At 40.8% G+C, this 144,179-nt stretch overlaps 1 protein-coding gene across 1 annotated transcript; it reads left to right on the forward strand.

Annotated features, from left to right (window-relative positions):
- The first annotated feature begins 14,205 nt into the window (after window positions 1-14,205).
- Window positions 14,206-58,279, forward strand: TMEM170B (transmembrane protein 170B). The gene is made up of 3 exons (XM_054492298.2): window positions 14,206-14,885; window positions 41,823-41,993; window positions 51,586-58,279. The coding sequence occupies exons 1-3, from the start codon at window positions 14,789-14,791 to the stop codon at window positions 51,714-51,716; spliced, it is 399 nt and encodes a 132-aa protein (XP_054348273.1). The 5' UTR covers window positions 14,206-14,788; the 3' UTR covers window positions 51,717-58,279.
- The last annotated feature ends 85,900 nt before the right edge of the window (window positions 58,280-144,179 follow it).

Consider the following 144,179-nt stretch of genomic DNA (forward strand, 5'->3'; position numbering starts at 1 on the left):
GTCACCACTAGGGCAGGAAGAAGCTGGATGATCCAGAAGGTGAGGTCCTTTGGGAGAAGAGTTTCAATGGCGATCTGGGACTGGAAACGGGATCACATGGATGAAGGAGGAGCAGCAAGGTGATGGGCCAGTTGTCAAGTCAAATAGTGAAGCAGTTATGATGACAGACTTTGATGGCCACAGTACGTGAATCCTGGTTCCACCCAAACTGTACAACTTAACGAGTAGAAGTTTATCTAAGTCCCAGTGCACTGGGTTGAATATGGTCCCCCAAATTCATGTCCTTCCCAGATCAGAATGTGACCTTCTTTCGCAGTGGGGTCATTACAGACATAACTAGTTAAAATGAGGTTATAACGGAGAAGGGTGGCTCCATAATCCAATATGACTGGTGTCCTTATAAGAGGAGAGAGACACAGAGAGAGACATGCACAGGGAAGACACCCAGCTTGATAACAGAGGTAGAGACTGAGGTTATGCAGTTGCAAGCCAAGGAACGCTAAGGACTGCCGGCAACACCAGAAACTAAGAAAAAGGCACGGAACAGAGTCTCCCTTGAGGCTTCAGAAGGGGCCTGCCAACACCTTGATTTTGGACTACTAGCCTCTAGGTCTATGAGAAAATAAATTTCTGCTATTGTAAGCCACCAGTTTATAGTATTTTATTATGGTAGCATCAGGAAACTAATGTACTCATCCTTAAAGTGAGGAGAATAACACTTTGCTCATGGGGAGGATGAATATAACATGAAAAATGCTTAGCACAGTGTCTGCCCCATAGAAAGAACTCAGTTAAAGCCAGGTGCGGTGGCTCACACCTGTAATCCCAACCACTAGGAAGGCTGAGGCAGGAAGATTGCTTGAGGCCAGGAGTTCGAGACCAACCTGGGCAACAGAGCGGGACCCCATCACTAGGGGAAAAAAAGGAACTCAGTTAAATGTTGGCAATATACTGTGTTATTCTTTGAAGAACTTTTATTGCAGGGGAAAGGAAAAAGTGATCTTAGATGAGTCAGGTAAACAATAAAGTAAATGTTTTCAATTTTGTTTCTCTTTTAATAGGAGTTATTTGTGTATATTTAAGCACAGAAAATAAATAAGACCTCCAAGGAGAGGAAAACAGCTAAAGAATTTGGAGATGATATGATATCTTCATCAAAGACCAAATCTGGTGCAAATGAAAGATTTCAAGAGATGTGACTGTAAAGTAAAATATTTTTAGTTATGTAGTATTTTACTTTATAGTCACATTTGTATCATTTATAATTCCCAGTTGATATTACCCTTCAGAGAAGATACTCTGGAAGGTATGACTCTTATGCTAATGTTGTTACCATTAGCTCAAATACTTTTGAATTTTCTTCAAAACCAGGTTATGAATTACTCAGACAAAAATTTTACCTCTTAAGACATACCTCAGTTTTGGTCAAAATAAATATTTCCCAGGCTGGTCACTTAACTGACACAACACCAAACAACTTCTGACTATATCCAAACACCAAATCTACCCTCACATTATACACATTAGCACCACTGAGGGCTTTTTAAAAAAATGGGCCAAATAGTTATCAAAGCTGTTTTTAAATACCTAAATGTGAAAAACAAAATTCTGATTTTAAATGGAAAATCAACCTTGTTGGCTTAAATTCCCAATGACTTCAAACCAGACAAGCTTTTCAATATAAGTTTTTTGAAGTTATGTATTATACATAAATCTTTTCACAGTCATTAATAGCCCTAACAGGCTACTCTGACTGGAGCAAAAATAAAACTTCCAAGGGGTGTACTTCTATTTCAAGGGTGGATGTCTACTCAGTAATTTCAAAGTAAGTGATCAATTTAAACCCATGGATTGATTATTTTCCTTCTCATGTCTTAGATCTCAGTATATATGAGAAGGAAATGGACTTGCTTTTCAAAGGTTTACAAAGAATAGAAAGGAATAAACAATAATTCGAAAATGCTTAATTATCTATTCACACCATGTTCAGACTTTCAGAAGAGAAGGAAGGTGGGCAAAGGGCAAAAGGGCCTTTTTGTCTTCTCTTTAAGTAACTTTTCCAGAGGTTCCAGAGAAAGAGAGAAGGTCATTAGCATAAAGTCACAATGAGATCTTTCATTTCTTTTTTTTTTTTTAAACTTTGGTAAGAACCTAACATAAGATCTGCCCTCTTAGCAGTGAGATCCTTTAAATGGGCCTCTCCTTACACGTGGACCAGGAATTTGTCAGGGCCTAATCTTCACCTTGGAGTCAATTAAATTCTTTATTCATCCTTCTACTGTACTTCACGCATTGTGTTTTTACAATAAAATACTAAACTGCACTTTGGAAGTTGAAAATCCAGGACGAATATAAGGAAGTTGAAACTAAAGGGGAAGATCCCTTGGCAGCCAGACTCAGAAGCAAGCAGCCCTCTTTGGTTGCAGGGAGGAAGTCACATTTTGTGGTGCAACTTGTTGGCTTACATGCAACCCTTGGCCTAATTTTGAAAGATGACCCCTATTCAGCCATTGCCTAACTCAGTGTCTTACTCAAGAAATGTTTGTTAATTTGATTTTTACAACTGTCTTAAATTCCTTTGGTCATCTGGAAAGATGAAGAAACTAAGATAGTTGACAGTCTGCTCTAGCTGATACAAGCATTTTTCAAACTGGAAATTAGGTCACATGACCATGGCTATGAGGAAGGCCATTCATCTTCTTCTATTTGTATAATTCCCTAAGCATTTGTGCAACATATATATCAGTGACTGGGTACACATTTATATATATATTATGAGTACACACATATATGTTTTATATATTATGTAATATATGTAATATATTTGCTGAGTAAACACATTATATATGCTATAAATATACATATATAATACAAATAATAATACATACATATTACATATAATACATAGTCATGCATTGCATAACGACATTTTGATCAACAATGGACCGTTTATACAGCAGTGGTCCCATAAGATAAAAATGGAGCTGAAAAATTCCTATCACTTAATGACATTGTAGACATCCTAATGTTGTAGCACAATGCATTATTTATGTGTTTACGGTGATGCTGATGTAAACAAAGCTGCCATGCAGCCAGTCATATCAAAGTAGAATACATACAATTATATATAATACACAATTGTATGTAAAGAATGATAATAAAGAACTATGGGCCACGTGCGGTGCCTCATGCCTGTAATCCCAGCACTTTGGGAGGCCGAAGCCAGTGAATCACCTGAGGTCAGGAGTTCGAGACCAGCGTGGCCAACATGGTGAAACCTCATCTCTACTAAATACAAAAAATTGGCCAGGTGTGGTGGCAGGCGCCTGTAATCCCAGCTACTTGGGAGGCTAAGGCAGGAGAATTGCTTGAACCCAGGAGATGGAGGTTGCAGTGATCCGAGATTGCACCATTGCACTCCAGCCTGGGACACAGAGTGAGACTCTGTCTCAAAAAAAAAAAAAAAAATTTAACATAAAATAGCCTCAGGTAAGTCCTTCAGTGGGGATTCCAGAAGAAGGCACATTGTTACCATAGGACATGACAGCTCCACGCGTGTTACTGCCCCTGAAGACCGTCCATGGCACAACATGTGGATGTGGAAGACAGTGATATTGATGAGCCTGACCCTGTTTGGGCCTAGGCTAATGCGTATGTTTGTGTTTTAGTTTTTAACAAAAGAATCTAAAAGGTAAAAAAAAAGACGAAGTTTTGCAAACAGAAAAAAGCTTATGGAATAAGGATAGAAAGAATGAAAATATTTTTGTACAGCTGTAAAATATGTTTGTGTTTTAAACTAAGTGTTATTACAAAGAATCAAAAAGCTTTTAATATTTAAAAGTTTATATAGTAAAATTGTTACTGTAATCTAAGATTAATTTATCATTGTAGAAACATTTTAAAAATAAATTTAAGGTAGCCTAAGTGTGCAGTGTTTATAGAGTTTATAGTAGTGTACAGTAAGGTCCTGGGCCTTCACACTCACTCACCACTTACCCACTGACTCAGCCACAGCAACTTCCAATCCTACAAGCTCCATTCATGGTAAGTGTCCTATAGAGTTGTACTGATTTTTATCTTTTATGCCATATTTTGACTGTACCTTTTCTATATTTAGATGTGTTTAGATGCACAAATACTTCCCATTATGTTACAATTGCCTGTGGTATTCAGGACAATAACCTGCTGTACAGGTTTGTAGCCTAGGAGCTATAGGCTGTACCATCTGGCCTAGGTGTGAAGTAGGCTATACTATCTAGATTTGTGTAAATACACTCCATGATGTTCACACAATGACAAAATTGACTAATGATGCATTTCGCAGAAAGAATCCTCATTGTTGAGTGATGGGTGACTATATACATTATACAAATAAAACATAATACATATGTATTATATATATTGCATATAATATGTATAATTATAATGTGATATGGATTATAGAATGCAAATATATTTATTAGTATTATATAACACATAGAAAAAAATATATATATGTATATACGTGTTCTCAGTAACAGTTTGTTACCTATTTCTTTATTGTTTCTAATGTACGTTTTATTCTCCCTTAAATAGATGCTAAGGTCTTTGAGGGTAGAAATAAATCTTCTATTTTTTAACACATATAATTAGTATAATGAAATGAAAGTGAGAAAAATTATAAATTTGTGTTCAATCTCATACTTTTACAATAGGCCAGATATTGTCATTAGTTTCCCAATTAACCCAGATATTTACAATATGAGCTTGAAAAAGTTATCTAAGAAGGCATAAAAAATGACCATTAGATATTCATCACAGAAATAGAAAAAAATAACCTAAAATTTATATGGAACCACAAAAAACCCTGAATAGACAAAGCTCTCCTGAGCAAAAAGAACACAACTGGAGAAATCACATTGCCTGATTTCAAATTATATTAATACTACAAAGCTATTGTAACCCAAACAGCCTGGTACTGGCATAAATACTGACACATAGACCAATGGAACAGAATACAGAACCCAGAAATTAATCCCTGCATTTAGAGTGAACTCATTTTTTGCAAAGATGCCAAAAACATACATATTGGGGGAAGGAAAGTCTCTTCAATAAATGGTGCTGGGAAAACTGGATATCCATATGCAAAAGAATGAAACTAGACCCTTGTCTCTCACCACATACAAAAATCAAATCAAAACAGATTGAAGACTTAAATTTAACTAAGACCTCAAACTATGAAACTACTAAAAGAGAACATCAGGGAAATGTTCTAAGACATTGGTTGAGGCACAGATTTCTTGAGTGATACCTCAAAAAACACTGTCAACCAAAGCAAAAATGGACAATTGGAATCCCATCATGCTAAAAAGCTGCACAGCAAAGGAAACTATCAACAAAGTTAAGATACAACCCACAAAATGGGAGAAATATGTGCAAACTATTCATCTGGCAAGGAATTAATAAGCACAATTTATAAGGAGCTCAATCAATTCAATAAGAAAAAAGTCTAATAATCTGATTTTAAAATGGGCAGAAGATCTGAATAGACATTCCTCAAAAGAAGACATACAAATGGGCAACAGGTATGTGAAAAAATGCTCAACATCACTAATCATCTGTTACATGCAAACCAAAACTACAATGAGATATCATCTCACACCAGTTAAAAGGGCTTTTACCCCAAAGACAGGCAATAATGAACGCTGGGGGAAGATGTGGGAAAAGGGGAACACTCCTACACTGTTGGTGGGAAAGTAAATTAGTACAGCCACTGTGGAGAGTAGCATTAAGCTTCCTCAAAAAACTAAAAATAGAATTACCATATGATCCAGCAATCCCACTGCTTGGTATATTTCCAAAGGAATGAAAATCAGTACACTGAGAAGATACCTGCACTCCCGTGTTTGTTGCAGCACTATTCATAATGGCCAAGATATGGAATCAACCTAAGGGTCCATCAATGGATGAATGGATAAAGAAAATGTGATGCATATACACAATGTAATATTATTCAGCCATAAAAAAAATCAAATCTTGTCACTTGTAACAACTAGGATGGAACTGGAGGACATTATGTGAAGTGAAATAAGCCAGGCACAGAAGACAAATGTCACATGTTCTCATTCATATGTGGGAGCTAAAAAGTAAATAATTAAATGCATGGAGATAAAGATTAGTATGATGGTTACCAGGCCAGGACCGGTGGCTTAAGCCTGTAATTCCAGCACTTTGGGAGGCCAAGACGGGCAGATCACTTGAGGTCAGGAGTTAAGAGACCAGCCTGGCCAACACGGTGAAACCCCATCTCTACTAAAAATACAAAAATTAGCTGGGCGTGGTGGTGCATGCCTGTAATCCCAGCTACTTGGGAGGCTAAGGCAGGAGAATCACTTGAACCTGGGAGGTGGAGGTTGCAGTGAGCCAAGGTCACACCACTGCACTCTAGCCTGGGTGACAAGAGTGAAACTCCGTCTCAAAAAAAAAAAAAAAAAAGATAAAGAATGGTTAATGGGCACAAAAATTATAGTTTGATCAAATGGGTAAGAGCTAGTATTCTGTAGCACAATAGGGTGACCATAGTTAACAAAAATGTATGTTTTAAAATAACTGAAAGCGGTATTGGAATATTCCTAACACAAAGAAATAATGAATTCTTAAGATGAAGGAGATCCCAGTTACCCTGATTTGGTCATTATAAATGGTATGCCTGTATCAAAACTCACATGTACACCATAAATGGAATTATTACATACCCATAATTAAAAAATTAAAAATTAATTTTAAAATAATTGTAATATTATGTACCCATAATTAAAAAATTAAAAAATAATTTTAAAAAAGAAAAAAAGACCATTGGGAAAATTTACTTTCAGAGTTTCAATTTTTTTAATGGAACTAATATTTCTAGTTGAATTCAATTTATGATGGATTGGGTTAGGTACCCAATTGGACAGAACTTTAATATGGAGAAGAGTGACGGGGTAACATTTATTCTGTACATTATATAAAAACTTAGAAAGTCTTAATAAGTGAAGAAAGGTGGTCTGGATGAATTCTCTAGGAAACAGCCTTTGCCCGCTGCAAGGTGGCAGGATTTTGTGGGTAGACAAGATATACTCAAATTGTTTGTGTCTATAGAAAATGTGGATCATCTAGCTTTGATTAGTAAGCTGAATTCACCAATTGACTTCTAGAAAATAGAATCACTGGAAACCTGGAATACAAAAGAATGCATTCTTAGCAGAGCAGTATTGGAATACTAATTAGGGAAGCTCAACCGCTGAAGGAAAAGTCCCAAAATACAACAGCTTGCTAACCTAAAATAATGAAAATGGTCAAAATCTAGTTTAAGGAGAGTGTGTTCAAGTGCAATGTGGGGATGGCCCACCTAGGAAGTACAGATTCCAAAGAATGGAAGCCAGTGTTCCAAAGTGTAGGACTTATCTAAGCTTTAATGCCTCGTTACAATGATCTGATTAGCTAAGGTGGTCTTTTTCCCTTGAGAAAGGTACATTTACCATTCCACATGGAAGATGTAACTGTTTTGGGGTCCTGAGCGCCATCTGGTCTGAGTTAGATACAGGACAATAAAGGAGGCAGCTAATCTATAACAAAGATCAGTGATTGGAAGGAAAGATCTGGGCTCTGGTCTCTCTTAGTCATTTACAGAACAAGAACAATGAGGAAGAGAGTTAAGCTATAATGTAAGAAGCGGAATTCCAAACATGTGACATGACTCAGTCTCCAGGGTTTACCTTCCCTGTTGGCATAATAAATTCAGAGGGTCCTAAAATTTTATTTTATTTTATAAGCTCTATACCAAGGAATTTCAAAGGGGATTCCAGATCAGCTGGGGGGCTCTCTGTCTTGTTCTATGCACTCTTTCAAGAACCCAGGCTGATACTGGCTTTGACATCTTTGATATGTGACTTTCAAAAATGCTGGAGTGTCACCATCCCAATGAGTCAGAAAAGTAAAAAGAGTGTGGAGCAACAGTTAAAAGAGGTTTTGATATGCCAGGCATGGAAGTGGCACACATCACATCTGGGCACGTTCCAAGGCCGTACTTCCCTGCAAGGGTGGCTGGGAAATGTATCAGGTTGTATGCCCAGGAAGAAGAGATTTTAGTGAACAGTGAATATCTCTGCCTCAAAAGTCATTCAACAAGCAGATCTAAAGTTCCTGTAATTTTTGAGCCTCAGAAGTCTTATTAAAACAGGGGGCAAATTGAGGAAGTAATGGTTAAATTTTGGGGATTTGGATTCAGACAGTGTTGGGCTAGGTGACCTTGGCAGGTTACTGGCTGCTCAGAGCCACAGTTTCTTTATTTGAAAAGTGAAGCTAATAACAGCACAACCTTAAAAGGGTGGTGTGAGGGTTAACAGCTTACAGACTGGTATGTGAAAGATAGAAAGTGTTAAATAAATGATAGTTTTCAAGCTGTTCATGACAACTCCACTTCTCATTTCAAAGCTTCTTTCAATAATAGGAGGGTTGTGCCTTCTGTTGAACATACTGTATAACCCAGGTGTCTTCAAATATCCTGAATTTCTCAGATGGTTAATTTTGTGTGTTAAATAGAATTATGGTTAATTTTATGTGTCAACATGACTAGGCCATGGAATATCCAGTTATTTGGTCAAACATTATTTGAGGTGTTTCTGTGAGAGTGTTTTTAGGTGAGAGTAACATTTACATTGGTGGATGAAATAAAGCAGACTGCCCTCCCTCATGTGGGTGGGCCTCATCCAATCAGCTGGAGACTTGAATAGAGTAAAAAGGCTCCCCCAAGGAAGGCAGAATTCTTGGCTAAGTGTCTTTGAACGGAAACATTGGCTCTCCTTGTTCTCAGGCATGCAGTCTCAGACTGGAACTACACCTTTGGCTCTCCTGGGTCGCCAGCTTGCCAACTCACCCTGCAGATCCCGGGACTTGTCAGCCTCCATAATCGTGTGAGCCAACTCCTCATAATAAATGTCTTTCTATACATATGCAACCTATTGCTTCTGTTTCTCTGGGAGAATCCTGACTAATACTCTTTCCCTAACTAAAATGCTGCATACAGTTGGGAGCCCCTGAAACCCATTTTCTTACCAATGTTTTGTAAATGGTCTAGGTTTGGGAGCAGAATAGGGCTATTTTTAATGGGCATTTGTCACTAAACTTTCATTTCTCCTGTATTCTCAATTTTATCACTTACCTTTCCTTAATACTACAGTTTCCACCCTACATTAAATTATTTCTTCATGCCCAAACATCACTTTCCACACTTTTACTAAAGGAAACAGTGTTATGGCCCAGGAAGGACAGGTAACTCCCAGGCGGCATGGATCTAAGTGGCTGGGGGCCAGGGGTCGGGGGAGACTTTTCACTGATCGCACATCATATCATGAGAGTTTTGAGTCATATGAATTCATCACACTAAAAAAAAAAAGGTGGGAAAGAGGTAGATTCTTGCCCATCAAGACAATCCTTCACAATTTCTTTCTGCTTGTTCTTTAAAATAAATAATTATTTAGAAGATTGCCATTCCCATACAGTTCTAAAAAATCTATTAATATTTAAATGTTACAGTAATAAAAACTAGTATTCATTGAGTATTTACTGCTCCAAACTCCACTCTGAGCACTTAATTACTAAGTACTTTGATCCTCATAATATCTCAAGGAAATATTATAATTAAATATATACTATCTATAATGAATAACAGATATACATATAATAGAATATTATAGTTCACATTTTACAGAGGAGAAAACTGAAAGTTACAGAGGTTAAGTAACTCACTGAATGTTGAATGTTCACTCCTGGTAAAGCAATAAAATCAGGATTAAAACTTAGGTAGTTTAGCTGTAGAAGTAAGAAATAGAAAAAAATATGTACTCTATTATAATCTGTTGGAGAAGGGGAGGAAAAGCAGGTTATAAGGAAGTGGAGTTATATGATTTTAGGATTGCTGAGAGTGAATGGTCACTAGATACATTCTAAACAGAGGATGAAGTGTTTATCAGTTATGGTCACAGAGATTACTATAAAATATAAAAACAAAACCAATCCTTTCAAATTATAAGGAACATATAAATAAGGTAAAGGAAACACAAACCATAGCCATGAAATACTTTTTTAAAAGAAGCAACAAAAATAGAATAATATAACTATGATGCAAGTAATACCACATATTTATTATATCAACGACTAGAAATTATCTAGAAGTTCTTCTATTAAATTAGAAATTTCATATTGGATCACGATGTCAAACTCCTAAAACAAAATCATTCAAAAGTTGAAAAAGAATGGAAAAATACATACCAGGCAAATGCAAACAGAAAGCAGGACTTAAGACCTTAACATCAGACAAGATTCACATAAATTTTAAAAGCATTTTATAATGGAAATTAATATATTTTTAATTTTAAAAAGCAAAATCATAAATCTTATATACATATGTGTTCACTAAAACACATAGAATCAAAATTCGTAAAGGGCAAACTACAAAAAGTACACAGAAATATAGGCTGAAATATATTATTTGTAGAAGACTTAACCTCACTCAGCCTGTGTTAAGACCACATTATTTGTTCATTACCATTTGTTGCCCCCTCCCGTTCATTCTTTCCATCCTTCTCTGTAGGCAGAATATACTTTTTTATCCCATTCACTTAGGGGCTTAACTATGCAATCTGCTTCAAACAAGGGAATGTGGATATGTGAGATGTATGTGACATGGACCCCATATCTGAGCATGAACTTTAAATGCACCTGTGTAGTTTTAGCCCTGCCTCTCTTGTTCATGCCAGAGCCGGGATAAGGATGAGGTGGGTGAGACAAGGTCTTGCAAGTGCAGGGTGAGATTCTCTGTTTATTTAAAATTTTGGTATTTCATTAATCATGGATTTTTGCATGAATTTTTATTTTTTGAAAATATTATATTAGTATATTATTTATCTTGATAACAGAGTGTTTCAGAGTCTGTTGTCAAGACTTGCAGGCAAGGCTTTGCAGGCAAGGCCAGTGTCCCATTGTAGCCCTGGTTCCAGCCCTATACCATGAGAATGGCATGTACTCAGAGCGTGACATCTTTCTCAGCCTCAGGTATGAAATGAGAAGACCTGTGGAGCTGGACTGAGCTGAATCAAGCTGAATCAATCTAGATTTTGGACTTGCATGGGGCCTGCAGCTCCTTTGTTTTGGCCAATGTCTCCCATTCAGAATGGCTGTATGTATCCAATGCCTGTACCCCCATTGTATCTAGGAAGTAACTAACTTGCTTTTGATTTTACAGGCTCATAGGCGGAAGGGACTTGCCTTGTTTCAGATGAGACTTTGGACTGTGGACTTTTGAGTTGATGCTGAAATGAGTGAAGACCTTGGGAGCTGTTGGGAAGGCATGATTGATTTTGAAATGTGAGGACATGAGATTTGGCAGTGGCCAGGGGAGGAATGATATAATTTGGTTCTGTATGGTTTTATCAAGGGTTTCCACTTTTGCGTCTTCCTCATTCTCTCGTTGCCTGCTGCCATCCACGTAAGACGGGACTTGCTCCTCCTTGCCTTCCACCATGATTGTGAGGCTTCCCCAGTCACATGGAACTGTAAGTCCAATTAAACCTCTTTCTTTATAAATTGCCCAGTTTGGGGTATGTCTTTATCTGCAGTGTGAAAATGGACTAATACAGTAAGTTGATACCAGTAGAGTGGGGTGCTGCTGAAAAGATACCTGAAAATGTTTTTCTCAAAAGATCAATATCATTTTATATTTTGATTTTAAAAGCTTTCCTCTAGGTTGTCTCTGGACAGTTTTTAAAATGACTAAGGTTAATGGGTGTTCCCTCACTTATGTGTGAGAAACCAGAAATTTTGGTTTATGAATTACGTTTGTGAATTGTTTCACGCTGAAGGGCACCGAGTTGAAAGGAAATTTTTGGATTCACTTGGGGTGTTCCCTGATTTATGACAGGAACGTGACTAAACTGTTCCTGAATTGGTGTATTAATTCAAAATAAAAAATCTGTAGGAAATAAATTCCAAAACTTTCATTTGTATTAACTGTTTTGGGTTTCATAACTCTGGCTGTTGGGAAAATGTCTAATTCTCTTAAGGATATAAGCTTCCAACACAGCCAAGATCATTACTTTTATTAAGGAAAACCTAAGTAGCCTAGAGAGCAGAGACCTTATCTTCAAATCTTATAGATAACACCTTGCACAGAACATTACAGATAGTAGATGCCAAATAAATATAGACGCCAATTAAATTGAACTGAACAGCAGGGGAGAAGTTGTTGGGCAGCAAATAACATTACTGGCTTGAGACTTCATTGCTGTGTCTTTCTCATTTCCTGACATGAACACTTGGATTCTGTAAAAAATATTTATTCAGAACAAGAACAATGCTGACTTTTCTATGAAGATCATTCAGTGATTCATTCAACAAATATTTGTGGTGCATGTGCCAGGCACTGTCCCAGGTTCTGAATATTTTCACTGCGTGCTACTGTGTTTTAAGTAATAGTGTGCAATCCTAAGAACATAAACTAACTAAAAGTTTCTGGTATGAGAGTTTAATGAGCCCCTGCTCAGGGAATTTGCTGTGAACCCTTCACTGAATGTGGTCACATTCCCTAACATCACTAATTATGTAATGCCAAGTCCCTTAAGAATATCATTAGGTAACCTGCACTTCCCCATTGAGAATCTTAAAGTGAGGGAGTTAACAGTGGGTTAAGAAAGATAATGTGGTTGCTAGAAAGAATAATAGACCAGGAATTCAGAAACTGGGCTCTGAAGTGCTGTCATCTCTGTCAAGTCATTTAATTCACAGAATCTGTTTCCCTATCTGTAAAATAAAATTAGAAAAATGTTAAAGCCTCTTTTAGGTTTGATATTCTGTAATCTTAAGTTAATAGATCTAATTAAGTCTAAATTCTAGGAGGAAGATAAACTCTACATTATGAGTTTTGGCTCAATTCCTATTAATGGTGCAAAAATTTCTGTTATGTTGTGACATCAAAAAGAAAATACAAATAAAGAAATAAATGTGTGTATGTAAATATTATTTTAAAGTGGTCACCAAGAGCACCATTTGACAGGTAATTCGACCCTTCAGTGCTTTGTCAAATATACTTCATGATTTAGCTACAGCAGGTATTTCTTCACTTCTCTTTGTAAATTTTTCTTTAACCAGATGACGGGTTGAAAAAAGGTGGGGGGAGGAGCTGGCTACTGCATATTTATGTTATTGCTAAAACTTAAATTTTTATTTTTTAAAGTTAGAAGGTTTCAAATTTCGAGGAGTTTAACCTGTAGTTGGATTTTAGATGCTCCTCTGGCTGGACATGAAGAAAGACAGCAAAGCATGGGGAGAGAGATCTAGTTTAAGTTCGAGGGAAAAAAATAACAGACGCAACTTAGATAAAAGAATACTACTACCAAAAAAAAGGGGGGCTAGAGCCGGCGATGGCCTTGAGGATTAGGACACCTGCCCACCTGGAGTAAACAGGTAATGTCAGGCAGGTTCTGGAACCCTGGGAGGCGTAAGTTCTTGCTGCGGGAAGAGGGATTAGCAGAATGATAACGCGGGTCTATTTGTGTTTTAGGGGTTTTAACATGCATTCTGCAAGTAAGTGACCTATCCAGGTCATTCGATTCAGGCTCAGGAAAAAAAAGCCCCGCAAATTAATATATCTAAATGGTGAGATAGTGACACCTTTTAAAAAAAGTTATACATAAGCATCTATATCAAAAGCATTACATTTTAAGGCAAAAATCTGAACTGTCACAGCATCCACCTCACCGAGTTCAACAGCCCCACCTTGGGTCAGGGCTGTCCCTGGAGCGCGGGCTCCCGCAATGCCCGCACCGCCCACGCCGCCCGCACCGCGCGCACCCAGCGGGGCCAGGGCGAGGGATCCAGGTCTCCAGGTCTCTCAGGGCGCGCGCCCGGGGTCCGGGGGTGGGGGGCGTGGAGGCGGTTCCCTTGGAGCGCCCAATCAGCAGTAAGACCCGGCGGTGGCGCCAGTGACGTAGACCGCGCTTCCCTCCGCCCCACTGCGGGCCGACGCTCGGCGCCGTCAGCCACGCGCGCTGGAGCGCGAGGGGAGAGCGAGAAGGAGGGCTTTGGGGCCGACCGGCTGTCGGAGGGCGGCGGGTCGCGGGGAGCGGGGGAGTGAGCATGCGCAGCGGCTCCGGGGAGCGCAGGGGAGGAGGGGCCGGAGCTGAGAGGCGCGCGCGTGCGCGCGCACGAGTGGCCCGCCGGCGGCTGCGGGTGGAGGGGGCGGTTCCTCGAGTGTCGGCGACCAGAGGGCGGGCAGGCGGGCGGCAGGTGCCGCCGCAGCCTCCGGCCGGTCCCGCGTCTCCCTCCTCCGGCGGCGATGAGCTGGGCCCTGTCGGGGGCTGCACCTGCCGGCTGCCCGTCAGCACCGGCCTCCTGGCGTGACCTCGGCCTCCTCGCGTGTCCGGCCCCTGCGGCGCGGCGCTGCCCCTGAGAGGGAGCGGCGGCGGCCTCCTTCGCCCCGAGTCCTCGCTCGGGGGCCGCGCGGGGACGGCGCCCGGCCCCCTCCCCTCCTTCCTCCGTCCGCCGTCCTCAATGTCTCCCCGGCGGGGAGGGGGCTGCCTGGGAGACACGCTGAGCGGCCCCCCCACGGAGGCCCTCCGGCTGCAGCGGCAGCAGCGCCCGGCCCGGCGTCCCGCAGCCTCCACTAGCGGCGGCGGCCTGGAGGAGCCGCGCACCCGCCGCCGCCCCCCGAGCCTCGCAGCCGCCGCCGCCGCCCGGCACCCGAGGAGAGGGCGGCGGGCGCCCCTCGGGGAAGATGAAGGCGGAGGGGGGCGACCACTCCATGATCAACCTGTCGGTGCAGCAGGTCCTGAGCCTCTGGGCCCACGGGACGGTGCTGAGGAACCTCACGGGTAATTGACGCGCCTGGGCTGGGGACGGGGATGCGGTCCGCCCCTCTCCTGTCTTCTCCCTCCTCGGGAGGGGACACTTTCCTCGCCGCCCCACCCCCGTGCGCGCCCCGCTCGGAGCTCCAGGTCCCGGCGAGGAAGGTGTTAATCGGAGCCACTCTGCGCGTGTCCCGGGGGGCTCCGGCTCCCGCCACCCCCTTCCCTGAGTCGCCAGGGGAGCATCCGCGACCCCCGCTCCTGCCCCGCACGGGGAGAGCTCCTGGCGGCGGCCCGGCCTCTGTAGTACGCGCGGAGTAGCTTTAGTGCTGAGACTTGAGCGCATTTCGCTTTTATTCCATTACCCTCTTCCCCTCCCCCTTCCACACACATCGCTTCTTGCTATTTACATCTTTTTCTGATTTAGCTATTTTCTTTCTGGCAAATCTCAAGCCAAATGTAGGACCTAAAATCATTGCCCACAATGGTCTATTTACTTTTCAACCGCTAATTTTTTGGGCGATGTAGATAACTGAGTAAATTATAGTGGGTCAGGGGCTGAGCTAAGGTCTAGTGCAGTCTAAGCGTGTTAGCTTCATAGATCTCCTTCCCCTCCCATTTCCTTTTGTCTGTCTGTCTCTTTCCCTCAGGCCTCCAGCTGCTGCTTCTGAGACGTTTGATAATTTTGTGTATTTCCCTTCATTTATTAAGGCTGTCAGAAATTGGCCTTATAACATCGGTTTTTATTTGTAAAAGTGAGTGATAAAACACACAATATTTTTATTTAGTCTGTAGATTTGCTTTGTGAAGAAACTTCTGGTTTTGTTATGTGGAAATGCTTACATTATACTTTGAGTTCCGAATTTAAAAATTATTCTCTGAAGTAGAATTTACGAGAAAGAGATTCAGTTGCGATTTGGTGACTCCTCAATGCCTGCTTTTCAGAGGAAAAAAAATCTTAAAAACATACCCAGGATTTAATTCTTGAAAATGTGTAAGGCAGTTAATTTCAATAGAACATTAGTATTTCAAAATGCGTTTTGTCAAACTGGTTAAGAGTGTTATGAGTATTTCACAAATATAACCTGTGTTCATATATATAACATATATATAAAGTTTGGCATGGTATAGAATACAAACGTAGAAGAAAATTTTATGGAATTATATACCACAAAAGACAACTCTAAGGACACTGGTTTCTTTGAATGGAAACTATATAGTTAAAGTAGATTCTGGGTTGCTTCATGCTATGCTCACTTTTAAGCTGTGGTTATTTAACTTGAAACAGACTGACTTTACATGATGATTGCCGATAAGGAACATATTGTTACAATTCTGGAGAACTAAATGGACATAAAGACCATCTCATGATTCAGTTGAATTTAGAGGTAGACTGCTTTATCTTACTTATGATTTTGCTTGCATTTATCCACTGTTTGGTATTTGAACTGTACCAGTTTTTGTTTAAGTGAAATGAAAAGTAGGGACTTAACATATATTTTTGCAGGCATACCTTGGAAATATTGCAGGTTTGGTTCCAGAACACCGCAATAAAGCAAATATTGCAATAAAGTGAGTCAAATGAATTTTTTGTTTTCCTAGTGCATGTAAAAGTTACATTTTACCTGTAGTCTTTAAAGGTGAAATAGCATTATGTCTGAAAAAAAAAGTACAGAGGTTAATTTAAAAATACTTCATTGCTAAAAAATGCTAACGATCATCTGAGCCTTCAGCAAGGACGTTATCTTTTTTCTGGTAGAGGGTCTTGTCTTTGTGTTGATGACTGCTGACTGATCAAGGTGATGATTGCTGGAGATTGGGATGACGGCAGTTTTCTTAAAACAACAATGAAGTTTGCCACTAAGGAAGAGCAATAGACTCTTCCTTTCATGAAAGATTTCTCTGTAGCATGGGATGCTGTTGGATAGCATTTTATCCACAGTAGAACTTTCAAAATTGAAGTCAATCCTTTCAAACCCTACTGCGGCTTTCTCAACCGAGTTTATGCAATAGTCTAAATCCTTTGTTGTCATTTCCATGGTGTTCACATAATCTTCACCAGGAGTAGATTGCATCTCAAGAAACCACTTTCTTTGCTCATCCATAAGAAGCAACTCCTCAAACTTTATCATGAGATTGCAGCAATTCAGTCACATCTTCAGGCTCCACTTCTAATTCTAGTTCTCTTGCTATTTCAACCACATCTATGGTTACTTCCTCCACTGAAGTGTTGATCCCCTCAAAGTCATCCATGAGGAATGGAGTCAATTGCTTTCCAACTCCTATGAAAGTTGATATTTGGACCTCTTCTCATGAGTCACGATTGTTCTTAAGGGCTTCTAGAATGGTGACTCCTTTCCAGAAGGTTTTCAATTTCCTTTGCCCAGGTCCATCAGAGGAATCATTATCTCTGGCAGTTTTAGCCTTCTTACACAGTGTATTTCTTAAATAATAAGACTAGAAAGTCAAAATTACTCTTTGATCCATGGTCTGCAGAATGGATGTTGTGTTAGCAGGCATGAAAACAACATTGATCTACTTGGACATCTCCATCACAGCTCTTGGTTGACCAGGTACATTGTCATTGAAAAGAATACTCATTAAAATGAAAGGAATCTTTTTTTTTTCTGAGCAGTTCTCAACAGTGAGCTTCACGTATTCAGTAGGCCGTGCTGTAAACTGATGTACTGTCATCCAGGCTTTTTTGTTTCATTTATAGAGCACAGCCAGGGTAGATTTAGCATAATTCTCAAGGGCGCCAGAATGGTAAATGAGCATTGGCTTTAATATAAAGTCACCAGCTGCATTAGCTCCTAAGAAGAGTCAGCCTGTCCTTTGAAGCTTCGAAGTCAGGCATTGACTTCTCCCTAGCTGTGCAAGTCCTAAATGGCATCTTCTTCTGATATAAGGCTGTTTAATCTACATGGAATATCTGTTGATTGGGGTAGCCACCTTCATCAGTTAGCTAGATCTTCTGGATAATTTGTGCTTCTACATCAGCATTTGCTGCTTCACCTTGCACTTTTATGTTGTGGAGGTGTCTTTTGTTAAACCTCAAGAACTGACATCTGCTAGTATCAAACTTGCTTTTGCAGCTTTCTCATGTCCCAGCCTTCATGGAATTGAAGAGAGTTGGGGTCTTTCTCTGGATTAGGCTTTGGCTTAAGGGAGTGTTGTAGCTGGTTTCGTCTTCTATTTAGACCACTCAAACTTTCTTCATATCAGAGAGCAGTCTGTTTTGCTTTCTTATGATTTGTGTGTTCACTAGTGTAACACTTTTAATTTCCTTTAAGAATTTTTCTTTGCATTTGCAACTTGGCCGTTTGGTATGAGAGGCCTAGCTTTTAGCCTAACTCATCTTCGAATGTGCCTTCCTCACTAAGCTTTATCATCTCTAACACTTGATTTAAAGTGAGATATCGGACCCTTTTTTTCACTTGAACACTCAGAGGCCAATGTAGGGTTATTAGTTGGCCTGATTTCAATATTCTTGTATCTCAGGGAATAGGGAAACCCGAGGAGAGGGAGAGAGACTGGGGAATGGCTGGTTGGTGGAGCAGTGAGAACACACACAAGATTTATCGAGTAAGTTCCCTGTCTTATATAGGCACAGTTTGTCGCACCCCCAGACAATTACAATAGTAAAAGTGATCTGAGATCACTTATCACAGATCACTATAATAATAAAATACAAGAAAATAATAATAAGATAATAAAATTTGAAATATTGTGAGAATTACCAAAATGTGACACAAAGTGAGCACATGCTGTTGGAAAAATGGTACTGATAGACTTTTGACACAGAATTGCCTCAAACTTACCATTTGTAAAAGCCAAAATAAAGTGAAGTACAATAAAACAAGGTATGCCTGTAGATGTTAATCACTGGCTTAGCTCATCAAAGGGTTTTTAGAGAAAGTTAGCTTTGGGAGCCACAGAGTAAATGTAAATGTAACTTCCTGGCCGGCTTCAACAATATTTTTAAATAAGTAAGATTCTAATTATTATAATTGCCTCCACTTCCACAAGTCAACCATTAAGCTGATAATAGTAGTTATTCATCCAGGGTTAGCTCCAATTGTCTTTCAATATGATCTTAATACTTGCCAGTTGCTCATTGGACCTTGCCATTTCATAAAGGATATGCCGAACATCCCAAAGTAGGACTGAGGTGGGACTGAGGACCATGGGAACCTCTACTAGGAAATAACTACTGTCTGAATATGTGAAATTCTAGGCGTCAGGGTAAAAATGCAGAAAGAAACAGATTAGAAGTATGTTTCACTAGTGGTTGAGTGTACCACATGTTAGGAACCACATCTCTTCTCAACAGTGGCAGTCTATAAGTGATAATATTCTGATGGGATTCATTGTGGCCTTCTCCATGCCAGTGACCTTAGTGATTCGGTGTGTATCTTAATCATTAGTTAACAGATGCTACCTACAGTGCCATTTACAACTTAGTCTACTAAAAAGAGGCGAGTAAACACAACTTCTGAAACATCTGTCATTTGTTGAATGGCCGCTCTGTGTTAGGCACTTTACATATATTATTTCTAATCTTCAGAATAACTCTTCAAAATACATTTAAAAGGAAACTCAGAGAGGTAAATTAAGTTGTCCCAAATCTTATAGCTAGTATATGACTGAGCTGGGCTTTAGACCCAAGTCTTTGCCTCTAGACTCCTCTTTCTTCTTTACCATGCTACTTCAGCTACTTCCTCCTTACTTTCTTCAAGCAAAATTAATTTCTTGCTTTATCTTGCTACTTCTGCTCTTTGTACATATTTTTATTATGTTTTTCAATTATGTTATAATTTGTATTTATCTCTTCCAGACTGTGAGCTTTTTGAGGGTCAGTCCATTGCCTCACTTTTGAATTCTTATACCCTAGCATTATAGTACCTGGCACATAGTAAATGATAAATACATGTTTATTGAGGTGAATTTTTAAAATTTTAACAGTTGCTTGATTTAAACATTCTATATTGCATTGTTTCTCAGCTGTATCTCTTGGAGTGAATATGCTGTTAAAGAGGAATGAAGTGTTTAAGCAACTCGTATAAATCATTTTTATACATACCTTTAAGACATGCAAATGCTTATTGAGAGTAGTTTTCTGTGTTGGGTATAATGCTTTCATATATTTTGTTTAATCTTTTCAGCAATCCTGAGAGAGATTATTGTTCTTATTTTACAGATTCAGATACTGAAGCAAAGAGTAACTTGCTTAGATCTGATAGCTAATAGTGAAAAAGTCATTATCTTTTTTCATAATATGATAACACATACTGTTAAGTCAGAAGGCATTTTTGTCGTCATCATAAACTTGGAAATGAAACTAATAGAAAGGAGCATAGTCTAGAACCAATACTACTTGAATTTAAGAAATAACTGTGTGAAGGATTTGCACAAATTTGCTTAATAGGCATTCTGATTAATTGGATACCAAATGAAAGGGAAATATGCGTCACTAGTGTTTTTTTCCCATGTACAGAGAGATGTGATGTGATTTTTCACTTTGTGTATTATCCCAGTGGGTGAAGTGGGAAAATATACTGACCTTTTTATCTTAGAGACTGACCTCTAGAAAGTAGTCTTGTTTATATATTACTGTGATAAAAATAAATTCTTAAAAAGTAATAATGAGAACTACAAGCATCTTAACATTTTACAGCCAGAATGACTTAATTTTAGAAATATTGAAATATCACTCCATCAGCGAAGTGACATGGCTGAGATCAGTTATTTAATGACAGAGGCAGGACTGGAACCAGAGTTTCCTGGCCCTTTGTTCTCTGCCTTTCCTTTTTCTCCTACATAGCTTGTTAACTCAGGCAGTTTGAGAGAGAATAAATATTACGGTACAGGTTGAACATTCCTAATCTGAAATTTTGAAATTCAAAATGCTCCAAAATCCTAAACTTTTTGAGCAACGTGACACTCAAAGGAAATACTAGAACATTTCAGATTTCGGATTTTCAGGTTAGGGATGCTGAATCAGTAAATAGCATGAAAATATTCCAAAATCTGAAGTCTGAAATCCTTCTGGTCTCAAGCATTTCAGATAACGGATATTCAACCTGTACTTAAGAGTACCCTGGTAAGTATTTGCATCAGCGAACCTGAAGATGTATGAATGGAACTAATTTGTCCAGAAAATAAAATATACTGGAAAAAGTAATATATTAGGCTTTCTAAAATTTTAAGTTGCCATTGCCCTTGTAAAAGCTAGTGATCCATATTTATTATCTAGCCAGTTTTAGAACTCCTACCAAGTTCAGCCTGCTATTTATTTCCCCTACCTTGGAAGACACTTGTATGGGGATTCCATATAGAGCATATTAATCCCTAGAAACCCCATATCTGTCACTTAATAACCATTGCCAAAGTTCTCTTTCTGTACATATCACTTCTTTAAGTGTGTTTTTCACAGGATTCCTAAATTGTTTAACTGTGTCAGTTATATGCTTCTGAAGTAGAGAGATAAATAGCTTCCTTTCTTTTTCAAATAGATTTTCTTTCTTTGAATATGTTCTAAATTCCCAACCCCAATCTAAAATGAGAGTCAATATTGTATATACAGTTTTTTAAGTAACTTGACTTTTAAAAAATCTACAATTAAATGTTGTTTTTTTTTTTTTTTGGCTTTACTTTTATTTTCTTTAACTATTTTGGCTTCCATCTTAGTGTTCTGACCCAAATTTGGTTGCTAAGAGTTTAGAGAAGAATTTTTATTTAGAAAAGGGCAGGGTCTGTAAATCCCAGTATAAATGCAAAACTTGGCTGGTGTTAGGAAAGGGATAATTGGTCCCTGGGAAAAAGATGAGGGCTGCTTCAGGCTGGTCTCTCTGTATCAGCAGCAAATGTGGGGGCAGGTGTTCCCTTCTTTTTATTGGTAATAAGCATTGGGAGGCTGGGAATTCAACCTGGAATGAAGGTTAAAAGGCTTCTCGCTCTCTCTCTGTGTGTGTGTGTGTGTGTGTGTGTGTATGTAGTACTAGTAGTAAGTAGTAGTAGTAGTAGTAGTCCCGTTTATTCAAGGGCAATATGTTTCAAAACCCCCAGTGGATGCCTGAAACCATGGATATTTCTGAACCCCGTGTATACAGTCATGTGCCATGTAACTTTCCAGTCAAAGAAGGACCTCATATGATGATGGTCCCATAAGATTATAATGGAGCTAAAAAAAATTCTATCACCTACTGAGATCATGGCCATCCTAATGTCATCGCGCAACACGTTACTCACATGTTTATAGTGCTGCTGGTGTGAACAGACCTACTGTACTGCCTGTTGTATAAAAGTAGAGCATATACAGTTATGTACAGTACATAATACTTGATAAACAACTGTGTTACTGGTTTATGTATTTACTGTACTAGATTTTTTATCATTATTTTAGAATGTACCCCACTTGTTTAAAAAAAAAAAAGCTGAATCCCAGCACTTTGGGAGGCTGAGGCAGGTGGATCACGAGGTCAGGAGATCGAGACCATCCTGGCTAACATGGTGAAACCCCGTCTCTACTAAAAAAAAAAATACAAAAAATTAGCTGGGCTTGGTGGTATGCGCCTGTAGTCCCAGTTACTTGGGAGGCTGAGGCAGGAGAATGGCATGAACCTGGGAGGTGGAGCTTGCAGTGAGCTGAGATCGCACCACTGCACTCCAGCCTGGGCAACAGAGCAAGACTCCGTCTCTTAAAAAAAAAAAAAAAAAAAGGCAAGCTGTAAAACAGCCTCAGGCAGATCCTCCTCAGGAGCGATTCCAGAAGAAGACATTGAAGAAGACATTGTTACCTTAGGAGATGGCAGCTCCCTGCCTGTCGTTGCCCCTGAAGACTTTCCATGGGACAAAGTGTGGAGGTGGGAGACGGTGATATTGATGATCCTGACCCTGTGTAGGCCTAGGCTAATATGTATGTTTGGGTCTTAGTTTTTAACAATTTTTTTTTAATTTTACAAGTAGAAAAAGTTTATAAAATAAGAATATAAAGTATTTTTCATACAGCTGTACAATGTATTTGTGTTTTAAGCTAAATGTTATTAGAAAAGAGTTACAAAGTTAAAAGTTTATAAAGTAAAAAAGTTACAGTAAGCTAAGGTTAATTATTGAAGAACAAAAAATATTTTAAAAATAAATTTAGTGTAGCCTGTGTATAGTGTTTATAAAGTCTACACAGTGTACAGTAATGTCTGAGGCCTTCACATTCACTCACAATTTCACCTGAAGCAACTTCCAGGCCTGCAAGCTCTATTCATGGTAACTTCTCCATGCAGATATCCATTTTTTAATCTTTTATGCTATATTTTTACTGAACCTTTTTATGTTTAGAGACACAAATACTTCCCATTGTGTTACAACTGCCTGCAGTATTCAGTAAAGTAACATGCTATACAGGTTTGTTGCCTAGGAGCAATAGGCTATACCATATAGCCTAAATGGAATATATGTTAGCTTATACCATCTAGGTTTGTGTAAGTACACTGTATAATATTTGCACAATAATGAAATGGCCAAATGACACATTTCTCAGAGTGTATCCCCGTCGTTAGGCGACACATGCCTGTGCTGTGTTTTTCCTACACATGCATACCTGTGATAAAGTTTAACTTGGAACTTAGGCACAGTCAGGATTAACAACAACAAATACTGTAGCAAAAGTTATATGAATGCGGTCTCTCGCTCTCAAAATATTGTATTGTACTATACTTATCTATGTTCAGACAATAGTCGATAGTGGGTAACTGTAATTGCAGAAAGTGAAACTGCAGATAAATGAAGAGTATTGTACATATGTATATTTAGGATATGTATACACATATACATACTGCATCATAGTTCCCTTTTAGGCATTATAGTTGCTAAGCCATTTTTGTTTCAATATTTAGTGTCAGTCGAAAGAAAAAAATAAAAGAAAGTGAATATTTAGTATATATATTTGGAATTGTTCACATTCATACTGGTATAGTCAGCACCTTCCTTCAGTAGCGTTCCCAAGAGGGATGCTTCTCTTGGGGTTACTCTGTATTCTAGCTTACCATTAGGTTAAGTTCCTCTTCCTAAATGTTCTATTATAGGAGGTGAATTTAAATAGAAAAAGTTCAAATGTCTACTTAGAGTTATTTATGTTTTGTAAATGTGCCCTAAAGATATATGCTACTTTTCAGTATTTGTGTCAGACCTCCATTTTACTTTTTTAAAAAATGTGAAAAGTCCTTACCCTTGATAGGTACAGAGTCAATTAGTAAGTGTCAGTATGATATGGCCTTCATAGGATTTAACTTCTTAGGAGGCTTACCTGTATATCTTATTGAGAATGAAGATGCCATAATTTTTAAAAACCGAAATTGTCATTAGGGATTTTTTTGTTTTTACCATTTGTCATTAAATTTTTATTTTCTTAATTTCTGTCTCGTTATTTTTGAATCATAAATTCATATCCTCTAGCAATACCAAGTCCAAGGTCCAGATGACATTTCTTCGATCTGAACCATTTTCTGGATATGTCTTGGGACTGCTTGAGTTATAATTTTGATTCTTTAATATTAACTATGATAATAAAATGTATTTATCTTTGTTTAGTGATTGAAAGGCAGGTCTAAGAAAGTAAGATAGTTCATGAAGAGGAGTCACAATTTCTAGGGATATGTTTTCTGTAGAAAAGAAACCTAAACAGAAGAGAGAGGAGATAGGGATGGGGACAAGGAATTGAAACTAAGGAAGGAAATTGGCAACAAAAGCCAAAATTGAGAAATGGGATCTCTAATTAAACTAAAGAGCTTCTGCACAGCAAAAGAAACTACCATCAGACTGAACAGGCAACCTACAGAATGGGAGAAAATTTTTGCAATCTACCCATCTGACAAAGGGCTAATATCCAGAATCTACAAAGAACTTAAACAAATTTATAAGAAAAAAACCCATCAAAAAGTGGGCGAAGGATATGAACAGACACTTCTCAAAAGAAGATATTTATGCAGCCAACAGACACATGAAAAAATGCTCATCATCGCTGGCCATCAGAGAAATGCAAATCAAAACCACAATGAGATACCATCTCACACCAGTTAGAATGGCGATGATTAAAAAGTCAGGAAACAGCAGGTGCTGGAGAGGATGTGGAGAAATAGGAACACTTTTACACTGTTGGTGGGACCGTAAACTAGTTCAACCATTGTGGAAGACAGTGTGGCGATTCCTCAGGGATCTAGAACTAGAAATACCATTTGACCCAGTCATCCCATTACTGGGTATATATCCAAAGGATTATAAATCATGCTGCTATAAAGACACATGCACACGTATGTTTATTGTGGCACTATTCGTAATAGCAAAGACTTGGAACCAACCCACATGTCCATAAGTGATAGACTGGATTAAGAAAATGTGAAACATATACACCATGGAATACGATGCAACCATAAAAAAGGATGAGTTCATGTCCTTTGTAGGGACATGGATGAAGCTGGAAACCATCATTCTGAGCAAACTATCACAAGGACAGAAAACCAAAGATCGCGTGCTCTCACTCATAGGTGGGAATTGGAACAATGAAAACACTTGGACACAGGTTGGAGAACATCACACACCAGGGTCTGTCATGGGGTGGGAAGAAGGGGGAGGGATAGCATTAGGAGATACACCTAATGTAAATGACGAGTTAATGGGTGCAGCACACCAACATGGCACATGTATACATATGTAACAAACCTGCACGTTGTGCAGATGTGCCCTAGAACTTAAAGTATAATATAAAAAAAAAAAAGAGTGGTCAGAGGTAAGAGGAGAGCCCAGAGAGTGTAGCATGTTGAACTTATTGTAGTATCAGATGAATAAGTCTACTGATGGCTGTATTTATTGAACCCTCACTGCGTATCAGACACTATATAAAGCATTTTGCATGCATCTCATTTTCTATAAAGTGAGCATATAAATTTATTTAATATATGTGGTTATATCAGGTGTGATAGGTTAATTTTTTATTTTTAACGACTAACTACATGAACAATAAAATAATCATAGAATAAACAGTGGCAGTACCAACACATTTAAAAGAAGCCTCAGGCTGGGCGCGGTGGCTCACGCCTGTAATCCCAGCACTTTGGGAGGCAGAGGCAGGTGGATCACGAGATCAGGAGATTGAGACCATCTGGCTAACATGGTGAAACCCCGTCTCTACTAAAAATACAAAAAACTAGCCGGGCGTAGTGGCGGGCGCCTGTATTCCCAGCTACTCGGGAGGCTGAGGCAGGAGAATGGCGTGAACCCTGGAGGCGGAGCTTGCAGTGAGCCGAGACGGCGCCTCTGCACTCCAGCCTGGGCGACAGAGCGACACTCCGTCTCAAAAAAAAAAAAGGCCTCATTAGATTGTCACAGTCACATTCCATCTCGTGACTTTAGCTAAGTAGATTAAGCCTTGAAAGAAAAAGATTTTTTTCACCAAACTTTATGCAAATAGGAAGAACACAGTTTCTTACTGGAGTCCAGTTGCTTGTGTTATGATAATCATGGAATATAATCTAAGAGCATGTTACCTACTTGTTGTAGTAGGACTTGAAAAAAATGAAAATAGCTTTGAGGAATGTAGGTTACTAGATCAATTAACATTAGCTTATTAACATACTCCATTACTCCCCTTCATTTGGTATGTTATCCCATATACTTATATGTATATCAATTTTTCTAACTTTTTATAAATAAAGACGGGGTCTCGCTGTGTTGCCCAGGCTGGTCTCAAACTCCCGGACTCAAGCAGTCTGCCTGCCTTGGCCTCCCAAAATGCTAGGATTACAGGCACGAGCCACTGTGCCCTGCCTCTAATTTTTTTCATAATCCTGTCGTGGCTTATATAATTTTTTTTTTTTTAAGTGGAGTCTCACTTTGTCACCCAGGCTGGAGTGCTGTGGCACGATCTTGGCTCACTGCAACCTGTGCCTCCTGGGTTCAAGCGATTCTCTTGCTTCCACCCCCAAGTATCTGGGATTACAGGTGCCCACCACCATGCCCAGCTAATTTTTTTTATTTAGTAGAGATGAGGTTTCACCATGTTGGTCAGGCTGGTCTCGAACTCCTGACCTCAGGTGATCCACCCGCCTCAGCCTCCCAAAGTGCTAGGATTACAGGCATGAGCCACTGTGCCCAGCCAATTTTTTTTTTTTTTAACCAACTCTTTACCCTGACAGATTGTATAATTCTTATATAAAAAAATGTATATCCAGGGTTTCGGTACTAAGGAAGGAAAGTGATATATTTCCTTCATAGAAATTTTACTTTTAGTAGTTAACATTTCTTTAACACCTTTTAATGTGCTGGGCATTGTTCTAAGAATGTTACATGTATTATTTCATTTGAGCCTCACAATAATCCCACAAGGTAGACACCATGATTAATTCAGTTTGTAAAAGTGAGGAAACAGGCAGAGATTATTTTGCTCTTGCTTACAGAGTGTCTAAGCCATGACTTGAAAAGTTACCACTCAACTGCAGTTCAGTTGAGCAAACATTTGAGTAACTTTACGGTGGACATGGTGCTGTCAGAGATACAAAGATAAATACATAGCGACTATTTTCAAGAAGCTTATATTCTTATACATCTTTGTATTAGTTATCTATTGCTGAATGACATTACCCCCAAATTTAGCAGCTTAACACAAGACACATTTATTTTCTCATACATTTATTTTCTCTGATGGTCAGGAATGCTGGTTCTGGCTTAGGGTCTTACGGTGTCCAGTCAAGCTGTCAGCCAGGACTACTGCATTCTCTGCAGACTTGTCTAGGGCTGGGGGGGTCAGCTCCCAGGGGCATTCATGTGGCTCTTGGCAGGTGGTGGGAGGCCTTCTCCATAGGGCTACTCGCAACTGGTTTTTTCAGAGTGAGAGATCACACACACATAGACACAAACACACAGAAAGAGAAACCAACACAGAAGCCACAGTCTTTGATAGCCTAATCTTGGAAGTGATATACCATCATGTCTACTGTATTCTATTGGTCATACACAGACCAGCTCTGGAACATTGTGCGAGCAGACTGCACAAGGGTGTAGTGGGGACTCTTGGGGGCCTGCTGGACGCTGGCTAGGACAGTCTTAAAGGTGGGTATGGGGAGAAAGGAATGAGGCTAAGGGAAGACTTAGGGGCATCATAGCAGGTGAGGGAATGAAGTGTCTGTAAAAACAAGGTGATTAGAAAAAGCAGAAAGCTGTCTTGATGTGTAAAATCATGTTTAAATAGCACAGTCTAGCATTTTCAAGGATTAATCCTGATATTTCTTGATTATGAGTTATGTGTCCGTCTCTGTGGTAAACACTGATGAACAAAAGTGAAAATGTCAATCATTATCCATAAGGAGCTCAGTGATCTAGAGAAGCTAACCTTTAGATTAAGTATTTCTTTTGTGGCTTGTTGAGTTCAGGAAGAACCAGGCAATGGAATTGTGAAGACAACACAAGAAGAGGTAGAGAGTGGAGGAGGAACCTGTTCATGGGAGGGTAGAGAGGCAGGAGAGGTGAACTGCCTATGGGTTGGTATTACCAGGACATGATTGCATTGCTGGTCTTGGGTGCCTTGGAAAGCAAAGATGTTTTCATCAGTAATGTGAAACTGGATTTTCATTATACAGTTTTTTCCTTCTGTCACTCCCTACCATGAATTACGTGAATCTGTCATGGTTTCCAGGCCTACGTATCAGAATCATCTGGAACTGTTCATACAGATCCATGGCTCCAGTTGATATACGTGGAATTAGGATCTTAGAACAAGGCCTAGGATGCTGCCTTGTAAACCAGCTCTTCAGGAGATTTTGTTATTGAGAGCTTAGTGGTTGGGAACACCCGATTTTTTTAAAATTATTTTTTTGTGATCAATTTATAGCTATCTTATGGTGTATAATAGTTAATATGGGAGACTTAGACTTATTAAAATTTCAGTATAAATGACTCACTTATTTCCAAGAGCATATGATAACCCAGTTTTTTTTAAGTGACTTGTCTTTTAACAGATTATATTAAATTTATCTTTTGAGAATGTTTTCTTCATTTGTATGCGGCATTAGCCATAGAAAATTATCCTTATTAAATTATAATGCAGTTATCCCTCAGTGTTGTCATCCAAAAGACCACTAGGCTGGCTAAATAGTAGAAAGGATAGTTTTATCAGCAATATCAATTTGCAAACCAGGAAGAGACAGTCTCTGCCATGTGCAGAAAGCACTGTCTCTTCATAGAAGGGAAGTTGAGATTGGGTTTGATTGCCTCTCAGAGTTTGTATTACACAATAGAGTCATACATATTCAGCAGGTTTGGGGGAAAAGCTATACATATTTATGAGAGGAGCTGAGTGCATGCTCCGAGGGTAAACATGTGTAACATATATTCTCTGTTTACTTTGGGGCAAGGTTTTAGCATTAAAATGAGGTAGAATTTGACTATGTCAGAAGGTGAACTATGGGATGCAAAGGCAGTCTGTGCACAGTCTTTATGGTATAGTATAACTGGTAGAGACTGGCTTAAGGTCTACAATTGCTTATCAGAAAAGAATGTTTATAAGGCTGGTCCTGTGTCTAATCAGAGTTGTGGTCTGGGTTGTAAATCAGTAAGGGGTGGTCTGATAGCTCCTATTGTCAGGGAGTTTAGAGCCATAGGACTTCAGAAATTCACCATGCTGCCTGGGCCCTGAACCCTTGACCTGTAGGTAACTTTGCTTCCTTAATCTTAGTTTTGGTCTTAGTTGATAAAGAGGTGTCTATTTTGATCTCAAAGTATATATGGGGGATTGATTCTAGGACTGCTGCATATACCAAAATCCTGCAGTGGCCCTGCAGAACCCATGTATGTGAAAAGTCGACCCTCCCTGTAGGCGGGTTTTGCATCCTTAGAATATTTTTGCTCCATGTTTAATTGAAAAAAAAAAAAAATCCACATGTATGTGGACTCGTGCACTGCAAACCTGCATTGTTCAAGGGTCTACTGTATCTTAAAAATTCTAAACATTTTAGTTATATTAAATCTGAAGTATATGGGAGAATGAAACATTAAAAATGTTTATGTAAATATGTTAGGTGAGCAGCTATTGGAATTTCCACCTCCCTTCTTGGATAATTGGGGTTCTGCTAAATTTTTTTCTAAAAATAAAGATTTGAAAGAAGTAATACGATCCTTGAATGTATGAGTCAGGAAATTTTTTAGCCTCAACTTCAACTAGCTAGTTTTTTTACTTTAGATAAGTCACGTATTTCCCAGGCCTGTTTCCTCACTTATAATACTATCTAATGTAAATAGTTTTCATACTGATTAAGGGAGAGCTGATCTAGAAATTTTATGAGTTAAGAAAAAAAGTTGAGAGGTTTTACTAGGAGTTAAGAAAAAATGTATGCATTTGCACATAAACTTGTTTCTTTAATCTTTCAAGTTAAGCAACTTTCTTTTTCAAGTGGGACTTCTTCAGACTTTTAATATACTTATTTGTAGAGTAAGGTTTAGAACCAAGAAAATCTTTGCTCTCTGCATACCTCTGACCTCTTAGACTTAGGCCTTCTTGAAATTTGGTTTAGGAAACTTGATTCAATATTTGAAGATTCCTTCCAGTTATGAAATTATCTCTCTCTCTCTTTTAATCCCAGTACAGCATAATTACTTCCTTACAGTTAGTCTGAATGCTATTTAAGGTGTGATTACTGTGACTTGACTTTGCATTATTTGCAGTTTTCCTGGTTATGCTTGTATTTCCTGATTGGTCATTCCTTTGGTTACCTATTTATATTTAGTTTCAGGAATGTATTATATTGAGAATTTCATTATAAGTTATGCTCGTTGGTGTAAAAAGTTTAATTTTCAGTATTTAGTATAAATATCCCATGGAAATGTTATATCATGAGATTGTAAAACATTTTATCCTTCTTCATTGTGAAGGTTTTTTTAGGTTGGTGATTCAAACAAACATGAATCAAAAAAATGTTTTTTTGTATGATACATACAATTTAAGATACTTGAGGGCACATGATAACAATTAAAACCATTGTATAGTTACTGTTAAAACTTCATACTAGATTCAGATTTTGACATTTAATCCTTACACTTTTTATCTGAGTAAAAATCACTGGAATTATAATTGATTAATTACTCAGTTAATCAGTTACAGGGAAGAACAAATTGAATGGCATCTTTTAGGAAGACAGTGCTGTGGCTTAAATATAGAGCAATTTTTGAACTATTTTAAATAGCCTTAACCTGATTTCTTTAAAGCAAATGATATCTTGATTGGTTTTAATTAAAAACCTGTTTTTCTAAGAATTGTCTTCTGTTTAATTATGGGTATTGTTATTTACAGTTTGAAATTATATAATTAGCAAGCAAAAGGGTAATTTAGTTTAAGTGGGTAATAAACAGTATTGCCATGAATTTTAAGATGGGCACTATGTTAAAGCAGCTCTTGAAGGTGTCACAATTAAGTTTAAAAGATAATGTTTCTGCTCTCTCTTAAGAGGCAAAAGTAGAAAACTATTAAGTATCTACAGTAGCTTTAACTTATGTATTAAATGTGGTTGCCAGTTGATAAATACAATTTATTTTTAAGTCTGGTTGAAATGTTAGCATGATTAAAAATAAGAAGAAAATGTCTTTTATGTTTACCTTCATTTTAGCCTCCTTTGTTGATTATTTCTTGGTGTAAAGTTTGCATCTGGTATCATAATCCTGTCTAAGGAGCGTCCTTCAATATATTTTGTAGCATAGATCTTCTGGCAGTTGATTCTCCGAGCTTTTTTCTTTCTGACAAATAAATGTTCATTTCACCTTTAGTTTTGAAAGACATTTCTGTTGAATATAGATTTCTGGCTTTATAGTTTTTTTTCCCCTTTCAGTATTTTAAAGATGTCACTCTATTGTCTTCTGGCTCAGAAATTTCTGATAAGAAGTTTCCTTTACTTTTTATATTTGTTCCACTGTTTGTAATATGTCTTTTAACCTCTGACTACCCTCAATATTTTCCCTTTATCTTTGGTTTTCACGCATTTCACTATGATGTGTCTAGGTATGTGTGTGCGTGGTTTATTTTTGTTTTGTTGTTTTTCAGTTCTTGGAAGTGGGAAGTATTTATCTTAGGATTCTGTGAGAGTCTTGGATTTGTGGTTTGATGACTTTTATTATTTTTGAAAAATTTTCAGCAACTTTCCCGTCAAATATCTTTTCTTCTCCATTGTCTCTTTCTTATTCTGGACTCCAATTACATATATGTTAAACCATTTGAAATTGTTCCATATCTTTTTTTCTAAACTTCTAGCATTTTCATTTGGCTCTTAGAATTTCCATCTCTACTGAAATTCCCCATCTGTTCATGTGTGTTGTCTGCTTCTTCCACTAGAGACTTTAACATACTAACAATAATTATTATAAAGTCCCTGTCTGGTTATTCTACAAACTGGGCCATCTGACTCTGGTTCTGTAGATTGCTTTCTCTCTCAACAGTGAGTTGTTTTTCCTGTTTTTTGAGTGCTTCTTATAATTTTTTGATTGAAAGTCTCACTAAAGACTGAGGTACATCGTGTTTATGTCTGAGATGGTCTGTTGCTTCCGTTAGACCAATAGTGAGAATTGATTTAATCTACTTAGGAGTTGAGCTGAATTTGAATTTTGTTGTTGTGGTTACCTTCAGTGCACCACACGCTTCACATTCTGTAAGGCTGCTGTTGTTGCCTTGTGCTTAGGGTGCAGCTCTGTACTGCAGGATTATTCTCAGTGGCAATGCTCCATTGTAGCTTTTAGCCATTTCTTCACAACTATGCCTCAGAAGGGGTCTCTCTCCACACACTAGCCTTCCCCCAGTGGTGGAATGCTGATGCTTGTTGCTTGCTGCTAGGCTCCTGAGGGGAGCTGTCCTGTTTTTGTGTTAGGCATGCTCTGTGTATGGGGATCTCAGGAGGTGGGGCTTTGTCAGCATTCCTGCCTTTCTGAACCATGGTGGCCAAACTCTTCTTACATTTGTGATTGTTCTTAGGAGTTTCTCGTCCTTCCATCGGCAGTAACAGACCTCTGCTTGGAATTGGGTCCTGAGTCCTGGATGGTTTTCTGCTTCTCTCCCAGGAATAGAGGTTTTATTCTTCTACCTTTCCCTAAACTGGAGTTCTAGTAGAGCTTTGCCTGTCCCTTTAGGGTGACAGGATTTGCTGCCCTCCCCTAATGGCTAAGGCTTTTGCCTTGAATAAGAGAAGGGTCGCAAGAAGCAAGATTTCTGTGTTTCCCCAGCAGTCACCTCCTGCAGGCCTACACCACCAGCAGTGGCTCTCTCCTTCTCCGGCCTATGATCCAGTCTTTCCAGGGAGCACTCAATAGAGACCTGTGGAAAAGCACTTGCAAACGAGTGTGCATTTGTGTCTGTCACTTGTGTCATTTACTCAAGGTTGGTATGTTAACCCATGCTTGGTCTTTAACAATCTGTAAAAATTGTAGCTGATTTCTTCTTACCCACTTGTATGTTGCCCACTGCCTGCTCTTGTGCTTTACCAGGTAACACATGTCCCCCACTCCTTGCTTTGCATCCTCACCTCACTAATGAGCTAAGGAAAAGTTACGATTGTATAATTTTATCTTTTTCTCATTGGATGGGAGTGACATTTTTTGCAACTTTTTATATTAAAATTTAAATAGAATAACTGAACTGTTTTAGTAATCATAGATTTTAAATTTTACAAAATCATGCATTTAGGAAAAAATTGGGGACACTACAAACCTGAAATGAATGCATGCTGGGCTTAATACCTAGGTGATGGGTTGTTAGGTGTAGCAGACCACCATGGCACACATTTACCTATGTAGCAAACATGCACATCCTGCACATGCACCCCAGAAATTAAAAAAATGAAATAAAATAATTAAAAAAAAGAAATTTAGATATTTTTAGAACATGGTCAGTAATGTAATTGTGCAGGTAATCTTCACATTTTTGTACTTGGTATTTTCCTACTTTTAGTTTCTTTACTGCTTGCTTCTCACCAGCGTTTGAACAGTATGGTAGATGGACTAAACGTACTTTTTTATACTCCCAAACCTAATGGAATTATCATTTATCCAGTTGTTCACACCAGAAATCTGGGAGGCCAGACATCACACCTCGCTCATCTGTATCATCCAGGCCATCCGCAAGTTCTCCTAAATATTTCTCAGATTACTTTCAATCCCAAGGCCAGTACAAAAATCCAGGCCTTAATTTATCTTTGTACTCTTTAAAATGGTTATTATTTATTCATTTATTATCATTACTATTTTTTTTTAAGTGACAGGGTCTCGCTCCGTTGCCCAGGCTGGAGTGCAGTGGCACAATCATAGCTCACTGCAGCCTCAAACTGCTGGGCTCAAGCGATCCGCCTGCGTCAGCCTCCTGAGTAGCTGGGACTGTGGGCTTATGCCACCACACCTGGCTAATCTCTTTGTACTCTTGAAATATTCTTATAGTCTCTCATCTCTATCCAGTCCCACTTTTCCATATCTACCAGAGTAATCTTTTTAAAAGGAGATATGATTCTATAACTTCTTTATTTAAAGTTTTTATTGGGTCCCCATAATCTTCAATTTTCACAAAAATTCTTCATTCTATATGGTCTATAAGCCTCTCCCCTTTCTTCACCAAAAATTACTCTGGCTCTAACATACCACTGTAATTTACAGCCTCATTTTACCATATTTTTTGGTTTTAGTCAAACCCAGAGTTCTTGCAATTTCATCTTCTCTATTATATACAATTTCATGATTTGAACATTGTGTTTTAGAGCAGTGGTTTCTCATTCTTGGCTGTACAGGAACATAAGAAACGTTTAAATTTGGGCAACTTTAAAAAATTCCAGTGCCCAAGCTACATCCTAAACCAATTAAATCGGAATGTCTGGGGGTGGTATCAAGGCATCATCATTTATTTTAGGCTCTCCCAGGTGACTGCAGCATACAGCCAAGTCCCACCTCCCACTCCACACTCTTATTGCACCTCCAACATGATTATCTAATTTGTTTAAATCTCGTTAATTTTTTAAAAATTCATGTGTGGCGCTGACTCTTCTTGGGACCTTTCTTGACAACCCACACCCTTGCACAGGGCTATGTACCCCATAGCATCACCTGCATACTGTACTCTGCAGAAACTGAGGAATTAGAACATATGTAATTGAAATGTCATTAATTGAACACTCAAAGTGCCAACTCTTGATAATATGTGAAACTACCTTGACTGTAATTTTCAATGGGGGATGGGACAGCCAAGCCCAGCCCAGGAGTCAGCAGACATTTTCTGTAAATACAGTATTCTACTTTTAGCAATAGTATTTTATTTTACTTAAATAGAAAATGTAGTAAATATTAATATTTTTGGCTTCATGGGCCATATAATCTCTGTCTCAATTACTCAGCTCTGCTATTGTAGCTTGAAAGTAGTCATAGACTATTATGAATGAGTGTGTTTGTTCCAATAAAACTTAATGAACACTGAAATTTGAGTTTCCTATGATTTTTACATGTCACAAATTATTGTTCTTTATATATATATTTTTTCTTTTTTTTTGAGACGGGGTTTCACTCTGTCACCCAGGCTGGGGTGTGGTAGCATGATCATGGGTTACTGCTGCAGCCTTGACCTCCTGGGTTCAAGTGATTCTCCCGTCTCAGCCTCCTGGGTAGTGAAGGACCACAGGAATGCACAAGCATGCCTGGCTAATTTTTTAATGTTTTGTAGAGACAGGGCCTCATGCCGGTCTTGAACTCTTGGGCTCAAACAGTCCTCCTGAGTCAGTCTCCCAAACTGCTGGGATTTCAGGCATGAGCTACTGTGCCCAGCTTCTTGATTTTAAAAAATCATTTCAAAATCTAAAAACCATTCTCGAAGACTATACAGAGACAGGTGGTAAACTAGAGGTGACTCATGGGCTATATTTTGCCGACCCTTGATCTATATAGCACTTTTCCAAATTATAAGTGTATCATCTCTCTGAGAGTCTAGTAAGTCCCCTATGTGGGACAAGTCCCCAAATTCAGAAGTCATTGCTGTTAGAAAATGGGAGCAAGTTCTACACTTTAGATTTGTTGGTATAACAAAAAGCTTGAAATAACCCAATTTGGACACAGATTATTTAAATATATAATATGGACTATTTCTATAAAGAACATGATGGTATAAAAAAAGAAAATATATATATATAAAATATATAAATGGTATTTTCAGCTTCATTTCTAGAATGTTTAGTGCATAGTAAGTTTTCAGTATTGACTTGCTAATGACTTTTAGTAGAGAGGTTGGAGTCTCTGTATTTTTGAGGATTAAAAAAAATAGTCTAATGAGATAGGTTTTGTTGTTTTAATGACTTTCGGAGTTTTAAATAAATACCTCTTATGTAACTTTATCCTAGAGTAGTGATTTCTGTCTCTACTGCATAGGATCTCATGAGCAGCTCAAGTTGAGAACCATTGGTCTAGTAGAGCATCTTCTCCTTTATTTTTATTTTTTTATTTTTTGAGACAGAGTCTCGCTCTGTCGCCCAGGCTGGAGTGCAGTGGCGTGGTCTTTGCTCACTGCAAGCTCCATCTCCTGGGTTCACGCCATTCTCCTGCCTCAGCCTTCCGAGTAGCTGGGACTACAGGTGCCCGCCACCACGCCCGGCTATTTTTTTTTTAATTTTTAGTAGAGACGGGGTTTCGCCATGTTAGCCAGGATGGTCTCGATCTCCTGACCTCGTGATCCGCCTGCCTCAGCCTCCCAAATCTTCTTTTTTGATAAAGAATAGAATGAGAGCCAGGCATAGTTGTACATGCCTGTAGTACCAGCTACTCAGGAGACTGAGGCAGGAGAACCATTTGAGCCCAGGAGTTTGAGTCCAGCCTGGGCAACATAGCAAGACTGCTATCTCTTAAAAAAAAAAAAAAAAAAAAAAAAGAATGAAAAACTAATTTCTAAAAATATTATATTTGCAGTAAAAATGTGTGTAAAATATTTCAGACCAGTTGTTTAAAATAGTAAAGAATGTATAAAATGATATCATTCATCTCATATCTTATCTCTAAAAGATAACCATTGTTAGGTCTTCTTCCATTTGGTTATATGTTTTCTGTACAAATATGAAAATGTACTTTTTTAAACAAATAGGATTGTACAATATGTACCATTGTTTGACTTGTTTTTACTCAGTATTTTTTAGACATCTAGAGAAATTCATTTCTCATAAATAATGTTGTTGAAGGATTAAAAACAAAAGCACAGAAGATAATTTTTTAGTGGCTTGGCAACCAGAGCTGATGAAAGTTACAGATTGGGAGCAGAGCTATTTCTAGTATTGTTTGGAGGCTGGAACAGATCATAACTCTGCTGCCTTTTACCCCACCAAAAAGTAACACACTGCAACAATCCAGGCAAAATTAAGGTGAGGATCATAGACAGTCTTGAGTGGGGAAATGTTATAAAAGGAATTTCTGAGATACGTTCTGGAAGAAGGGATATTCCCTTCCAGAGAATTATGGTGATTATAGGCATGAGATGCTTCAAAGTTTCTGTTGTTTTGTGTATTACATTTTTTAAATGTTTGTTTTGTATTTTGCAAAGTCTCTCTGGCTTCCTCCCTTCATTGTTACCCAATTGCTAGAAGCTTGGATGAGGTGGGGTATGAGTGGAGAGAGAAAACTGTGAGCCTCAGGGTGTTCACTTTAGCACAGACAGTTTAAGAAAAGGCTGTGATATTCCACTCCTGTCTTTTTACTAGGTGTTCTTCCCAGGATGTTGGGCATCTGCTTTTGCTCTAGTCCTTAGGATCCTGCGGTTCTCTTCACCTGAACTAATCCAGTAGGTTTCATGTATTTGCCGATAGTGATTGGGCCTTAGACAGTCTTGCTTATCCAGAGTTGATCAAAATCTTTAGAGTCCCTGTTCACTCATGAGGTTATGTTGATCTGTAAGGTAATTCAAAATAATAGTAATAACACAAAACCTAACATAACTGTTAGGTTATGTTTTCTATCATTTTTTCCATCATAAAGAGTATGATTTTTTAAAAGAGAGAAAGAAATATAAAAGTAAATCTGACATTAGGGTACTTTGTTCATGTTCAGTCTGATGAAGGAATAATCCTGGACTGGTCATTGGTGGACCATTTGAGATTCTATTTTAATTTTATGATTATTTTGATACCTTTGGTTTTTATAAAACACTGAACTGAAATTTTACTTTGCCTTCTCTATTAAGTAGATTTATTGTTGAGATCATAGCTACATATTCAGTAGTCAAACAACACTACTTTTTTATAATGTCAGATAATCTCCTGTTCATAGTGTTAAATATAGTCAATAAATAAATTATTTCCTCTAATTGTATTATAAGAACTTTTTTAAATGGGCTTGAGGTACAAGGCGGATTGTTGACTTTTGTATTGAAGAGTCTGTGGTTGTTGCAGAGCCTTTCCTTGTCTCAGGGTAAATTGAGAAAAGAGCTCCCTTGATGAAAATATACACCCCCATATTCTACTCCCTTATATTCTCACTTTATTAGGTTCACTTAGGAAAACTGTATCTTTCAATATGCAAATATCTTCTGAGCAAGTTGGGGTTTTTAAATTTTAATGTATTTATTATAAATTGAAGCCATTTGTTTGAGAGTAATGATCTGAAATACTGTTTCCCTGAATGCTGGAAGAGAAAAGCCTCTAAAAGGCAAGCTTTGTCTGTATTTCCGTAATCACTAGCATCTATCTCGTATGCCATTGAGAAGCATGCATGGTAGTTTAACACACACTGTAAAATATATCAGATGTCTCTTCTTTGAAATAATTTCAAATTGCATGAGTCCATTCTACGTGTCAGTTCTTAAGAATTTGGCAGGGTAAAGCTGATTTAAAAAAAAATCTTTCTATTCTTTTGTTTTTTAAAATTAAACTTTTATTTTGAGATTATAAGAATCACAGTTGTAAGAACCAATACATAGAGAGCTTATGTACCCTTTATCCAGTTTACCCAAAAGGAACATCTCAGAAATCCACAGTATAATATATCAACCAGGATATGGACATTGATGCAGTCCACCAACCTTATCCAGATTTTGCTAGTATTTCTTGTACACTTGTACTCTTCTCTATTGTGTATTTAGTTCTATACAATTGTATAACTTACATGTATATCCACCACTATAGTCAAAGAAGAAATTCATTACCACAAAGATCACTCATGTTGCTTTTTAATAACCATGCCCTCCTTCCTTTTTAAGGAGTTTTTGTTTCGTTTTAAAATTCTTAGTCATGTATGGTCTTGACCTAATTATTTTTCAAATTTATATCATGCTTTTAAATTTTTTACTTTTTAAAAAAAATTGGTAAAAACAACTGATGAAGCACACTCGCTGTTGACTGGGGGCAGTGGCTCACGCCTGTAATCCTAGCACTTTGGGAGGCCAAGGTGGGCAGATCACCTGAGGTCGGGAGTTTGAGACAAGCCTGGCCAACACGGAGAAACCCCATCTCTACTAAAAATACAAAAATTAGCCAGGCATGGTGACGGGCACCTGTAATCCCAGCTACTTGGGAGGCTGAGGCAGGAGAATCGCTTGAACCCAGGAGGTGGAGGTTGCAGTGAGCTGAGGTTACTCCAAACCAGGCCCCCTTCCCCGCCAAAAAAAGGCACTCACTGTTTTCTCCACCCTCACACAGATCACTTCTGTGACAAGTGATGTGTGGTTTTTTTCCCACACCAAGCAATTCTCTAGGATACCAACTGGGTGTCCTACAGTTCAGTTCAGTTCTGACATTTACCTGGTGTTAGCATCCAGTCGCGCAGGTTAAAGGCACAGTCCCAGAAACGACTCCCATTTAGACACCAGTAGAAAGTCTGGGCTTCCTGTATTTCTGACTGGCTGTAAATTGGGGGTTCGCATTGACCCCTCCTCAGGTTTCATCATTTGCTAGAACAGCTCATAGAACTCAAGGAAACACTTCACTGGTTATGGTTACTGGTTGATTTTAAAGGTTACAACTTCAGGCTAGGCGTGGTGGTTCTCGCCTGTAATCCCAGCACTTTGGGAGGTTGAGGCAGGAGAATTACTTGAGGCCAGGAGTTCTAGACCAGTCTGGGCAGCACAGGCAGATCCTGTCTCTACAAAAAATATTTTTTAAAAACTAGCCAGGCGTGGTGGCCCACATGTGTAGTTGTAGCTACTGGGAAGGCTAAGGCAGGAGGATCACTTGATCCCAGGAGATGGAGGCTGCAGTGAGCTATGGTCACGCCACTGCACTCCAGCCTGGGTGATGGAGCTAGACTCTGCCTTAAAAAAAAAAAAAAAAATCATGTGGTATTCATTTGTGATGGTTTATTTTACTTAGCATAATGTCCACAAGGTTCATTCCTGTTGTAGCATGTGATAAGATTTCCTTCCTTCCCTTTTAAAACTGAGTAATTTTTCCATTGTATGTGTACCATGTTTTATTTATCCGTTCAGGGACTCTTGAGTTGCTATCACCTCTTGGCTATTGTGAATAATACTGATAAACATGGGTGTGCCAATATCTCTTTGAGATTCTGCTTTTAGTTCTTTTTGGTATATACCCAGAAAGTGGAATTGTTGGATCATATGGTAGTTTTGTTTTTAACTTCTTGAGGAGCCTCCATACTGTTTTCCACAGCAGCTGCATCATTTTACATTCCTACCAACAGTAAATATCCATATTTAATGATATTTGGATACATAGGTTTTGATTCATCCATTTTAATTCTTTAATGACTATTTTATTGACTTTTCTTTTACAATTGATAGTGACTACCTAGCCCAAATCACAGATGAGATACTTTGTATTATAGAATGTTTGCATATCAAGGATGATCCTCAAGGTGACATCTAAATATTTTAGAGTCAGCTCTTTCAGGTGTAAGTGAGAGAATCCTTACCTGAATTGTTTAAGTAAAAAGAGGGATTTTATTACACGGGAACTGGGATGTGACATTGAATCTAAGGATGGTAATGAGTCAGGCCTTAGAAATAACTGATTAAGGGACTTGATTCTTTCTTGTCTTTGATGGATCTTTTTCCTTCTTGTACTGTGGCTTTCATCATGCGACGATGAAGTAGCTTCACAAATCTTGAGCCTTTCAGCTTCAGCTACCCAAAGAGCAAGGACACTCAGTTGGTCCCAATCCAGAAGTCCCAGGGGAAGGGAACGATTGGCCCAGCTTGGATCGATTGCCTTTCTTTCCAACCTCACTACAGTATGGTCAGGGAGAAGGAGTCAGTGCAAGGACATCTGTGGGAACTATATGGAGTGACTGGGAGGCAGTCGGGTGGCCAGAAGGAAAGGGAATGAATGTGAGAGGGAGAATGAAGAGTGTGCTTGTCCACTGTCTCTTAAGCTGAGATGTCAGTGAACAGTCGATTGAGGTCACAGTGGGGAGACAATACTGGAGCTTGAAAAGTTCTGGATAAGGAACACTAAGATGACTAGAGGCAAATAATTTATCTGACTGATTTTTTAGTACACCAAGTTCAGGGCCACAAGGAGAAAATGACTGAAATTCTTAAAAGGTAAAAATCATTGACTGATTTCTGGAATGATTTTAATTAGAATTACGAGGTAGTTAAAAACATTCTTAACACTGCTATTTAGGGTAGAAAATAAAAGATTCTATTTCAAACAATAATTTTATAATTCTAAGAAGTTTACAAATATATCGGGTTTAATATAAAATTGATGGATGATAGCTATATAATAGGGGCATTTAGAAGAAATTAGAGTATAGTGTTAACCTTTTGAAGCCGTGGAAGGAATTATTTCCCCATCAGGCATCAGTGATGATGATAAAACTTATAATGTATTCAGTGCTACTTGTGTCAGGCACTGTGTGAAGCATTTTTCTATGTATTATGTCATTTAACCTCCCAAACCATAGGTGCTCACTATTTGTTAAACTGAATTTTCTAAGTTGTGTTTCAACAGATGATTAACACTTTGCTTTTCCTTTCAGAGATGTGGTACTGGATCTTCCTCTGGGCTCTCTTCTCTTCTCTGTTTGTCCATGGTGCTGCAGGAGTGTTGATGTTTGTGATGCTGCAGAGGCATAGGCAGGGAAGAGTCATCTCTGTCATTGCAGTCAGCATTGGATTTCTGGCTTCTGTAACTGGAGCGATGATTACCAGTAAGTTTTCTTTTGTCTGAGGATGTAAGTTTGTATGCACTTACCATTTTGGCAGCTGTGTTCTTATTATACATGTAACATTAGTGAGATCTTTTATGTAGATTACTTTTCAACACTTAACACACTCCATCTAGAAGATAAAGATGAGCTGATTTATTCATTGAACAGATAAGTTGTTGTAATTCTGCTATGTGAAGAGTCCTTTTACAAGGTTTTGAGGGAAATAGAAAACTTCATAAAAATTGGCAAGAGGCAAGGCAGGTCAATGGGAAAATTCACAGTGATTATAGTTTCTGCTTTCAAGTTGCTCATTTTCTAGGAAAAAAGAAAGGCATAAAAATATGTCAGTGATAATTATCATAAGCAAAAGTATAGCTCTGAGGTCCTTAATGTCATCTTCCTGTGACTACAAAATAAAATTGCACTTTCTTCTTATATACACATTATTATGGCCTACTAGAAATGAGCTGTGCTAGAGTGTCCTCTAGTGCTTTGCAGGTTTCCTGCTGTGCTGCCTACTGAGCTTTTTCAGACAAGTTTTCAGGTTCATTCCCTCTGGCCTTCTCTGCTTAACACTGTACTTAGGCCCAAACTCCAGCCTTGACTTCAGAGAATTAGTTTATGATTTTGTTATCAGCAGAAGGTATCCAAGTTACCAGCAGCAAATCCATACAGATCTGCAGCAGCCTCAATTCTTGCCTCCTCAGAAGAAATAATTTGACTGAGGGGTGTAAGACAGAAAAAGACACCAAGGCAAGCTTCAGAGCAGGAGTGGAATTTAAAAGCTTTAGAGCAGGAAAGAAAGGAAAGTACACTTGGAAGAGACCCAAGCGGGCACTTTGGAGGTCAAGTGCCCCATTTAACCTTGGTCCTACGACTTGCTGGCCCATTTCCAGTGTCTTGCACCCCTTTTCCTTCATTCTTCCTTTAGGGTGAGCCACCCGCATGCACGGTGCCCTCTTTACACTTGGGAGGCGAGCATGCGCAGTGTGTTTAAGAAGTTGTATTCGTGCTCATCTGAGGCTTTCTCCCCTTTTCCAGTGGAATGCCCCCGAAGGTCTTACTCCACCATTTTGTCTTAATGCGCATGCTTGAGCCCACTTACGCATTTCCTGAGATTTTATTGGAAGCTACTGGTTACCAATTTCAAGTATTTTTATCCATTGGGAAGTTGCCTCTCCCTGGTGCCTGTGACCAATTATCATTTTAGTGTGACAACTGCCGGACCATCACCTGATGGTCACCTGACATTCCTGGTGGGTGGGGGTAAGCCCTCTCCTGCCCCACTCCTGACAACCTACCTACTGTAACAATTTCTGCAGCCGCTGGTTGAGCAGAGCTTAGGTGTGCACCCTGTTGAGACTGGAGTGTGCCACATCTGCTTGCTTAGTGTGGTTGTGCCAGGAACCGGGTGCCTCTCTGAGCTGCTGTTGATTCTGTGACTGCCAGTCCAGAGTACATGTGTCTGTTGCCCTTCACGTCTGGCCTATTCCCATATGTCAGGAGCAGCTGACTGCTACCACTGGATCTGTTTTGGGACTCTCTGACAGTTTCTTCTTCCTTTCTAGTTGATTCTTGCCTCAGAGATAAGAAGGCAACCTTGTCTTTATGATGCAAGGGATTCCCTTCTTTACCCTTTCCAGAGTGATTGACATCCTTTGTCTTGAGAGGAAAGCCCTACTCCCATGTCCCTGGGTATGTCCTATGGCACTAATAAGACAACCATAAAATACTTGCGGGAAATGGGGAGGAGTCTGTTTTCTTATCCTTCAATTGCTATTTTTTGTTATATTGTGTTAAGTTTTTATAGTTGCTTTTGTTGTTTCTGCATTCAACCTATAATTTGATGATATGGATGGTACCTCATATGCTTCGTCATAGACAGGGTTTTAAACAAGTACTCAGGTTTAGCTAAAGCAAATGGTCTGCTTAATAGGAGTAGTACCAGATTGAGTAGGAAAGATAGAACCGAGCCAGATTCCAGAGGGCCTTGGAAAGCTATCCGGGAAGTTTGGGCTTTATTCTGCAGGCCATGGGAAACAAATGGATATTTTTGAATGCAGTTGGCAAGGGACAAGCAGTTCAGTGGGAAATTTTGTTTTGTAGTTGATTATAGAATTAATGTAAAGAAGCAAGAGAAAACTCTGAAAGAGCAGGGACCTGGTCTGTCGTCATCACTGCTCGATCCCCAAAAATAAAACAGTACCTAGAACATAATTGATACTCAAAACATATAGGTTGGATGGATAGGAGGAGTGAGAGAGGAAGAGAGGGAGGAAAGGAAAGAAAGAAGAGGGGATAGGGAGAGAGAATAAAGAGGAAGGAAGAGGAATTAAGGGGCATTAACTGTAATCTAAACTTGAGGCCAGGTTCTGAACTAGAGTAATGGCCGTAGGTTGGGAAGGAAGGAGTTAATGTAAGAACTATACAAAGGACAAAAAATCTAAATTAGTTATTCATTGTGGTGGCATACAAAGAGATATGAAAGGGGCTGCCAGTAGTTTTTGACATGGCCACTGTTGTAATTGTGCAACCATGTACAGAGGAGGAAGGAAGAAGGAGCAGCTTGTTTGGAAGTTTAAGTGGTATGTGTATATATATATGTATTTATTTGCATATATTATTGCAAAAGTTTAAAGAGAGCATGAGAAATGGAATTCTTCCATTTATCTCTGATGATATGTGTGTATATATAACCCATTTTCAATTCAGTCAAGAATAAAGTAAGCCAGTGATTTTAGAAACTGCAGTGTTATATTTTTAAATCCTTAAAAATATAAGTCTGACACAATTTCAAGTAAAAATTTGTGTCCATATTAGCAATAAAACATTTAATTTTTTTCTGGCTAATTATCTGACCTGCAAACAGGTGAATTAGGAAAACTAGCCAACGTGAATAGTGATATTTATTTTCTTAATACAAGTTGTGAATACTAGTGCACTCAGCTGTATCTTCAGTTCAGTTATTGATTGCTAAATACCTATATTCAGTAAGATGCTGACTGAATATAGTTACATATTCATTATATTTTGCTACTTCTTAGATTTTATTTTGAAACTAGAGTGATTTTTCATATAGTGTTTTTAGTTAATACCAGAATTGGGAGAAACTGATTTCTATATAATGTCTAATTTTAGCTGTTTAATTTTAGCCAGTCTAAAAGTGTAAAGTAAGTTCTCATTGTTGGTTTAGTTTGCATTTCTGTGATTATTAATGAATTTGAGCATCTCTTCCTATGTTTATTATGTATTTAGGTTTTCTTTTTTACAGATTGCTTCTTTAAATTCTGTAGTTTTCTTTTGGTATTCTTGTTTCCCTTTTATTAAATTACAGATATTTTTATATATTAGAGATATTGACCTCTTGTTGGTTTTGGACTTCGCAAATAATTTATCTCAGTCTTTTATCAGTTACCTTCATCCATGATATCATTTACGGAGCAGAAATCCTTAGTTTCAGCATGATCAACTGAAAGGGTTTTTGCCTTATGGTTTATACTTAAAGATTTTATTAAAGAAGTTATCCTCCATTCCAGTGCCAAAAGATATTCTGATATATTTTCTTCTATTAATTTTACAGTTTTTCATTTTGTATTAAGGTCTTTAATTCACCTGTAGCAGGAATTGGCAAACATTTTTGTAAAGGGCCAAGTAATAAATATTTTAGATTTCGCAGGCTAGTGGTCTCTGTCACATTATTCAGTTCTGCCAAGGTAGTGCAAAAGCAGCCATAGACATATGTAAATGAATGTGCATGGCCTGTTTCAGTAAAACTTTATTTCTATTTACAGCAAAGGCATCGGGCATTCAGGCCATAATTTATCCTCCATATAGAGTCTACCTTTGTTTTAGGTATTAGATAGGATTCTATGTGTTTTTTTCCCCCACTGCCATATAGTAAACCAGTTTTTATCATGCCAAACACTAAAAAATTCATCATTTCCATATTGATTTGTAGTGCCACCTTTATTGTGTATTACATTCTCAAAGTACAGGGATCTGTCTCTGAACTCTATTCTGATTCATTGGTCTTTTTATCTATTCTTGTAGAAGGGTCACTTTTTTTTTTTTTTAATCCCAGTGGTTTTTGTGGTATATCTTAATATCTGTCAGGAATAGGTCCCTCTTGTTACTTTCCTTTCTCAAAGTTAACAGCTGTTGATGGGCCTTTATTCTTTCATATAAATTTTAGACTATGTCTACTGGATCGCTCAAAAAGTATGATAATGATTTTTATTAGGACTTAACTGAATATAGAGGATAATTTGGGAAGAATTGGCATATTATATCACCCAAGAACATGTAGTGTATCTCTATTTATTGAGATCATCTTTTACGTCTTTTATTAGAGTTTAAAAATGCTTTTCTCAATAGGAAGTTTGCATACTTTTTATGAAGTTAATTCCTAAACTCCTGTTATGGCTATTGTGCATGGATATCTTTTGATTACATTGTTTAGTTTTATTGGTGTGGAGAAATACTATTAAGCTTTGTAAGTCAGATATATGAAAGATTAACAAAAAACTGGTTTTTTGGAGAGATAAGATGAATAGACTGCTGGCAAACTAAGAAAAAAGGGTTAAGGCAGAAGAGTAAAATACAGAGCATAATAGAAGAAATACTAAATCTCAATAATAAAGATAGAGAATTATAAAAATAAAATAGTTTTATGAACCAGCTATACCTAAATATAAAATGTCAAAATTTGACATAAGGGGAAATAGAAAATATGAATAGGAAAATAATTATTTTTGCCAATTGCAATATTAAAGACCCTTCTTCCAAAAAACTCCAGGCCCAAAGGGGTTTACAGGAGAATTCTACCAAACTTTCAAGAACAACTAGTTCATATTTGATCCAAATTACTGCAGAAAATAGAAAGAATAAAAGCTGTGCACAGCTTATTTGCAGAGGTCAGTGTAATCTTGTTGCTAAACAAGATGAGGGCTACACCAGAACCTTAGGAATTGCTATTCTTGGAATGCAAAGATAATTCAATATCAGAAATGAGTGCAGCTGTATTTCAAGAAAACATTATTGATGGACACTAAAATCAGAATTTCATATAATTTTCATGTATCATGAAATGTTAGTCTCTGGATGTTAAAAAATCACTTTAAAAATGTGAAAACTATTCTTAGCCTGCATGCTGTACAAAATAGGTGGGTGGGCCAGATTTATGGATTGTAGTTTGCCAACCTCGATCTAATTATGCAAACTGATAGAATCAACACATTATTAAAACTAATTCTTGCCTTAACCTTGTTCTATTTTTTTTTTCTGTTTTTCCACCCATAGCTCTTTGTGCCTCTTCACCCTTAACCTTTATCGTATGCTTGCTTTTTTGTTTTTTCTTTTTCCATTTTAGAGATAGAGTCTGGCTCTGCTGCCCAGGCTGGAATGCAGTGACACACTCATACCTTACTGTACCCTTGAACTTCTGAGCTACAGTGATCCTCCCAACTCAGCCTCCTGAGTCGCTAGGACTACAGGCTATCATTTGCTTTCCGTCAGGAAATAAGCAGGGCAGATCACATCACTTTTCATTGGAATGCCCATCTGCAGGCACTTTATGTTGTGTATCAGTGTTTTCTGTCTACTGATGACTCTCCTGTTCCCCTTTGTTCTTGTAGTTTTGTATATTTTACTCACCTTCAGATCATCTTGGCAGTATTGCTTTCTCCACTTCATTTGGGATCTTTCCTTATTTCTAATTGATCATGTTTGCCACTGTTCACAGTGGCAGATCGACATGTGTTGTTTATTTCAAGAACCCTATCCCACTTCTCTGCTTGCCTGCATATATTAGCCTCATAAATCACCACGAAGAAAATAAAGATCTTAATGTACTCTTTCAACTAGCTGTTGTTCAGCAAGACACCCTAAGGAGAATGAAAACTAAAGAACAAACTGGGGTAAGATATTTGTTAAAACAATATATAACTTCATATAATTGTAAAAAGATTAATATCTAGACTGTATATTTTTTAAAAACCCTGTGACTCAAGTTATAAAAAGACAACCCAGTAGAAAAGTGAATAAAGGACTTAAGCATTTCATAGAAGTAGAAACCCTAATGGCTAATAATATGTGAAGAGAAACTCAATCACATTAATTGCCAAGGATTTGTAAATTAATCAGATAGATAATATCTCTTACCCACTAGATTGGCAAAAAAAATTAAAAAACAAAAAAAATGTCACCTGCCTCTGAGGATATGGAGTAACTGAAATATACATTGGTACAGCTAATTTGGAAAAATAATTTGACACTATCTAGTCAAGTTGAAAAGGCCCATACCATAGGGCTGAGCAGTTCTGGTTTTACCCGTGGATCGTGGAGAAACTCCTGACTGCATGTGTGTGCTAGGGGTCGTGGACAAGAACATTCGCAGGAGCAGTGTTTGTGATTGTAAAGGACTGAAAACAAAGAAGTGTTGTTGGCCGTAGAATGGATAAATAAATTGTGATATATTCATACTTGGAATTCTGTATGGCAGTGGAAATGAATAAGTTATAGCTGCACACAAGGAATATAGTTATTTCCTACTATATTCCATAATATATTTCTGCCCTGCTATTTTAAATCAAGAGTTTATTTAACTTTTTCATTGTATACCAATATTTTTATTTGATAAATAGGATTGAAAGATATCCTGGCATTTAAAATGAAATATCTTTCATATCCTGACATTTAAGATGAAAGTTTCTTGGAATTTTAGGGACGTTTTTGGCAAGTTAGGTTATAGAAGTTAAGTTAGATTTTAAAAATTTTATTATGTGAGTAATATATGATTATATTCATTATGTAAAACTCAAAACATTATAGATAGAGGAAAGTCCCTTTTGACCAACACTCTCAAACTAGTGCTCTTCTCAGAAGTAAGCCCTATTTTCAGTTTGGTATGTATCCGCCAGATATTTGTTGATGCATTACATTCACTCATACATATTTACATACATACACACATACATATGTATGTATGTACTAGTAGAGAATATGTATTATTTTATGTTTTATTTTCTTCGTTACCTAAATGATATATCTAAGTTATTTTTATTTCAGTTCATACAAATCTATATTTTCCTTTTGAAATTGTATGGGTTCATGGTATGGACTTCATATAGTTTATCTCCAACTGATGGTGGATATTTGTTTTGTTTTTGTTTGATTACAGAAATGCTGTATTGATTATGTGTGTTTATGCATGTATATATGTGTGTTTATATTCTAAATATTAATCATCAGTTTGTTTTGCATATAGCAAATATTTTTCCAGTCTGTTCCTTGATGTGAAACCTTTATGGGTTTTACTCTTTTTTTGTGGTCTTAAGAAGATCTGTTTTCCTAGGATCATAAACATAATTATCTTACATTTTAAAGTTTAGATATGTACTTTTGTTTTTAACATTTAGTGATTTAATCCATCCAAAATTTATTTTGGGGAATGGTGTGAAGCAGGGACCTAAATTTATTTTTTTGAAATGGCTACCAGTCGTTCCAACACCATTTATTGAATGGTGAATCACTGATTGGAATTATCTTTATCCTTTACTACTATGACGACTACTAGCCAAAATTTGTTGAGTACATACTAGGATCATCCACTGTTTTAAGCACTTGACAAGTGTCATCTCTTAATCTTCATGCCCACGTATTTTACAGTTGAGGAAGCAAGGCATGGGAGGCTGAGTGATTGCCCAGTGTAACACAGTTGCTAAGTAGTGGAGCTTGGATTTTAATCCAGGAGCCTAGCTCCACAACCCATGCTCCTCACCTTATGTAAGCATGGAACGTTTGAATTGACACATTTGTTTGCCATTTTGCAGGCAGCCTGAGCTAGTAATTGCTTCGATTTCCCCCTTGCTGTGGATCATGATTGAAAACTTAGTATCAGAGGGATGGAGGCCAAATTGTGGTTTTTAAAGTGGAAGATAGTCATATAAATCTAGGATGAATCCAAAGAGAAAGAGTATTACTCTATTTTATTTTAACATAATTTCTGATAACAAAGGTGTAGGATACTTAATATTTTTAAAGAATGTCATCTAATTCTAAAATTTGGATATGTGACCAATTATACAAGTGATTTTATTGTTTGGTTAAGTAAATGTTGGTGCTACTAGGAGTTTTGAGATGCTTATTAGCTACTTTATCATTCTCTGAATTCTTCATTCTCATTTTCACTTAGTATAAATATGAAGTGATAGAATGATTTTGGGATTTATAGCCAGACTAACCTGGATTGAAAAATCCCAGCTCTTGTACTTGCTGTATTTCCTGGGGCTAGTAACTGAACCTCTCTGAACCTCTGTTTTTTTCATCTTTAAATTAGGTGATAATACTGAGGGGGTGGTATGATATTTAAATATGATAATATTTGTAAAGTTCCCAGCAAAATACATAGTATATGGTAAGTACACTATTTTAATTTCCTTTTATTTTAAAACATGTATATGAAAGTCCTTGGCTTAGGTTAGTAATTTGCTTTTCCTGTTTACATCTCTTACAGAGCAATACACTAACTTTTATTTGGAAGATTTTGAGTGAAGTACAAAGAATTAATCTTTATCTAATTTTTTTCTAAGTTGACAAGTAAATATTATATTCTAATTTTCATGACTAGGTTTCCGTCGTAATTGTAATTGTCAATTCAGTATTTTCAGATAACTTCTCGTCTTTGTCTTACGTTCATTTATCTAACCATTTTAGGATATATAGACAGTTTTTCTAGAAAAGTAGTTTTCAGGCCATCTCCATCTGTGAGATGGCATGTTATAATTTAAATGTTTCCTCCTTTATGGTTCCTAAATGTACTTTTAAAGTTATCCACTTAGATACCACATCATTATAGATGGTCTGTGAAGATCAGATGTTGAGTCAGATGGGCACTGAGGTTCCTCATACACTGAGATTCTCCCGTTCTCAGAAGTGTACATTACCTAAGGAACCTCACTAGAATAGATGTCAGATTCATTTTGCATTCTTATTAGACATCAAGATACTAGTCTCCAAATAACTTAGAGTTGGATGGTTTATTTAAAAAGCAAGAACTATTTTGTATGGTAGATTGTGAGATGGATTAGTCAGGTATTATATTTTACATGATATTTAAGAATTCATATTATTCAGAAAAGATACCTTTAATATTAAAATATTTATTAATAATTTAGAAATTACATTAAATTATGTTATTTTTCTGCATTATCATTTGTAATTATCAGTATGTTATATTGTATGTTTACAAAAATGCTAAAGAGGTCTAGTTAATTGAATGCCCAGGTGAGAGGTTGCAATAATGAATTATTCATTTTTTATGAACATATTTGCTATCAAGTATGCAGCATATACCATAAATATATATCTTTTGGTTGAATAGAAAAGTCTGTTTTTCAAATAAGTGGCTAAGTGTATTATGGTAAGTTGTAACTTTCACCAATCACAGGGAAACTTTTTCATAGAAAGTGGATAAAATGAGAAAAAAATGATGATTTATGTTTTGATGAAATGAAAAGAGCTCTTAAGGTGCAGCATGCAATGTGTTATAACACGAGTGACTGTATCCTTTCATTTTTCTCCTGTTTCTCCTTAGGTGCAGCAGTAGCAGGCATTTACAGAGTAGCTGGGAAGAACATGGCCCCTTTGGAAGCGCTGGTATGGGGCGTTGGACAGACTGTACTGACATTAATCATCTCCTTTTCAAGGATCCTCGCTACACTTTGAGGTTTCTGTGGGAATGTCTTACTTCACATAAGGAAACAGATGTACAGATTCCCTGAAAACGGCATTGTTAACAAGTGGAAATGAAATTGTGCAAGAATGTGGACTGAGCAGGTCAAAGCATAAGGAAGACCTTGAGCTGTGTGGAAAGATTGCCCTCTGGTGTTCAAGTGATTGCACTACCGCACTGCACCTTATGTGCCTCTGTCTCAGGCAAGGTGCATTAAGACACTATGTAAAGTTACAAGAAAAAGCACCTTGTTTAGCTGCCTATCAGGTTAACATTGGTGTTGAAATCATCGTTCCTAACAGTGTTGTGTTAAGTTACAGGGACGTTTCGAGGTATTGATACATGTGCCAAACTCTTTTCTTTTTGTTAACATTGATCATGTGACAACTTGCAAGTGTAGATGTAGCTGAGTGCTGTGAACATATTTGACATGAATTCAGGTAATGTATTAAGATTTGTGTTCTGTAACACTAAATCCCGAATGAGTGCTAAATACTGAATTGTTTAATATGAGAGAAATTATTTGGTTTTTAATGTTGTGCGTTTCTGGGATTTAGGGCTTCAATCTGTTTAGGTATTATTGTTATTTAATTGATGTGGAAGATAAGTCTTCTTAACTGAAGACTAGCTCAGCTGTTTTAAGAACTCAGAGTAGCTCTATAGGGTGCATACTTTTCACTAACTTAAATAACACCCTTTTAATAGCTTCCCTCACGCATACATATTCTGTTTATACAAATTCAGAAACTTGAAGGGTCATACACATTGATTGTAGTTTGTGCGTCATAAAAATGTAATTTGGAAATTTTCTTAAAAATTTTGTAAGAAAAAGTCTGAAATGCATGTTGCATTCTTTGACCCTTCTAAAGAAAGTTTTTGCCTTGTATCTCATGGACAAAACATCTTTATAACTAGTATCTCAGTGGGATTATATTATGTGTTGCATATATCTTGATTTTTGACAAAACATAAACAGTCTTTCATTCTGGAGTATTAACTGTTTTTAGAGAGTGGCCTAAATTAGGCTCTGGAAATAAAGACCTCATTTGTAGAAATAAGTAACAAGTAAGTTATATAGGAAGAGTAATGAACTCTTTTACTTTGGACGTGTGGCAACATCATAATTTTGCTAAGTAAAAATTGGGGAATATAGTAGGTAATTTTAAAATTTGGCAATTAGTCTCAGCATATCAATGCAGTACTGAGCATGTATTTGAGTAATTCACTTGTTCAGTTCTTGATTTATGATATGAAGTTATGATTTAAGTTTACTGGAAGAATCTGTGAGGGCATATATCAAAAGTGGAAATGTCCTTTATATAAAACATTTTAAGAGGTTCTGGCAATACGTAATTGTAAGTGTATAGGAAGTAGGGTTGAACTGGTCTCCTAATGAGATTTTTTTGGCACCAGGTACAATTATAATGTGCTAACTCAAAGGAGACATTGCAGAGAATATGAAGTTAAGGATAATCAAAAAATAACCTGGTAGCCTTGCTGTTTAATCCAATTTGCTATAAAAGTAGGCCTTTGTTATATTACATTCAAATTTAAGAACTTTGTTACCCATACCACTTTTTCTCTACCCAGAAGCAGAGTATATCCACAACTTATCAATGAGAAGTTGGAGAGGCAGTACTTTTCTCAGTATGAAAGCCAATTTGGGGGATTTACTAACACTGGCTTGGAAATTTGTTTTAAAAAAATAATAAGCAACTATGCATGGATCTTTGAAGTAAATCTTAAAATTGATTATTTTTATTATGTACAAGCCTGAAATTGTTTTCATGTGTTCTTTATATTCCTGATGTTTTTACAAATTAAATTTAGGCATAACTTTTCCAAGGCAATCTGATTTTTTCTTTTCTGCCAGACTTGAATTGTGTTCTTCCTTTACTTTGGCTATTCTGTCAATAATTTAAAGCATTCATATTCTTCCAGAGGAATTACCAATAGCATGTGGAAATTGTTTCAGATCTACAGAATGAATACTTATTTTAACATATGGTTATTTTATGATTTAAGAAAGTTATGGTAAAGTAATATGGAGCACAATTCATAATCCACAATTAACGAGAAAATAACTTGGATACATTAAATGTACTAATGTGTGGACCAAAGAGATTTAAACTATTGTTTTTACTCTAGAATGAAAGTATAATTGAACGGTTAATAATTAGTTTGTAGAGTGTCCTGCAGTTATCTCATTATCAAGTTGCTTTATGTTATCAATTGTGTGTGTATGTGTATACTTTTAATTTTAGGGGTTATTTTTGGTTTCTTTGCTGTTTTCAGTTATTTCCATTGAGATTTTATGCAACTGTCTCTCTTTTGATGTTTCGAGATGCAGTTGAATAGTTTGAGTTTATGAATTGTCTTAATAGCTATTTATATGCTGAAATTTTTAAAAAGTTAGTAGCTTTCCTATAGACACAAGAAATGTTTAATGATATATATACACACACGTATATATAATTATATACGTATATAGAGAGCTGCTATATATGAATACAGTCTACTTGGAAAGCTTTTTTTCAGTGAACACTTTCATGTTCTAGTGGAAATTTGTTCAGTGTAATGATCTTTTAAATAGGTTTGAGGATGTTTGAAAATTTTGAATTTTGGGAAAATTTTCTTCACTTAATAGAGCTGGAGACCCTTGTTTGGGACATGACAAAAGTCCTTATTGATGTATTTGGGTTATATATTTTGTTAAAATTTATATGTGATTTAGCAGTACATTTTCTTCGTGACAAATGCAAGAAGGGAGGGAGGATCCTCTATAGTGGACACTCCTTTTTTTAAAAAATGTTTAATAAAATATTGTTTATAGTGAAATCAGCTCCCCAAAGAAGGAACTCCTACATGCCCAAACTAATTACAGTTTAACATACTGATTAAAAATGCCCCTAGATCACAGCTAGTCAGGAGGCCTCAAATAAACTGCAAATAATGCTTAAAACTTTAAAAGAAAGAGAACCAGCAGTCTTCCCCATGGGACAGTTCCAAGGTAATAGCCTACCTTGCCTAGGATAAGTGAAGTCCTAAATGATGCCTATCTTCAGGGCCTGGAGCGGAATTATTCTTTAGATCTTAATGTTTACCAAACGGTGTTACAGTTTGTTACCCAGTATGCTTTCTTAGTATTTGCAGCATACATTTCACTGCTCAAAAAAGTATAAGGGTTTTGTTTGTACTTTAAATGAGAGAAATAAAGAAATGAGTTGGCCTGTATATCTTGTATTTGTGATATAAGGAACGGGATAATTTGAAATCACAGAATGTTGTGGAAAAGGTCTTTAAAGAACCTCTAATGAAGAAAGTGCGGCTGCCACATTGATGTACCTAGGCTGCCACTCATACACCGAATAATTCTATTTTGTAAACACTTTGTGTGGATCCACTATGTAAAGTGCTCTACCAAGTATTTTCTCTAGTAAAAAGTACAAGAATTACCAAGATGGAATTCTTTACCTTGAGTCCACCAAGAGCTAGCAAGATGATTTTTAAATCCTAAAAAGTTTGGGACAACATTTTGCTTCCTGATTTTAGTTGAGAGTTAGCCTGTTATCCCTCCAAATTCTCATTTTCCTGGTTCATCCACTAAATAGAATTTCCATAACTGAGATATCATGGCTGTGACATAGTGAACAGAATACAAGACTCCAAGCCAGCAACACAGATTGAATTAAGACTCTGTCACTTGTCAACTTTTTGACCTTGAGCAAATCACTTCTCTGAGCCTCGGTTCATACTCCGTAAAATGTGACTAATACCTCATGTAGTTATTGTGAGGATTACGTGAGATTGTTTATGAATGGCAAAGCAGTATGTATTTCACAGTAAATGATTGATTGATAGTCTCTAGAATTTTTTTAAAATTACATTTTGCAATTGCATTACCAATTGAATATGTTGTTTTGTAAAATTCATCAATTTTCTTTCATTTCTGTATTTTCCCTACATATACTTTAGGAAAGAAACTAAAAACGTTCTCTTATAATCTTGCTTCATCTCCTTTTCACCTTTTCTTTTTAAAATCAGCAGATCTTTAAGAACCTTTTGTGAATTGGTGGTGGTGGAAATGGCCAGTGCAAGCAGGATTAAATTAGGAGTTCTGTTGACCACTGGTTAAAATAGGAAAAGGGTAGAGAGGTAGTCAGCCTTGACTCCTTTACCTATTCCCACTTACTTCCCTTGGATTCATTCAGCCATGTTGATTCATTGACTTTCTGCTATTTGCTAATTATTGTTCTTGAAAAGTAAGAGCGATATATAACCCTTCCGTCTTCTATATGTCTGTTTCTTCTGCTGGCCCTGGGCCTTTGGCTCTGCAGTGTAGTGCCAATCCTGTAGAAAAACAGAACGATATTCAGTGTCTACCAAGTCCTTTCTTCCACAGGCCAAGGGTGCTTAAGCCCTAGCTGTTATTTTGTTTCTTTTATTTATTTATTTTTTGAGACGGAGTTTCGCTCTTGTTGTCCAGGCTGCAGTGCAATGGCATGATCTCAGCTCACCGCAACCTCTGCCTCCCAGGTTCAAGCGATTCTCCTTCCTCAGCCTTCCGAGTAGCTGGGATTACAGGTGCGCACCACCATGCCCGGCTAATTTTGTATTTTTAGTAGAGACAGGTTTCTCTGTGTTGGTCAGGCTGGTCTCAAACTCCCAACCTCAAGGGATCCACCCACCTCGGCCTCCCAAAGTGCTGGGATTACAGGTGTGAGCCGCCGTGCCCAGCCTATTTTTTTTTTAACTTTAAATACTATTATTTTAAATTTATGTTCATTATATAATTCAGGGAGTAACAAGATGCCTGGAGCAATTTCTGAAATATTCTCAAACCACTTCACTCTTGACACTACAGATTTTTCTCTCAGTCTCAATCAGAATCTCTGCAGTCATTTGTTTTTAAGATGTGAGGGACGAGGAAAATTACTGAAGAAATTCTAGCAGATTTCGATTGCAGAGAAATTTAGTAACACTTTTTGGGTAACTGGGTAAATTACTATTTCTTTTAATAATCAGGGGTGAAACTCTCAATTGTTAAAACGGACCAATAATCAAATGGTTTTATAATCTTTCTTAACTTCCCGTCCTTGTTATAACGTCTTGGAAGAAGACTCTTCAGGATAAAAAAGATATTATTTGATTAAAAATTATAGCATTTGGAGAGGTAACACACAAAAACAAAAACGTATTTGACAAAGCGCCCTACATCCTGTGAACACAATTTCCACCCTTTTGTTAGGATTAGAAACTATACTGGATGAGTATGTATACTGCATGTTTACATATGCTGTGTTTCTTTATATGTGAGGCTTCACTGACTACCATGCATTTTGAAATTGTATTGCATTTTGTGTATGTGTGGTGACAGGTTTGCTCTTCTCACTTAAGGAGCTCTGTTCTGTGTAGGCAGTACAGTGTTGTTAAGGAGGTTGCTGAATTAGTTATCTAAAAATGTATCCATGAATTTGGGGGAAATAATGCTTAATATCTGAAGTATTTTCAGTAAATGTGGAGATATATCAGATAATACTTTTAAATTAGTGGAAACACATTTCTGAGTGAACTGAGCTATGAACTATAATAATCTCTTCCCCTGAGTTTAGGGAAGTTGTTTTCACATTCTTTACATTTATTGCACATATATTGAACTTACATAATAACTCTTCCCTGATTTTGAGAACGAATTTAGCAATTTCCTAAAAATCTTCCTCCTCTTTCCATACAGATGTCGTATGTTATAGTTTAAACATAGGTACAATTTGTTAATAGAATCCAAGGAACTGGTTTAGGAAAGAATATTCTTAACACCTACGGTTATGCAGCTCTAATCTTACTGAAAAGTAAATACTTCAGGCAAGTCAGGAGAGCATGAACCTCATACGTATGTTTTTACGATTATGTACTGCACCCACATATATCTACTCTTGGTAGTAACATGACTCTACCCTTTTTGGGAATGTATTTAGGTGGATAACTGAAACTCAAAAGCAGTTTGACAGAAATACACAGAAAGAGGAATTGCGGTGCATAATCAATCGTCTGAGTCCCGTAACTGTAACGCTTTTTCTCTTGAATATAAATTGGTAGTTACTAAAAATCACCATTTTAAAAATTTTATTCTGTCTTGCTGAATTAAGCAGAAATCACTTTTTTTAGAGCCCTGTTTAAAGGAATGTTAACTCGAGAGGACTACTGATGATGAAGCTTCTCTTGTTTTTAAAGTATTTACACATCATATTTTAAGTATTTTTGGAATGGAACATTTTAAAGTTTTCTCCATAGAAAGCAACATAGTGGCACTTGTTGAGTAAATCATCATAAAAATGATTTACTTTTAATAGCAGATGAGTTGATAGTTTAACTGTTGACACTTTCTTAATGTTTTTGATGTTGGATGCATTTACAATGGAAGAATATTTTTAAGAGATTTGGCCCTCTCACCAATATACACATTCAGACTTGGGCTCCACACATTTAGATGAACAAATAGGAAATTCACGGTATTTTTTGTTTTAGCCATCCAAAATTCATAGGATTCTACCAAAAATATTAGCCCCTGACTCTAGTTATTCTGAGATGAGGGAATCAACTTTATCTTGAAAGTTAACTAGCTAAAATGTCTTTATTTAAATAGCAAAAATATAGTTTACCTGACAGGTATTAAAAGTCTCACTTTCAAATTGTGTTAACTCTCAGACCACTGATGAATCATTTAGTAAATCACAAGCAGATTTTAAAAGCTAAATGAAGCCTTAGTGCCTTGAAAGTTAAGATACTTGTGCAAAGTGGATTTAGCAAGATTCAGGATTGGCATCAGTGAGTTGGCTAGGTACACATCACCCGTGACTGGGAATTCAAAGTTTAGAAAGCCTAACGAATAGTAGCTACTAACTTCATATGGTTCAATGTAAATCAGTTACTTAGTCATTGACTGTGACAGATGACAGCTACTTTCACTATATTTTCATGATGTGGTATTTTTCTCTATTTTTTCTTTTTCCAAGTATGAAATGGAAGAAAAATGTAGTTAAGAAAATTAAGTGTGAGACTTTAAAATTTAGTTTTGTTGTAAACTAGAGATTCTAGTGAACAGTGTTAGTTTTATACTGTAGTACAGGGCACACACTTTAACCTTTAGAAATATGTTTACCATCAGGGATTTATTTTTACTATAGAAATACTAAATGTACTGTGAAGCTTAAAGACAGGAGAATAAATGTTGGAGGGGTAATACACAAAAACAAAGGCATATTTGATGAAGTACCCTGTGTTATGTGAACACAATTTCCCCTTCTGTTAAGACTATAAACTATACTGTATGAGTATGTGTACTGCATGTTTACATAAAACAGTTTAATTTTGAAGGATTATTTTAAAAACTATGTTTATATATAATACCTAACAAGCTGTAAATATTGTATATTATTGATTTTTAATTTTATATAAGCAATTTTTTATTTCCCAATTCATGTACAAATCTCATTATGTATATAGCGTAATTTCCTGGAGAACACAAATTTTGCAGTGAATTTTAAGTATTTTAATTGCAGTAAGCATCAATTTAGCCTAGAGATGTTGATCTTTATTTTAAATTATTTTTCACCATTCTCATTTTCTTCAAAGGGCAGCAATAAACATATGCAAGTTATTTTTAATTATAGAAAGTAGGTCTACAAAGATAAGATCTAGGTTCCAACTCATTGCTTTAAGGAAAAGATGCATAATTACTATCATTCAGTGTCTAATCACAGGACCATTTCTGAGGTCCACATGTGGCTCTCCTCTTTGTAATATACAGGGTGAACTCTTTACTGATACACACAAAACAACTGTTAAAAGTGAATCCAGCACTTAAATGTCATTACACAGAATTTATTGGATTAAAAATTTGTAATATACAGTATTTTAATAAAGTTTCTGTATTCAATTTCATGCACTTATATATAAATAAACCTGTCTTTGAAAGCTTTATGGGGTGTTTGACTCTTGGTGATAAATCTTTTCAATTCATTCACTATGGACTCAAATGTCTTCTCTTGCCTTTTTGTCAATTTTTCTGGCCCTGTTTTACCTGCAGATTTAGGAGGTAGTGCTTAAAAGCTGGGAGGCGACCAGCCTGGCCAACATGGTGAAACCCGTCTCTACTAAAAATACAAAAAAAATTAGCTGGATGCTGTGGTGTGTGCCTGTAGTCCCAGCTACTTGGGAGGCTGAGGCTGGGAAATCACGGGAGGCGGAGGTTTCAGTGAGCCAAAAACGTGCCACTGCACTCCAGCCTGGGCGACAGAGTGAGACTGTCTCAGAAAAAAAAAAAAAGATGAGAGGCATAAAGTCTAGTTAATAGACTTGCCTAGTATCAATCCTGGGCCACATAGCATCTATTTCTGAGTTACCGTTTAAAGAAACATGCTATCAATTTTATTAATAAGGAGCTACCATTTGTTGAGTGCTGCTTATCTGTTAAAGACACTTCCTATGCATTCTTAAACACTTAAGATAACCCTTCAAGTGATATGTTTTATCGCCATTTTATAGATGAAGCATTTGAAGTTAAGAGAAGGTAGGAATCTGCTCAAGGTCACAGAGCTAATAATTGCCAGGCTGGGGTTTTCTTGCTCTATTACCTGCTTCCCCACAACTATGTTGTGTTGGTGTCTACAGAGTATTTTGGGAACTCTTACCTGTAATGAGATAATATCTCATTACTGTCAAAAACCGGATGAAATTATGTGGTTTTGAAAAATTATCAACTGAAGATTTGAATTGTCAAATTTATGCATATTTTGAATGTTTGGGATTTCTCAGGGAGTGCTAAGTACTCAACGAGATTCAACTGCTATCTTGCCTGTGAAGAGATTGGAGCTGACAGAGCCAGTCACTATAAATGTTTCAAATCTTGCTGGAATGAAAACTAGCTTCACTTTAAACATTGCGCAAGCATAATGGAAGTAAATGTTTTTTCACATACACTGACCTACTCATTCCACATAATTACTCCGTGGAAATGTATTTTCTTCTTCCTTGGTAATTTTTTTTATCCATTCACACTAATAAAATTATTCAATACATTTTCTCCCTGGCCATGAATGTTAACATCTTGGACAAAATATAAATCTTGAGATCCCAAAAAAGTTTTCTATTTTAGTTCTAGTATCTTTTTTGGCTCTTGAAGTAATATTTTTGTAATTTTAAAAAATAAGTCAGTTTTCTTTGGGCATTTTATTTGCTGAGCATTCAAATAAGACATTCAATTTCAGATTTACTTACTTTAGATTTAATGAGTGATTGATGAGCTCTGACTCTGTTGCCCAGCCTGGAGTGCAGTGGTATAATTAGCTCACTGCAGCCTTGACCTCCTGGGTTCAAGTGATCCTCCGTCCTCAGCCTCCCCAGTAGCTAGGAATACAGGTGTGCACCACCATGCCTGGCTAGTAAATTTCAGATTTATCACCACCGACATTGGACAAAACTACAGGGAAAGGTAATTAGTCTTAAACTGAGCCTTGTGTTTACCATTAGGAATGAGTCCTAGCCAGGCTTGTGGAGAAACATTTCAGATTTACTGAATAGGTCCTTACACCGTCTGTGTTTTGCAGTTGAACCTTTATTATTTTGTTTTTGAGAGTGGATTCATTGCTCACTGTGTTGCCCAGGTTGGTCTCGAACTCCTGGGCCTAAGCAGTCCTTCCCCTTAGCCTCCTGAGTAGCTGGGATTACAGGTGTGTGCCACCATGCCCGGCTTCAAACCCTTATTAGCTCATAAAATACTACATAAAGCTTCTGCGTGCAGAGGGGAAAGTAAACAGGACCCATTGCACCTACTCTTTGAGGAGTAAAAATTGGGTTTGCCTCTAGCTTCCAAATGGAAACTTAGGAGAGGAATCTATCCTGTCTGGTCTTAATTTTCTTTGATTCATTGTCACTAGGCATTCTTCTTTTGGACAATTTTATGAATATTCTTCAGGCTTAGAAAGTTCTGGGGACTGATTTGCAAAATGTAATTGCATCAGGTGGTTTTCTTGTAAAGCAAGAGTTCCGTCACTAGATGGTGCAGTTGTTCTATTTTATTTTTCTCCTTGCTTTTGCCTTGGACATTACCTATGAACTGAAATTAACTGTTTACTTTTGGATTCATTTCCATATGATACATTTAATGTTTTTTTTTCCAAAAGAAATGCACACCAGAAAATTAAGTGTGAGAAAAATTAAGATTTCTTCATGTCTTCACTAGCCAATTTAACTTTCCAAAGAATTATTAAGATAGGTTGTTTGCAAATTAGAAACAACCTATCAGGGTTGTTTGCAAATTAGAAAATCACTTTAGTTTATGATTTTTGTAAGTCATTAATCTAGACTTTGATTTATATATTTTTCTTAAATTCCAACTCAATGCATAATGGTTTTATCTAATTTATTTATTTTATCTAGTGTATTTTATTTATTATTTAGAGAGAGTCACACTGTGTTTGTTGCCCAGGCTGGTCTCCGACTTCTAGCCTCAAGCAATCCTCCTGCCTCAGGCTTTCAAATAGCTGGGATTACAGATGCAAGCCTTGACATCTTAGTATCTAATTTAGTAGTCTACGCTTTCTTAGTGACATTTAGTTATACAGTTGGTCAACTTGGGGTTACGCACACGTAGTGCAATCTGCCTTGTATCGTGAGACTTGGTTTTGAATTCCTGCTCTACCACTTAGTAATTGAACTTGTCCAAGTCATTTAACTTCTGCAACAGTCAGTTCTCACATTAGTAAAGTGGAATGACATCTCATGTTGCACGCAGTGAGTTCTTAACAAACAACCTTTGTCCCACTGGCCTCTTTCAATGTATTGTCTGCACATAGAGGGATGATGTCCTTCCAGCCTTTGCTAGAAGTTTTGGTAATAAGTTCAGGCACTTCTGCTTCAAAGACAGAGCCAGATTCTGTCCTGACAGAGAACAGTGCATTTTTAGGGAGGATTTGTTTTAGATTTAAACTGTCCCGTTGAACCCCGCACTGCTTTTGCAACAAAGCCTGCTGAGGGAAATTTTAGAAACATACCTCAGTGGGAAAGAGCCTAGTTAGAAAGCAGGATTAATAAACTTGCTCAGCTAGCAAATTCTTCGCATTCTCTAAACCAAATATGTACAAGATGAGGAAGCCAAGGCAGCCAGCATAAATTAATCCTGAAAGATGGCTGGGACTTGCCCATCAGCTGTGCACATAGTCATGAACCACCGCAGACCCTGTTGCTAATGAGCTTCTCTACTTTGTTTACTATGCTACAGAGACAAACTATTTAGTTCAAACTCAGAGAGGGAGGGTTGGTCTTTTCAGCTCCAGAGTTCTGGTTGTAAAAGCACAAGTTTTGTTTTTCCATAGTGTGGCCTGCAGCAGCCACAGGGACACACATGCCCCTGCACTCAGGGTCTTCAATCAGGACTGAACTTCAGACACCAGATGGCACATGCCTGCAATCCTAGCACTTTGGGAGGCCGAGGTGGGAGGATCACTTGAGGTCAGGAGGTCGAGACCAGCCTGGCCAACATGGTGAGACACCCTCTCTATTAAAAATACAAAAAAATTAGCCGGGCAAGGAGAATCGCTTGAACCTGGGAGGTGGAGGTTGCAGTAAGCCGAGATGGTACCACTGCACTCCAGCCTGGGCGACAGAGTGAGACTCTGTCACCAAAAAAGAAAAAAAAAAGAGGACCAAACAGATTTTCATAAAACTACACTTTGCTTACTTTTTGTGGGAATTGGTGTTGGTGGGTGACTCCAAAATGTGTTAAAAGAAGACGCTTGTGTTATCTTTGATGTGGAAAATAGGAGAAGGTACAGAGATGAGTGGGAGATGTAGGGTTGAGGAAACTACAATTTTGAGAGACTTGTGACTTTTTTTTCTTTAAGTTCTGGGATACATGTGCAGAACGTGCACGTTTGTTACATAAGTATACATGTGCCATGGTGGTTTGCTGCACCTATTGATTCATCCTCTAAATTCCCTTCCCTTGCCCCCACCCACCAGCAGGCCCTGATGTGTGTCGTTCCCCTCCCTGTGTCCATGTGTTCTCATTATGCAACTCCCACTTATGAGTGAGAACATCTGGTGTTTGGGTTTCTGTTCCTGTGTTAGTTTGCTGAGGATGATGGCTTCCAGCTTCATCATGTCCCTGCAAAGGACATGATCTCATTCCTTTTTATGGCTGCATAGTATTCCATGGTGTATATGTACCACATTTTCTTTATCCAGTCTACCTTTGATGGGCATTTGGGTTGGTTCCATGTCTTTGCTATTGTAAATAGTGCTGCAGTAAACATATGTGCATGTGTCTTTATAGTAGAATGATTTATATTTCTTTGGATATATACCCAGTAATGGGATTGCTGGGTCAAATGGTATTTCTGGTTCTAGATCCTTAAGGAATCACCACACTATCTTCCACAATGGTTGAACTAATTTACATTCCCATCAATAGCATAAAAGCATTCCTATTTCTTGAGACTCGTGACTTTTGAAAGCCCTGTGCATGTTACCTGAGAGGGGATGATATGAGACCTGGGTCTTCTCCCAGGTTCTGACCCTTTGTGCCCATGAGACCTCATATTAGACTTAATCTCTCTATGCCAATTTCTTCTTCAATAAACCTGAAAACACATCAACTCTTTTTGCTTTCTCATAAATGCAAGTTGAAACTTTTAACAGGACAGCATCAGTATAGGCCTGTTATTCTCAGACTTTCCTAGGCCAGGACCAGTTTGGCTCCAGGACCAGTTTGGCTCCAAGCGTTTGACACTTAACATGTCCATGTAGTTCTGAGCCTTAGTCTATGTCCAGATTTATTTGAAACTTGTTTAACTTGGAGGATTTTTTGCAAGGTGAACGAGAAGGGATGAAAATTTCAAATCTAAACTCTAACTTCTGTTTTTTTCCCTTTTTTGCAATTCAACAAGGCAGAGGTATTATTCCAATTTTGCTGATCCAGAAACTGAGGCATACAGGTTACATGTCTTGGCCAACATCATACACAAACATATGTGTTCATATATACACATGCAAGAATATATACACACACAGTGTCTTGATCTAAATTCAGCTTTTCACCTAACTTCTGGCTTTTTTTTTTTTTTTTTTTTTTTAGACAGAGTTTCGCTCTTGTTGCCCAGGCTGGAATGCAATGGCACGATCTTGGCTCACTGCAACCTCTGCCTCCCAGGTTCAAGTGATTCTCCTGCCTCAGCCTCCCAGGTAGCTGGGATTACAGGTGCCCACCACCATGCCTGGCCAATTTTTGTGTTTTTAGTAGAGATGGGGTTTCACCATGTTAGCCAGGCTGGTCTCAAACTCCTGACCTCAGGTGATCCACCCGCCTCGGCCTCCCAAAGTGCTGGGATTACAGGCATGGGCCACTGTGCCTGGCCTGTTTTTCATTTTTTACAAGTGCCTAGAAGATATATGTAAAGCCTATATTACTGATAGGGTCATCATTGTAATAATGTTGGAATTCAACTTTTGCTCTCAAACCATTTTCATATCTATAATGTCATTTTGTCCTCACAATCTGTTCTTATTTGAGGGAAAGGTAAAATGCTTTTAATAAATGAAGAAAGCCATTTACTTGGTTAAACAAAGGTCTCTTATGAGACCTGGACAGCTGTTTGAACAGATGTGCATGTTAAGAGCAGAACGGAGGTGGTCATAGCAGCCTAATTGCCTGGACTCAGGTAATCCCTAGAGGCCCAAAGGGATCCCCTTGGAAACTGGTCGCTTCCTGGGTAACCCATGACTAGCTCATTTTCCTGCCACAATGCTTTGGCTTGTGACTTTTACAAGACAGGATGTACAAAAGCCCAAATGTTCACATGAGATCTTATTGAGGGGTTAAGTCCCATTTTCTTCTACCAGGAATATCTTGTGATGGAGCTCTTCAGTCATAAGAGTTACACACCCAGGTCAATCGAATGCTGATAGAATAGAACTGCCACAATGCTTCATTAATATTTTTCAACTTTTAGTTCAACTAAACAGACTATTTCTGTCACAAATAAAGCAGCATGCTTCCCAGACTCTTGTTCACCTTAACTAGTTCAATGCACACCACCAATTATCTGGACAGGAAAAGTTGCCAAATCAAAGCAAAATATGAAGGCCCGCTGGACATTTTGAGTCCAAAAAGGATGAAAGAAAACAGTACTTTTGGGATTATTGATATGGGAAGCCGTGTTTTCGAGACCCCTGTGGAATGGAGTCGGAAGTGTATCAGGAGCAGTTTTGTTGGTTGTGATGGGAAAAATGAACAGTGTGCTGATTAACCTCAGAATCAGGATTAGGTCAAAACACCCCCACTCATGACATCAGGAATCTGTTTGTGTGATGTTAGAGACTGTATTGGGGAAACCATTTGAAAAGCTTGAACCAAAATTTAGATTAAAATCATGTCCATAAATAAAGACCAGCTCAACCTTATGTCACCTACACAACGGAAGAGACAAGAGGTAGAGATAAATTGGCAAATATCCCCAAAATAATTTTTCTTTGATGTTGAAACTTGTATCACTTTACAAGTGTCGCTTTCTATTTTAAAGCATTTCTATCTGAAATGTATGCAACTTTGTCTTTACCACCTCTGGAAGGGGGCAGAGGTGGTCAAGTGTCAAAGGATTTCTTCACATGTGGTGTAGGTGGAGAATTAAGTCAGGAATAATGTAGATAATGTGTGTGTGTGTGTGTTTCTTTAAAGAACTGTCCCAAAAGTTAACAAAATAAGCCCTTGAAATAGGTTCTGTCATGAAAGCAGGGCTTTTTCATAAGAGAAAATGAGGACGATCAGGCCGAAAATAACTAAGAATTGGTTTATTCTTACATATCCATTCAGCATTTTTAATTCTGGAAAGTATCAGACATCAACTTGAGAAATGCCTCAAATCATTTGGTAGGATTCCAGTTTTATGATGCACATCTCAAAGAATCCTATGATTATCTTGGCTGTTACTAATCCAGTCTGGTATTCATAACAGCTTTTGTTCAAAACTATCAAAAATTCTAGCTTTTAATACAGTAATAAATTTGGTAAAATAAAGCCTGATCTCTCTCTCTCCTCTCTCTCAAATTTTCCAATCTTCCCACTTTGTTAGCCACAATGACAAATGGGTCAGACTAAATGTAAATAGCATTTATTAAGTGTGTTCTAAAGCAGCGGTCCCCAATGTTTTTGGCAGGAGGAACTAGTTTTGTGGAAGACAATTTTCCCACAGAGTGGGATGTGGTTTCAAGATGAAACTCTTCCATCTCAGATCATCAGGCATTAGATTCTTACAGGGAGCACACAATCTAGATCCCTCGCATCCGCAGTTCACAATAGGGCTTGTGCTCTCCTAGGAGACTCTAATGCCACCACTAATCTGACATGAAGTGGAGCTCAGGGGTAATGCTCGCTGGCCCGCCACTCACCTCCTGCTGTGCGGCCTGGTTTTTTTTTTTTTTTTTTTTGAGACAGAGTCTCACTCTGTCGCCCAGTCGCTCTGTCGCCCAGGCTGGAGTGCAGTGGCGCGATCTCGGCTCACTGCAAGCTCCACCTCCCGGGTTCACGCCATTCTCCTGCCTCAGCCTCCCGAGTAGCTGGGACTACAGGCGCCCGCCACCACGCCTGGCTAATTTTTTGTATTTTTAGTAGAGACAGGGTTTCACCGTGTTAGCCAGGATGGTCTCGATCTCCTGACCTCGTGATCCACCCACCTCGGCCTCCCAAAGTGCTGGGATTACAGGCGTGAGCCACCACGCCCGGCCTGTGCGGCCTGGTTCTTAACAGGTAACAGAATGGTACCTGTCTGCAGCCTGGGGGTTGAGGACCCCTGTTCTAAAGAACACTAACTGGGAGCGGCTCTTTTTTTTTTTTTTTTTTTTTGAGACACAGTCTTGCTCTGTCACCTGTCGCTCAGGCTGGAGTGCAGTGACGTGATCTCGGCTCACTGTAAGCTCCACCTCCCGCGTTCACGCCATTCTCCTGCCTCAGCCTCCCGAGTAGCTGGGACTACAGGCGCGCACCATCACACCCAGCAAATTTTTATATTTTTAGTAGAGACAGGGTTTTACCATGTTGACCAGGCCGGTCTCGAACTCCTGACCTCAGGTGATCCACCCGCCTTGGCTTCCCAAAGTGCTAGGATTACAGGCATGAGCCACTGCACCCGGCTGACATCTAAGTTTTTATCTAAGTTTGTAATCCCACTGCTCAGTGTTGTTTCTCTTTAGCCTGCCAATATTTACTGACCAGATTTCTCCTCCTCTGCCTGGCCCCTGGGCTCCAAAACCTTCCCGGCCCTATGATGTCATGTTTGGCAGATTTCTGTCTGGAATTTCCTAACTTGGGTGTCCTTCTGGGGCTTCCCAGACCGAAACCCAAGGCTGGCACTCGCTACCCATGGCCCAGGTAGTCTATCAATGTGGCACCCTCATATAAAACCCAAGTTTGCAACTGGCAAATGTCAAATGAGAGGTCTGCACCAAATGTCACAGGGTTCTACGGAAGGGAGCAGCTGCAGGGGTCTGGGAAGGTCAGGGACAGCTTCACAGATGACTTGGCAGTGGGGCAGGCTTCAAGTGTGAGTTTCTGAAGGCAGAAGTGGTGGCTTATCATGAAGAGAGAACATCAGATGTGGATACTTAGGTGAAAGAGCACCAGAAACCCACACATTGGGGGTCAGAGTATGTGGAGGGAGTTACGAACAAGTGAGGCCACAGTGGGAAGCTGTGGGAGGCAGGACTTAGAGGTAAGCAGGTGCCAGCCCAGAGCCCTGAACTCCAGGAGAAAGGGCTGGAATTGTATCTTATAGGCAGTTGAAACTTTTTGAAAAAGAGAAGTGTACCTCCATCTGAAATTAGAGGGCAGGCAAGGGACGGGGTACAGTTGTTGGCTCTAACATCATTTTAGTATCTGCTTTTTAGACCCAGTGGGAAAGAATGAGGGATTTCCAGTCAGAATCTTCTATTGAATTCCACCTTTGCCACTTAGGAGCTGAATCATCTTAGAAACGACTTCATCTCATTGAGTCTCAGTTTCCTCAGTGAAGTGATTTCAAAGCTACCCCATCAGGTTGTCGTGAAGCTTAAAGCTTGTAAAGTAACTGTGATGCTGGAACAGAGCCTGTCTATAGACATACTTAGGGAAGTGGTGCGCTAGAAGACCATTCTAACGGACATCATTCCCCTCAACACTGGCAGGCACGCTGTCTGGTCAAATGCCTGCCTTTTCTGGAATCCCTGAACCTCGCTGTTCTGTTTGCCTGCAATAGAGAGGATGCTGTTGCAAAAGTCTTACTCCTTTTACAATTTTCATTAATGTTTTTGGAGACAGGGTCTCCCTCTGTCACCAGGCTGGATTGCAGTGGCACAGTCACAGCTCACGGCAGCCGCGACCTCCAGGGTTCAGGTGATCCTGCTGCCTTAGCCCCCAGAGTAGCTGGGAGGACAGGTGCACACCACCACACCTGGCTAATTTTTAAATGTTTTGTAGAGATGGAGTCTCATTCTGTTGCTCAAGCTGGTCTCAAAACTCCTGCGTTCAAGTGATCCTTCTGTCTTGGCCTCCCAAAGTGCTGGGATTACAGGTGTGAGCCACCAGGCCCGGCCCATTTCTCCTTCTTAATCTGAACTGCTGGTGGCTGTTGATTTGAGACCCTCACCGGCACATTATTCTTCATTAGCATTAAGGTTAGCTGCTGTCAACAGGCAGAAGCAGCCACCTGGGCTGGCTCTTGAGTACGACTTCTTGAAACCCAATCTGCCTAATTACCTCCTGTGCAAAAAGGCAGGTCAGAAGGAGGTGAAACCAATTGACCTCAACATGGCAGGTTTTGCCTAGAGCCTGAAACAAGAATTCCCTTTGTAGCTTCTCTTTTTCTTCTTTTTAAAGTTCATTAACTGGGAGAGAATTCCTGATGGGAATTCTCCTTAATGTTTCTTATCTGGGCACAAGTTGAGGCCCAAGGCATTACAGATAAGTAAAAGTAAACTCTTATGTATTGAGAATTTGAAACTACAAGACACTTAGCAAGTAGTTATTAAAAGCCAAACATTTATTTATGTCCCTTGGTCTATTCTATCCTTATCCTATCTCTTGTATAATTTTCACCACCCGGCCCCCTGGCCCCTGCCATGCCCATCCCAGCCTGTCTCTGGACTGAAGGCACTGTTTTGCTTTCTTTTAATTGGTGGCTCCTCCATCACATGTCCATGGGGGTTCTGGCCTCTGAACCTGCTTCTGGACCTTTCACCTTCCCCAGGCACCACACTCAGCATGGCGGCCTTCTGCAGGTGAGGCTGCACCTGGACTGGGTTCCTGGGAAAGATTTGAGTAGGTTCTGAGTCACGAGGGAAGAAGCCAATGGAGAAAGAAGGAAGGTGAGAGAGAGAGAAGAGTGGGAGAGGTTGATTGTTGGGGTGAAGTCTCAAAGCAGAGACGAGGGGAGGAGATAGGGGAGGAAAGATAGGGGAGGAAAACCTGGCCCTGATGGGACATCTATTCAATGGCGTGTTCCAGTGACGTGAAGCAAAGGGGATGAGATTGAGTGTGGCTGAGGACAGGTAAGTGGTATTGATACAATACCAATGTTCCATTATTACAAAACGACTACACACACTCACACACACCCCACGTACTCACAGTGGAGGGCGGCCCTGGCCCCTGCCTCTGCCCAAGTGAGAGCGCTGGGGACAAGACACGCTCCTGCTCTTGGTTTACAGACTTGCTGTCAGTTTCCTGGTGTGGCTGTGAGTTATGCTTTTTTTTTTTTTTTTCTGTGAGTACTGGGGTAATTTTCATAAAGAGCATTTCTAGTCCTACATTTTAATTCTCATTTTTCCCAGAAGCCCAAATCTGGCTAAGATATTTAAAGGCTGTATTTTACCCCTGGAACTTCCTCTGATCACCTGCACTTATAATAAAATCTCAGCTCCTTCACACCAACTTGGTATCTTCAGGCCAGGGATTGCCTTCTTGGATTTATAGAGATGTGTCTAGAGGCTTTAGCAAACTAAAAATATCTAGATCAATTAATAATATATGGAGCAAATTATTTGCTCTTATAAATTGGTGGGAAGGTTCTCATGAATTATCTCAGCTGTGAGTAAAACATTTTTCTTTGTTGTATTAAAAACATTAAATAGCTTACTCTGCACCAAGACTTTTGGGATACGTTATAACCATATTTTATAAACTATAGATTAGATAACAGTATTGTCTCAATGCTAAATTTCCTGAATTTGATAACTATACTGTGGTTATGTAAGACGATACCCTTGTTCTCAGGCAAACACTGGTATATTCAGCAGTGAAGAGGAATGATGTATGTAATCTACTCATGAATGCTTTAGGGGAATAAAAATATCTACCTATGTATCTATCTATAGAAAATAATTAGCCAAATGTAGCCCAATGTTGACACCTGGGTAAAGAGGATATGAGCATTCTTTGTATTATTTCAGCAACTTTTCTGTATCTTTCAAATTATTTCAAATAAAAACTTAAAAATCTAAGTTTATACACACATATATTTATAGCACACATATATAGAATGGCTTTTAAAGTATATTTATACAAATTATATATATATTTATAATACACAAGGTAATATATCCAAAGTTTGAATTTAACCTTAGATTGAGTTAGCTCCAGCTGGCATTTACAGTCAAAAAGCTGAGTGAGGCAGGTGATTCTAGTTTGGAGTTTATTAGAAATCTGCAGTATGTATTGGGGTGGCTGCCTCCTCACCAGGCCTGCCTTGTCAGGAAATGCGGGAGCCTTGAGAGAGAACCCCTGAGTTTCCCATGGTGAGCTGAAGTTTGGTTCCTGTCTCTCGCTGTGCATGGGTAAGAATGACGTCATGGAGTGGGAACAAGTGAGAGCCCCTTTCCCTTCCTCTGCAAAATGCAAGCTAAAGCAGCTTATCTGCAATTGCCAGAGACAACCACTATGTTATTTTTACACAAAAACTCCTTTGTAAACAAGTCTTCAGAACCTTGGAATTCAAATGAGTGAACTAATAATATAAAAGGCATCTGAAAAGGTATCAGCGGCTCCTGGTAAGTCAGGGAGTGCTCTGCAGTAGGCCAAAAGTTAAGATGTGGAGATTCTTTTTTTTTTTTTTTTTTTAAAAAAAAAAAAAAAAAAAAGCCTTTTTTCAGGCCAGGTGCAGTGGCTCATGCCTGTAATCCCAGCACTTTGGGAGGCCGAGGTGGGCGGATCACGAGGTCAGGGATCAGGACCCTCCTGGCTAACAAGGTGAAACCCCGTCTCTACTAAAAATAGAAACAAATTAGCCGGGCTTGGTGGCGGGCGCCTGTAGTCCCAGCTACTCGGGAGGCTGAGGCAGGAGAATGGCGTGAACCCGGGAGACGGAGCTTGCAGTGAGCCAAGATGACACCACTGCACTCCAGCCTGGATAACAGAGCGAGACTCTGTTTCCAAAAAAAAAAAAGCCTTTTTCAAATTGACAAATAAGAATAATATATATTTATGGTGTGCAATATCACGGTTTGATAGATGTATACTCTGTGCAGTGGCTAAACCAAGCCAATTAACATATGCATTGACTCATCTACGGTCAGGTGTGGCTTAACCACAGATACTTTCTGAGAAATGTGTTGTTAGATTTTGTCGTTGTGCAAATATACAGTGTACTTTTTTTGATAAGTAGGAGTACACTCTATAATCGTAATAAAAAGTACAGCATCATACATAATAAGCCAGTAGCATAGTTTATTTCCACTATCAAGTATTATGTAGCATACTTCATTGTACGTGCTAGACTGTTATATGACTGGCAGTGCAGCAGATTTGCTTACATCAGCATCGCCACAAACACAAGTAATGCCTTGCCCCATGTCACTAAACCATAGAAATTTTTCAGCTCTTTGATAATCTTATGGAACCACTGTCACGGGGCGGGGGGGTGGGGGTCCATCATTGAACAAAACGTTGTTATTTAGCACATAACTGTACTTCTTTATTTGTGGTGAGAACACTTACAATCTACTTTCTTAGCAATTTTCAAATGTATAATGTATTGTTATTAACTATAATCACCATGTTATCAAATAGATCTCTTGAAACTCATTCCCCTAATTGAAGTTTTGTATCTTTTGACCAACATCTCCCTAATTGCCTCTCCCCTGCCCCCAGACCCTGGTAACCTCCATTCACTCCGCTTTTATGAGTTAGACCTTTTTGGATTTCCCATAGAAATGAGATCTTGTGTTTTGTCTTCCTGTGTTTCACTCAGCACAACATCCTCCAGTCTCATCCATGTTGTCACAAATGATAGGATTTCATAATTTTATGTGGCTGAATAGAATTCCACTGTGTGTGACTATACCTCATTTTCTTTATCCATTCATCCACTGATGGACTCTTAAGTTGATTCCATATCTTGGCCATTGTGAATGGTGCTGCAATAAACAGGGGAGGGCAGATATGCCTTTGACATAGTAGTTTCATATTCTTTGAATATATATCCAGAAGTAGGAGTACTGGATCATATGGTAGTTCTATTTTTAATTTTTTGAGGGATCTCCATATTGTTCTCCATAGTGGTTGTAATAGTTTACATGCCCACCAACAGCATGTAAGTTTCCCTCATGAGACATGGAAATTCTTGTCCTGTCCCTTGAGACAGTTGGGGACTTCAGCAAATGCCTTTACCTCTTTATCTCAGTCTTTTTCTTTTCTTCCCTTCCTTTTTCTTTTTCTTTCCAAGCTTTGATATGTCAGGGACAGATCAGATGATCTCTGCCCAGTTCTATAAACTCTGTGAAGAGTCGTATCATGTTGACACAAAGCTTCTTATGGGAAGAGATGATCCTGAGAAAAACAGGTTAAAAATAAGCAGAACTCAGCTTTTACTTTCACCCTCCCCTGGGCACGTCTGCTGTCTACCATTCACTCCTGCATTCTCAGGTTTTGTAGTCTTAAATTCCCATGGGGACTGCTTTTGGGCTGAAGGACGTTCTCAAAACACAAAAGACCTTGACACAAAAAAAGGCATGCTACTTTTTAATATTTAAATAAAATATTTTTAAAGGCAAAAAGAAAAAAAATAACTCTCCTTGACTAGGAAATAGAAACAGGTTGAAAGTTTCACTGGGTATGAGAAGAATTTGGCATCCTGATGGCAAGAGTTGGCTTCAGGCACAATTGTGATGGGGGTGAGATTGGTCTTCAGCAGCCCCTACCTCCAGCACCCTGGCCTTCAGGGACCCATGGCCCCAGGTTCCCTGTCCAGAGCACAGCTCCCAGGCCCACCCTCCCAGTCCCCTGGCAATGCCCAGGGATGCAACTTGTTCTCTAGACAGGGTTGGTGACAAAACATGTCCAAGAAAAAATTATTCCTGACACTTATTAAAGAATGGTAAGGCCGACTTTATTCAGCAGGACTATTGAGGTAGATATCAAGACTACCACAGGGGGGTTTTGCAGTAAGCATGAGAGATTGGGCTCAGCTCTTAGTACACAAGGTCAGCAGATGAAAAATTCCTAGAGAAAACATCAAAGGTAGCAGGAGATTCTGCTAAAGTAACCTAGCAGGATTCTGACTGAAGACAGACCAGTGTGATCACCTATCACCTAGGAGACGGTGGAGACGAGGAACCTGGTGAGATACCAAGGATGGGAGATTCTGGCTAAACAGATTTAGCAGGATTCTTGCTAAATTGTGCAATGCAAAGACTGACACGGAAGTCCAAAGGTCAAGGCATAGTTGAGAAGAGAGTTCAGAGGATCCTCCTACAGTTTGGTCAAAGAGAGAATCTTGGTCACATGGCTAGTAATTGTTTACAGAGAGAAGAATGTGAATAGGGCTAAATGACAAGAATGAGCTACTTCTTAGAGATAGATCCTTTCATTTTATAAACTCTTTGGTACTGACAGAGTTGCTCCATGACCAAAATTTAGTTAGGCTCCTCTAAGCCCTCTTTTTCATTAGGCCTTGATCGTGGCCGCCCCCCCATCCTTGGTCTGCCCAAACAAATTTTAGCAAAGAATCCTGCTAAGTCTGTTTAGCCAGAATCTCCCTCCCCGCCTGAGGTCTCCTCTTAGTAATTCTTAGTCACTTTCCCCCTCACTCTGTTCCTTGCTGTAAATCCCTGCGTATCCTTGCTGCATTTGGGGTTGAACTAAATCTCTCTCTCCTATTGTAATAGTTTTGAATATAGTCTTCCTTGCCATAATGACAAGTGTCAGCATAATTTTTTCTTTAACAGTACCCATCAGGTTCCAGGTCTTATTTTTACAGAGATAATCAGACTGAGGCTAACCTGGAAGCATGGAAGGGTCTCATGGGGAGAAGGTGTGCTATGGAAAGACAGGCATGCAAGCAGATAAATGACAAGTTGAGTACCATGACAGTGGTACGAGTCAGCTGCTATGAGAACCTAGAAAACAAAACAACTAATCCCAAGCAGGTACACTTTGAGCTGGGTACTAAAGAATCAGTAGGGCTGGGTGCGGTGGCTCACGCCTGTAATCCCAGCACTTTGGGAGGCCAAGGCAGGTGGATCACGAGTTCAGGTGTTTGAGACCAGCCTGACCAACGGTGAAACCCCGTCTCTACTAAAAATACAAAAATTAGTAGGGCATAGTGGCACTGCACCTATAATCCCAGCTACTGAGGAGGCTGAGGCAGGAGAATCGCTTGAACCCAGGAGGCGGAGGTTGCAGTGAGCCGAGATGGCACCACTGCACTCCAGCCTGGGCGACAGAGTGAGACTCCGTCTCAAGAATGAGTAGAATTTCACCTGGTAGAGAAATGGAGGAAACAGCATTCCAGGAAGAGAAGGTTGAAAAGGGATCTTCCATGTTTCGGCCTAAACAAGTGATTCTGCCAGTAGGAATTCCAAGTACCATTTGGGGCACCCCTCAAATTGCTCTACCAGGGGCATAGCTGCTGTTCCTATCCACGGGCCATCAGGTGCCCCATCACACCTGGGGTCCTGCCTCAAGGAAAACCCCCACTTCCGTCCCGCATGCCACAGCACCCTGCCTCTGCTCTCGTAAAGGAACTCGGGCCCTTTGGCTTAAAATGTCAAAGAGAGGTTGGACTCTTTCCTTAAAAATAAAATATTTCATTTGGTTCTTCCGAAAGTTACTGATAAGACCAAAAAGGGGAAAGCAGGGAAGGAAGAGTGAGAAGACAAACATTGGCACCAATGCCTGGAAAACAATTCCCTGTGGGTGGAAAATGCTTCGGTCATTTCTCCCAGGCAAGGCTAGAAGCAAAGAAATCATGAACAGAAGTGCATGGAAAATCCGAGCAAAATATTTTTAGCTGGTTGACCTTTTAGTAAGAGTAGTATCTCCTTTAAAAGAAAAATTATCGAAAGAATGTTATGTTACTAATACTCAGAAGGGAGGAAGGGAGGAGGCTAAGCCAGAAGTCAGAATATTCAAGCTTGCGGTGGACTTTTGGGGGGCCTAGGTGCCCAGCAGCTCATCTTTCTGAACTGGGCAGTATCCAATCATTGCTAGCATCTGGCATTCCCATGCCCCCTGCCAGTTGAAATGTGTCTGTGGAACCAGCTCTGGATTCTCAAAATATTCCCATACGGCTCCCTCCCGCCATCCCGCCTCCTTCTTCCCTTTCTTCTTCCCTCTTTCCTGTCCTCCTTCCAGACCTCCCTAACTTGATTCCACTGAACCTGGTTGGATTGCTTTGCTGGAATAAACTCTGACCTAATCCCACTCTGGGCTCTGCAAAATTCTCTGCTAACTGGTTCTTTCTCAAAATACTCCACTGTCCCTCAGATAAAGTCAACTCCAAGTAAAATTATGGAGCATACAAGGCTTTGTTTTGTTTTGGTTCCTGTCTACCTCTCCTTTTTATAGGCTTTTCATCTCCATTTCTTTTCTCTCCCATCCTAAAATCTCAAGTACTCATTGTTCCTGTGGCTGGAAGTAGCACTTCCAGTGGAAGTAGCCAGTTACTGTAGCAGTCTGTCCAGTTCCACTCTGTTTTCCAAAATGGCCTATCCCAGTCACCTTCCACCACTCTCATTCCCTGGGATAGCTGATATTGGCTAATTTTTAGAAACAGGCAGAGGGTCAAGGCAATCCACAAATGCCCACAACTGACCTCCCTCTTTATGTGCTGCTTTTCCCATTTTGATATCTCCCCCCAGCATTACTGAGGTATGATTGACAAATAATTGCATATATTTAAGGTGTATGACATGATGTTTTGATATCTGTACACATGGTGAAATGATTACCGCCATCAAGCTAACCCATCCATCACTCAACCTAGTTACTATTTCTTCCCATTTTTATTTTAAAGGCACATTTCTTTCTTTCTTTCTTTCTTTTTTTTTTTTTTTTTTTTTTGAGACGGAGTCTCACTCTGTCACCCAGGCTGGAGTGCAGTGGCACAGTCTCGGCTCACTGCAACCTCCACCTCCCGGTTTCAAGCGATTCTCCTGCCTTAGCTGCCCTAGTAGCTGGGATTACAGGTGCCCGCCACCATGCCTGGCTAATTTTTTGTATTTTAGTAGAGACGGGGTTTCACCGTGTTGCCCAGGCTGGTCGCAAACTCCTGAGCTCAGGCCATCCGCCCGCCTCGGCCTCCCAAAGTGCTGGGATTAGAGGAGTAAGCCACCGCGCCCGGCCTTAAAGGCACATTTCTAATAGTGAAATAGAAAGTTCTAAAGTGGTAACACATTTTCTGCACGCACCTCATTCTATCCATCATATAGGGAATTCCCTGCTGTTCCTTTCTGTTAGGCTGGCTCCAGCCATGCCTGGGGTCATGACTTCCAAGAGACTCACAGCTGGGTCGGGGGCGTGGGCCTCAGGGTTGAAAGCTAGATGGGGGAACAGGTGTCAGGTTACAAAGGTAAGGTTGGGAGTGGGCAGACTGTCCCTGCAGGGAGCAACCTGGAGGTCTGACTTTGCTGTTGGACCAACTCTTGGAATGGATACAAGTCTTTTCCTTTTCTTAGAAAGTCTTAGTCTTATTGTGATCACTCTTCCCTGGACGCTCAAAGTTAAGCTGTTAGAAACTAGTGAGCCTTCAGGGCATGTGTGCTTTTATTTTAAAGGCTCTGTGGGGTCCAGACCTTCCATGTATATTCACATTCTCTCCCGTTTAACCAGAGAGGGACTTCCAAACCTTTTTCACTCTTGCCAGACCCACCTCCACATCTACTGCTGCCCCTCACCTGACCTCCTTACTTGGCAAATGCCTCTGACTCATCCAAGAGGAACTCTGCAACCTGTCTCACCACGTTGAATGTTTGCTGTTCTTACCTGTCCCTTTCTCCTTTATCTTTTAAGGAACGATGTCTTCCTCTTCCTCTTACAGGAGAATGTCCCCTTTGTCCCTGAACTTGAGCATTAGTCCTCCTACAATCTCCGTTGATCTTGTCCCATGACCTGTGTCTTCCATTGCACTGTGACTGTCTCGCTACAGGTTATGAATAGTCTCACATCTCCCTAGACTCCTACACTGGAAAACGAAAACCCAAGCCCCCTTCTTCCTTTGAGCTGCCAGCACATCTTCTTCCTCCCTCCCAGGGCCACCCTTCTTAGAGGTGGAGTGTCCACTCCCAGCCCACACCTGCAGAAGCCTCACCCTCATTCTCTCTCACCAACTTCTTCCACCTCAGCCTTCCTGGATGCCTGGACCAAAGGACGTTTCCTCAATCATGATCCTCCCCCTCCCCATGCCACGTTAGCCTCCCCTTTTTCAAACTGTGTTTCCCCGGCTGCAGTGGCACTTCTCTGCCTTGATTCTTCTCATACCCTTGAAATCATTCCTGTGTCTTCTTTCCTAATCTTCCTGCCCTTCCCACTCCTGCTTCTTTCCAAATGTACAGGCTTTGTTCATTTTCTCTGTATGTACATTCCAGCCTTATTTTTCTTTCTTCTTTGGACTTTATCTGTTACCTCTGTGAATGGCCCCTGGAAGTGGGGATGATATCAGTGGGTGATCCAATAGCCCATTTCCATGGCTATTGCCTGTGCCTTACTGGTTATTTCATATTTAGAATATTTGTCCTGCCTAGGAGTCCTTCCTCCAGGATACCTCAAAATCTGTAATTATATAAGACAGGAGAGGTTCTGAAGCAACAGCTATGAGTCAAGAAAAATAGCCACTCAAAAGACTTTTCATTTAGTTCGTTTAGTAAGAATTGCTTCTTTGAGATCCTGCTCACAAGACCTGGGTGATAAAAGCCCACCTCGCCATCCTCTTCTACTCCTCTCTGCCAATGGAAGTCACTTCTTCCTTCTTTGTGCTCCTACAGCACTTTATTTGAGTCTGTAATTACACATCATTATTAATAATGTACACTCTGCCCTTTATTATTTGTGTATGTCTGTCTTTAACTCTTCAATGACTATTGGTTTTTCATTTCCTGTAGTGATTCAAAATACGTACCCATCATGGTATACATATTGACTGAATCCACCTGCATTGGGATGACTGCTGCAGAAGGCATTGACTCTGTTTCATCCCTGCACTTATTTGGGCTCATGTGCAATGCTGAGCTACCCAGAGGACATCTGTGTGAGTTCCAGCAGCAGCAGCCAATCAGCTAATCATCCTTTTTCCAGTGCCAGGCGAGATTGACTGGGACCCTGAGTTTGGTTCTACCGTTTGGAAATAACACAGAGGATTACTTCTTGGGGTCTCTCAGCCAATCAGAGTCACTTCTTAAGACTGGGCCTTTCTACAGAGGAATCTTAGGAGCAGAGGCTCTTAGATCAGACGAGAAAAGGGTGATGGACAATCTGGTTTTCCTTCTGAGATCATTCCTTTCAAGTCCCATCCTAAAGACTTCACCGACGCTGAGGTCCGAGTATCCTGATCAGAATTCAAACCAGGTTCCCATCAGCACTGGCTCATCAACAAAATTAGTAGGCTTGGTAATGGCTAGGCCTTGAATTCCCAGAGTCTTGGACTGACCCAACCAGGGAGTAGTTGGAGAGACACATGACAAGGGCCATGCCCTGGAAAGCTGGGCCAGAGCACCTATCAGTTGATCAAGATTGCAGGGCATGAGGCGAGAGAGAAAAGTAACAGAGTAACCAAGAAGTCGCCCTCCTAAATTGGAGCAAGGTACCAAATGACCTAAAGTATTGTGGTGGCAGGACTGACTGTGCAGGGCACCCTGTCTGGGGCTGATGGACTGGATATAGAAGGATGAGGAGGTTGTCAGCACCAGAGAGTTGATGCTTATCTCCAGGAGATCAGCTGGGTGGTACGGGGCTGACCGTACAGTTAGGATGGGTGCTTCCTCACAGGGTAGCATGGAAGAGAAAGTTTTATTGCAGTAAGAAATTTAATCCCCTGGCAAAAGCAGTAATACCAGGATGACTTAAACTAGCTGGTAAAGTGGGAAGGAGGGAAGGGAGATGGAAGGGGTGAGGACAGACGGATCAGAATTTATGCTTTGGGCAAGTCATACATACATACAATTTTGTGGATTTTGTCATTGTTAGAGGCAGGAGGGCCCTGATCAGCAGGTTTTCACTATTACACGGGTCCCTAGACACATTCTTGACTTTCAAAATTTCATCACAGATATGTGAAAGATTCTGTGGAAGAATATAATAGCAAAAAAAAGAAGAAGAAGGGGGAAGGGAGAGGAGGAGGGGGACGGAGGGGGGGAGGAGAAGGGGAGGGGAGAAGGAGGGGAGGAGAAGGACAGGGAGGATGGAGGTTGGGGGGTGGGGGGGAAGGGGAGGAGGGGAGGGGGAGGAAGAGCGGAGGGGGAGGAAGAGGGGAGGGGTGAAGAGGGGGAGGAGAAGGAGGAGAAAGAAGAGGAAGAAGAAACAACAAACTAAGGATTCTGCCTCTAAACTGACAGTAGTCAATTTTTATCAGCTTCCAGAAACTTCTTTTTTTGAATACTCAGTTAAACATGCATCACCTTTGTTTTAGGAACTTGGAATGGATAACAGAGTACAAAGAACTCATCAGAACACCACAGACAGGACTTCTTGATCACTGGAGAAGATATTCAGGCAGCCACTGTCCCCAGAGAACCCCAGGAAAGAACAAAAACAGGGGTCTCATTTTGGAGCCTTCAGTCAAGAATCATCTCCTGTTCTTGGCTGGGCTGCCATGAGGGTGGGGTGCACACAGAGCCCTGGGAAAGGAAGAAAACACGGTTGCAACACCACTTATTTTGTTTCTTCTAACACCCTCCTTTTTCCCCACTCACATTTGAGCACTTACGGGCATCATTTGTTCTAAAACAAAGGAAGAAAAATATATCTGTTATGAGTTCCCTCTGTGCTTGACTGAGTTACCTGGCATTGGGATGGCTTGTTTTCTGGGATGCCCAGAGCTGTACACGTTCCTTTCTGGGGTGAATACTTTGTATAGAGAGACATAAACAGCCAACTAGGCTGCAGGGAGTAAACCCTGTTACTAACTTTTCTTTCTTTGGCGCTACATTCCTGCGGAGATAAATATATAGAAAGACAGATTATAAAGGAGGAAGGGCATCGTGTCAGCATGAGGGCTCCAAGAGAACAAAAAGAGTTATCGCGTGCAAAGGCTGAAAATAGAATTTAAAGCTATCAGGACTGGGGAAAGAGTTGAGGCCTCCCAGGAAAAATCTGCAAAGAAAACTTGAACCTTCCAGGAAAACAAGCCCTGGGTAGAGTTGGGTGAAACTGAAACCTGAAAATCCATTTTCCAGAAATGCAACTGGGCAGAGAGGAGGGAAGCCACTACTATCAAGTTTTTGCCCAGAGCAAGCAAGGCACGCTGGCTTTGTACAAAGAGTCTTATTTAGAAGCTGCCCTGAGTTGAATGCAGAGAGTTGGAGCAGGGCGGGAGGGTGGGATGGGTCGTTGAAATGAGCCATCCTAACCTTTCAGACAGAAACGGTGCACCCTAGCTGCTCTGAGGTGCATGTTTCTAAAACAAGACCTGGAACATTAATTTTACATTTCAGTCTCTTTGTAAAAAGCAGATGCTCTTCGCCCACCCCCTTGTTTTTTTTGGCAAGCTAGCAAAAATCCAACGAACCAAGTCAAGGCTGTCCGCTAGCCACGGGTGCCTTTATCTTGTGGAGTATCTGTTCCTTTGTGGATCAAGCATGGAATGAAAACCGTGCTGAAGAAAGGTCACTTCTCATTTTAGACTCCATTTCAATGGGTAGTTAACCTCTGAGTCAACCGACTCTGTACCCATGTTCAATTTCCTCCGCCTGTTGGGCTCTTCCATTTACCCTTTTATAATTAGAGTACATCTTGTTTACAGTGCACAAAGCTGGTTTAAGATCCAGTTGGCCATGTGCCCTCTCGTTACAGGACCGTGCTCAGAACAGTCAGCTGTGAGTGCAGCCAGTGGGATTAAAAAAGCTAAGGGAAGGAAGATGCCCTTTAAGGAACCTCAGCCTTACTGATTAAAGTAATAATTAAGCCATTATATCTGTTGGGGAGCTGTTACCTTTTCCAACAAAAGCCCTCAGCCAGAGATTCCAGCCGAGCACCTCATTATCATGTGGGTGCCAGGGTGGCATGCCAGGATCAGCACCCACCCCAGGCAACATGGTTTAAATTTTAAACACCTGTCATCTCCCTGCCTCCATGTATCATCATTTTCAGAAGGGAAAGTGCCCCTAGCAGGAAGTGGGGCTGCCTGATTCTGGGTTTGCCTTTGAAAGCCAGAAATGACCCTTCTCCTGAAATTTTATTCCAAATTTAATTTCAAGCTATCTCGGTCTAGAAATAGATTTGCATTGGCTTCTCTTGTTGCAGTTGGTAAGGAAAGGAATTTAGGTTTCAACTGGAATTTAGGATTCAATTAGAATTGGTCTTCATTCTTAACAAGATTGTTGTCTTAAAGACAAGAAATATATAGCATTTCTCGCTGCATCCCTCCACTCCCCACCATGGCAAAAAGGGCCCTGGCATGCATATGTGATTTTGTGACATGAAAAGATCCACTTTTACAACTCCATGGAGGCATATCTTATTTAGAGAACACGAAGGTAGTTTAAGGCTCTCACTGGCCACTTGCCTTCTTAAAACAGAGACAACCTATGGATTAGAAAGGAAGCAAGACTGGAGAGGGCAGTTTGCACCTGATTGGGTCAGGGCAGGTAGAGGAGTGAGCATGGTTGTAATAAACTGGGTGGAATTTAAGGTCTCAGTCCAAAGGCATCCCATCTTTCTCCTTCTGGACCCCGTCTCAAGCCTGGCTCCAGCTCCTGAGTCCCACGGCTCTCCAAGGCCTCTTTCTGTTCATCACAGCCTATGGAGAGAGATGCAAAGTGATTTGTGTTTATTTTAGAAATAATCTGAACATTGCCAGGAAAGGGCTTGCTGAAAAATGCTGCAGCACTAAAGCTGGTCCAGTAGAAACCGGTGTAAGTGCAAAGAGCAGCGCCAGCTCCTCCCCGGCTCTTTCCCCAGGCTGTTCTTCCTGCTTTTTGATCTCAACCTCACTCTACTCCATCCCTTCTTGATCCAAGTCCAGAGTCTCTTTCACACCAGCCATGCTGCCAGCATTGTCGGGAGGTTTGATGTGGTGTGAATTCCTGCCCCTGGGAGATGGACAGAGAAAGTCACAGAATCTTGGGAAAAGAGAGCTTGGGAAAATCCTAAAGTCTGTCTTTGCAGCCTGTCTCCTACCAACAGACAAGATGGAGACTGGCCGTTTCAGAGCACTGGCTTCAAGGATGTCTAAGGGTAGAGATTCCTTGGGCTTGTGGGCAGGGGCCCGTTTCTGTGTGTTGTTCCAGATGGTCCAGGTTCTTCTGTCTGTCCCATTAAAATGTATCCTTCTTGATGCCCGTGATGGCCCTTTTGTCAAATCCTAATTGTATGTTTGTGGGTTTGAGTTTTCCATTCTCCAGAAAGTACCATCTCAATACCAATCCAGTCTTCCATTTAGGTCCACATTAATCAGAAATATTCATTGGTGTCTGGTAAATATCTGGTGCTTTTGAATTTTGGAAATGAGGCTAGATGCATTTATTCATTCAAAATTAATTTTGAGTGACTAGTATGTGCCAGTCACTGCTTTGCATACTTGGGAAACAAGGAAACAACAAAAAATTGTTGCCTTCAAAGCTCTCATTATAAGGGAGAGGGGAGTGTGGGAGACAGATTGCCAACAGTAAAGAACAGATAAACCACATACATTAGAGTCTTAAGCCCCACAGCAAAAAAGAAGAAACTGGGTGTTCTGGCCTGCAGCTGGAACAGTAGAGAGAAGACTGCATTGAAGTTTCCAAGCGCAATTTTACTGAACCAGTGAGAAAAACGACAAGAGTTTCTATTTCTTCCTATGAAGAATGGGTCTTACCTATAAACAAGTGTTAGAAGATATATGTGCATATATCCACCCATCATCTTACTACTTGCAGACTTAGATTCTGTAGATATTTATATCTATAAAATGATACTCAGAATATTATTTCGTAATTATGTAAATTATGTATACATTATATGTGTACAGAATATTATTTCATAATGCAAATTATACATTATATATGTGTACACACACATATAATCATACATATTACACATACACACAGTTATGTGTTGCTTAACAATGAGGATCTCTTCTGAGAAATGCTTCATTAGGTTATTTCATCGTTGTGTGACCATCAGAGTTACACAAACCGAGGTGGCGTAGCCCACCACACACGCTATATGGTAGACCCTATCACTCCTAGGCTACAAACCTGGACCCCATGGTACTGTACTGAATATATAAGCCACTGGGATGCAGTGGTAAGTATCTGTGTAGCTAAACATACAAAAGTACAGTAAAAATACTGTACTGTCATCTTACAGGACCACCATTGTATATGCAGTCTGCCTTTGACTGAAATGTCATTGTGTAGCAAGTGAGTGTATATTACAATTTAAACAATACATGTCCTCAAGGAATTTTGATACTCTTTCAAGTCATGTAGATATATAGTACATTTCCAGCTCCCCGAATAGTTTTTTTGGTTATTCAAGAATAATTTTCTAACCTGACCAATTTACATTTTTGATCCCATAAACCACAGAAGCTTCTCCCTGTTTTCAGCCCCATCCTGGTGACCTGTCTTAAAGCTAGTCCATGCTGGCCTTCAGCCTTCAACTGCCACTGGGAATGACAAGGATTCTGGAAGGCTGGGCTGGTGCGGCAAGGGGAGACTCCCCTGAAAGGAAGAATGTCCCCGGGGAGTGTGGCGTGGCCAGCACATCTTCTCACACTTTATTCCTGCTCTGAAACCCAAGTCAGAACTTCAGTTTCTGGTTTCTTTGAAAGTACTTGGTGAACAAATAAGCAAATAGGGGATAAGGAATGTCCAGTCATTGTTTGAGGATTTTATGGAATTTGGAGCATTGTTATTTTAGTTGTTTAGAAAAGGCTTTGGTTGCCTGTTTATCATACAGTGCAGGCCATGAATAACTTCCTGGGGGACTGGCCCACATTCTTGGTCCGGTTGGCGTCTCTTGCCCAGCAAGGCTCATGCTGGGCGTCTTCCCAACATCCTGTCTGGGAATGACCTCCTTTTCTCCGCTTACTAAGCTCCGAGAGTCCTTATTGAAATGACCTCCTGCACAGGGGGGCCTGCTGTGGCGCCTGGCAAGAGAAAACAGCCCTGGTTTCTAGGAAGTCCCACACATACACGCACACACACACACATACTCTGGAAGTCTTGTTAGGAAGAGGTGACATGTTTATGTTCTTCCACGCGTCTGATAAGGAAAACCAGCAGACATTCCAGAATGCACCAAACACAGGCGAGGACAGGTGCAAGGACCACAGCTGGAAACCAGCAAACACAACAAACCCCGCAGCTGTCCGGGCCATGCCATGCTGGTGTGGGCCAGAGGGGAAACCAAGGGCGTGCGTGTGTCTATGTGTGTCTGCAGATGCACTCAGGCTTAAAAATTAGAAGCTTGCAAAGCCCTCTGCATTTAAGAGAAAAAAAAATAATCATGAATTTTTCTGGCCATCTAGAAAAAATTTTGCTCTTGCCAAAAACATTCAAAAGCTATCAGGATTTTTTTTTTTAACTTATCTAAGTGAGAGCAGGGGAATCCCAAAGAAAGGGACAGGTGGGTTCTTTAAATTCATTCTCGGCCTTAAACGAGACCTGCTTGAACATAATAAAGAACTTCAAGAAGTCCTCGCACCTTGGTTGAATGATAAAGTGTTTAGAAATAATACCTTCGTGATTATTGTGTACAAGACATTCATCTTATAAGGACTCCGATGACCAGAGAGTTCAGTGCCTTGCCTCTGGTTGTAATGCAGAAGTGTGTTTCCCACTTAGGGGTGTTCAACATGCCATGGCCTCCCTGTCTCTGTGATGAAAGTTAGCATCGCAGTTGAGTGACCTACCCAGGGCCCTGAACTCACAAGCATCTCACATCTGGTTTAACACTCTGCTGTTGCCATGGTAAAATCCTTAATGAGGATTAATAAATTATTAATCCTTAATGAATCCTTAATACCTTTGAACTCGTGTCTTGCAGGTGTACTCCAACATGAAAATGGAGCATGCACATGAGCTGAGTAGTGACATGCAACATGCATGTGCATTGATCCTTGCTGCTCATTCACATACAGTGTTCACGATGCCCCCTGGACACAGAATTCCAGTGGACCCACCATGTGTGCGGATTCAGGGGAGACTCAAAGCAAATACAAGGTAAGTATGGACAACCAAGGAAGGTGAGGTGAGGAAGGAGGAGGGACACTGACAGCCCCAAGAGGGCACATTTTCCGTTTGAAGCAGAACTTGCTTTGACACAAGAAAGAAGGCAATGGCATTCTATTAATAACAAATACTAATGACCAAGGGACCCTATTCTGTTCTTTCTTACTCACACACTTCCCTGAATTAACCATATACTTCCTCTGAAAATGAAGACATAGACCAAAAGGAAAAAAGGGCAGCTGAGCGTTAAGATTTGATAGAGTATGTGCATATCAAGAAGTAAAATAAAAGGCTGGGTGTGGTGGCTCACGCCTGTAATCCCAGCACTTTGGGAAGCCAAGGTAGGCAGGTCACCTGAGATCAGGAGTTCGAGACTAGCCTGACCAACATGGTGAAATCCCGTCTCTACTAAAAATACAAAAATTAGCCAGGTGTGGTGGTGCACACCTGTAATCCTAGCTACTCAGGAGGCTGAGGCAAGAGAATCACTTGAACATGGGAGGCAGAGGGTGCATTGAGCCAAGATTGCACCACTGCACTCCAGCCTGGGTGACACACTGGAGACTTTGAGACTCCATCTGAAGAAAAAAAAAAAAGAAAGAAAAGAAAAGAAAAAGAATTGAGTTAGTTTTGTGCAGTCTTTCCACTGTTCTGGCAAGAAAAAAATATATAAGTATAAGCTGCAAAATACGAATTACATAATTCCAGTGATTCTGCAGATGAGTTACTCTCATATTTGCATTTATTAATTTATTTTTAATTTTTTATCATATTTTTGAGATGAAGTCTTGCTCTGTCACCCAGGCTGCAGTGCAGTGGCATGATCTCAGCTCACTGCCACCTCCGCCTCTGGGGTTCCAGTGATTCTTGTGCTTCAGCCTTCAGAGTGAGTAGCTTGGGATTATAGGCATATGCCACCACGCCTGGCTAATTTTTGTATTTTTAGTAGAGATGGGGGTTTCACCATGTTGTCCAGGCTGGTCTCAAACTCCTGAACTCAGGTGATCCACCTGCCTCGGCCTTCCATTGCTGGGATTACAGGTGTTGGCCATCGTGCCTGGCCCATATTTGCATTTAAAACTGACATTGTACAATGTAAAGATGAACCGTAAAATTCATGCTAATAATTTAAAATTTTAATTTTTCTTGACTTAGAATAACACTAAACAGCAGATTTTTTTTTTAACGTCATGATAAGTTGAGACACTGCAGAAGGAAGGAAAAAAGCTTTATTTTATAGTACCTTTAACAATAGTTTCTTCCCCCACTTTTAAACAGTTTTCATTTGCACTCGGTCTCATGAATACAGAGCTTGCTGTGCTGGCGATAAAGAGAAATGTTGGCAGAAACACATCACATGGTCGTTAGGCTTAATCTTGGAGATAGATTTGTGTAGCTTATGTCTACTAGTGTTCATATCACCTCTACTTAGGATTTCATTTTAGCAATTGTCTTTATTTGGATTCCCCCAGAAGCACACCAAGATGAGAATTAAAGTGGGGACATGGTGGCCCTGACAAGAGAAACCACTGTAAAGGGCTTATTGGAGAACACGGAGGGTGTGGGAATGATGAAGTAGTCAGGTTATTCAAGGGAGCTGAAGGGGCCACTGAAAAATGTTCCACAAGAAGTGTGTGTACCTTCCTCGGCAGAGGCTGTGCCACCTGCCCTTGCCCTCCCTTTCTCCATCGTTTCTGGATGCTAGGACTTCAGAATTTTTTAGGAGGAGACACACATTTGTGATAGAAATCACAGTGTTATGGCTGAATTATGTCTCTCAAAATTAATATGTTGAAGTCCAAACCCTCAGGAGTCCAAACTCTCAAGAACGTGACTGTATTTGGAGATAGGGACTTTATAGAAGTAATGAAGTTAGAAAGTAAAGTCATGAGGGTGGGCACTAATTCAATATAACTGGTGTCCTTCTATGAAGATGAGATGAGGACACAGACACGCACAGAGGGAAGACCATAGGAGCACACGGGAAGACACCATCTGCAAACCAAGGAGAGAAGCCTCAGGAGAGACCAACCCTGCTCACACCTGGATCTTGAACTTCTGGGCTCCAGGGCTGTGAAGGAACACATTTCTATTGTTTAAGTCCTGCAGTCTGTGGTACTTTGTTATGGCAGCCCTAGCAAATGAACACACATGGTTAGAAAAAAAATCCATCAGGAAACGTGAAACAGAGTTCCTTGCTAAAATGCACCTTGGAAGACATGATGAGACATCAGAATGCTAGGGTAAGAACAGGAGACGAGTCTACAAACCTGCGGCAAAACTGGAAGAGTTCTGAGGGCCAGCTCTGCCACGTAGTGGATTTGTGGTCTTGGGTAAGTTACTTAATCTCTTGGTGCCTACATATTGTCGACTGTAAAGAGCTTCAAATACAGTATACTTGATAGAGATGCCGTCAGAATTAAATGGGATAACGCTTGCAAAGTGCTCAATATGTTAGCTCATCTTGTTTTTCTGTAGGCAGTAAGAACTCCTTAAGGGCTAGCATCATGTTTTCTTCTGCTTTGGAAGTAAACTGGAAGCATGTCTTGAGTGTTAGCCTTTCACTTCAAGGAAACAAATCTGTGTGGAAGTTGAAGTCTAGTTGGGGAAAACCAGATACACAAAGGAAGTGATGAAGCTAGAATGTGCAGTTTATCAGTGGATGCTTACCACTTACCAGAAACTGTGTCATACACCTGATTTCATACCCATCTCGTTTTAATCCTCTACAAAGATATGAGATAGATGTCTTTGTCTCATTTTCAAAGATGTGAAAACTATTGGCTAGAGTGGTTAAAGGATTTTTCCAGAGCCTGCTGCCAGTAATTTACGGAGCAGGAATCAAACCTAGGTGTGTGGGCATCAAATTCATTTATGCCATGACTATTAGAATAAAACTTCCTTTCAAATTATCTTCCTAATTACCCTGCAAGGCAGGTGAGGACCTATTGCTAGCACCATTTTATATATTAGGAAAATATGACCCAGGAAATCCTGAACCATCCAAGTACGTACCCAATGTTAAATGTAAAGCCAGCTCAATTCCAGTGAGGTTTTCTGGCTCTTACTCTGGTGATATTTAGCTACTTAGATACTGTTTAGATATTCAGATTCTCAGTGAGTGACTCACAAGATTATGTCTGCGCACTGTGGCTAGATTTCATTTTGAAGGAAGTTTTGGAATGCCACTTTTCCTGTATAGGATGGGAAACCCATTGATGTCAGCCACGATGCCAGGGCAGCTGGAGTGCTGTGGGCCCAGCATGGGCTTGGGGGTCAGAAGACAGAATTTTTGCTCTGGTTCTGCCACAAATTGGCTGAGTGACTTTGAACACTTCATTCTTCTTGGCCATGAGTTTCTCATCTGCAATTTGGAGAGATTGTGCCGAATAATTTCCAAAATCTGTTAAAAATCTGATTCTATGAAATGGAATCTCCGGTTGGGCCTAAGAAACTAGTAAGAAGCCCAGAGACATATGGAGGTAGAGATTGCTCTCCTTTAGTCTCAGCAAGAAGGAAATCACCTTCCCCACAAAAAAACCATGGACAACACATTTTATAGCTGGAATTGCAGATAATCACTGGCACAGGCAACATTGGTGGGTGGGGGAAAAGTCCTTATTAAAATCTTGGTTACAGGAATAAGTCTACTGGGGACTTAAAGAAATCCAATTTGCACTCCAAGGATCAGCAAGTACAAATCCTACAAGAACTCTCTGGCCATAGAACAGAGAGTCCTAGAACAAAGCCTGTTTTGATCCTTTGTCTTGGTTAAGGGTGACACCATATCTCCAGCATAAACGACGACGATTGCATTGTTCGCATGCCGGTAATAGAAAAGGAAAACACAACCAGGCTGTTTGGTTAGTTTTGGCATGCACAGTTCAGGGTGGGAAATGCCCTTGGGTTCTGGCTGACCACCTGTTATTTAATTTTTTAATAAGTGTGCCAGTTTCAAAATACCAGAGACTCTCCTTGAAGGGTAATCACAAAGAATTGAATGTCCTGGTATTTGGAACGAGCATCGTATCTAGCTTATTGGCATCATAGCCCTTACTCTGTAATATGAGCGATAACAGCAGTAACCGCAACAAGAGCCCGTGTCAGGTCCCTGGGGATCTCCCAAAGAAAACCTTTCCATTTATAGCAAAAAAACAGTAAAGAAGCAGGGATCTGAGGTGGAAACACAGATAGTTTGTTCCCGTGGTAGCACTTCCCTCGGTGTTCTAGTGCGGGATTAGTGGGCTTCATTCAAAGTGGAACTACCTCCAGCCTCAGTGGGCCTGGGACCATGCCCATCAGTTATCCCCTCTGGTTTTGGAGGTCACTGTGTGATCTTGGGCTGACCTTGGAAGCTTCTGACTTACCGGCCTGAGGTTCGCATAATTGCAGGGCTTCTATGTTCTGATGGCTAAACTGGAAAGCATGGTATTCATGCTGGATACCTCGTCCAACAGGTGTCACCATGTGGTCCATAGACCGGCAGCATCAGCATCCCTCTGGAGCTTTTTAGAAATGCCCCACCCTAGATACAGGGAATAGGAGCCTGAATAAGATCCTTGTAACAAGATCCTGGGGTGATTCATTTGCACATTTTCGTTAGAGAAGCCCTGAAATGAAGCCATACCACCCTGCACATCTGGGAGGTAGATTAGCCATTCACTGGCCCAGGACAGTTTGGTTGTAAGAAAAAAGAACTTACTTTGGAAATTCAATGGGTACAATCGAGCTTTTCTATTTTCTGCTCTGTGATATTACCTCTTTTCAGCCAAAAGGAAAAGGTTCTTTTATTTAGAAAAAGAAAGTATTTGGGGAAAAAATAGCTGAAACAATTCACATAAAAGAAAAAAACATACTTAATATCTCCACTTAAAAACACATGAATAAATAAGTTTAGGTCCTCTTGCCACTTTTCTAATCCTACCTTCAAAATTATCCACTGTTAACCAATTTCATGGGTATCCCACCAAAAATACTATGCTTATATTTGCATTATATATATATATATATATATATATACACACACACACAAACACACCAGGGAGATCATCCTTAATGATTGTTTTTCTACATACTTCCTAAGCTAGGACAATGAAAAAAATATTAGAAGGAGCCCTTTGAAAGGCCTTCTATTTTAACTCTATTGGCAGCTCGGTCTGAGAAGCATTTTTCTTAAAGAGATGGGCGCAGAGGGCCTTTTGCAAAGTGAGTCAACATGAGCCCCACGGAGTGCAGGGTGTTGGCTGGACGGCCAGCTCCCCTGGCTCTCATTTCTGCTCTCATCATTTTTCTCCACAGCTCAAGCCCCATGAAAGCTGGAGGGTACCCTCAGATGCCCCATGTCCTTCTGGAGTTTACAAATGTGGCTCAAACACCGTGGGTGGGGCCAGTTGGGATCACAGGAACTCACGCTACACTCCCGATGAGGTCATGAAAGAGCTTTAGTCCTGCTGCCAGGAGGGGGTTATTTCTTACCAAATGGTTTCCAGTGGTTTCACAGAATTCCTCATGCACTCTAAGCTGGAGCTTTCATTCCTGAACACTACAATTCAGGGCCTACAGTTCATTCCTCAAAAATGAGGCCATAATTCAGTTGAGGTCATTTGTTTTCTAATTCTTCAGTATCTATTTGGAAAATCACTTACTTAGCTCTCTTCATCCACTCACAGTGTCATTACTCTGAACTTTTAACATATGTGTGTGTATGTGTGTGTGTGTGTGTGTACACATACAGTTTATATATATATACTTTATATACATATGTATATGTACACACACACTTTTTATGTATTTATATATATTTAAAGTATATACTTTATATATATGTATGTATATAAAGTATTTATGTATGTAAAAATATGTATATATAAAGTATATCTGTAAAGCATAATATATATTATAAAGTATATATACACCTAAGTATACATACTTGAAATATATATACTGTATATATGTATATAAAGTATATGTATATATAAAGTATATATGTAAAGTATAATGTATATAATTTATATATGATATTATATATGATAAAGTATATATAAAGTATATATACTTTATATAAAGTATAAATAGTACATATATTATGAAGTATATATACTTTATATAAAGTATATATACTATATATTATAAGGCATACATATTATAGTATACTTTATTATAAAGTATGTATATATAATATATAATATACATATTATATACATCATAATATATATTATATACATAATAAATATATAATATACATTATAATAATATATAATATACATTATAATAATATATACTATATACATTATAATATATATTACATACTATATACATTGTGATAATATATATTGTATATATTATAATTATATATTATATTATATGCATTATAATAATATGTATTTGTTATATACATTATAAAAATATCATATAGTATATACATTATAATAATATATTATTACTTTATTATATACAATTGAATATATACATTATAAAATATATAATATAAAGTATGTATAATATATAATATAAAATATAGTTTTATATTATATAAACCGATTTATATTATCTGAACCGATCCAGATCCCTTTGGGGATGTCTTTCTGCACTTTTCCCCATAGCGTCAGCTTTTGAAACTCAAAGGTAGTAGGCATCCCAGGGATAGAGTATATATAATATAAAATATAGTATATATATTATACATACTTTATATAGTGTATATATATGTAAAGTGTATATATTATAAAGTATATATAAAGTATATACTTAAAGTATATCTATAAAGTATATATAAGTATATACCACATATGCACTCATATATATTTATATATTTCTATATACTCTATATATATACTATATACTATGTAAACTATGTATATATAGAAGTATATATGCCACTCTAAAGTATATATAAGTATATAACCTTTATATATTTTATGTATATCTAAGTGTATATAATGTATTTATGTATATATACGTGTAATCACCTGACTTCCGCAATACTGATGGCTTACAGGTTTTTGCACACTAAACCTTCTTCCTTTCCTATCCCCGACTTAAGCTATAATATTGGAAGGTTTGAGAACTGGTTGGTGACCCGTACTTTCCTGCTGTAAAAGTGACTCACCTGAGGAAGTGACACAGTCATAGACCAAGGAGACTGTGTCCTTTCCTCTCACACATGGGGTTTGGAGAGGAAGGATTGCTCCCCTTCTGGGACTCATGACCCGTGTTTTATTATTTGCCTTTGTATTAATTTCCTATTGCTTCTATTATAAATTATCACGAACTTAGTGGCTTAAAACAATTTGTTATCTTACAGTTCTGACGACAGAAGTCAAAAATCTGTCTCACTGGACCAAAGTCAAGGTGCCAGCAAGCCAGTGAGGCTGGATGCTTCTGGAGGCTCTAGGGGACATTCCATTCCTTGCCTCTTTCAGTTTCTAGAGGCTGCCAGCACTCCCCAACTCCTGGCCTCATCACCCCAACCTCTGCTTCCATCATCCAATCTTCTTCTCTGATCCTGACCCTCATGTCCCCTTCTCAGAGGACCTTGCAGATTAAACTGGGCTCACCCAGTTAATGCAGAATAATCTCCCCATCTAAAATCCTTAAGTTAATTACATCAATAAAGTCTCTTTTGCCATGTAAGGTAATATAGTCATAGGTTCTAGGGATTAGGATGTAGACATCTTTAGGGGGCCATTGTCTTATCTAACACAGTCCACACGGCAAAATGCTGAAATTGTGACCCTACAGGATGTCCCACCAGCCAAGGAAGATTTTACTTATTGCCTACAGTTTAAGCAGCTTGGAATCATCACACAAAACAAATCCCAGACACCTCAGAGAGGGGGCAGCAGATCAATATTTTTGATAGGGCTTAGAGATGCGTTTTTACCAGCAGGGAGTCAATATGAAGGTATGAGAAGATAGAAAAAAGGGATGTGGAGACTTACATGAATGGAATAGTCATCATAACATCTGCCATTTACTAAACCTTCATATCCTTGACCTAGGGCTAGGCACGGTATATGCTATTTCACTTAATCTGCACAAATAGCCCAGCAAAATAGGCATTGATGTCCTTGTTTTAAAGAGGAGGAAACTGGCCAAGTGCGATGGCTCACACTGTAATCTCAGCACTTTGCGGGGCTGAGGCTGGTGAATCACCTGAGGTCAAGAGTTTGAGACCAGCCTGGCCAACATGGCGAAACCTCGTCTCTATTAAAAATACAAAAACTTGCTGGGCACAGTGGCATGCACCTGTAATCCCAGCTACTTAGGAGGCTGAGGCAGGAGAATTGCTTGAACCTGGGAGGTGGAGGTTGCAGTGAGCTGAGATTTCACCATTGCACTCCAGCCTGGGTGACAAGAGCGAAACTCTGTCTCAAAAAAAAAAAAAAAAAAAAAAAAAAGACGAGGAAACGAATTTGTACAAGGATAATGGGCTCTACAGCTTCTAGTCTAGGTAGGTGCCCAAGGACCACTGCTTGTCAGTAGAGATAATGATCTTTCTGAATGTGTTTTTAAATCACTAGAGTTACCTTCCCTGAAGAGAGTACCTTTAGCCTTCCCAGAACCTTCTGCTGTGGTTCTTTCATCTTCCCCTATGTCAGCAGAATGAGTATGGCCATTGTTAGAGAGGATGGTGTTTATCCTTCTGGACATCGCCCATTACTTTCTTTCTCCACTCAACTGACCAGCAGTCTGTTGGATCTACTTGACTTTCATTAGAACAGAAACCACAGTGTTTTAATGGTTGGCATTCAAGACCTTGTTAGAGAATGAATTTGTATTTGATTAACATTAATTGAATACATGTCATGGGCTGTGGGTTGAGCTGGGTAACTGGCATATAGCTCAGTAAGTGTGTGATGGAAATGGGGCTGCTGCCAGCACAGGCCACCGCAGCAGTTAGGCGGTCAAGTGGCTTGTAGTGAGGAGAGCTTAAAGGTCTGCTTACCACCATGATTTTCTGCCCTGCAGGAGAAGGGCCAGATGGCTGGACTCCATTCTGGTTTTCAGTGATTTTACTGCTTACTCTCCACTCACGGGAGTTCAGTTTCAAAATATGTGTCAGACTAGGTCTTCCTGTCACAAATAGTGAAAGGAGAAAATAAAATCATAATATAGGAATTTAAGCTGATTTCAACAAATCTTGACGTTGCTCAGACTGTACCCAACTAGTGGCTTGTTGGATCCTGAGCTGGCCCTCCAGAGCCAATTGTACACATGTTCCCAGTTCCCTGTCAAGGGATCCAGTGACATCAGGTTCACACCTTGAAACTAGCTACAGTAGGACTATTTACACCATGAAAATCTGCAAACACTATAGTTCAGGGCTTTGTTTGTTTCTCTAAAGAGCCAGTTTATCAGCATTTACTCTCCCCAACACACACATTTTGTATAAGTGATCATCATACTGAATTAAAATAAGTAATTAATTGACTAAATAAAGCAATGTTAATATTTGTTAGCACTGGTAGTTTACTATGTTTCTGGATATGGTTTTTTAATAACTAGACCTACCTTCCCTGAAGAGAGTATCGTTAGCCTTCTCATGACCTTCTGCTGTGGGTTAGTTTAATCTTACCCTATGCCTAGGCCTGAAAAGAGCAATATTTTAATATCATAGATCTGTATGCTAGAAGGGATGCTAGAGGGTAAACAGAATATTTTTCCATTTGACGGACAAGGAAAAGGAATTGACCCTGAATCAGAAGAGCTCCGTATCCTTCTTCTTGGATGAACTGATCCAGATCCCTTTGGGGATGTCTTTCTGCACTTTTCCCCATAGCGTCAGCTTTTGGAACTCAAAGGTAATAGACATCCCAGGGACAGAGTATTCAAAGCTTTGCTGTGTTAGGGATTGAAGTGAGGGCAGAGTAAGGAAGTAAATCCAGGATGCAGGAGTTTGGGTGGACATGCCAGGGCTGGTTTGTCTCTACCTACACTTGTGACGATTAATAAAGAAAACAATTTCTGTTTTCCATAAGTCCTTTATTCATTCCAAAACACCTCTGCATGCCAAGCATGGAGATCCTAGGCCCAGAGTTAGGATCAATTGCTGGCGATTATAGGACTCTCAGCTTCAGAAACTCCCATGGCACACATGTGGCCATGGTTTCTCATTAAAAACCCAAGGCAGAGGAGGATGGTTATGTTGTACCAGTGTTGTCCAGGAACTCATCTTCCCATGGCTAACCAAACCAAACAGGCTAATTTGTTTTAAACATTAATATGAGCAGGAAATCTACCACAAGACCTCCTGTTGGAGGGTAGGCTATTTGTAGTTTGCATCCAGAGAAGAACATATGAATATTTCTTCTGTCAACATTCGCCTGCACTGTATGTGCTGCTCTGCTTCTCTGGCCTCAGCCCCACACCGAGCCTATTGAGGCGTGAAGCTGAGAGGTCAAGTGTCTCATATGGACTGAATCCCAGATGTCGCTTTCCTGCTTTCAGCCTGCAAGCCACTGAACCATGCAGGGTGAAGGTTAGACTTAAAGTTCTTGGCGATGACTCTGTGTTCCTGGGAGCAGCCTCCTCCTCTCCCCATGTCCCTCTGGCCTGCACATGCTACCTGTCTCCCCAACCCTGCCCCATCTTATGACAATCCCTGCAAAAATAAATGAGCAGGAGAGATTATTAACTGTTTACCTGTGAACTCTGGCATGTCCTGAAAGCTGAGTTCTTGTGTCCAACAACCTAAGGTGAAGCTGGTTGTGTGTATTTTGTAGAGTAGCAGCTGGAAATGGGCTTTCTGATTCTAGAAGAGCCCCATTGGCTGTAGATGAATGTAGCCAATATTTCTAGCAATTTTTCCTGGCCTCTCGTTCTCCCTCCTTCTGAAAACTTCTTAGCCATGGCTTCCAGGTAGAAAGAGACTAAGATACACCTTCGTTATTCTTGATCCAGGGCCCCAGGAAAGAGTTTCTGAGGCTTGACACAGGTGGGGTTTGCAGCAAAAACATCACACAGTGAAGTGACAAGTTTAGAGGCAGGGGGAATCATTGAGGATTCCCATGTTGTGAGGCATGAGGTGAGTTGTAATGTTGAGGGACCTGAAGAAGAAGTTAGAGGCACGGGGAAGGAAAAAGGAAGAGGATTTTGTCACTGATTGGATTTAGAGATTCAAGAATAAACAAGAAACAAGTGTGACTCTGAGGGTTTAAGCCTGAGCCATGGGAGACTGGAGGAACCAACCATTGACAGAAGTCGGGAGGGATAAAATGGGACCAGTGCTAGAGCGATGAGTACCTGAGAGAAAAATTCTTGAATGTCACTAATATGACTAAACATGGATTTGTTGTACTAGCCATGGTGGAACGATACCATAGTTACGTTCCTAAAAAGAAATCACAAGCCTTGACCTAGCTAAGGCAATCGTGCTGAGGGCTGAAAGAAAACAAAATAAAAAGTGTTGGTTCCCACCTCCCCTCTTCTCCTGGGCTTATAATCATTGACAGGTTACTACTGCTATGCATTTATGGCTTTTTGGAACAGAGCAAGATTCTTGGCAACCACCCAGGGAAGGCCGTCTAGCAGAGTGAGGCCACATGGAAAGTTTCAGTCCCTGGAAGGTTCACCCTGAGTCTTTCACTGATTTCACAAACACAATGAATTGAGTATCCTGTAGGCCAGGCCCCGGGCTAGGCCCTGGGGGGATAAGGTAAACAATACCAACACAGGCCCCCCTAATCCCAAGCACAATCAGCAGTCTCTTAAGACTTTTGTCTGGAAAGTCTGTTGGTCTGCTCTGGCCACCCTCACAAAGTACCATGGACTCGAGGCTGGAAATCTAAGATCAAGCTGCGGGCAGAATTGGTTTCTCCCAAGGCCTCTGTCCTTGGCTTGTAGATGGCGTCTCCTCCCAGGGTGTTTGTGTCCTCATCTCCCCTTCTTATAACGACAGCAGTCATAGTAAATTAGGGCCCACATGAGTGACCTCATTTTACCTTAATTACCTTCTTAACCGGCCTATCTCCAAATACAGTCACATTTTGAGGTCCTACGGGGTTAGGACTTCAATATATGAATTTGTGAGGGTGTGACACAATTCAACCCATAGCAGGCTAGTCCCTGGCTGCCCACCTCGTCAGGGACTATTCTGTGGGATTCTGTGTAAGCAGCAGCCCCGTCCCGCCTCCCAGTTCTGAGGAAGGCCATCTCGTGGGCATGGGGAAGCCAGTGTGTCTGAGTTCATATTAAAGATGCTCTGAGCAAGAAGAAAACCCATTCGCGGCATGGGTGGGCCTGTCCCTCTATCCATGGATCTGTTCTCTTTGTCTTGTGCGACTTGTGGACAGAATAAATGGTGATCTGGGCTTTTTACTCACACAAATGAAATGACTGGTGTGGTGTCGGTGTGTGTGAAAAGGAAGAGTCACTGGCTCCAAGCAAGCCAGACTCCTGCCCCTCAGCCCCCTCTCCAGTACACAGGACACGGGGGGAAAGGGCCCTTCCTGCTTCCACTTAGGGCCTGGAGGGTTTCTCTATCTCTGACTGGGTCCCTAGGTTCCATGTTACCCTTCAATGATGTACCCGCTCACTCATTTTGTGCTCTTCCAGCCGAGATTCTCTGTTATTTGATAGAACTGAGAAAAATCTCCAGATCCAACTTTTACAGCTGTTTCCAGTTCTATTTAATGTGACAACAAGATCTTTCCCTGAGATTTCTTCCAGACTCAATTTTGAGATGAAGAACCTTCTTTTGCAACCTCTTCTCTGTATTGACGTTACCTGAACCAAAGCCTAGAGGCGTCTTAAGATTCTGTTCATGGAATTTCCCTGGACCAAACTTCACTCTCCTCTGATGGGATTTCCTGTGCTCAAGTACTTTGCACTAAACTCATGATAGAGTTTTCTCAGAGCTCACAGTTCTTTGTGACATTCTGAACTATCTTTACAACCCTTTCCACACCTACCCAGGGTTTCAGCCTGCCTGGGTGGTATGGAATCCAAATTCATGGCTCCATGACTCAGACACACGTTGGCACTAAGTCATTTTATCTAAGACGCAAATATACATGCTGACCCCAGCCCTAAACAGAACACATCTGGCGTGAACACGCCTCTGGTTGTAGAAGGGTGGGCGCATCTGCTGTGGGACAGTGTGTAGACACTGGGAACATTTTCCTCTGGAAGGATAAGTCCCATGAGCTTACTAGATCATGTTCTTTGTTTTCAAATTCCAATATTCATGCCTGAATAGCTAACACAAACAGATCTTTTCCACGAGGGTTGGCAACAGTGCTTAAAAGTCCATTAAAAAAATCAGACAATAGGTTGTTAACATTTAAGCCAAGTAGTAAAAAGTTGAAAGAACCCATATTAAGCAAAGAAGTCATTCTGGGGCCCCAGTTGTTAAGCCAGTATGGGACATGCATGAGCTCTGGCTTGGTGTTAATGCTATTTTGACGAAGCTATTTTATACTTGATTGTTTAAGAGGGAAAAAAGCTCTGTCCTTGTAAAATTGAGAATGTCTTAACGTGAGCACTCTAGACTGCCTGACATGCGGGCCGAGGCTTCTCTTTCTCACATTTTGTTATCAGGGCAGTTCTTTGCATGTTGGTGTCCCTGAAGAAGATGCTGAGACAGAGATCTGCCTGACTCTGGAATGCTCTCAGGATCAACATCCATGAGGGCAGAGGGAAAAGTTGGTGTGAGGCAGTCACCAGAGTTCTCAGCTAATCCCAGGGGCATGGTCCATCAGAGAGATCTGAGTTGGGGCAAGGGGACCAGGCATAGATATCCTGCATTGGCTGTTGGCAATGTGCTTTCCCAGGAAGGAGGGTGTCCTTGAGTGAGCATCTCTCTTGAGCAAAGTTAACTCTCAAAGAGGACTATATTAATCCATTCTTGCACTGCTATAAAAAAAATACCTGAGACTGGGTAATTTATAAGAAAAGAAGTTTAATTGTCTCACAGTTCTGCAGGCTGTACAGGAAGCATAGAGGCTTCTGCCTCTGGGGAGGCCTCAGGAAGCTTCCAGTCATTATGGAAGGCAAAACGGAAGCAGGCATCTCACATGGTGGGAGCAGAAGCAAGAGGGAGGGGGGAAGGTGCCACACTCTTTTAAACAACCAGATCTCATGAGATCTCACTCCCTTTCACCAGAACAGCACCAAGGGGGAGATCCACCTCCATGATTCAATCACGCCCCACCAGGCCCTATGATTCAATAACCTCCCACGAGGCCCCACCTCCAACGTTGGGGATTACGAGACGACCTGAGATTTGGGCAAGGACACAGAGCCAAACCATAACAAGGACTGACAGTACTGGGCAGTAAATTCTCCCTTTTTGAAGGGGGAAATTTAGGCAGTAGCATAGTATCCATGACATTCCCCGTGTTTTGTGAAGGATTATTGAGGAGTTTGTAGGGTACACATAGATGTGTATATATATGAATACTAATGATAAAATAATGGCAGAAATCAGGAACACAAATAATGGGAAACCTGACTACAGTGGATTAAACACAGAGTGGCTTATTTTGTATTATACAAAAGGAGGTCTGCAGGTAGGCACACAGGAATGGGCCATCCAGGCATCTGCAACATCAGGGATATAGGCTCGGCCCATCTTTCTACACACCATTCTCTTGCCAATCAATCGTCATGCTTGTTCCCTTGTGGCTGCAGGATGGCTGCTCTTTCTAAGCAGGAATGAGGGCAGGGCAAAGGTGCAAAGGGCAACCAAAGGGCTTTCTTTTAGCGATGTTTTGCTTTTTTTATTTTGAGAAGGGGACCTCTTTCTTGGGACTTTTACCTGCAGGTCGCTGGCCAGCATCATGTCACATGGCTGCTTTTAATGGTGAAAGAAATTGAGAAATTTACATAGTAGTTTCAGCTGGGTACTTTGCTCCCCTAGCACAATTATGATTCTGTTAGCCAGGAAGAAGGGAAGCATATGAGACAGGTGACATCAGTGTTGGCTCTCTGTCCCCTAGGGCAGATTGAGCCTCTGAATTAATTAAGAATTTAGTGATTGAGGCTCAACCAACATGAAGTCCTTTCCCTCTCTTCCTTCTCTTAAATGTACTTATTCTGTGCCTATGTGATCATATAAGAGGGTAAAGGAAAGGAAGTTGTTGAAGGTGCTTCCTGGACATCTGCTTGGGAAGCCAGCAATGCTGACCAGCCTGGCTAACATGGCGAAACCCCGTTTCTACTAAAAATACAAAAATTAGCTTGACTTGGTGGCAGATGCCTGTAATCCCAGCTACTCAGGAGGCTGAGGCAGGAGAATCGCTTGGACCTGAGAGGTGGAGGTTGTAGTGAGCCAAGATCGGGCCACTATACTGCAGCCTGGGTGACAAGAGTGAAACTCCATCTCAAAAAAAAAGAAAAAAGAGAGCTCAAGTCTGGCCGTGTTGAGGTTGAGGTCCTGGGAGACATCTGGGTGGAGATGCCCAGTAGGCCTACAGAAAACAGTTGTGAGACTGTGGAGAAAGCCCTGGGCCAGAGATACAGACTGAGAATCATCAGCCATATGACATTGTTGGAAGTGTGAGAAGATGGCCAAGAATGATCAGAGAACATTTTCTTCATTACATCAAATTCCACCTTTGCCATGCCTGAGGTGATCATTCCTTTCTCATAACTTTCTCTGGGGCTTTCATGTCTATTCTGCCACTTGATACTTGCCATGGGCTTCCTAGTACAATTATAGATTCCTTTCCTTCCCATATCATGTGAGCTCTGAGGTTGCCTAAGTCCTATGAGCCTTCTCCTTATGCTTCTGTTTCACTCAGCAGTCTCCAAGGTGTGTCTGTGCCTCGAGGGCAGAAGATAGTGGGAAGGGGTGAGATCCAAGAATCCTGGCTAGAGCAAGGCAGGAGTCCTTGCAGAGCATGTTGGGGAGCTCCCTCAGATGACATGGCAAGCTCAGAAATAGAAGCCAGGACAGAAGTTCACTCTCCTGAGGCACTCAGTGGACTCAGGATTAGGGAGTTGTGTGAAGAGGCTGTGGAACCTGAACCTCTGTCGTGGGGACAACCCTGGGGAGGGGCTATGATTCAGGTGATTCCTGGGGCTCAGCGGCAGCCCTAGGACCCTGTTGGACCCAGGTTGGACGAAAAGCAGATGGTGACATGATTTGAAGCCCTGTGAACTGGGCGTTGGGAGGCAGGTAGAGGGGCGTGGGGATGGATGAGGAGGACTGAGTGCACTTGGTATACCCTGTTAAGACTGTTCTGGAACTTGTGGCAAGACAGACAGGTGGCTGGTCATGTGAGTGGGGAAAGGGCCATACAGGGGAGGCAGTGGATCCCTTCCCGTAGCTGCTGCTGCTGGCTTTGCCTCTCTCCCAGCCTCATCTGCTGCTACTGCAACTTCCCTCCTGCAGCTCTGCCTTTGGAGGCTGTGAGGACTTCTCAGTGACCACAGACCCTTTGGGCCCCCAAAGGAAAACCCACACTTCCCCTTTTGCAAGGATGTGAGCCTGTTACCCAGGACCTGGACCCAAGAACATCTGAGGGATACTCTTGGGATTTGTACTGTGGCTCCCAAAAGATATAGGTCCACTCAGAATCTCAGAATGTGACCTTATTTGGATTAAGCATCTTTGTAGATGTCATTTAAATAAAAATCTCAAATCAAGATCATCCTGATTTAGGGTGGACCCCAAATCCAGTGAGGGGTGTTGTTGTAAGAGACGAAAAGGAGCAGGCACAGAGACACTGGGAGGAGACAGCCATGGGAGGATGGAGGCAGAGCTTGGAGTGATGCACCTGCTACTAAGGAATGCCAAAGATGGCGGGAGCCACCAGCAGCTGGGAGAGAGGCAAGGAACAGATTCTCCCTCTGAGCCCCTGGAAGCAATGAACCCTGCTAACACCTTGATTTCAGATATCTGGCTTCCAGGACTGTGAAAGAAATGAGCTTCTGTTGCTTTGAAGTACCCAATACTGTTACACTGGTCTTTAAGAAAAAAATAAAATAGGTCGGGCACGGTGGCTCACACCTGTAATCTCAGCACTTTGGGAGGCCAAGGCAGGTGGATCATGAAGTTAAGAGATCAAGATCATACTGGCCAACGTGGTGAAACCCTGTCTCTACTAAAAATACAAAAATTAGCCAGGCGTGGTGGCATGTGCCTCTAGTCCCAGCTGCTCAGGAGGCTGAGGCAGGAGAATCGCTTGAACCTGGGAGACAGAGGTTGCAGTGAGCCAAGACGGCGTCACTGCACTCCAGCCTGGCGACAGAGCGAGACTCCATCTCAACAAATAAATAAATAAATAAATAAATAAAATAAACCACCCAACTTGGGATCATTTGTTGCGGTAGCCCCAGGCAATGAATGCAGAGTTGTACCAGAAAATTCCTCATCACCCACCAGTTCTGTGGTTCCTCTGACACTGTTAACGGGGGGCACTCTAACCCTCACTCTAATATTTCTTCTGAGTTTCTGTAGTTGGCTTTCTGTGTTAGCTGGCCCTTTATCTCTGAGGCACCTCTATGCCAGAGAAGCCTTTTGTAAGAAGACTTTCGAAACTAGATCTTTTAGTGGCTGATCCTAACACCCAAGCAGAGGTGGGCACAAAGGCTAGGCTCCTAGCATGGTGCCTGCTACTGATAATCATATACAGTTGACAGTTTTCAGAGTGTCCTCACATATATCATTTCATCCTCAGAGCAACTCCATAAGGAAGCAGGTCAAGAACAGTTACTTATTTTACCCAGGGGAAAATTGAAGCTTAGAGAACATAGAACGCTTTTGCTCGTCCCATAATTTGCTAATGTATTTATGATGGAATTGGAGGGGACCAGGTTCTTTCTTTCTCTTGCATTAGTTAGAAATGTATTTGGCAACAAGTATCAGAACTATTGATATGTCTGATGGTGGCTTAAAGAAATAAAGGTATGCTTATCTCAGAAAATAATCATCAGAAGAGGCCAGGGCAGGGCTGGTGTGTGACCCAAACAAGGCACCCTCCCATTGCTCAAGGTCGTCTTCCCATTGCTCAGCACAGAGGGCTCTCCTTCATACTTGCCTATCTGTTTTTTAGTGTGACTGCTACACCCCCAGGCTATCCAGTAGGGAGAATGGGAAGAAGTAAGAGGGCTATAGAGTGAAGAGCTTTCTCCTAACAAAGCTCTACCCTTTGGCTGTATGCCTCTTCCCCAGTGACGTCTGCCTACACGTCAGGAGTCAGAATTGTGTCTCGTGGAGGGTTGCTTCCCTGAGGAACACAGGTGTGGAGAAAGGGATGAATATTGGAGGGAAAAACTCTTCAGGGTTACAATGTCGAGTATGTTTTGTTTCCTAAACTGCTTAGGTTGGTACTTGATGCAATTTTCATTTCACTTGTCAAGTCTTACGGAGAACTGGTTACCATTATTGTTAGTAGTATTAGAACTGCCAGTCACCATAGTAACAATGATGATGAAAAACGTGATCAATTTCCACCTGTTCATCAGACTCTTTTTTCCTAATCTTTAGTAACACTGTATGTTAGGTGGGAACAAAAACAATAAATACATTGCTGATTTTAATGTGAGATGTTCAAATCTCTGACATTTTTAACCTCTAAAGAAGGAGAACACAAGCTTTATTAAGGGCAAATATTTTTGTTATGTTGTTTAAAAAGTAGTATCCTGTGCCCTTGGCTCATTAGAACAGCAATAAAAATGTAATAGGAAGGCTATTTTGTTTTCTGCCGGGCGCTGTCATTTGCTTTCCTGTGAAAATTTTGGATGCCAAACTGATACGCTGAAGAAAGTCTGTGCTCTGAAAATAAAATTACATCTTCCTGGAGACCCATGGGAACAAGCAGGGGACGCTTGGCTGGGCCCCTGTCAGTGACAGCTGCCATTCTGCCTGTGCTGTTCACAGATGATTAAGTTACACAGGGTGGGCTGGCTCCCAATTCTTTCCTCCAGAGAAAGACCATTTCTTGGCCTCTGAGCAGAGGTGGGTTTGCCATGAATGCCACATGAAGCTTAAGCCTGAGGGCCCCTCACTTGCTGCTTTCTGCGAAGAACCCACCAATGTCTACACAAGTCCCGTGTTTCTGACAGTTTGTAAGAGGAATCCTTTTTATTTCTTTTTCTTAAAGAGGGTCCCCCGGAGTGTCTAAAAGTCCAGGTTCCACCCGGGATGACATTGTCATCTCTGCATCTGGGACAACATTGTTGGCAAAAATTTCCCAAGATGCAGCAAGCATTTGCCTTTTCTCCTCCCTGTACCTCTGGTCCCCAACACAGAGCCTTTTTCTCCCCATGGCGTCTACACCTCTGGACTAGAAAAGCTCTCTGGGCCCGGCCAGGGAGGCGTTCAGCCCTCCATGGCTGATTTTGAGATGCTTTCATACTACAGAGGCATGAACAGACAGCTGCTCTATGGAGTGCTGACAGAAGAAAGCCAGGTCGGGGAAATCTTTGCCACTAAATGATCAGAAAAAAGGCCAAAAATATATCTTTTAACATGAGTGAAGTCTCTCTGGGAAAACTGCTTTGAAACCTCAAGCTAAGGGTGGATTATCCTGTCCCTGTGGTCCCAGACATCCTGACCCTACTGGTCTCCTCAGACCTGGCTCATTAGAATGACAGTCCCTGCTTTGATGTTTCATTCCCCGTGCTGGCCCATGAGCTCCTCGGAGGTACTTAACTTTTATCCTCTCTGTGCCCAAGACCAGGGCTCCCCAGGGTGGCTGCTGAACAGTAGGCCCTAAAACTATTTGCTTAACCCTCTCCATCTCTCTGTCTCCCCTCCTTCCTTTCTCTCTTTCCTTCTCTTCTCTCTCTTCCCACCACCACCCCCCCGCCCACGTACAATTCAAATATGTGCTTCTAAACATGGAGGCTGGGAAGAATTTTATTAGTTTAAGCCTAACTTCTGTATTCATTAGACAAGAAGATGAAAAGAGAAGAAAGGGGCATTGAAACCCCCTTTTCTTTTTATTTCAGCAGGAGCAGCGTAGCGTGTGCGCGTGCGCACACACACACGTACACACACCCTTCTTCTAAAACAGGTGGTTTAGGCAAAAGTCCACTGACAGCCTGGCATCTCTCTGGTGAGGCTGCGATAACCCCCACGTTCCTCTGTGGGGTTTGGCACAGCATCAGCCTTTGAGTTGCTACTCCTGGGGATTCCTGGCAGTGCGTGACTCTGAGGGAAGTGAGGCGAGGATTCCTGCCCTCTGCTAAGCCATCCTCACTCATGTTCTCCCCCAATCAGAGCTGCATTTCTCTGTGTGTGTTTTTCAGATTTGAGTCCTGCTTTCAAAATATAAATATTCTACCTTAGTTACCCATTCATGCCTTAGCAGGATATTTAAAGGGATGAGATCTTGGAGACCCAGAGGACTGGAGACAGAGAAGGAGGGGAGGCAGCAGCCAATATGCCTGCTCCAAGAGTGCCCAGGACAAGTCCTGGGTGGTGCCTCAGTTTTTTGGGGGCCCAGGCTCACACCCCCAAAGCTCCCAGCCCTGGCAGATGCAGCTGTCAGTACGGCCTGGCTGAGAGCAGGCCTGGGCTGGGAGAAGTCACTGGAGGTCAACACATGGCTCCTTGTGCACTTTGTTGGCTTCTCTGCTGGACTCAGCTGGAGGTGACGCTTGGTGACCAAATACAGCACCGCGTCTCTGAGTAAGCCCAGCTCAGGAATGCAGGATGAAGGGGGGCTGCTCTCACTTGCCCAGGGAGAGGCCTTGTGGAGGAATCAGTAAGTCAGCAAGTATTTGTTGAGCATCTATTATGTGCCAGGTGTAGGCTAGTCCTTGTGAATAAAGCCACAAATATCATCATTCTCTGTGGGTCCTAGAAACCTCTTAGCTCACAGGATGCCACACAGTCAGCCCCAGGCAGGCCAGCGTCACAAGGCATCCCTGGGAGGCTGGGTTGGAGCATGAGAAGCTGAGGTCAGAGGGCTCGAGTTTGAGTAGAGGAAGTGGACACCTGGCCTGCGCTCAGGCGGCTCAGGCTCAATGACCTTGCGGCCAAGCATCCTCTGTGCCCAGCTTCTGCAGGTGTCAGATTAACCTGGCTTCTGAATTTTTTTGGATCACAACTCTATACGCTGCCTACTCAGATCTTATTTTCCGCTCACATAATAATAATGTCTCCCAACAATTAAAAAAAAAAAAACCAAACAGAAAAAACCCGAGTCCCAGCGAACTCTGAAAAACAACCTGTAACAATACACATTAGTTACACCCGGAACTCCATCAGACTGTGAATTTGTCAGTCTATTTTAGGGGCTGCCTACACACCTTATTTTTATTTCTGTAAAATTGGAATCAACCCTGCTCCACAGGATTTTCATGAGGATTAAATGAGATAATTGACTTTAACCCGGGCTTGGAGTATGGTTAGCCCTTGACAGAATGTAGTCAATAAGATAATTAATAATTCTATTTGATAGAGTTACTAATAAAAATTGCTATATGCCCAAGGAGGGCAGAACCGAAGGAGAGGGCCACCCAGGGAATTTCTGAATTGATGTAAGATTTTCTTGATAGAGCCAGATATGACTGGCTTGCCCACTTCAGGGATTTCCAGGGGTGCAAAACCAGCTGGCTGCTGAAATGACGCATTTGCAGGCCATTGTTTTCTTATAAGGTGTGTGCAGTTTGAATTGGGGGAGAAAAAGCATTCCTTGTTCATGTTCCGGGAAAACTGAAATAGAGCAGCAGATCTTGATTGTCTGGACAAAGCTCACTCCCTTATTCATTCCCCACACTCCTGACCCCACCCCAGGGAGGAATATCTTCTGAAACCCCTTTTCTTTTAGAAAAAAGGATGGAGGGTTGGAGAGAGTCCTGTTAACCCTGGCTTGGAGAGCAGTGGATTCTAGAGGTCCCTGGGAGGCTGTGGACCAAGCAGGGCTTCCATGGGCCTCAGCTGAATTAAAGGAACGTGGGCCCCGCAACCTCAGGCAGGAGCAAGGCAGGGCCACTCCACAGACAGGTGTCTGCTTTACCTGGAAGGCAGGGCCAGCGCACGGTGACCTGGTCTGTCTCCTGCTGACACTCTCTCAAACCCCTGACCCTCAGCAGCCAGGTGGGTGTGAAAGTCAGGGCCCTGCGAGGTCTCCAGCCACCCTGAGCGCCTGCCTGGACTTGAAGGCCTTGGCCCGAGCATTCAACATTTGGCTTTGAACTTGACTGCCTTTGTCTACGATGATGAGTCTGACATACCTTTGCCTTATGTCAAATATGTACTTATAAACGTGGATGCTGGGAAGAGTTTTAATAGTTTGAGCCTGACCCTGTATGTTCATTAGAAAAGAAGATGAAAAGAGAAGAAAGGGGCTTTGAGACCCCCTTTTCTTTTCATTTCAGCAGGAGTGGCCCAGAACTTGGCTGGTCTGGACAATGGAGCATATCATATGTGGGTTATGGATTTGACCATAATGTTGCTGCATTTTTTTCTCAATTTTTTTTCTACTAGTATTTACTAATGACCAACTGTTGTGTCAGGTACTGCTTTGGGCACCAGAGGATGCCTGACCCTGTGACGGCCCTGAGAGAGCTCACACTGTCTGGGCCCAGTGGCTTCCTTAGCACTGGGCATCTGTTGCACACTTACTCCTTGGCGAGACTCTCAACACATAGCTTCCTGCCTTTCTTTTAAATATTAATTCTGAAGCAGACTATGAAGCAAGTGGCTAATGTTCCCATGTGGCTGATAAACTGGTTATAAGGAAAGTTCCCAAAGAACAGCTCCACAATAATCTGAGCGGTGATGACCTGGTTTGGATGAGCCTGTAGCCATCTGTGCTGACTCCCAGGAAGGATCTGTTTATTTAGAGGCAGGAGTTCTGGCGTGTTTGCCAATAAGCAGAATGACAGCTGAGCCTCATTGCCTCATTAGTCACACCTTGTCCAGGTCAAAGCCCCTTGCTCTGTGTGCCCTGAAGGACTCGATGGTGGAGCTGGAGGCTTCTTTCGTAGGATGATATTTCTACCTGTCACATGCTGATCATTAGCTGGCACTGAGAAATCTCTGTCACATACTTTTAAATTGTAATCATATTTTAATATCAGGATTGGGTCTAGACTTAATATAAGTGATGTCTTCAATGTATTCTTTCCTTGATAAGTGATAGATTGAGAACACAAATAAGCTACTCGTCTTCTTTTTACCCTGAGCACTACCCTGGCAATGAGGTAAAAACCAAAGCTCATTGAATGAGTGGCTGAATTATATATGAAGGAGAGACTGTGCCCATTGAACTCATTTTGCATAGAAGTTTTAAAAATAACATTTACCGGGCAGGAGGATTGCTTGAAGCCTGGAGTTTGAGACCAGCCTGGGCAACATAGCGAGACCCCATCTCGACAAAAAAATTAAAAAAAAATAGCTGGGCATGGTGGTGCATACCTGTAGTTCAGCTACTCAGGGGCTGAGGTGTGGGAGGATCGCTTGAGCCCAGGAGTTCAAGATTGCAGTGAGCCATAATTGTGCCATTGCACTGCAGCCTGGGCGACAAAGCGAGACCCTGTCTCAAAAAGAAAAAAGGCATTTAGTTGTGTTATTAGGTATTCAAATTGAATTAGTAATTCAAATGAACTCCAGAAACATTTAAGATAAGCAAAAAGAAGAAAATAATTGCCCTTGTAAAGCCATCCTTTCCTACTGTTTTCTACGTTTCTCTGGGATGTATATGTGTACGTGTGACTTTGTGCCTGTGCCTGTGTGTCATCTGAGTGCGTATTTCTCTTGCATCCTGTGTTGAGTTTAAGAGAGACCTAGATGTGGGTACCTGAGCCAGGTTGGGGAGGCTTGCCAGACACCTGTTTGCATGAGGAACAAGACAGGCGTGTGCTGGGAACTCACCCTGAACATAGGCAGGCCCAGGTGTGTATTTGACCCAGTGAGGGAGTGGCTCTGTGGGTACTGGGGAAGCCCAGTTTTGGTCCTTGTAGCCTGAGATCATGTCTCTCGGTGATTTCTTTCAGAAGGGCTAGGTGGGAGGCACATTCTGGGCTGGGGACAGTGTGAGGTATCAGGGTGCCTGGGAAGTTCATAGGGTGATGTAAGATTCACAAATAAATGAATGAGAGTTGGTGCTGTGTTCAAAAACGCATGCGTGAAACAAGAAGGCTCATGCATGTGGGAGAGAGGAGAGCATGCGAATGTGGAGCTGTCTGCTGGGGTGGTCAAGGCCCTGCTCTCCTGGGTGAGGTTCCCCATCTCCTATAGCCTGTGGGCCCTGGAGATCCCTGAGCACTGTGGCAGAGAGTGCTGAGTGATGGTCCCGCTGGAAGATGGGGCCAGATCTATAAAACAGGCCAGGCTAAGCAAAGGCTTTGAATGTGAAGACGTGAGCTAGAGCTTCCAGAAAAGTAAGGCTTGGCTGCTGCCACATTTCACTTGAAAAAGACAAGAAGTTCAGGTTGCCACATAAGCCAACGATGGACACTCGGTTTCAACCCTGCTTTGATAGGATCGTGTCCCCAAGACTCCCCAGTAATGGCAACCTGGGGTGAGTGGCCTCACCTCATTAGGCCTCAGCATTCTCATCTATGAAATAAAACTTGGAATAAATGTTCTTTGAGTCTTTTTTCCACTGGGAAGTTTGTTCCTCCCCTTCTCCCAACCCCTCCTCATCTCCTAAGCCTCATTTTCCACACAGCTCTCCTAGGCCCCCTCAGCTGACCTTGGAAATTCTTCCTGGGGACCTCGGTCAAAGGGAGAGTTGCCAGAAGCTTGGAGGTCTACCACCCCCACAAAGAATGAAAATAGGGTGTTGTGTGGAAAGAGAGGAGGAGGAGGAAAGTAATTAAAGTTAATTATGGAAATAACAAGTTAGAAAGATACCCTAAGAGGAGAAAAATCCAGCCCCCATTGCTTGGTGGGTGAGGAAGTCATTCTGGTTTGGAAGTCCAAGTCCCCTAGAGAGGTTTGGGGGTGACTAGGGAGGGTCAGCCACAGTGGCATCACCAATTGTTCGAAGGATTACGGACCAGGATAGAATCATATTTACAAAGCCAGCTGGGTAAACCCCATGTTGGCAGCCTCATTCCTCTGAAACCAAGGCCACTTCTAGAATTCCCTTTTGTCAAGTATAAGGGAAGAGGAAGGTTTTTATTTCAGTCACAAGTGGATTAAAAATACATTAAACACAAATTGCTAGAGCATATTAATCACTGATAATCAGTTTATTGATGTCTTATTGCTGCAGAGATATTTTAAGAAAGGGAGGACTTTCGTGATGACCTAGACTTAGTTGTAGAAACTTTTCTTAAAATGAAATAAGATGTGGGCAGTCACAAAAAAGCAGATAGAGCAGCTCTGGTGAGGCCCAGCACACAGGCCCCCACGGCAGGGCCCAGGGCTTGTCTGGGAAATCTGTAGACCTAGGTTAAGCTCAGTTCCAAACTTACATGTGTAGCCCACCCCTCTCACTGATTCAGAAGCATTTTTTTTTTTGAGACGGAGTCTTGCTCTGTTGCCAGACTGGAGTGCAGTGGCATGATCTCGGCTCACTGCAACCTCCGACTCCCTGGTTAAAGCAATTCTCCTGTCTCAGCCTCCCTAGTAGGTGGGATTACAGGCATGCGCCACCACGCCCAGCTCAAAAGCATTTGTTGAGCACCAATAGTATGCCATGTCTGTTGGAGCTTGAAAGAAAAAATTAATATAGGTCAGCCATTCTTATGGATGTCCCCTTTAACCGCATTTCCATAAATCTGGTGTGAGCTCTCGTGGTTAAATCTGTTCAGACCCTCAGGCAGGAGGCCTGGGTAAAGTGATGAGTTGAGTCTTCTTTGGCCCCCTGCAACAGGGACTTGGCAGCTATTCCCAGAAGAGTTCACGGGCATGCCACAGTCCTGGGTGGGGAACGACACAGGTGAAATAGGAATACTCTAGGAGACCAAGGACATGAGTGTGGTCTGGGTCATTCCTGGCCTGCGTCTGTGAGTCTTCCTTTCTATTTTCACTCCCCAAGCCAGGACTTTCTCCCTCCGCTCTTACGAGGAGCACGGCTGCAGCTGCTAACTCACCTCCTTGCCTCACACACCTCCGGTTCCTTCTTCTTATTATCACCAAAGAAACTCTGCAGCAACAGAAATCTCAAAACAAATCCATAAGCCAAAAATTAACAGTTACGCTTGTGGGGGGAGAGAGAGAGAGTCCTTTGATGCTGCCACATTGCCTATGCCATAAAGCTGAGATTCCTCAGCGTGATGGTCGATCGTGTCCTTCAAAATCTGACTCATCTAAACTCCAGCTTTGTGGGATCCCCTGCTGTGTGTGGAACACACCATGCTGTTCCCCATCTCTGTGATGGTGTTCATGCCCTTGCTTCTGCCAATAATGCCCTTTCAGCTTCCTTAGTGAGTCTCCGTCCTGATTCCAGACTTAGCACAAATGTTTCCTCTGCTATGAGCACTTCCATGGTTTCTCCAAGCAGAGACAATCATTCTTTCTTCTGTGTTTCCACTTAGGGTGTACATAGTCCTCCTCTATACCAACCATTTTTATTCTAATTATCTCTTTCTGTGGCTGCCTAACTCCCCTGACGGGAGAACCATCCGTCATGGCCAGTGTTCTATGATCCTGTATCTACAGTGCCTAGAATATGGCAGAAGCTTACCAAAAAATACATTTGTTGAATAAATGAATAGTCATCTCTGGTCTAAAGCCAACAGAGATACACTCAGGGATTTCTATGTTTTGTTTTGTTTTGTTTTTTAAAAAAAAATTGACAGAATCATGTTTCACCTTCCATATCTTTGCTTTTGTAGCAGAATTTAAAGATTACCAGTTTATCAAGGACAAGAACAAAAGGAGCTCGTGACACATAACCTCCCAATGGTTGGACCAGGCCATTGGGTTCAGATACATGTGTGTACGTGTGTCTATGTGTCTTACATCCATGCATGCTTGTGTGTATATGGGTGGGGGGTGTGTGTGTGTGTACATGTTTGTGTGTGCATGCCTTTTGCTGCCTGGGAATGCTTTTCTTTTAAGATATTCTTGGCATTTCGCTTCTTCTAGGGCCCTTTCCCTATTTTTGGTAGAGGAAGTTTCCATTTTCCTTTTTGCTTGGCCTTATTTTTCCCATATGGAATGTTTCTCTAGAGCTTCATAAACTGGATTGTTGGCAGTGAACTTCTTCTAACCCTTTCAAACTAATCATTGGGTAGAGAGAATTAAAAATTCCACCAAGTTTAAATATACATATATGAAATCTATAGCCTCTTCCAACCCTTCTTAATGGGAATAAATTAAAAACTCTATTTTTTTCCACAGGAGACAAAAAACAAAATGAAGATACAGCTATTTTTTTCCAGATTGTTTTTCATTAGAAAATGGATATGTGAAGGAGTGGCGGTTAAGAACTGAATTGTGGGCCAAAAAACTTTTTAATATTGCTATGTGACTGTAACTCTATAAGAGGACAGAGCTAAAATCGGCAGTTTCTTCTGAGTGCTGCATGAAACTGACATCCTTGGGCTCCATTTAGTGCTGGTTCATAGAAGCACAGCACATGGGTTTGAGAAAGAACTCAAAGGAACAGTAAAGAGACAGAGACTCAGCATCCAGGGAAAAGGGGGAGAGAAGAGGCCAAATAACCTCCAGGCAGGAGGCAAATTTCTGCAGCTAACTACGTTATAGTTCCTCCTTTGGCCTTCGTGTGGCTCATGGTGCAGTTAAAATGATCAGGGACATTTCCATGAAGTAGTCCTTTTCCATGCAGAGACACTCAGAGCTGTGCTGGAAAGTCAGAGGCTGTAGGAGCAAAGTGACAGTCGTAGCTTTGTTCACCAACTAGCAGCTCAGTGCATGAGAAATCCTCAGATGAGTGACAACTCTGTCTCCCCCACTCCATGAAATCTGGAACTTTAGGGAGCCCCAAATAACATGGGCAGAAGCATGTCAAGTGTAGCTGCAACAGATCATGGATTTTCTTGGTTTCTTTTGATTTCAGAAGGGGGAACCTTACCTTGCCCTCTTCTTGCATGAGTTCCGTCTATGGAAATGTGTTCATATTCATCTCCTTTTACCTCAAAATAGACCCAATTGAAGTGGCAGCTTCTGGATCTGGCCTGGTGAGAGGAATTGGCTTTAATAGTTGTTTTTTTTTTTTAACTTTGGAATCTAAAAACAAGAAAATGAACCCTGCTGTCACCGAGGCCCCTCCAATATTACCCTTCAAGGCTATTTTCCATTACTCAGTGAAAAAGGAATGGAAATGTATTTTGTTAGTAAAGGAAGATTGATGAGATCTTAAACTCTATTTGCAGATTTGTAATAGTCTTCCAAAAATCCCCGTGCTCAAAGTAAAATTATGGTTTTCTTCCCTGTGACCTGTTTTGACAGAATCATAGAAGGTTATGGCTGGATGAAACCTTAGAAATCAAACAAATCCCTCATTTACAAATGAGGAAACTAAGGTCCAGAGAGGTTAAGCCCAAGGACACTGAGCTAGTTAGTGGACCTTGAGAGAGAATGAAGAGTTGCATTTTCTTTCCAAGGAGGGCCTGATGGCTCCATTTTGTGGGTGTGCATTGCAAGTGCTTTTGTGTGGTGACACCAGAACTTTTTAGCAGAAAAGGAATTCTTTGAAATGTGAAGCCAATTCTCTCCGTGCCAAGATACTTAAAAAGCAACAGCAATGAGCTAGGACATCTGTCTGTCATTGGGAATTTGGGAGGCAAATATTTTCACAGAACCTAAGTGTTCAAACAAACATGAGTAGCAAATATGGTCTCAACTCCAGCTGAGCCGTTAAAACTTGGACAAGAGAAGAAAGGGAAAATGGAAATAGAGGGTGGATAGGAAATCCAGGGCTCCAGGATTCTTGTATGAATTACATGAAAAATGAAGTTTGAGTCATTCAAAAATACATGAAGTCCTGCACCATGATCCCATAATTGTTGGTTTCAAGGAAAGAATATGAATTCATAAGTCTCTCCTTTGGAACATAGGTTCATGGTGAGGAATTGGCAGAGCTGGCCTATACTTAGAGGATTGGGCAACCTGAGCCAGGAAGAGTGCTGCTTTTCCCCTGAAGGGCAGGGGTGGGCTCAGAATTGTCAGGGGGCATGAGCTGGACCTGCAGGTTCTAAAATAGCTTTTAGCCGGACTTGACTGGGAAGGGGGACCTCATCAGGGAGAGGTCATCGATGGGAAAAATGCCGGGATGGGAGCAAGTATGGCAAGGCCAAGCCATTAGCCTGAAGTAAGACAAGGGTGAGGTGAGGGCTGCAACACAGAGCATGGGCTTAGGTCTGTTCCATTCATGGGTAGTTAGTGGGTGATATGGTTTGGCTGTGTCCCCACCCAAATCTCATCTTAAATTGTAGCTCCCACAATTCTCATGTGGCATGGAAGGGACCCAGAGGGAGGTAGCTGAATCATGGAGGTGGGTCTTTCCTGTGCCATTCTCATGATAGTGAATAAGTCTTATGAGATCTGATGGTTTTTTGTTTTTTTTTTTCTTTTTTGAGATGGAGACTCGCTGTGTCCCCCAGGCTGGAGTGCAGTTGCACAATCTTGGCTCACTGCAAGCTCCGCCTCCCAGGTTCATGCTATTCTCTTGCCTCAGCCTCCCAAGTAGCTGGGACTACAGGTGCCCACCACCACGCCCGGCTACTTTTTTGTATTTTTAGTAGAGACGGGGTTTCACCGTGTTAGCCAGTATGGTCTCAATCTCCTGACCTCGTGATCCACCCATCTCGGCCTCCCAAAGTGCTGGGATTACAGGTGTGAGCCACCACGCCCAGCCGAGATCTGATGGTTTTATAACAGGGAGTTTCCCTGCACAAGTTCTCTCATTTTCTCTTGTCTGCCACCATGTAAGATGTGCCTTTCACCATCCACAGGATTGTGAGGCCTCCCCAGCCACGTAGAACTGTGAGTCCATTAAGCCTCTTTTTCTTTGTAAATTACTCGGTCTCAGGTATGTCTTTATGAGCAGCATGAAAATGGACTAATACAGTGGAAAAAGGCGAGGTGGGGACAGGTAAATCAGGCTTTTGACTTTAAGACTTCAAGTGCTTTTCAGGTGAGAGGTGTGTTAAGGGGAAGGTCTTCCATCCCAGAGCAATCCTTTGATCATCCTCATACACCTTCCCAAAAGGTGTGCGATGACCACAGGGTGGCCAGGAAGACTCCCTCTAGAACTGGTGAAAATGGGAGCCCTTTGGGAGCAATATCCTCTAAACCTGTTATACCCTCTAGGGTGTGAATGGAGTTTTGACACAACAGGCATTGAAATAAACCTGATTCTCCTCTTCTTTTCATGGAAAAGCTGTGCTCTTTGTAGCCGGAGGAGCAGAATTCTTTACTAACCCTTTCAAAATATTCTTGCCTAGATATGAGAGGATCATCTCATCTTCACTAAAAAGTTAAAGTGAGTAGCAAACTTAGTCTTCAGGCTTATATGGGGAATATAAAATAGCCTACGTGGTTGACTTGAATAACTTCCTAAAAAAATAGCTTCCCCTGGTACAACAGTTATTGGAATTCCATCATTAGGGGTACATCCTTTAGCATCCACTGTAGCCCAAACAGTGCAGCTCTCTTTTAAAATGCAAAATACTACTGGGAATAAACAATACATAAAATCATTATCTTTTCAGTGTAAATTAATTCACTAGTTCAGGGACTCAGGGATGAATGACAGCTCTTGGTGAGGACTGGAGAGGAAGGAAAACTGAGAGGTTAAAAGTAAGGGGCAATGTTTGAGAGGGGAGAAGACACCACAGATATATTGATTTTCCCACACGGTAGAGGACAGTACTGGGAATCAGTGTCACTTATCTGGTTTTGATAAAACACAGAAGGACATGAGCAGACTCAGATGCCAGGTAACATCTTATGTGTCCAGGGAAAGGCCCAGAAGACAGAAGCTCGTCCTCCTGGTGGGTTGCACTTTCATTAGACAGAGTCACTGTGCATTCACACAGTAATCTACACTTACCAATGTACTTCCATAATTGATATTTTACTCCCCCCCTGCCCCAGAGTACTGTGATGGAGTAGGAGGTAGCACTATGAGAGCAGCAAATTTTATGGAAGATGAAACTCAGCGGCCCAGGGAGGTTAACTGACTTTCTTGGAGTCATAATGTCAGAGGTTCCCTGACCACCTTGATAGATTCCTAGGAGATTTAAGGATGAAATTGGTGGTGGTGGGGTCCATAACTCACTGAAATGATACTTAAAATTTGCTTTTTGCAGGTGTGTACATGCAATTTTATTGAAGAGATTTTCACTACATTCTCAACGTAGTCATTGAACATCAAAAGCTTAAGACCTCCAGGCTTTTCAGTGTGTAACTGGAGAGGTATGGAAAAAACTGGCCAACCATAACCCTTGTGGGAAGAGAGTGGGGCCCACATGTGAAGTAGAGAGTTCAGGATGAGAGTCACAGTCCCTCTCTGCCCAACATAGCTTAAAAGTCCCTTTTACCAACAGCAGCGATATCACTATGTCACTACACAGCCATCAAACTCCCTTCTTCATCACTTGTTCAGAGGACCCTGCGTGGGAACTCTCCCAGTGCTCACACACCTGCCTGGTACAGTGACAGCATTCCATCACATGTAAGCCTAACTTTAAGAAAACCAGATTATAAAAAATCATTTAGCCTCTAGTCCCAGCTACTTGGGAGGCTGAGTTGGGAGGATCACTTGAGCCCAGGAGTTCTGGGCTGTAGGACACTATGCTGGTTAAGCATCTGCACTAAGTTCAACATCACTATGATGACCTCCCAGAAGCAGGGACTACCAGGTTGCCTAAAGAGAGGTGAGCCAGCTCAGGTCAGATACAAGCAGTTAAAACTACTGTGCTGATGAGTAGTGGGGTTGCACCTGTGAATAATCACTGCATTCCAGCCTGGGCAACATAGCAAGACCCCATTTCTAAAATAAATAAATAAAAATGATAAATTTTAAAAATCATGTAAAGGGTAAATATGAGAGTGGGGTAGTTTTCTACTTTACAAAATGATGCAACATATTTTTCTGAAGCAGTTTTAGGTATAAAGTGTCAGTTTATAGGATTGTCATGCCTGTAGCTTACTTAGAAATATTTGACAGTGGCCAGGCGCGGTGGATCACGCCTGTATTCCCAGCATTTTGAGAGGCTGAGGTGGGCAGATCATGAGGTCAAGAGATTGAGACCATCCTGGCCAACATGGTGAAATCCCATCTCTACTAAAATACAAAAAATTAGCTGGAGTAGTGGTGTGTGCCTGTAGTCCCAGCTACTCAGGAGGCTGAGGCAGGGGAATTGCTTGAACCTGGGAGGCAGAGATTGTAATAAGTCAAGATTGTGCCACTGCACTCCAGCCTAGCAACAGAGCGAGACTCCATCTAGAAAGAAAGAAATACTTGATACTATCTAGTGTGATACTACGTGTGTTACTTTAGCTTAGGTGAACTTCATGTGCCAATCAAGAACGCCTCTTACGGGGTGGCCAGGCAGGATTACATCAGAAAGGCCAGACATGTCTTTTACAAGCCCTCCTTGTTCAACAACCATTACTTTGCTAATTCTTATATAAAGTGTAAACAATGGGTTTTTATTGATGAAGTTCGTGTCTTGGTAGTTAGTTTTCATTGGCAAAATTAAAGGAATTCAAGATGCATAGATTAGAGCTTAGAGGTCCTCCTTCCTTCTTGACTGAAGAGGACCTCAAAATGCACTCAACCATGGATCTGTTCCCTTTGGGGATATTTTCTTAGCTTGAGCCCCAGTTAGTCTTACCGCCATTGGTTAAGAAATGAGATAATGCAGATGGCAATGTTTTGCAATGTTTTGAATCTTGCCGAGAGTTGCTGTGTCTGTGGTGAGCAGACCTTTTACAGGATATGCTTGGAGCACCTAAACAGAGAGCTGAGAGGTGGGACTCCAAGTTTACAGGACTGCTTGATGAACTGTTCTGAGCTTGTTTTGGTCAGTGACTTGGTTTTTTTTTATTACCTGCTAAAAAGGTGGTAGAGGAAAACTAATTATTTGCCCACTCTGATTTTCTTGAAGCCTACTGTGATCTACCAAACCAAAGCAAACCAAACTCCCAAAGTTGGCCATGACCAAATTAAAATTAAATAGTTTGCAGTAATGTTATTTTTCAGAGGGTCATTAATCATACACATGTAATGTAGAATTTGCCTATGTGGACTCTAAACATTTTTTTACTCCAGAGATAGTATGAGGGAAAAGGCTACCGTGGAAGAGGATTGAGGAAGAGGATTTCTTCCTCCAAAGAGGTTTAGGAAGAGGAAACGAAAAGGCAAGTACAAGAAGACAGCTCGGGGTGAAGGTCCTGGTGAGGCTTTCAGAGTGTAGGTGAAGATCTGACCTAAAGCACTGGTGAGGAGTCCAGAGGGATGGGTTCCTTGTCTCTGGAGGGAAAGAATGAAAACATTGGAAAGACACACACTCCTCCCCTATAGAAGAGTTCGAGAAAGAAAGTGACAGCTTCAGCCAGGCGTGGTGGCTCATGCCTATAATCCCAGCACTTTGGGAGGCCGAGGTGGGTGGATCACTTGAGGTCAGGAGTTTGAGACCAACTGGCCAACATGGTGAAACCCTATCTCTACTAAAAATACAAAAATTAGCTGGGCGTGGTGGAAGATGCCTATAATCCCAGCTACTTGGGAGGCGGAGGCAGGAGAATCACTTGAACCCGGAGGTGGAGGTTTCAGTGAGCTGAGACTGTGCCATTGCATTCCAACCTGGGCAATAAGAGCAAAATTCTGTGTCAAAAAAAAGAAAGGCATAGCTTCATTATTTCTTTATTTAAGAAATACTTAAATATATCCCAAGAAAAGTTCTAGCTGGCTGATTAGCAGGGAATGACCACAATATTTGTGAAAGTTTTCTCTTACCATTTTCAGAAATCTGTTTGAGAATTGTCAGCATTTTAGCTTGTCTCAGGATGCCGGCATGAACCACATCTTTGTAGGTGCTCCCCTAGGACCATTTTTTGTAAAGCCAATTAATAGACATTTATTTAATATCTATCTAACTGTGCTAGGCACTGAGGAGGACAGCAGAGAAGCATTTGACTTCGTTCTGACCTCAAGAACTGGTAGAAGATGCTGATTTGAAAGACATTAGACAACTAGCCACCCATTTCCAGCATTTTATGGTTTATAAGCATTATTATGATGGGATTCAGAGGAAGAGGATATTCGTGCAGGCAAATGTGAAGGCTTCGAGCAGAAGACAGGATTTAGGCTGAAGCTGTATTTTATAAGCTTAGATATTTATTTTGATAGGGAAAAGGGGAATCTTTGAAACACAGCCAGGAGGCTGGGTGAAAATGGGGAAGAGGAAAAGCAGCCTCTACATCAGCGCAGCTATGTCACTGTCAACGTGAGGGCTTAGGAGGCAACCAGCTCTGTTCACTGCTCTCCGAAGCCAGCCTTGGCTGAATTCTAGCCAGTCAAGCAGACGTCTGACCAATACTTTATATGGCAGCTTGGCAGAAAGAGTACCCCTTCCTCCACCACCATCAAGTAAAAAATGGTGAGGACAACAAAACTCACACCTAAAAAAATGTCAGGCCATGCTATGATTCACTTGCAAACCAGAATTAATCTGTAAGTCTATGAGGTGCTGGCCTGGGGACCTAACGGGCTCGTACTCACACATGAAGGACACCAGGAAATAAGAATTCGCATGGGAGAACAGAGGAGGACTCAGAGGAAGTGAATGTACTCAGCTTAGACTGAGTAGGAAGGGGCTTCCCAGGCCCTAGCAGACCCCACTGAGGCTGGCTTCAGGTGGGCAGATTTCACTACTGCTGCCCACCTCAGCATGCAGAAAAGGTCACTACAGCACATAAACAAAACACACTAATCTAAAACACTTTGCTTTCATTGAAATCAAACACAATTAACTTATTATTTTAACTACCCAGTGGAGTCCAAGGTGGAATTTTAAAAACCAAGGAAAAGAATATGATAACTTTCAGAGAGTTCAAAGAACAGTCAGGCCATTTTATCAGTACAATTGTTTTGGAGGTCACTGTTTTTTGAAAGAATTAAAAGTGGAAAGGTCCTCAGGGAGCATCTGTCCACCCTCCTCGTTTTACAGATGAGGGCGCAGAGGCTGGAGACCGAAGGCACTTGCCTCAGTTACTTAGTCATTTAGAGCAGGGTCAAGGTTAGGACGAGATTGCAAAAAGTCTGGGTGAAGTCCTATGCTCTTTCAATTAAATTTGCCAGCTAATTATGAGTATGTAATTAACCTCATAGTTTTTTTAAAGCTCTGATGAAATGCAATTCATATAACGGATAATTCACCCCTGTGACGCATACAGATCAATGGCCTTTACAATATCCACACAGTTGTGCACCCATCGGCAGAAGCAATTTTTAGAACATTCTCATTATCCTAAAAAGAAATTTCACACCCCTTAGCTGTCAGTCCCTGATACTCCCATTTGACTATTTCTGCATCTTCTTGGGAGAAATAGCCATTCAGAATGCCTCCTAAGTCTTAGGCAACCACTAATCTGCTTTCTGTCTCCGCAGTTTGCCAGTTCTGGATGTTTCATAATATGAAGTCATATAATATGGGGTCCTTTGTGACTGGCTTCCTTCACTTGACATCTTCTTTTTTTTTTTTTGAGATGGAGTCTCGCTCTGTTGCCCAGGCTGGAGTGTAGTGGTGCGATCTCAGCTCACTGCAACCTCCACCTCCCAGGTTCAAGCAATTCTCCTGCCTCAGCCTCCCAAGTAGCTGGGACTACATCACTTGGCATGTTTTTAAGGTTCGTTCATGTCGTAGCATGTATTTATACTTCATTTCTTTTTGTTGCTGAATAATATTCCATTGTATGGACATACCACATTTTATTTATCCTTTCATCAGTTGATGGACATTTGGGTTTTTTATCCTTTTTGGCTGTGATGAATAATGCTGCTATGCACATTTGTGTACAAGTTTTTGTGTAGACATGTGTTGTCATGTCTTTTGGGTATATACCTGGGAGGTGAATTACTGGCATCTATGGTAACTCTGTGTTTAATCATTCAAGGAACTGCCAGACTGGTTGACTGCAGAATGGCTTCCAAAGCAGCTGCAGCATTCTGCATTCCCATCAGCAGCATATTAGAGTTCTGATGTCTCCACATTCTCACCAACACTTGTTATTATCTGTCTTCTCTGTTATTTTAGTGGGCGTGAAGTGGTGAGAGACAGAACTAGTCGGATTTCTTAGGCTAACTAAGAATTCCACAGCCTAGCTGGGAAAGGTGACCGCACCTACCTTTAAACACTGGGCTTGTAACTCAGCTCACACCCAACCAATCAGGTAGTAAAGAGGGCTCACTAAAATATAAACTAGGCTAAAGCAGGAGGATAAAGAAATAGTCAAATCATATATCGCCTGAGAGCACAGTGGGAGGGACAATGATCGGGATATAAACCCAGGCATTCGGGCAGGGAGCAGCAACCCCCTTTGGGTCCCTTCCTGTTGTATGGGAGCTCTGCTTTCACTCTATTAAATCTTGCAACTGCACACTCTTCTGGTCCGTGTTTTTACGGCTCGAGCTGAGCTTTCACTCGCTGTCCACTACTGCTATTTGCCGCCATCACAGACCCACCGCTGACTTCCACTCCTCTGGATCCGTCAGGTTGTCAGCTATGCTTCTGACCCAGTGAGATGCCCATTGCCGCTCCCAATCAGGCTAGAGGCTCGCTATTGTTCCTGCATGGCTAAGGGCCCAGGGTTCATCCTAATCAAGCTGAACACTAGTTGCTGGGTTCCACAGTTCTCTCCTGTGACTCACGGCTTCTAATAGAGCTATAACAGTCACCGCATGGCCCAAGGTTCCATTCCTTGGAATCCATGAGGCCAACAACCCCAGGTCAGAGAACAAAATGCTTGCCCCCATCTTAAGAGTGGCCCGCCACATCTTGGGAGCTCTAAGAACAAAGACCCGCACGTAACAGTGGTATCCTATTGTGGTTCTGATTTTCACATCCTTGGGGGCTAATGACACCGAACATCTTTTCATGTGCTTGCTGGCTACTTGTATGTCTTCTTTGGTAAAATGTCTGTTCAGCTTCTTGCCTGCTTTCAACTGGATTATTTATCTTGAGTTGTCATAGTTCCCTATATATTCTAGATACAAGTCCCTTATTAAATGTATGATTTGTGAAACTTTTCTTCCACCCTATGGGCTTTTTCACTTTCTTGATGGTGTCTTTAAAGCATATGTGTTTTTAATTTTGATAACCTCATAGGACTTTAAATGGTGAATTATTTTTTCTCTGCCTTTGGGTCATTAACAAATAGACATTAATAAACATATGGTGATAAAAACGTTTGCTAAGTAATATATGGTGAAGTGATCTGTAAGAGGGAATTCCAGATTAATATAAAAGGCAAAATGAATGGATAGAAACTGTAGCATTAGACGAAACAGCAGGAAGTAGGGTAGAGTGGGAGAAGATGTGGTGTGGAGAAAAGCAGTCCTGTATATCCAGGAATCACTCCAGCTGCCGAATACCAAAATGCCCCTCTTCAGTGTCATTGTCAGAAGGAAATATCCTTGAGGAACAGAACTCATGTAATTAAGGACAACCACAAGGAGATTATAGTTTATAATTTTCTGCATGTTCTTAGAATAAACAGACCCCCCATAGCAATAACTGCTTATTAATGAAGTCAGGTGTGCATGCACATTCCTAGCCTGGTTAGTCTATTGCATGCACATAACACAGAATTTTTGATGGATGAATATTTATTTATGCATGAGTAGCACGTATATTACACTTGCAGATGAAGCCAGAGTTCCAGGTTGCTATCATCATTGTATGAATAGAATGGAGTTGTTTTTCCTTATTATTTTCCTTGTCTTTCTCCCTTCACCTCCCCCAACCTTGCCACTTCCCATCTAAACACAGGAATATACTAATCAGGGAAATATGCACTGCTGTTTAGCGAAGGGGTCAAATCCATTTGGATGGAATTCCAGGCTCAACAGGCTAACAATGGCAGGAAACTGGGCCCTCAAGCCGGCTGCACCGGGGAGCTGTTGAGCGATAGCTTGTTGAAAGAGGCGGCCCTGGGGTATGCTACTTTGGCTTGCTTTATGTTTGGAATGCTGCGATTGTTCCAGACACAATGAGGGATCTGTCTGTCCACATAGGAGCAGTTATAATTACAGGAACAGAAGCTAAATTACTGCTGTTAATTGCAAATGATTCCATTGCAGCCTGTATACAACTCTACTAATTTGTCCTCTGGGCTTTATGGCAGCAGGCAGGATTTTTAATTTAATGTCTTTGGTGATTATGCTTTATGTCCACTTCAAATTGTAATGCCCTGCCGGTGAGGCCAGGGTCCCTTCTGCTTCAAGGTCATACCCTTCTGTACTACCTGTCTTGTTGATTTTGATGATTCAGGCCAGTACATGATGTTGCCTCTGCTGAGAAGACAGGGTGTTCAAAGTGCATCTGACTCTGGTGTCCTAAAACCTTGCTTTGTTGCTGCCTTTAAGGGGCAATCATAACATCCTGTAGAGAGGTCTTCTTGTGTATGTGACTTAGGAAACACTTCCTACTTAGGACAGAAGGTTGACATCTGGCCTGGCATTGTGTTCTGGAAAAGGCAGCTGCAACAGATGTGAGTTTATAGCAAACATCACCAGTAAGTGGATGCTCTTTTATTGTGGAGTAGGATCTCTGTCCCTTTGTCTGTTAGGAAGTGCTTTGGGAAGATTCACCACCCTTGATAACTTAAACATCATTCCTTCATTCATTCATTCAGCAACTGTTATTTGAAGGTCTACTATGTGCCAGTATTAGGAGTGAGATGAAGAGTAGAGTAAGAGAAGGCCTATGCTATGAGCTTACAGTCTCTGTAGGGATCCAAACACATAAATGAGTAAGGCAGTGTGATAGTGTCATGGCAGAATTTTGCATGTTTCATGGCCTGCAGATAAGGAGTGAAGAACATTCCCAGAAGTAGCCACAAACTTTTCCTTCCATAACATTGTCCAGAACTGAAACATGGACCCATATTAAAACAGTCACTGGTAGTGGATAGGCTAACTCTTCCATCAATCAGGCCTGCCCAAGGAAAAGGGAGAAGAGACAGCTTTCCTAGAAGCATATGGCAAAGGTGGGACATTTAGGTGTCTGAACGAAATCCAGTCTCTGTTTAAAGGAGAAGACAGAACGATGCTGAGAGACACCCAATAATATCCACCACCTCGGACAGACATGTCAGAGAGCTCACTCTGGCAGCAATGTAGGGACTGGGGATGATGGGGGCAGATCAAAGGCAGGGACATAGTTGGGAGGTTCTGCGGAATTCAGGGAGGGGGCTGAGAGCTGGAACTGAGGCAGAGATACCTGCCGAAGAGAGGAGGGATCAGTTCTGAGAGCTGCAAGGAAGAAGAATTTGTAACAGTGATTCTTAAGCACTGGGGGAACATTGGCCCCAAATAATCTGATGCTAGCAGTTTTACATTAAATGTCAAGCTTGCCAACTTGATCCATTAGCATCAGTGTGACCTCGATGGCCAGGAAGCTGGGCTGGTCAGCCCTTTGTTGGGCCACTCTTGGTTCCGATGGGCACCAGAGATTTTTCTTTTTTGGGGGGAGTTGGGGACAGAGTCTCGCTCTGTCGCTCAGGCTGGAGTGCAGTGGTATGTTTTTGGCTCACTGAAGCATCTGCCTCCCGGGTTCAAGCGATTCTCCTGCCTCAGCCTCCTGAGTAGCTGGGATTACAGGTGTGAGCAACCACACCTGGCTAATTTTTGTGTTTTTACTAGAGATGGAGTTTTGCCATGTTGGCTAGGCTGGTCTCCAACTCCTGACCTCAAGTGAGCTGCCCGACTCGGCCTCCCAAAGTGCTGGGATTACAGGTGTGCACCACCACAACTGGCTAATTTTTTGTATTTTTAGCAGAGACAGGGTTTCACCACGTTGGCCAGGCTGGTCTTGAACTCCTGACCTCAGGTGACCCACCTGCCTTGGCCTCCCAAAGTGCTGGGATTTACAGGTGTGAGCCACCGTGCCTAGCCGCACCAGAGATTTCTTTCTTTCTTTTTTTTTTTTTTTTTTGAGACAGAGTTTTGCTCTGGTAGTTGCTCAGGCTGGAATGCAATGGCACAATCTCAGCTCACTACAACCTCTGCCTCCCAGGTTCAAGCGATTCTCCTGCCTCAGCCTCCCTAGTAGCTGGGATTACAGGCATGTGCCACCACGCCTGGCTAATTTTGTATTTTTAGCAGAGATGGGGTTTCTCCATGCTGGTCAGGCTGGTCTCGAACTCCTGACCTCAGGTGATCCGCCCACCTCAGCCTCCCAAAGTGCTGGGATTACAGGCATGAGCCACCGCGCCCGGCCATTGGAGATTTCTAACCAAACCATGCAGGAGGAAGATGGATGAGAAGCAGCATTGATCAGGCACTGGCTACCTATATCACCCACTGCTTCCATAAGTACTCGGCTCAGCCCTCATGGTGATGCTCTGATGCCCATCAAGCAGATGGGGAAACTGAGGCATTTATGCAGTTCATTGTCATACCCCTGGAAAACGGCAGCTGTGGGATTCCAGCTTGGGTTTGTGTGAGTCATAACATGACTCTGTCTTCCACCGGTGCTGCCATATTTGGTCCACACGTGAATTGCTGTGATTACCAGCTTTTTTGTTTCCTGGAGACCTTTGGTGGCCTCTGTTTATGCAGCTGAAGGAGACACTTACGACCTCATTCCTGACAGTTTTGGGAGCTGACAGCAGAACATTCAAAGAATGACATCAAGTGGCTTTCCTCAAGGTCATTTCCTGCTGGTGATCTCTGCAAAGATCACATTCTTTAAGGATGTGTAGGGGTCAGAAACAGACCCTATTCTGTCAGGCGAGAGATGCCTGGAGCAGCTGTAATGGGCAGACGTGTCTGTGTGTGTGTGTGTATGTGGTGTGTGTGTGTGTGTACATCTTCCGTGACATGCTTTGCTGGTGAATACAACCCCTCCTCCCCCGGCCACACTTTGCTAAAAACAAACCAGGTCTGCTGGGGTGCATGACTCATGCTTGAACTGGAGTCTTCACCCTGAGACAATAATTCTCATTTTAAAAGCAAATGCTGAACTCAACAACTACTGGGGTGACTTTGCCTGTCTTAATTTGGCTTGTTAGAGACAGCACCTCCTTAGCTGCTTGAAGGAGAACTTACTTAAGTGGACCTTCCATGACTCTGTTCCTTTTCCTATCCAGGGCTCACATAAGAATTGTCTGCAGCTGGAGACATGAAACAATGATAGGATTTGGAGTCAGGGTGTCCTGGTTTCATGTGTGTGTTCTGCCCTTGTATTACCACATGGTGGTGGGCAGTTTACCCACCTGAGCATGAGGTGCCTCACCTGTGGAATGGATAGAAACCTGCTGTATTGGAGAATGTTCACCCATTCAAGATAATGCATGTGAAGCACCTGCCACATAGTAGATGCTCAACCACGTGGACGTTAGCATTGACTTTGTTGCATGTTCTCTACTTAGCTATCATTTCTCCCTTCCTCCTTTATTTTGCATTAATTTATTTCTGTAAAGGAGGAAGCTGCTGGGCACAGTGGCTCACACCTGAAGTCACCACTTTGAGAGGCCAAGGCAGGAGGATCACCTGAGGCCAGGGGTTCAAGACCAGCCTGGGGAACATAGCAAGACTACCGTCTCTAAAGAAACATTTTAACAAATTAGCCAGGCATGGAGGTGTGCTCCTTGTAGTCCCAGCTACTCGGGAGGTTGAGGCAAAAGGCTCTCTTGAGCCCAGGATTTCAAGTTACGATTGTGTCACTGCGCTCCAACCTGGGTAACAGAGCAAGACCCTATCTCAAAAAAATTTTTAAAGGAGGAAGTCATCAGTTATGTATATCACACAGTTTCACTGGTGACTTTGCCACCTTTTCCATCCCTTTGAAGTTCTGCATCGCCGGTGGGAGGATGTTGGTCAGAGCAAGCACAGTGTGGAGGCAGAAGCAGAGATCAGAGGACCTCAACTCTCTCTCTCTCCCTGGGCTCTGCTCTAACTTGATAAGGGCCCATGGGAACATCACCTGAACTCTTGTGGGCCTGTGTCTTGCGGGTCTGTAAAAAGAGGGGCTTAAATGATCATTGAACCCTCCAAGCTCTTGCTGGGCTGTTTCTGGGGGCTCTTCTCTCTGGAGTATTGATTTGAATTTTGGTGCTGAGCCAGCCAGTGCATGAAATACTACCACTTTGCTCAGTCTCGTAGATGTTTTTCTGTCTTTCCTATGTTCAGCATAAAGGGAGCCAGCCCACTACTGCTTTTAATATGAATTGCCCTTTGGAGTATGGAGCGCAAGGCAAGCAGCACTTGTCTCCGCTAATAGACCCACACATTTCCAGGAGAATTATTTTTTTTTTCTCCTTGCTACTCACAACACATCGCTTGTTTATGTGAAGGTTTTTACACACAGCTGATTTATAAGGGATTAGATTTCTCTAAAACATAATCTGCGTTGGTTCTATTGGCCAGTTAAAATTGTATCCTAGCACAGCTTGTTAAGACATTACATATCATTCCTCTTGTTTTTGTCACACTCAGGAATGGTAGGTTAAGAAATATGATTCTAGTTCATAAAAGCCTGAGAGGGACTAACTGGGCTCTATTTATGTTTTATCCAAGAATGTGGAATTTGAAGCTTTTCTCAAAGTGAAAGTTGACCCACTGGATCCGTGTGCTTGGGCCAAATATGAGTATGAGAAACATTCTCAAACCTTTCTGGAATCCTGGGCCATTAGACACTGAAGGGGCCTAAAGGATTTCTGGGCAGTTCCTTCTTCTCTCATGCCACAATAATTATTTACAGTTCTTGCCCTTCTTTTAGCTCAAAAGTGAATTCTGCATGAAGCATATTACCTTAGAGAAAATGTTCACTTAAAGAAAGCCACCTGTTCAGGAAAACAAATTGTCCCCAAGAGGCGTGGTGGAACGCAGGTGGGAAATTTTGTCTTCAATAAGGAGAAATTTACCAAACTGGTTGCACCAGGGTTTGTTTTTTTTTGTTTTTGTTTTTTTGAGACGGAGTCTCGCTCTGTCGCCCAGGCTGGAGTGCAGTGGCGCGATCTTGGCTCACTGCAAGCTCCACCTCCCGGGTTCACGCCATTCTCCTGCCTCAGCCTCCCGAGTAGCACCAGGGTTTTTAATATCCAGTTCAACCGGGAGACATTTATATTCTGTGAAGGCTGAGGTGTCAGTGTAAATTTGGCCACCAGGTGGCACCAAATGTTTTCATTAGAAAAACTGCTGAAGGAAAGCCTGGTCAGCATTCTCTCGCCTAGTTAAAAGGAAAAAAAAAGAAAAAACCCTTTAAAGTGAGTGTTGTCGGTTCATTCACCCAAATTCAGGAAGCATGTGCCTTTCTTATTTGCTAGCGCTTTGGCAGTAAACTGTGGCAGTTCAGGGTGAGTTATTTCCTTGAAGTTTGTTAAAAGGGAAACATGGATGAAATTCAAGACTTGAAACAAAGCTTTATTGGAGCTTTGCGGGACAATTAAAATCCAGTCTCTCAGCCAACAAACGGTTCCATCAACCCCCTTCTAGGCCTTGCAGGACACAGGATGCCCAAACAAAAGGCAGAGCGGGGCGGCATGGCTGGGTTTTTCCTTTTTATCATTTGCTGCACAATCTTATTCTTTCAGATCCCAAACCAGCTTTTACGGTCTGGTTAAAATTTTGTTCTGTTTAGAAAAGAGGGTATCCTAAAGCAACCTAACTGAGCAGGAGTTGTTGCAGAGGGACACCCGCCTGCTTTCAGATGTGAGTGCTGCTGGGGATGATGTCTTTCTGCCCCGCTCATGGTCTCCGGAAGAAAGTGCAGGCACGCTAAAGATCGGAAAAACATTGGCCAATTTATTGCTAAATTTCAATTCTTAAGAAGCGTTTTTTTTTTTTTAAATAAAAGAGGTGTGCATTCATTTATTTATTCATTCATCCATTCATTTGATGAATATTTATTGAGCGTTCACTGTGCCAGGCATCGTATTTAGCAGCCAGGGGAAGAATGGTAACCAAAACTGCGTTCCAGCTTTGGGGTGCTTCTAGTCTAGAGGAAGAAGCAGATACTCGTCAAGCCACTCACATGAATGTGCATCAACAAGCTGCGGGAGGTGCTTTAAAGGCAAAGATTGCTGTCCCTGGATGTTGTGCAGCTAATGAAGTTGACCTAGATTCGTGGAGTGATGGGAACAGGCAGTGTTCCCTAAGGAGGGACCCTGGAGCTGAGATTTGAAGGATGAGGAGGAAGTCATTAGGCAAAGGGATGGGAAGAGGTGAGAGGAAGATTTCGGCCAGGGAATTGCAAATTCAAAGGCCATGGGGGGGAGAGGGAGAATGACAAGTTTGAGTTCAGAGTTTGAGATGCAAGCGTGGAGGGAATTCAGTAAGGGAAGCAGGAATGGGTGCAGTCACAGGAGTAAAAACTCACCACGAGTTCTCCACTTTTCTCTGTGTTTAGTATACTTTTCCTCTGCCAAATGGGAGAAGAAAGGTCAACACACACACACACACACACACACACACACACACTCACACACTCCAAAACTCTATCAATTACCAGATCTCTACTAGTCGCCTGCTTTGATAAGTAGTCTGTGGTATGGTTGGCTTGGAGACAGTGTCCAAATATTTGAGAAAAGTTTGGGCATTTTTTTCCCCCAGTACAGTGACCTGTGTTAATGGACACAAGTACAACTGGGGAAGGCTAAGAGGAAAAGTCGCAGAACATACTTGGCAATTTTAGCGGAAAGTGCTACCTTAAGCATCCCTATTTTCCCTTTAGTAAGGGGATGTGGGTCTGGGAACTGATTGGGTCTTAGACACGACCCCAAATTTCTGATGTAATAGCAGTTCCCATTCACCAGACCTGGAGTTTTTTCAGTTATACACCAAGTTAGGCCAGAAATCCTGCAATCAACCGGCCACACCCTAAGATCCCTGCAGGTCAGTTCATTCTGGTAAGCCCTAATGTCTCGTAAGATGACTATACCCATTTCTATCTTACTATTCTAGTGTACCTGTTTGCCTTTTCCACCCGGGCCCTTCCCACATGCTTGGTATCAAGGAGTCCTTTTTGATGGTAGCGTCTTCCACTACTATTCCTAACTCACAGAGAAGAGCCTCTACGTTCTTTTCAAAGATGCTAGTGTTTCCCTTACCAGTGTCTATCCCAGGCTTTGATGATGGGATTGCCTATAAGGCTACAGCCACATTCCTCTCTTGACACCTATGAGTTCTTTTGTTATATCGAACCTTACAGTTTCTAGCTTCTCAACTTTCCCTAGATTGTACTTCCAATGGAGCCCTGGTCTTCTTGGGCCAGCAAGTAAACTATCAGAACCACTCTCAGCTGCTCCAGCTAACGCCACTAGATCCTGAATCGTGGGTGAGTGCACAGTGCACCCACATTCACCCCGATCAAAGTGATGTTCCTTCCTCTTGATCAATAGCCTTCAGGATGCCTTTCCTCACACATTCCCACATCCTTGCCAATATAATTAAGTCCTGTAAGTCTTTTGGTGGTTGAATTCCCTTCTCCCCTAGTAAGTGCTGGGGTCTGACTTTAGTTACAGGTCTGGGGATGTGGAAGATGAGTGTGTATAGGTGAGGGGTGGGGGTAGGGAGAGAGCATGAAGTGAGTCTGTCCCTCTGCCAAGGTAACTAATGGCCACAGAAAGAAGGTAACAGTGTCCTCAGGCCAGACATGAAGAGCCTAACCAGGGAACACAGAGGAGGAGGGAGCTCAGGGTGGGTTGTGGGGTTGGGGAAAGTGAAGGACTACAAATCCTGCTCTATATTCCCATTCCATTTGTGTCTTTTCTAATCAATGTCCTTACATATACAAAAGAAACATAATGAAGATTTGAGTACAACTGATAATGTAATTTGGCAACCACAGAACAAACTTTGCCTTTGGTTTCCAGCTACTTCAGTCCCATTCTTTTGGCATTGTCAGAGAAATCTCTGGTTAAAGAAAATCCATGCCTTGTGCTTTTCATGTGTCTTTCAAAGCCAGTGCCCCACAGGACCACATTTGGACCCTTTTCATTTTGGTGCTCGCACCCAGACTCCCAACTCCCTGCGTTCACATCTCTACCTGAAGACTCTCTGGCTTCCAGAGGTTACTCTGACCATGTGAGGCAGACCAGAAGAGCAGGAAACAGCCTCTTTTGGGAACAGTGCTCAGCTGATGACTGGTAGTAATTGGTGCAGAAACACCCCAGCTGCCTTGTCCTTTGGATGGGGTAGTTCTTTTCTTTCTTTCTTTCTTCTTCTTTTTTTTTTTTCCTGAGGTGATGTCTCGCTCTGTTGCCCAGGCTGGAGTGCAGTGGCGCGATCTTGGCTCACTGCTACTTCTGTCTCCTGGGTTCAAACGATTCTCTTGCCTCAGCCTCCAAGTAACTGGGATTACAGGCATGCAACACCACGCCTGACTAATTTTTAGTAGAGACAGGGTTTCACCATGTTGGCCAGGCTGGTATCGAACTCCTGACTTCAAGTGATCCACCTGCCTCAGCCTCCCAAAGTACTGGGATTACATGCACGAGCCACTGCGCTGGGCCTTAGGTAGGATAGTTCTGAAATGCATATTTTACTCTTTTCCCTAGAGTGCATGCATGCAGCTGAGCTCCTGTAGTCCATAGTGGTAACTTGCCTGGTAATGCATTCTTTATTGTCTGCCTTTCTTTCCTGTTTCTTTTCCCCCCTCCTCCCTGTGGATGTTTCCTGGGACCACCTCCCAAATAGACTACTGGCACTTGAATCTTTGTCTGAGGTTCTGCTTCCAGGCAAATCCATACTAAGAAAGAATCTTATTGGAAGAATCTCAGGTAGCTAACAATGGACTGAAGATCCAGACTGTGAACATGGGTGAGAGAAGAGATGCTAGGCAACAAGGCATACGGACATTATTAATCCACCAGCACATCTGGTTGGGATGCCCCTGCTAGACATCACATCTTCCAGACCATGCATCCGCAACAGGAGAGATATCACCCCAAGGGGGCAAAATTGGTTCTTGAGAGGAGGTGAAAACGTCCTGCTCATCATGTATAACGCATGGATATGTATACAATATGTAAAGAGATATACACTGTATCTGTGGTCTTAACATTTCATGGGGGGTAGTTAGGGAAAAATGTATCCTTAGGAGGGCAATTATTTTATTTTATTTTTTGCAGGTGAATTACTCATATTTATTAAACACTAGCTATCATAAAAATAGGTAAAATTATTGCAAGACCATCATATGTCATTAAATCATTTTTCAGTGAACAGCTTTGAGTTTTTAGAATCGTTGACTCTTGGATCTAGAAGACACTTTAAAAAATTACATTCCACAATCTAAATTTTTCAAAATCAGCCTTATAAACACAGTACATTATCATTAAGATAATTTGGAAAACATAGGAAGACCAAAAAAACACAGCTAATCCCATTATCTAGGTATAATTGCTTTGAGTATTACATATCCTTCTAGCTTACTTTTTATGTAAAGGTGATTTGTTTTTTAAAAACATAATAGTAAGTCATACTATATACAACATTATGTGATGAAATCATTTTTAAAAGGTTGAAAAATACAGCTGTCGACACCACTTCTGTGAATGCTACATTGCTGACCCTTGATAACACTGCCTTGATTTCTAGTGAGTGATACGCAGAACCGTAGTCTGATGGGAACCTCTGATTGGCAGAGCACATGTCACATGACCCAGAGGTCTCTGTAAGGGTGGAGAGAGAACATCTGGCCTCTTCATATTCCGTAGCTGGTAGAGTCCAGCTTCCCTGCAAGACTCACAAAATAGGGGAATTTTCTCTCGAACTTTGAAGACTGTCAAAGTGGAAGGCAAATCCCAAATTATAACTGGTCATCTTTGAACAATCGTGGACCTTGAGGGGTTTGAGGGCTCTAGATTTGGGACAACTGGTACTACCTCTTCCAAAAAGTAAAATTTACTCAGAAGTGCTTGTAGGGAGGCATCAAATATGGTCTTGAGTTGTAAAAGTTCACCAGACGTTGTACAAACTATGAATCAGAGCAGCTTTTAAAGTAGAAGACGCTTAGTGTAATTGGGTGTTCTTAAGAGAAAAATGTGAGATAAGAGAGCTGTCCTTTTTGATGTCCCTTTGAATTCAGAATTTTAAGCGGATGCACATATAAATTTTTGGAATTGGGACTTAGAATTTCTAATTCTCCAGCTAGATGCTCCCCATGGCATGGTGGAAAGATCACACTAGGAAGATGTCAGTCAGCATTGCCACTGGCCAGTGGTGGGATCTCAAGCAAGTCCTTCATGTCTCTTACCTGTATGAGAAGAGTGTGGAATTAAGTAATTTTAGGGTTTTCCTACCTCTACCATTTTATATATCAAGGGATATAGGAAGAAAGAATGTAAGAAAGAAAGGAAGGGAGGGTGGAATGAAAAATTTCTTTTGGGTTTCCCATGTATCATGGCCTTTTAATTCCTCTAACAATACCAAAGGGAAGACATTATTATTTTCATTGCATGGCAAGGAAGTGGAAGTTCAGAGAGGTGAAGTCACTGGCCCAAGTTTACCCAGCAACTAAACATCACTCAAACCCATATCTGTCTGGCTCTGAAAGTCATGTACTTTCCACAAAACAACACTGTTCCATGCTTTAGGGGAAATGCGAGTCAGCAACGATATGCTTGGGTGGTTTTCCTTCCCCTGGCCTTGGGGACCCTCTCTTGGCTGTCTGGGCATTTTTCATGTTGCTCAAGTCTGATGCTACCTCATTCGAGCATGCATGCCATTGTCAGTGGCCTACATTGGCCCTCTTTCTTCCCATAGTTCCAGCTTTTCTTGCTTTTGCTGAAATGTGCAGTCAGAAGATTGTGGAGTACACTGAATGTACTACCCAGGCTCTCAGGACCGAGTGCTGAGAGTTTGCTAATCTGGTAAATATATACGGGAGAAGAGTAAGGCACCAGAACATCTTTCTGCCTTGACACTGTGCAGAGAAATAGATGCCCAAAGATGTAAGGCTTTAATCCAGTAGCCTTAAAGCATACATTCCTAGAATGGAATATACCACTGCCATGAAAATGAGTGACTAATCTGAATATTTCTCACCAAAATAGTTTTAAGTAAAAGAAGCCACATTATACTTTATGATTTCATTTATATAAAGTTCAAAACACAGGGAAAATTAAGCTATTGTATTTAGGGATATGTAGTTAGGTTGTAAAGATTAAAAAGAAAAGTAATTAAGTAATTTCTCTAACAATCAGTATAGTGATTGTAAGGAAGAGGAGAAATCAATGGTATTCGGGAGGAAGCCCCAGGGAGGTGTCAGGGGGTGCTGGCCATGTTTCTTACACCTAGATGGTGCTTAGGTGGGTGGTTGCCTTTTAGGGATTATTTACATTGAGCTGCACATTTTTGCATTTTCCTTATGAGTATTAGACTTTGTAATTTTTTTTAAAAGGCAATTCTGACAACTCTACACACATATATATTTGACAACTTAAATGAAACAGATCAATTCCTCAAAAAGTACAAAATAGCACAATCCACCCAATATGAAATAGGTAACTTGAAAACCCTGTAACTATTTAAAAATTGAATTTATAATGTAAAAACTTAGGAAGAAGAAATCTCTAGACTCAGAGTTTTTGACTGAAAAATTAGACCAAACATTTAAGTGAAAATGAATACCAATTGTACACAATATCTTTCAAAGAGTAGAGGGAGGGAACACTTTCCTAACTCATTTTGTGAGGCCAGTATTACCTTGTACCAAAACAAAGACAATACAATAAACTACAGATTCATATCCTTTATGAATACAGATGCAAAAATTCTTCATAAAATGTTAAGTTGAATTTAGCAATGTATAAAAAGAATTATATCCTATGAGCAACTGAGATTTATTCCCAAGATGCAAGCCTGACTCAATCTTAGTTTTTTTTTGTTCTTTTTTTTTTTTTTTTGAGACAGAGTCTTGCTCTCTCACCTAGACTGGAGCGCAGTGGCACAATCTCGGCTCACTGAAACATCCACCTCCCGGGTTCAAGGGATTCTCTTGCCTCAGCCTCCCAAGTAGCTGGGATTACAAGCATGTGCCACCATGCCGAAGTAATTTTTGCATTTTTAGTAGAGATGGGGTTTCACCATGTTGGCCAGGCCTCCAACTCCTCGAAAGTGCTGGGATTACAGGCATGAGCCATCACACCTGGCCTCAATCTTAGTTTTTTTTTTAAATAATTTCAACTTTTATTTTCGATTCAGGGGTACATTGAGTGATGCTGAGGTTTAGGGTATGATTAATCCTGTTGCCCAGGTACTAAGCATAGTACCCAATGGTTAGTTTTTCAATCTTTATCCCCCTACTTCCCTCCTCCCCACTAGTAGTCCCCAGTGTCTCTTGTTGCCATCTTTATGTCCATGAGTAGCCAAAGTTTAGCTGCCACTTACAAGTGAGAACATGCAGTATTTGGTTTTCTCTACTTGTATTAATTTTCTTAGGATAATGCCCTCCTGCTTCATCCATGTTGCGACAAAGAACATGATTTTATTCTTTTTTATTTTTATTTTTTTCCAAGATGGAGTTTTGCTCTTGTAGCCCAGGCTGGAGTGCAATGGCACTATCTCAGCTCACTGCAACCTCCACCTCCCAGGTTCAAGTGATTCTCCTGCCTCAGCCTCCCGAGTAGCTGGGATTACAGGCACGTGCCACCACCCCAGCTAATTTTGTATTTTTAGTAGAGACGGGGTTTTGCCATGTTGGTCAGGCTGATCTCAAACTCCTGATCTTAGATGATCTACCCTTCTCAGCTTCCCAAAGTGCTGGGATTACAGGCATGAGCCACCACCCCTGGCCTGATTTCATTCTTTTTTATGGCTGCATAGGATTCCTGGTGTATATGTTCCATATTTTCTTTATCCAATCCATCATTGATAGGCACCTAGTTTGATTCCATGTCTTTGTTATTGTGCATAGTGCTGTGATGAACGTGTGAGTGCATGTGTCTTTTGGTAGAACGATTTATATTCTTTTGGATATATACTCATTAATGGGATTACTGGATCGAATGGTAGTTCTAAGTTTTTGAGAAATCTCCTAACTGCTTTCTACAGTGGCTGAACTAATTTACATTCCCACCAACATTGTATAAACATTCATTCTTCTCTGCAGCCTTGTCAACACCTGTTGCTTTTTGACTTTTTAATAATAGCCATCCTGACTGGTGTGAGATGTTATCTCATTGTGATTTTGATTTGCATTTCTCTGATGATTAGTAATGATGAGCATTTTTTCATATTTGTTGGCTACTTGTACGTCTTCTTTTGAGAAGTGTCTGTACATGTCTTTTGCACACTTCTTAATGGGGTTATTTTGTTTTTTGCTTGCTGAATTAAATTCCTTATAGATTCTGGATATCTTTGTCAGAGGCATTGTTTGTGAATGTTTTCTCCCATCCTGTAGGTTGTTTATTTAGTCTATTGATAGTTTCTTTTGCTGTGCAGAAGCTTTTTAGTTTGATTAAGTCCCATTTGTCAATTTTTGTTTTTGTTGCAATTGCTTTTGAGAATTTAGTCATAAATTCTTTCTCAAGGCCAATGTCCAGAATGATGTTTCCTAGCTTTTCTTCTAGGATTCTTATAGTTTGAGGTCTTACATTTAAATTGATAATTCATCTTGAGTTAAGTTTTGTATATGGCAAATTGGGTCCAGTTTCATTTTTCCACATATGGCTAGACAACTATCACAGCACCATTTATTGAATAGGGAGTCCTTTCCCCATTGCTTAGTTTTGTTGGCTTTGTTGAAGATCAAATGGCTGTAGATGTGCAGCTTTATTTTTGGGTTCTCTATTCTGTTCCACTGGTCTATGTGTCTATTTTTGTACCAGTACCATGCTATTTTAGTTACTGTAGCTTTATAGTATAGTTTGAAGAAAAGAACAAACCCTCTGACTTTGTTCTTTTTGGTTAGGAGAGCCTTGGCTATTCAGGCTCTTTTTTTGGTTCCACATGAATTTTAGAATAGTTTTTTCTATTTCTGTGAACAATTACATTGGTAGCTTGATAGGAATAGTGTTGAATCTGTAGATTGCTTCGGGCAGTATGGCCATTTTAACACTATTTATTCTTCCAATCCATGAGCATGCATGGAATTGTTGTGTAGGAAAAATCTTGTCACATGACAAGGAAAGATTAGGCTCACAGACATGTTGAAGGATGAGATGGGCAGGGTTTACTGGGTGAAAAGGGAAAAAAAAAACTGGGAAACAGGGACTCTCCACAAAACGAGAGTCCTGTTAGCTGGCTTCCTGCCTCACAGATTGAATCCCAGGTTACCATCCCAGAACAGGAGAGGCCAGGCTCCTCCCCACTGCAAAGGGTGTGAACTTCCTACAGCTCCATCCCATTCTTTCAATGCTCAGGCCTGTCAGAGGTTCTCCGGGGACTCCTTTACACTTGGCTGTCTCAGAATGCTTTTTATTTGTTTGTGTCATCAGCAGTGTGTTGTAATTCTGCTTGTGAAGATCTTTCAATTTATTAGCCAGATATATTCCTAGGTATTGTGTGTGTGTGTGTGTAGGGGGGGCGGGGGGGTCTATTGTAAATGGAATTGCATTCTTGATTTGGCTCTCAGCTTGAATGCTATTGGTGTATAGAAATGCCACTGATTTTCATACATTGATTTTTTATATCCTGAAACTTTACTAGAGTCAGTTATCAGTTTCAGGAACCTTCTGGAGGACTCTAGGGTTTTCTAGGTATAGAATGATACCTTCAGCAAAGAGAGATAGTTTGACTTATTTTCCTATTTGGATGACTTCTATTTCTTTCTCTTGCCTAATTCCTCTTACTATGACTTCCTGACTCAATATTTGGAAATCAGTCAATGTAATCTGCCATATTAACAGGTTAAAGAAGAAAATTACGTGATTATATCAATCCATGTGGGAAAAGCATTTGACAATATCTGACACTCATTTATGATAAAAACTACCAGAAAAGTAGGAATAGAGGGGAACATCCTCAATTTAGTAGAGAAACTTAACATCAGACTTAATGGTGGAAGGCTGAATGCTTTCTGCATAAGATTGGGAAGAAGGCAAGGATAACCTCTGCCACAACTGCTATTCAACATAGAACTATGGTACATCCATACCATGGGATACTCATCAGTAATAAAAAAGTACAAACCACCAATATATGTGACAATGTAGATGTATCTCAAAAACATTATATTGAGGGAAAAAGCCAGATGAATCTCAAGGACATTAAGTTACATTGAAAAAAAAAAGCCAATCTGAAAAAGTCATATGGTCTATGACTTTTTATGTATATAACATTCTTGAAAATTGAAAATTATAGAGGTGGAAAACAGATGAATGGTTGCAGAGGTTAGAGATGGTGGAGGACAGAAGGGAGTATAAGTATGACATAGGCAGCACAAGGGAGATCTCTGTGCTGATGGAATAGTTCTGTGTAGTAATTGCTATAGTGGTGGTAACATAAATCTACACCTTACAAAATCACGTAGAACTATAAACACACATGGTACCCATGTCAAATACCCGGTTTTCATATTGTATTATAATTACATAAAATGTATCTTATTGTATTGGAAAAACTAGATGCAGAATACATGAGTCCTCTCTGTACTATCTTTGTAACTTCCCGCAAATTTATGATTATTTCAAAATAAAAAGTTTTTATAAAAGGCCATTTTGGATGCGGTACAGAGAAGAGACTGAAAGGATGAAATGGTGGAAAGATGCTGGTGCCAGGGAGGTGACAAGAAACCAATTAGGAGATTTCCTGCAGCCATTCATGGCAGTGCACATTCACTCTGACCAGAGGAGGAGTGGCAGAAATAAAGAAAGTGAGTGGACGTGAGAAATTTTTAGGTAACAAGATGGAAAGTATCTCCTTGGTGATGGTCGAATATGGAAGGAAGGAGAGGAACTTGTCATCAATAATGCCCAGATTTCTGGATGGCAAAGGCAACTGTGGTGATACCACTGTGAGACAGAGTATGGGAAAAAGAACAGGACAGGTGTAGGGAGTTGGTGTGAAGGGTGAACTAGTTTTAGACACGTTAAATTTGGGGTGTTTTTGAGATAGCCACATAGATCTGTTGAGTTGACAGTTTGGAACTCAAAGTTAAATAATGGGAAATCCAGACACAGAAATAATAATATTTAATAATAAAAGGTCATGAATAGAAGGATTGAGGACCTACGATCTATTCTTAATAATCGTATTAAGAATTAATCATAATAATTAATGAAATTACAAGATTTCATAGCTAGGCGGAGTAGGACAAGTAGACCAAGAATAACGAGGAGGAGGTGTCAGAGAAATATTAGGCTGGTGCAAAAGCTATTGTGGAGCAAAAACTGCAATTACTTTTGCAACAACCAGAAGAAAATCCAGAAGTGGGTAGTGTCAGGGAAGCTGAGGAAAGAGAGTATTTCAAGGAGAATGTGACTCACAGTATTCAATGGTCTGAGAAGTCCAGTCAGATCAGAACTGAAAATGACTGCTGTGTTTTACGGCATAGATGCTATTGGTGGCCTTAGTGAATGGTGACGTAGATTAAGGAGCCAGTGGAAAAGGAAAAAATGAATATAGAAAATATATTAAGTTTTTTCCCAAAGTTTGGCTGTGAAGGGATAGAGAGAGCTATAAAGGAAGATTTTCATTTGTTTTGTGTGTGTTTGTTTGTTTCAAGCTAGGAGTGACTCAAAGATGCATAAATGCCAATGGAAGAGAATTGAAAATACAGAAGTGAAATGATGTGATCTTGTGCCCAAGAAGCCAAGAGGTCACAGGATCCAGAGCACAGGGATAGATACATAGCCGGTTATTTTTCCCAACTAAAGAGAGAAGTGCCTCTCATTCAGCAGTACCAAGATGTTGGTTGTAATGGTAATTGTGGCAATTGCCTTTAGTCTGTATTCTTCATTTGAATAAATATTCTTTCATTAAATCATAGCTTAGTAAAGTTAGAAGACACGTTAGAAATTACCTAGCTCGACTACTACTTTTACAAGTCGGAAACCTGGGGCCTGGAGAGGATGGAAGGGGTCACTCCTCCCAATGATACATTGGTCTTGGTCTTGGGCTTAAGTCACTGCAAACCCTTGTATCCACTAGTGTCTTCTGCAGGTCAGTAGCTTCTTTGAGCCCAGATTTCTTCATGTGAAATAACTGGACCATAATTGCTTTGGAAAGGAACAATCTGCTTTTTTGTTAATACTATTTTGAAAAAATATTTTACTTCTCTAGTCACCAACCTTTCTGTTTGAAGCTTACAAGTCTTAGAGGTAAAACTGGTCAAGCAACATGATTACAGTTCAGCAGATGAGGCAACCACGCTATATTGAACTATAAGCATGTAACTGGGTTTTAGGTGTGTATTTTTTTTTTTTTTTTTTTTTTTTTTTGAGGCAGAGTTTCGCTCTGTCACCTGGTCTGGAGGGCAGTGGTGCAATCTCGGCTCACTGCAACTCCACCTCCTGGGTTCAAGCGATTCTCCTGCCTCAGCCTCCCAAGTAGTTGGGATTACAGGCACCTGCCACTATGCCCAGCTAATGTTTTTTTGTGGTTGTGTATTTGTAGTAGGCAGGGCATGGTGGCTCACGCCTGTAATCCCAGCACTTTGGGAGGCCGAAGAGAGTGAATCACTAGGTCAGGAGTTCGAGATCATTCTGACCAACATGATGAAATCCAGTCTCTAATAAAAATAGGTGTGTATTTAAAAAGGATTAATAGCTCATTTTTACCTGGATAGACCAGCCCTGATGTCCAGAATTTTTGCTAAGACTTAGGCCATCATCCAACTGGCCCCATCAGAATTAGGTTCCTCAGCAAGGCAGGTGCCTGTTCTGTGCTTGATGCCGTTGCATCTGCTGGGACCAGGATGGTGTTTCTGTTCTTCTATAAAATAATGAAGAACTCAATTTTTCTGAGGGTCCATAGGCTAACAGATCAGTTCTTTCCTCTACTCACCCTCTTCTTCATGCCTTGAAACCTACCTGAAATTTTAAGCCTTTTCTATGCTCTTTGCATAAAAATTGTTAATCTTCTTTTTATTTATTTATTTAGGTTTTTGTTTACTTATTTATTTATTTTAGTGGTGTTTTCAACATTTACTATAGACTTACAGCCAAGTTGTAAAAATAGTCCACAGAGCTTTCATATACTCACCTCCCAGCTCTTCCACAACTGTAACTGTAGTACAATTGACAGACCTTATTCAAATCTTGCCAGTTGTCACACTAATGTTTTTCCTGTGATCTAGAATCCAAACCAGCATTCCCAAATTGCATTTAGTTGTCATGACTCCAACCTGGGAGGCACTTTTCTTTTTGATGGCCTTGAAACTTCTGAGAACTGCCTCTCAATTTGAGTTTGTCTGGTGTTTCCTTAAGCATACATTCAGGTTATACGTGCTTCTCCCTTGTAAGCACTGGGTCTTTGCAGTCTGAGAGCCAAAAGTTCATCTACTCCCTATTCATCATGAGCCTGTGTTCTTTGTGAAAAGCACATTCATTTGGAAATAAAGAATGGGTTTCTAGCTCCACATCTAGAGCTATAACATAGTACTTACTGCAACTAATACAACACTTAGGGTTCACCTCCAGGGTTAAGTATTATATTGTTTAATGTGCTATTTAAAACAGCTGAGCACCTGGTGGTGTCTGTTCTAAATCTCTATCATCAGATATTGTTAATTCACTAGGAACACAGCTAAGTCATCCAAACCTGATGCTTAGACCAATTACTGGATCAACCAGAATTCCTACAGACTAGAGTCACCCATAAATAACTTAATAGTCTAGCAACTCCTTAGGCCAAATGCCCCACTAACCAGTCGTGGGCATCAGAGAGGGGCTGACTTTCCAAGAGATGTGCAGGCTGGGGTACCATCACCAACATCCCCAAAATGGATATGAGAAGAAGTTGACAGCAGTCAAAACTTTCTTTCAAGTTTCTAATTCAAATGCCACATGAAAACTGTAACTGGGCCAAGAATCAGAGCATAATTCTAATGTCCCAACTTATTACTGTGTCACTTTAGTCAAGGAGCTTATCCTCTCATTCATTCATTCATTCATTCATTATAACAAATTACAGAATATCTTCTATGTGCTGCACTCTATGTCAGGTGCTGAACATCTTATGGTGAGTCAAAATAGATAATTTTTTTTTTTGGCAAAACAGGTAAGGAATAATGTTCTACATGGGGTGGGGGTGGTGGAGGAATAGTGTGAACAAGAGCCACGTGGTAGAAGGGTGCAAGCGTTCTGAAAAAAGAGCATTGTAGCTGGATGGCAAAAAAAACAAAAAAAACAAACAAAAAAAGAAGCAAGCAGAATAGAAACTGAAGCTGTGGGGTGTGGAAGGGTGAGACAAGGAGAGCACCGTAGGCATGTTAGGGAGTTTTTGTCTCATCCTAATAGGATGAGGGAAGCCACCAATAGGTGTTAAACACTGCAAACATAAAATCAGATGCTGGGTCTGTCCTGTAGACCCTGGCCAACAGATGAAATGAGTACTCAGACACAGGTATGCAGTATGAGAGCAGCTAGGTGACTGCCTGGCTCCAGAGGCCAGAGAGAAGCTGGAGCAGCTTGCTTTTATTCAGAAAACCTGGAGCCCACACAACCTGTAGGTAATTAACATTTATTGTTCCCCTTTCAGGGAACGTCATGCACATGGATGATTAAAGGTCAGTTCCTGGTCAATATAAGTAAACAAGTCTGTTGAAGATAAATTCCCCCACATTCCCTTGTACCTACCCCTTGCCCTCTGCCTCAGGGTTATAGAACAGCTGCCTTCGGCTATTCTCCTCCGGGG

This window comes from Pongo pygmaeus, chromosome 5, assembly GCF_028885625.2.
Source record: "Pongo pygmaeus isolate AG05252 chromosome 5, NHGRI_mPonPyg2-v2.0_pri, whole genome shotgun sequence".
NCBI lineage: Eukaryota > Metazoa > Chordata > Mammalia > Primates > Hominidae > Pongo > Pongo pygmaeus.

Coding starts and splice junctions, on each gene's coding strand:
- TMEM170B (XM_054492298.2), top strand. CDS start 14,789: ATGAAGGCGGAGGGGGGCGACCACTCCATGATCAACCTGTCGGTGCAG. Junction 14,886..41,822: donor GGTGCTGAGGAACCTCACGG/GTAATTGACGCG, acceptor TTTTCCTTTCAG/AGATGTGGTACTGGATCTTC. Junction 41,994..51,585: donor AACTGGAGCGATGATTACCA/GTAAGTTTTCTT, acceptor GTTTCTCCTTAG/GTGCAGCAGTAGCAGGCATT.